Source organism: Pecten maximus, chromosome 4 (assembly GCF_902652985.1).
Source record: "Pecten maximus chromosome 4, xPecMax1.1, whole genome shotgun sequence".
Classification (NCBI taxonomy): Eukaryota; Metazoa; Mollusca; class Bivalvia; order Pectinida; family Pectinidae; genus Pecten; species Pecten maximus.
Genome location: NC_047018.1, coordinates 49,820,896 through 49,965,074, shown reverse-complemented (window position 1 = coordinate 49,965,074; position 144,179 = coordinate 49,820,896). Strand labels below are relative to the sequence as shown.

General features: G+C 36.8%; 1 protein-coding gene across 4 annotated transcripts; it reads left to right on the top strand.

The window, feature by feature from the left end:
- The first annotated feature begins 56,082 nt into the window (after nucleotides 1-56,082).
- Nucleotides 56,083-124,544, top strand: LOC117326354 (grainyhead-like protein 2 homolog). 4 transcript variants are annotated; one of them, XM_033883063.1, is made up of 19 exons: nucleotides 88,548-89,378; nucleotides 90,552-90,602; nucleotides 93,783-94,061; nucleotides 106,551-106,776; nucleotides 109,505-110,641; nucleotides 112,617-112,783; nucleotides 114,600-114,694; nucleotides 114,958-115,022; nucleotides 115,152-115,263; nucleotides 116,536-116,633; nucleotides 116,879-116,935; nucleotides 117,905-118,003; nucleotides 118,442-118,514; nucleotides 118,752-118,879; nucleotides 119,321-119,367; nucleotides 119,639-119,736; nucleotides 120,104-120,189; nucleotides 120,574-120,638; nucleotides 120,933-124,544. In XM_033883063.1, exons 1-19 carry the CDS (start codon nucleotides 89,344-89,346, stop codon nucleotides 121,060-121,062), a joined length of 3,048 nt encoding a protein of 1,015 aa, XP_033738954.1. In that variant the 5' UTR covers nucleotides 88,548-89,343; the 3' UTR covers nucleotides 121,063-124,544. The 4 variants fall into 4 exon arrangements, with proteins under 4 accessions (XP_033738955.1, XP_033738954.1, XP_033738956.1 ...); XM_033883064.1 differs by lacking the exons at nucleotides 88,548-89,378; nucleotides 90,552-90,602 and adding an exon at nucleotides 56,083-56,211; XM_033883065.1 differs by lacking the exon at nucleotides 90,552-90,602 and having other exon boundaries at nucleotides 88,551-89,378.
- The last annotated feature ends 19,635 nt before the right edge of the window (nucleotides 124,545-144,179 follow it).

The following is a 144,179-nucleotide window of genomic DNA, read 5'->3' as shown; positions in this document are numbered from 1 at the left end:
GGGCATATTAGCCGGAAATTATTGCTTTATGATGTTGTCTGCCGTTTTACGAGACCCGGTTTACAAATGTCACAATCAGGTCTATTCTATATGATAACTTTACATATTCAGCATTTGTCTTTACCATTTTGATATATTTAAAGCTCAGTGAATATAGAGAATTCGAGCCCATCTGCTGATATAATGACATACAAGCTCACTATGTCCACATTTATAACACAATTTGACGGGGAGCTTTCATGCTTTAATCAATGATACATAACAATGTAATATGTTTATTCATACTTCATTTCGATGGTTTAATAAAACGAAAGCAGCCCCTGCTGTTTGGTATTCCGTAGGGAGACCCACACCTACGCAAGGTATTATCCAGATATCATACACCTAGATACAGTATATGTATATAACGCTCACAAAAGCTTGTATTTATTCCCTCTAAAATGACACTCATTTGACGAGGAACAGTCAGATACAAACGATATTGTAAAACACCATTATATACCCATGTAACTTAATACGATTGTGAAATACATAGACACTTCGTTAGAATAAACAAGTATCGCCTTGCATTTTTAAAGCAAACCTTTCGCCATTTACACCGATCGAGTTTAACACAGACATCTGCACATACTTGCTTGTCTTTCTGCTTTATTTCACCTAATCAGTCGAGGTTATTGCTATTATTGAAGCTTGCTCTACTGATTTCAAACTCTCATCAATCAATGTTTAGAATTAACAGACAGCGATCATCAATATATTGGACATTCGAGATAATGAGCCTGCATCATCTTAAATTACTTTTTCAGTGGTTTATTAATAGATCTGTCGTTTATTCGTACTTTGCAACCGTTTTGTTGAGATAAATTACGTCTTCGTTAAGATGTTGGTAGGTATCCCCTGAACAGTTTTTTATACCGCCTACTTTACATACTTCATGGATTGGCGATTCGTATCAATGCATCGTGCTCATAGAGTGCAGAGCATACCTTTCTCCCAGTCTATCGCTTTCGATCCACAACTGATAAACATATTTTTAACGACGCGCTTCTATAAAGCTAAATGTATATAAATGTTTGATAATATCAATAGGTGTCACGATTTCTCCTCGTACCTTATATAAACCAGCCTTACTATTTCAAAATATTTCCATATTTACATGATATTGACAACTCGAGTAAATTGTAAACATTGATGACCACAACCCGAGTAAATTGTACACAATGATGACCACAACCCGAGTAAATTGTAAACATTGATGACCACAACCCGAGTAAATTGTAAACAAAGATCGCCAGAGGCGTTGAAATTCGTACGTTAACCATACACACGATGTAACATAAGAATACATGAGAAAATTTGTGTGAAAGTGATTTATAAATTAATAACAAACATTTACGAAAGTGTTATGTCATATTCCTACCTTTTCCACCCGTTCACCCTTACGGCTTCCTGGCTTTATATACAAATTTAAATACCTCACCGCGGTCTCTGGTTTAGGTCCCGTCACTATCAATAGCTAACAGATTCTAATCCATATCGAGTCTAGCTTAACAAATGCGGTCATGAAAGCAATAGGTTTCTACCTATTCCAATTATTCAATAGGACAGTATGCTGTTAGATATATCCATGGGGGAGGGGGACGGGGACGGGGAGGGGGACGGGGAGGGGGAGAGGGACGGGTACGGGGAGGGAGAGTCCACGGATAAGATTGATCACTTCTAATCAATAGCATTCAAATCATATAAACTGCCACTGTTATCAACTCTAATCAAAATTGAAAACAATAGAAATCTTCATCTTATATACATCCACACACAAACACTCACACCTACATACATCGACATACAAAAAATCACATCCACATACATCCACACTGAAACATTCATACCCACATACATCCACACACAACCCTCACACCCACAAACATCCACACACAACCCTCACACCAACATACATCCACACACAACCCTCACACCCACAAACACCACACACAACCCTCACACTCACATACATCGACATACAAAAAACCACACCCACATACATATACACTGAAGCATTCACACCCACAAACATCCACACACAACCCTCACACCCACATACATCCACACACCAACACTCACACCCACATACATCCACACACAAACACTCACACCCACAAACATCCACACACAACCCTCACACCCACATACATCTACACACAAACACTCACACCTACATACATCCACACACAATAATCACATCCACATACATCCACACACAAACACTCACACCCACAAACATCCACACACAACCTTCACACCCACAAACATCCACACTGAAGCATTCACACCCACATAAATCCACACACTAACATTCACACCCACATACATCCACACACAAACATTCACACCCACATACATCCACACACATACACTCACACCCACAAACATCCACACACAACCATCACACCCACAAACATCCACACACAACACTCACACCCACATACATCCACACACAAACACTCACACCCACAAACATTCACACACAACCCTCACACCCACATACATCCACACACAACCCTTACACCCACATACATCAACACAAACACTCACACCTACATACAATGTACATCCACACACAACACTCACACCCACAAACATCCACACACAAATACTCACAGCTACATAAATCCACACACAAACACTCACACCTACATACATCCACACACAACCCTCACGCCTACATACATCGACACACACAACCCTCACACCTACATACATCCACACACAACCCTCACACCCACATACATCCACACACAATCCTTACACCCACATAAATCGACACACAAACATTAACACCTATATACATCAACATACAAACATTCACACACACAACTCACACCTACATACATCCACACCTCAACTAACACACATTCACACCCACATACATCCACACACAATCCTTACACCTACATAAATCCACACACAAACATTAACACCTATATACATCAACATACAAACATTCACACACACATACATCTACACACAAACACTCACACCTACATACATCCACACACAACCTCACACCCACATACATCCACACACAAACCTCACACCTACATACATCCACACACAAATACTCACACCTACATAAATCCACACACTCACACCTACATACATCCACACACAACCCTCACGCCTACATACATCGACACGCACAACCCTCACACCTACATACATCCACACACAACCCTCACACCCACATACATCCACACACAATCCTTACACCTACATAAATCCACACACAAACATTAACACCTATATACATCAACATACAAACATTCACACACACATACATCCACACACAAACCCCACACCCACACACATCCACTCACAACCCTCACACCCACATACATCTACACACAAACACTCACACCTGCATACATCCATACACAAATACTCACACCCACATACATCCACACACAAACACTCACACCTACATACATCCAAACACAAACACTCACACCTACATACATCCACACACAAATATTGACACCCACATACATCCTCACATAGTCACACACCCTATTAAATGTGTACAACACATTTATAACACACAATTACGTTTTCTATCTTACATCAGATTAAAAACATATTCACCTATACGGACCAGTTAAAATCCAAAGCCTTGCTCCATGTGTCTCTCATTACGTCACAGATAAAAAAAATCTACCTCACATACGGGTATCCATCAGTTGAACGGGCCTGTACGTGTTACCTACATGCATCAAAATACAAACACTCACACCCACAAACATCCATACACAACCCTCACACCTACATACATCCACACACAACCCTCACACCTACATACATCCACACACAACCCTCACACCTACATACATCAACACACAGCCCTCACACCCACATACATCCACTCACAAACACTCACACCCACATACATCCACTCACAACCCTCACACCCACATACATCCACACACAAATACTCACACCCACATACATCCAAACACAAACATTGACACCCACAAACATCCACACACAAACATTCACACCCACATACATCCTCACATAGTCACACACCCTATTAAATGTGTACAACACATTTATAACACACAATTACGTTTTCTATCTTACATCAGATTAAAAACATATTCACCTATACGGACCAGTTAAAAACCAAAGCCTTGCTCCATGTGTCTCTCATTACGTCACAGATAAAAAAAAATCCACCTCACATACGGGTATCCATCAGATGAACGGGCCTGTACGTGTTATTTATCTCTCTTCTGATGACAGGGTCAAAACTCGCTTAATTTTCCTCGCCGCTTCTAAGTCAACAGGTAAACACATGCACATTTATATTCAATTTTTTTTCAAAGAAGCATTTACTCAGATGACGTTTGGCTAGTGATGAACCGTTTAAATTCGCTTGCATGAATTAAAATTTACATTTAAATGAATTTTCTAACTTTGTTTTTATTTATTTATTTATTTTTTTGTAATGTTTAATCCGATATATTTGAAATAGTATTCAATATGGGGAGACATGTTCATAATGAAATTGTATGCTTCCTTTAGAAATAGGACAAAATTTATGTCAAAACTGACATTATTTAAGACGGATGCACGAATGCGTAATTCAATCTAAGAACAATTATGATGTCCATTCCTTCTGCTTGTTTAAGTCCACATGATTACAGGAAGCACTTCATTGTAATTGAAATTTCAAAACTGCAAACCTACCCCCATGTATTTAAATATGTCTTAACCAAACATGGAGTTACACAACAGCACCTCCGTCAGAGGAAAATATTTTGGTCGACCGGCTGTGCAAGTCTGCATGAAAGTCGTCTGCATGTGATATAATATTACCTTTTATCAGTAAAGGAGAGGTCTGAGCAGCAGTTTATACTTTAATTGTTCCCGTTACACATTCAAGCCTGATAGACATTTGATACCGTTCTTTATATGTTGGGACACTGTACCAGGACGTATCGCGTTCCTTTCAAGAATACCAAACAGTGATTGATCAGTTATTCTCATACAGCTTGGCAATTTAAAGAGATCCGATTTCCCATTTAAAGTATATTTTCTTCCCTCATATTCGCGTTACGGAAATTAACACAAAGCTTAAATTTCATAATGAATTCACAAATGTTTTGTCAATTTGGCCCCTTCCATCAGCCCCTAGTGATCATCAAGGGCAATCTGTGTAAACTATCAATCTGCCATCTCATGCCGATAATTATAACCAGGTTTTAATTATTTAATGTGAATATGAAATGTTTCATTTTGAATTTCTAACGCCAAATCAATATATGATGCTCAGAACTGTGACTTCCCTATATAATCTTCAGTAAAATTTACCCCCTACCCAGGGGGAAATATTGTACCCCCAGGGTCATGAAATTCACAATTTTGGTAAAGCATTTTTTAAAAGACCCTTATACCTATGAGGAGTACTTGATTCAACTATATCTGGGTAGCGATAATAAGATTTTTGAAATTTTAGTAAATTTTGCCCCTTTTGTCCCGCAATTCAGTCCCATGGCCCATCTTTGAGCCATATAATTCACAATTCTGGTTAAGTATTTGCCATGGAAGGTTCATGGGTTTCAGAGAAGAAGTCGAAAATGTCATTTGTTTATAGATGGACCACAGATCACGGACGGACGGGCGACGCACCATGACACCCAAAAGGCGATTAGAATAAAAGGAATACGTCACGAGGTGTACCTTCGATGTACGTCACATAACGACGTGATTTGCACTGAACGTTTAAGATTTATGTGTCCAAAAAATAAGTATGTTTAGCGATATCCAAGCATAACATTTGGTAAACAAAAATATAGGTATTCATCTCTAATAACGGCGGTAATCGGTGTATGGTGTTCCGGATCAATCTGCGATTCATTTAGTCTATTTGTGTACTGTGTTGTACGTCATCGCTTTAAGTGTGGCCATGATGCGTTCGTATGTTGTTACTCAACGACCGCTTTAGGACTAGAACTGGAAAGAATTATAGTTAGATGTTATGTGTCCATAATATTTTTAGATTTTATAAACATAGTTTTGGGCTGTTGTATGTTTGTAATAAATTTCAATCACAAAATTATTCAATGAAATAGCAATTACCAGGAAGTTATGAAGTGAGGATGTGTCTTTTCGATAACATGAAGCAGTGACGCGAAAAAGTATGAAATCGTTCGGGTCCTGTAGTGACTTTCGATACCCAATGTCAAGAAAATGTGCACTAAAGCACTGTACGTCATTGTTCTTTAAAGGTAATCATCATTGTGTTCTGAGAATCAAATAAGATTGCGGAAGGTGACGGACAAAACAGTGTTACTAGTAGTACGTTTTTGTCAACGAAAAATGTACGTACATTTTGTGTGTCAAAAATATCTACTGCTAGTAGTAGATAAATTTGTACACAAAAAGTGTACGTACAAATCCTGTGTCAAAAACCTGTTACTAGTAACACATTTTTGACACAAAATTTGTACGTACATATTTTGTGTACAAATTTATCTACTACTTCAAAATATCAATTAACATTCCTTTTATCTTGATTGATTACCATGCGGTCGTATGCTGATTTTATCTGATAAGATAATAAAAGTCAGAACCCAATTATCTGCTCGAATTTAAAGCTACATATATGTGTACTCCCAAATAACCTAAAATTCTAGTTGCACACATGTATTAATCAAAGGCAGTCCAAGATGCTCATTCACGCTCTCCTATTAAAATGACCACTGGCCTGGACGCTTGACCGAAGGATCTGTGTATAAAATCAACTCGCCGCATTTCTTTTTATCGCAAGATTTGTCACGGAGCACTGCACATAAACTACTGTACACGCATGACCTTTGTTTACATATCGAGTTTACATGAAGAATATTGCCTGTTAATGCTTTAATTTAAACATATTAACAGAATATTCGCGTAATTACTTAACAAAATAAACAAACTTTGGTGAAATTGACAATATTCCAAAGCCAGAGACGTGTGATATACGTCTCTGCAAAAGTTAACCAGCAATCCAATAGGCGTCCGGCAAAATCGGAATCGAGTCTATTCCCTTTTCTCCCCCCAGTAAGTTCCAACGAATCATTTCCTATTCCTAGGAAATACTCGGGTTTTGCCGATTCCAGTCATTTTTACGTTTCTTTTGGGCAGAATCTGTCTGTGTTTTGGTAGGCTCAAGCATTCGGCGTTCCGCCATTTTATATAGACTGATAACACGCCCGTTGCACTATAGGACTATTTTGCAAGGAAGCTTGGTCTGTCGGACCTAGTTATTATCTTTGGGAATATCCCATTTACTTTCATAAATACACATTTTCCTCCAGTTTTTTTTATTCTTGATAATTTGTTAGATATATATTAAGTCTGAAAACTGTTAAGATCTCGAAATGTAAATATTTACTTTGAAGTATTTGGCTTTAAAGTTTGACGTTAAGTAAAGCCAGAATACTCGAACCGAAATATGTCGGGTTGGCCTCGTGCGAATGTGACAAAAGTTAATTGTTTTCTCGTATTTCTATCGGATGCAGTCAACATACGACCACAAGGCGATCAATACAGATAGGAAAGAATGTTAATTGATATTTTGAAGTAGTAGATAAATTTGTACACAAAATATGTACGCACAAATTTTGTGTCAAAAATGTGTTATTAGTAACAGGTTTTTGACACAGGATTTGTACGTACACTTTTTGTGTACAAATGTATCTACTACTAGCAGTAGATATTTTTGACACACAATATGTACGTACATTGTTCGTTGACAAAAACGTATTACTAGTAACACTGTTTTGCCCGTCCGATATCGGCCATCGTATGAAAGTGATTATTACCGTAGAATAATGTTAACCCGTTCTATAGTATACGCAAATACGCATAAACTTCGTCTAAAATTTCCCTTGTATCAATTTTCCATTTCTAGATAGTTGCATCTCTGCTTCTCTGCTTCACAACCTACCTTGTTCATTTGACATAGTTTATTAGATATTAATGGACTTAACCCTTAAATCACACTTACCACAATAAATGACGAGTGTTAACCAATAAAAAGGAGGACGCTTCCGTTGCTTCCGTTGCTTGATTGGGGGTTCTATATCCCTATCAGACATGAAAAAAGCAGAGAGTGACGCAATATGAAATAATGATTGTAACTCAAAATTGTTAAAGTATAGAATAAAATATTTTAAAAATATATAATTGCCAGGAGATTCTCGACAAATATACCTGAAGGATAGACATGTGTATTCTGAAAGGGCATAGTGTAAGCTTCATCGACGATACCAGTGCAAACCAAGTCATATCAAGGTGATGTCACGCCCTCCAAATAGGAACCGGGGAAGTTACATCCACCAGGCAGAACACGTCTGGCTTGAATAGGGTATCCTGTTAATCCAATGGCATTCAGAAATGGGATCATTTAAAATGGTAATAGGTAATAATTTGTATATAACAACAAGTGTCGAGCACGTCTGACTTCAACAGGATATTCCGATGATATATTTACATACAGGTAATTAAAAATGTAGTTTTAATTTATTGCAATGCATTACATTTTCTTAAAGTAATTGAATATATTGTGAGATTGAAAATAGATTCAATTACATGACATGCTAATTTAAGGCATCACCCTGAAAAATGTCTGCAGTGCCAAAAAAATAAATTTATAATTTCATTTTAATTACATATTGACAGACGTATACCTTACTCTGACTTTGAAGATGATCATAAAGAAGTTTAATCTTGTTGTAAATCTTCTTGCAAATGCATGTAAATGCTGAACATATTTGAAATCTTGAATGATTGACAGCTTATAATTGTCCGTGGTATCATGCTCAAGTATACAAAAAAAACTTCATATATGAAGATCGATATTTTACCTATATTAATTTCTTTTAGTCAAATTTTAAATATGTACGACACAAACACAGTTTTTGTACATAAGAGCTTTTTTTTACCTTTAAATTTGCGAACTAGGGTTAGGCAAGGACACATCCACACAAAAACGTATCTGGTTACCGAGCCAGAAAGCCAGATACTACGTCAATAAACTATTATTTATAGACTAAACAACACTGTCATGGCCAATGATATCATAGAAACTATAATCAAAGGAATGCATATATAATTTAGAATATGATCTCTTCTTCTGGTATCCCAACGAATTGTGAAATACAGAAAGTTACAAATGGCAAATGAAGGTATAATGCATTGAAGTACAATTTTAAACCATGAAATATGATCAGGAAAAGTTGTTTAGTTTAAACCATTTTTATTGCAGATGAAAGTAAATGGATTGGACAAAAGTTATACAACTTACTTACGTCCTTTCCGTAACAAGTTTGTATACAATATTTGACATCATTTTGACATTGACATGCCCTCCAAGACGGAGGTCTTCCTCAAGGCTCTGTCGGCCGCGCTTAAATTCCGCCACCTACCTTTTCATTGTAGCATATGAGGGATGATATTTCCCGAGTGTTGCTACCACATCCTTAGCTGTTAAACCTTTTTTATGTAAATATTGGATAACTGCTCTTTCACCGATTTTGTCCATTTTGCAAAAGCTGCTTGTTTTGTTTACTATAGAGTGCTACCACGTCGATATTAATTAACCAAATGAGACCAGTCTTTGGGTATACGGCCCTATATGGCAGAGAACAGTAGAACTAAAAAAGAACATCCTTGTGACCCCCTCAATACGAGGCTCACAGCATACCAATCATCCCTCGTACAGACATGAAGTAATTAAAAGTGTAGTAATAACATTTTTTCAAGTGATTAAATGTATTGCGAGATTGAAAATAGATTCAATTACATGAATTGGTAAGTTAAAGCATCACCCTGAAAAAAGTGTGTGCAGTGTCAAAAAATTAAAATTATAATTACATTTTAATTACACATTGACAGACATATACCTTACTCTGTCTGACCTTGAAGATGACCATAAAGAGGTTTAAACTTCTTGCAAATGCATGTAAATGCTGAACATATTTGAAATCTTGAATGATTGACAGCTTATAATTGCCCGTTGTATCATGCTCAAGTATACAAAAAAAACCTTCATATATGAAGATCGATATTTTACCTATATTAATTTCTTTTAGTCAAATTTTAAATATGTACGACACAAACACAGTTTTTGTACATAAGAGCTTTTTTTTACCTTTAAATTTGCGAACTAGGGTTAGGCAAGGACACATCCACACAAAAACGTACCTGGTATCTGGTTACCGAGCCAGAAAGCCAGATACTACGTCAATAAACTATTATTTATAGACTAAACAACACTGTCATGGCCAATGATATCATAGAAACTATAATCAAAGGAATGCATATATAATTTAGAATATGATCTCTTCTTCTGGTATCCCAAAGAATTGTGAAATACAGAAAGTTACAAATGGCAAATGAAGGTGTAATGTATTGAAGTACATTTGTAAACCATGAAATATGATCAGGAAAAGTTGTTTAGTTTAAACCATTTTTATTGTAGATAAAAGTAAATGGATTGGACAAACGTTATACAACTTACTTACGTCTTTTCCGTAACAAGGGTTACAAAATTTGTGTCGCAATTGATTTAAACTAATATTGTATTTCAACGAAGACGGGAATACAAGTAAAAAGGAGAAGAATAGATGAAGACCACCAACAAAAACAGAATGTAAAGTTGTGTTGAGTTTTGAAAGATGAAGAACATATATGTGGTTTATCTGGTCCTGTCGACGTAGGTAGACTGCTTTTCAAACACACAAGTCCTTCTGCTTTCTAATGTTCGTCACATCCTGTGCTCAGTATCGTTCTCCATATTCACTCGTAATCCTTATTTGGTCTCACTTCGAATACATACTTTTAGCTTCCGATAAGACAAGAGAAACATTTTACTGGTACTTATGCACAGCTGGTGTTGGAAGGAGGGATTTTGATTGGATAGGAGGAGAGTGGCAGGAAGAGAAAGAAGGACAAGAAAGAGAAACCAGGGTATTTGATAGGACAAGCTCATATTCAATGTTAAATCTTTTTCAAAACATGATTTAAAATAATTGTATGGGCCTGCTTATAAGAATAGTATAGTTAGTATCGAGATTTGCGTCCCAAAAGAGAAGATGTTCCACAGTAATATCGTTATACCAGTTAAGGGATTGGATCAATATGTCACTCGTTCGATCATAGTTTTGTAGAGTTTTCTGAAAGATCGGCTTGATGAAGATCAAATGTTGAAGTTCGACAAAGATTACATAAGGAACAATGTAATATGTTGACTTTTCTTTGCCCGTATTTGCGAAATTGATGATGTTTTTGTTGGAATGGTATCTTGGTGTGCTCGAAAGGTTTATAAATGTCTGATAGTTTGTGATGATTTTGCTTCTGTTGTTACTTCGTACACGAAATGTGATGTACTTGGTATAAAACACGATTTTGTGACTTGTATATAGTGTGGGCTTTGTGAATCATCTCTGATTCTAAGATTATAATTAGTATGGTGGGGGTGGGGGGGGGGGGGGGGGGGTCGTAGGGACTTCAAATATTAGAAAACATTTACAATTTTCTATTTCTTCGATTATCGGCTAATGACTGCCACTTAAGTTCCCTTTAAGTATATTCTTTCTTAGTAAAGATAGGTAAACCGGTAATTTTTCGACATGCTTCATACTGCATATTCTCAAGTGTGTTAGTTAAAGTGGCGTTACAGTTATCCCACACTGCGCAGGCGCACTCGAAAAGTGGTCTTTTAAAAACAAGGTATATTTTTTTAATAATTTTCTATCTAAAATGTATTTTGATTTCCTTAACGTTGGTATATATTTTGTAGTTTTGCTTTAAATGACCTCAATGTAAGAGTTCCGTGTACAATTGTACAAGTGTTATTCATAACTACGCCTAGATGCTTTTGATTGTTAACAACAGGGATTGGTGTTCTATCGAAAAGAAATGGTGTATCAAAAGGAATGTTGTGTTTGAAATCAAGAGTATTTCGATTTAGTAGGCTGAAACTCATTCGCCATTTTTTGACCAAATATTCATTTGTTCCAAAATTTATTACTTTTTAATGTCGAGTAGAATTTTGAAACAGTGTCGTCGGCAAAGAGCTTAGTAATAGATAGAAGTGTATAAGATATATCGTTTATAAAAACAGATCCCTGAGGAACTCCAGCTTTGATGCATACTTGCGAAAAAATGGTATTTTGTAGAATAACTGATTGACGGCTATTAGCTAAATAGTTTCTTATCCGTTCCAAAGTTTTCGATGTTTTTTTTTTTTTTTTTTTTCTTTTTTTTTGGGGGGGGGGGGGGGGGGGGGGGAGGTTAATGGGTTTTTTTATTTTATTAGGAGACCCTTACGCTTTAGAGAAGGCCAATAAAACAGTAGCAGTATATTCATAGTTTTCCAATACAAGACGTATGTGATAGAGTTCGATCAGTTGGTGAGTAGTAAGAAGTACAGCGTTCCCAACGAAAGCTACATAGACTTGAGATATCACTGATTTTGAAATATATCACATGAAATTAGTGAGAGAAATGATAGGTGAGAGAACCAGTTTGAGGGTTAGTAATGAATACCGCATATAACGTAGCGACTATTCTTCCGTAATTATTATGTATTTGGGAATCAGTGTTCAAACGTGCTAAATAATCCAGATCGTTTTGAGATATTGCGGTTTTGTCGCTATTCGTTTTTGTTTTTTTGTTGTTTTTTTTTCAATTAAAAGAGAAGTTTTCTATTAAGTTGATAAATCAGGCTTTGCTAAATTCAGAAAAACGATTATTGTACCTATGCCATATGGGATGGTAACCAATCCGGTACACCTCATTTCTCCGCTGGTGTTTAAGCATTGATTTGTCAGCATGGGCTGGTGTAAATAAGATGTATGTAACTTGGCGTAGGTAGGTTTTTCTGTGTTTACTTCCGTATCCTCGACCCTTTAATGAGGCCTGTCCTGTGAATGAATTGTAACGTATTGATCGGGCAGCATAAATGCAAAACAATACATCAGCAAAAATCACCAAAAGACCAACTCTGGTCATTTTCACATCACTACCATGTCAGCAAATTGCGGCGCCCGGGTGTAAAGCTCAAGAGCGTCTTCGTTGCCACTGGCGTAAAATACGGAAATGTTTAATTTCCCTATTTAACTATTACCAATCAATCCAACACGACTTGGTAATGTCAAAATATATAATTCCGATAAACTGTGAGATTTACAGTCATTTTGATCGCGGATTTTGCTGTTTATCTTGCATAATTAATGGATTGGGGTATAATATAGTCATACCCGCTTACACTTTGGGCGAATTAGCAAAAAATGAGAAGTGTTTTTCCTGACCGTTATCCTTGCAAGTTATAGCCAATTTATCATATTGTTCCTTGGTCGGGTTATTTTCCTTGAAGGACAGCATTATCACATCAAAAAGAAAGAAAACATATCTCAACCGTTCTTCCTATTCCGTCTTCGGCGTACATTTTCTATATAATTTATCGTTGCCCGGGTGTAAAATTCATCGACGCCCTGGTGTAAGCACCGGCGCCAGGTCAGTACGATTGAACCCGGTGATATATTCAGAGATATTTCAACCTTTTACAAAATTGCGACATTTTGTTACAACAGACATTTCTATTCAAAGACAAGATATATCATGTCTACTTTACTACTGAAATCCTAGTTAAATATTGTAACTTATCTTTACATATATAGACATAACAAAATATACAACACGTCAATATATATGTGATACATTATATTTTCCACAATTACATCTTCGAAAGAATTCGACAGACTTCGGGAAAGATACTGAACTGAAGATTGAGAACCCAGACCGCCATAAAAAATGTCCGTATTTCAAGAAAGAGTAAAATGGAGACCTGGAAGGAAATGATTTTTTCACATAATTGGCCTGTAATTCAATAAATTCACTCGTATATATATTTTTTTTTTCTTGTGATTTTTTTTTTTTTTTTTTCATCTGTCACTTTTTTTTCTTTCATGTGTCACCAGTATAATATACCCTGGGTCGGTTTTTATTAGCTGCGCCAGTTAGAACCTGATTGTGACTTCCTTAAACAGACAGTGTACCTCGTCTAAGTCAGTCATGACAGAGTTATCTACCCTTCGTACGCCTTCTGAGTAGAGATAAACAGTCAAAATGCTAGACAACGAGCGAAGATACATTCCTGATGAAAATATCTCTCGGACAATCTCGAGAGATGCTAACAAATTAAAACTCAAATGTAAACGTAAAGCAGGAGAAGACAGGAATGAAAGAGGAAGAAATAAATCCCAGGAGTCATGATGGAATGTTGGATTTTAGTTTCCATGTCTATTCGACAGGAGTCAACAATGAAAACCATTGATTATGTGTTCTTGTTAAGCAAGAATTCCTCTCTTTGGCAAGTTAATGCAATTTCCACATACACGATGTTTTCGCAAACCGTAATGTTTTGTTTTTATTTGCTGTTTCGGGGTTGTAGTTGTTTTTTTTTTTTTTTTTTTTTTGAAGTGTTCTGATTAGAATAATTTACAAACCTTACTCAGTCGATTTATACTTAATATAGTTATAATGCTGATAAGTGAATTCAGTCCTTAAAAATACCTCTAAGCCGCTTAAATGCCAGGTAAACATAAAAATAATATACGAATTATCTCCCTTATATCAGACAGGTCTCGTTCTATATTCCGCTGTTTTTAAACATTGCTCAACTTTTCCAGGTATGGTATTAGTATGTTACTGATTTTTAAAATGGCGATAAAATCGATACATGATTTATTGATTCGTTTTATTAGTTTGAATATACAATATGAGTTCTTCTAAGAAATGCATTTCGCCGTGATGCTGTCAACGTTCCAGAGAAAATATCTTATATATGGATTCTATTTACAAGCAAAAAACTATCGTATATACAACTACATAATTTACTGATCTTAATGTATTATTTAAAGCGACTATAACAGTAGATTTCCTACATGTCAAAGCGACTATAACTGGAAATTTCATATTCATTAAAGCGACTATAACTGTAGATTTCATATTCATTAAAGCGACTATAACTGTAGATTTCATATTCATTAAAGCGACTATCACTGTAGATTTTATGCTTAATTATCGACTATAACTGTAGATTTCATATTTATTAAAGCGACTATAACTGTAGATTTCATATTCATTAAAGCGACTATAACTGTAGATTTCATATTCATTAAAGCGACTATCACTGTAGATTTTATGCTTAATTATCGACTATAACTGTAGATTTCATATTTATTAAAGCGACTATAACTGTAGATTTCATGCTTATTAAAGCGACTATAACTGTAGATTTCATACTTATCAACCTATTATTTCTTCTTATGAATAGTGACTAGGGTTTAAGATATAGCGACGTGCGAGCCTATCATATAAAACTATTTAATTAAGATATGTTTGCGAGTTTTAAAACACTGTTTACCCCCGCCGATGATGCACGGAAAAAGCCGAATGCAGTCACGTGGGTACGAGTGACGAGTCCGGACTACGATTCCGCTCAAGAGCGATAACATATGCCTTCTTGTACGACCTATCGAATTATATTGTAAGTATATGCACCGATTTAGGTATTAACAAAACATGGTTGCGAACATTTTACATTTTCGTGATTTAGGATATGTTTCACGATTTATTTTATTTTCTTAAAAAAAATACTCCTGATAACATTTCACCGACGGGGATTTTTACAGTTATTGTCGCTTTAAATAGCAAACTTATTGTAAATAGTCTTTTTATACTGATGAAAGAAAGAAAAAAGAGGAAGTTGTGATAGTATTGTTTAGCAATACAGTCCTAATTAATCAAAAACTAATTAGATATTAATAAAATACATTATGATCAATAAATCAATTTCTGAACGCATTGCCAACGTTGATACATTTTGCATTGTTACATAAATACCGACATAAATTGAGTCGTCGAAAACAGAATTTAGAGAAAGTAAATTAGAAAACAACTCGGTACATACTGTATGTTTGGATTATTATTTTCGCGAAGTTCTTACTTCTTGTGAGAACAGAATTGATTTACGAGAAATATATAAATATATTTAAAACACAGCCTTATGGAGGAAGTATTTGCGAAAAGTATATACATGTACCGAAATTAAAGTTGGCGATATTTCTTGTATCATCACTCTGGGTTGATGGTATGGCCTTTTAATTTTTTTCTAACAAAACGAGGCAATCGCACGTTCTGAAATGATTATCAGAGACAAACCACTGTTAAGTAGATATTTGCTTTAATATTTACATATCGTATTATAAGATAGAGTTTTTTTTTCTTTGACCCAATGAGATCAGGAAAGCGACAATGACACAATTTAATATGCATCTCTCAGAAACCAGATTCTTATTTTTGTTATTTTTTTTTTTTTTTCAATTTCTTTTTTTTTTTTTTCATTACTTTTTATCATTCTTTTATTTCATTTCCGTTTGAGTCTATTTACGTAAGTAGTCAATATATATCACACGTATTGTGAATTTCGCTGACAAACTGATAAATATCCAACTAACTGCGACCAACATATACCGATTTTGGAGGAAGCAAGTATGATACTATCAGGAAAAAGAAGATTCACAAGACAAATAACCAGAGACGAAACATATCCAAATATGGTTATATTGGATACGTCATATATATCACATCAATTGTTGTTGTTTACAAATGGAAACATTAAGTCCATTGATAAAGTAAACAACATACCTTGTTTTCCTTTACCGGGTATATCATTTTCAAAAGTGAACTCATTGACACGAAATGCCTCCCAGGTTGTTGGAACAAAATGTCAATGTAAGTGTAAGTGCAAAAAGTTTACAGTATGAGTGGACACATTAATTGTGATTTACAAGCTTGTTTTCGTTTTCCATTTTTATGGGTTTTAAAATATATGTTTGAAAATATATCAGGTGGGAAAAAATCAGATTATATGATTCTTGAATAATTTCTCTAAAGCTAAACTTGTTATTGCACGAGTGTAGCATTGTTACAGAGATGATATCGACTTGACACAGCATCCATGCATATCACCGGTATTACAGTGCTAAACCTAGACCCGCGATTTACCCACTCGGCAAATACTCCAGATAGAATGCGTAGTTATATTGATAGTTTTAATGATTAGGGATGATTTGTGACATAATTGGCGTTGACACACGTTGGAGATCAAAAGCTTGTATATTAGTTGTGTTTTTTTTTTACCTTTTCCCATTTAAAGTGACTGGAATAGTGAAGGGGAGATAGCTACAGAGTTGTATATATACATTATGACCTTGGCCAATGTTCTTGCTAGCAACAAAAATTACAGTCGCGAACTAGCATTTTATGGTTAGCGAGAACAACGCTTCATTGTTCAGAAAACTCGATCTGATGAAGTAACTTTACTTGGTGAACTTACTCGGTATGATGAACTTACTCGATCTTGTGAATCAACTCAACTTGATGAACTAACTAGACATGATAAACTTACTTAACCTAATGAACTTACTTGACCTAATGAAATAACTCGATTTGATGAAGTAACTCGACCTGATCAATTTACTTGACTCGATGAATCAACTCGACCTGATGAACTAACTTAACCTAATGAACTTACTTGACCTTATGTACTAACTCGACCTGATGAAGTAACTCCATCTGATAAAATATCTCAACTCGATGAATCAACTCGACCTGATGAACTAACTTAACCTAATGAACTTACTTGACCTAATGAAATAACTCGATTCGATGAAGTAACTCCATCTGATAAACTATCTCAACTCGATGAAATTACTCGACCTAATGGACTGACTCGGCCTGATGTCTGACTCGACCTGATGTCTGACTCGACCAGATGTCTGACTCGACCTGATGTCTGACTCGACCAGATGTCTGACTCGACCAGATGTCTGACTCGACCTGATGTCTGACTCGACCTGAGGAACTTATTTATATAAATGCCTTCACTAAGATAACACAAACAGTCTAAATGAGTTTGTGTTTTAAAAGCTGTCGTGAACTTTGGTTTGGTTTATTTTGTGTAACGTCCTATTAACAGCCAGGGTCATTTAAGGACGTGCCAGGTTTTGGAGGTGGAGGAAAGCCGGAGTAACCGGAGAAAAACCACCGACCTATGGTCAGTACCTGGCAACTGCCTCACCTGGGTTTCGAACTCGCAACCCAGAGGTGGAGGGCTAGTGATAAAGTGTCGGGACACCTTAACCACTCGACCACCGCGGCCCCTTGTCACGAACACAAGATGAAATAAATAACGGATGAAGTGAAGGAATAAGTGATGGACGGAATGAAGGAAGGAATAAAATGGTCTTGACTCTCGTTAGGATAACTTTATCTACAGACAGGGGTATTATAAATTGGGATAACTGGTGAAATGTCTTAACTTACATGGCGTAATATTTTTTGATATTTGTTTTAGTAAACTGATTACGACGATATTCTTGTTTTTATCATTTTGGTATAGGGATATTTATAGATCTAATTATTGGAATTTGTGAAAATAGAATGCCATCTTGAAATAGCTTTTAGTAATCTACAAGTATACAACTGTATCAAGCAAAAATCACACCAGAAATACTTGGATATGTATCATAACACTTCTAAGACCTTACAAAACATAAACCACGAGACAGGACCCTGGGGTACAAGAATGAGGCAAAGAACATCCTCGATAGTCCATTCCATCACGTCTGATAATGTCAAAGCTCAAAGTTCAGAGTATATAAACATAAAGAGGAACTCGTGAAAAGAGGAAGAGAATACGAAAGATGATTCGAGGAGGGTAGGTCATTCCATTGTTGTACATTGTGTGTGTGGGGGGGGGGGGGGGGGGGGGCGTTTTGCTCTGTGTTTCAATATAGAAATGTCGAACACGTGCCGCCTCCAACTTATATTTTTCATTCTCTCAACTAAACATAAAAACAACTTCCGGTGATGGACGGACACAAATTACGGAACAATATATATACTAACATAAAAAGATGGCACTGTATAATTCCGGATAAATACTTGATGGCTGATAATATATATATATATGTGATAAACACCCATGTGTCATATATATAACTGCCGGACTGCATGATAAGCAAATCTGCCTGACGAATATGTCCAGGAACAGCATTGCATTTTGTTCATTATTCGTTTTTCATGTGAAGAAATAAACAACATTCTGGTCTTTTTCATACACTTCCCAAAGCCTGCCTCGGCGTCTGCGACTTTCCTCGGCCTCAACGTTGTCCTGTAGGACGTATGTTCCTCAACTACAACACTCGTGAATGTGGGAGTCTTTTTTATGGGCGCCTACTAAGTTAGTGTGTTAGTTGATTTTCTTAGAAAGACATGATATGGTCGAGTTTTTTCTCAGGGACAGTTTGGTTTGGTTTGGTTTATTTTGTTTAACGTCCTATTAACAGCTAAGGTCATTTAAGGACGGCCTCCCGTGCGTGCGACATGCATGCGTGTGGTGAATGCGTATGTGTGTTTTGGGAGGCTGTGGTATGTTCGTGTTAAGTCTCCTTGTGATAGGCCAGAACTTTTGCCGATTTATAGTGCTACCTCACTGAAGCATACTGCCGAAGACACCCAGCAGCACACCCCACCCGGTCACATTATACTGACAACGGGCGAACCAGTCATTCCACTCCAAATATGCTGAGCGCTAAGCAGGAGTAGCAACTACCATTTTTTAAGTCTCTGGTATGTCTCGACCAGGGGACAGAACCCAAGGCCTTTCTCACAGGGGCGAACGCTCAACTGAAGACCAAAAGCGAGGCATTGTCAATGGAGATATTAGGAAGAAGAAAGTTGTTAAGAAAGAGGAGAAAAGATAAGATCCAAAGTTTAGTCGCCTCTTACGATCATGCAATTGGGGCAGCAGGTACAATTCTTACGCCCTACCTGTAGGGCAGTCTCAGGGACAGAGCTACCACCAGGAGAAGCACTCGCCCAGTGAAACAAGTGGCTCAAAATCGATGAACAGAGAACATACAGCACTGGAAACTTGAAACTAGCGTAATTGCTATCAGAAGACAAACATTAAAGTTGCTACTTTGATAAATAAGAAAATTATAGAGGTTTTCTATGGAGAGCTTTCGAAAAACCCCATTTTCCTTTTTGAATGAGTTCCATAAGTGTGGTCAATGGTAAACCACGCCTGATCGAAGATCTCTCTTCGCGCCATGATGGCATAAATCATCATAATGTCAATGACGTCATCGATAAGGAAGACTGTTCCTGTTATACGTACGTATAGAAGATGGTACAAAACCCATAAACTGATTCAGTAGAGGTACAGACATACTGCATAGTTATAAGTGCTGGCGGGGGGGTTAATTTCTCTACGTTCACGGTCATTAAATATTGCGCGAAAATAATTACCCAACGAATACTAAGAAATTTCAAACAAATGTGCTTACTGCAGAATTTTTACAAGGCGTGGCTGCACGAAATTATGCACCCGCGAACTAGTTCCGACTTGGTCAACCGCGAAAAATAAACCCAGTGAAATTTTAACAACTATGCTGCACATCATAGTTTAGGTTTCTGCTCATGCACACATTCCAATAGCGGCGCTACAATATTGGGAGGAGAAATCAGCTTCATCATCATCATGTAAGTTAGTATTCAAATGTCGGTCAATATTTGCAAGAATCTTCAATAGACTATGGAATCGAGCAATTATTAAATGTCTTGAATAGTTGTGTGCTGTTAGGGGTTGGGTTTTTTTTGTGGGTTTTTTTCGTATTTTTTTTTTTTTGGTGGGGGGGGGGTTGGGTTCTCGCAGAGCCGGCAATGTGAAGATAAAAGCATGGTAGCGTTATATTACATTTTAATCTATTAAACATCCTAATGGCTATCAAAAATACCTGTGGACCAGAAGCAGCTCAGTTGTATGTGTGATCCCTCCTAGACTCGCATGATTATCTGACGATAAGCTTCCATGGGAAATATTTTTCATTGCGCTCTGTGTTGCAACATGACATATGCACTTCTCGCAATCAGAAAACACTATTCGTAGCAAACCGAACATTGTCCGAGTTTGTGAAATGTCTATAGCTGAGACTGCCGAAAATTCCAATATGTTAGATAAGCATTGTTACCTGTCAGATGCATGGTATATACATGTATATTACTTTAATTTCGTCATAGGTTACATATATGTAAATCAAAGCTATGCAATACGTATATAACTCATCTTTGTACAATTCAAATAATATTTCAATTGTTTATATAATGACATCCTAAACTCTGATGAGCTTCCTCCTACATCTATTCATTTTCATTCTTTATTTTAGCTTTATGTTTTAAAGATTATTTTATCCTGTGTAAAGTAATTGATGAAAGTAATTGATGAAAAATAATTTATTGTTTGGGTGAAAATCCATCTTAATACTTGGACATATTATTTCATCTTAAGAAATACACATTGCTTGAAGGCATGTTGATTTAATAGAGGACTCAAACCTCACTTTAACTTTTACGATGTTTTGTAGATGTAACACGAGCGAGACTTATAAATTATCAGATAGAGGGATGCCGGGGAGAAATACGATGTTTATTACGCATATTAGAATGACATTGTCGGATAACTCATTCGTGTTTAGCACGTGATTTGTAAGTGAATGTTTTGTTCAGACATGACAAAAGCTGACAGAATTTCTTATATCAATGTCAGTCGAGAAATTATGTAAATAAACAACACTAAATTTATTGTAAAAGGTCTGCATGTTTAACATTTCAACTTAGCGATCGTAATAATTGCCGCAGAGATAAGACATAGAATATGTAATTCAAATGCATTCTGACACCAAGTGTACATGTTTTATTTGAAGATATGTGTGGAGTGTAGTGTAAGGCATGCTATCACAGGCATTTATGACTGCAATATGTATGATATAATATGTTAATGTGTAAGACCAGTGTGGTCATTAATACTATCTGTTGTCGCATCTTAAATATAAATTTAAAAAAATGGACTCGTGTGTTTCATGGAATGAATAACAAGAGGAACTGTGAAAAGTACAGTCAACCTATTTAATGTATATAAAACTCCAATTGCATCCATTAATTTAAGCGAGTAAAGTTACCTGTAAATCGTAACTATAATAAAGCAATTCCTTACCACCATCATTTAATAAAATATTGTTTATGATGCATGTGATCTTGTTGTATTCAAAATTACTTTTTGGTTTATGTATGGGCTGTTTTTGTTTGTTTACCGGATTACTTATTAATATGAAATGTCTGAAAAACTCAAGGCTGAATAAAACAAAATTTTATGATCTACTACATACTAAACTCATCATTTAATCTTTAAATCCTTTGAATATTTTTTATATTTTTTACTTATTTATTTCTTTTTTATCTATTTATTTACTTTTTTATTTTTATTATCATTATCATTTTGAACGACTCATGTAAACACATTGGTCAGATATATGACCTTGTATAGCAAATAACCTTAAATAAACAACATCTCCTTGATTTTCAAAATATACCTCACATTTAATAACGTAAAATGACACCATGCAATTTTATCTTCAAAAATTTACTATTTATCATCATAACAGTGTAGAGATAAGGATTTTAGTCGACTGTTTCCCTCACATGAGGACTATAGCCATCTCGGGTGAATGTACGTCATAACAAAATGGACGCTGCATCGTTACCATTAATCTAGTCACACCGCCCACTGCCTCCTTTGTTGTGTAACTTAACTTCATAGTTTCGTTTTCAGAGTATTCATACAAATATAAATGTGTTTGATAATCAGCACCTTCATCTTTGTAATAGTAGGTAAATGTATGTGAATTTTATTAATAAATGTTTAAATATTAATTTTGGTTAAATTTCAATCATATTATTCGGATCGTAGGTGGAGCTGAACTAGTTTCTGGACAGGTGTGTAAGTATCAATGAAAATACACACATCGCCAAACCTATCTGTCAAAATAATTTTACAAATACAAATACGTTAGCTTGATATATGTTCACTTTATGCAAATAAGCGAACCTAAAAATCCATTTCTAACAAATGTAATTTTATTAAATTTGAATATCATTATATGGGTTTATATCTTGAATGAACTAGTTTTAAAACATTTGGTACATTTGTTCGTCAGCACCAAAAAGCATTTTTCAAAAGGGCTTATATGATGTAGATTGTGACAACAATAATAAACAAAAATGTTTACAGCGTAAACAAAAGCTTATCGACAACTTACAGCTATACAAAATGGATGCATACAAAAGTCTAATGTATCAAGTGTTATTTAAATTTGGTTTTAACACCTAAATGAATTCAGATTCTTTTGTTTCTCTTTTGATGTGGTCAAAAATGTCCATTTTATATAAAGGAAAAACTCCAAAAGTATATATATGTATATTTTTAAAGAAAAATCGCTTTATTTCCTTATTGCCACTCAGTTTTACTCCGTAAATGATCTTCTTTACTCTTACTATAAACAAAATTGTAAATACGTCACTTCCGGTATAAAACAGTATACCTCAACAACAGAAGTTATGCATTTCGATCAACATTCTTGCTGGTGTACGATTTTGGTATAATATTTGAGTCTGTTTTACACACTATAGCCTCTCTTTGTTACGAGTGAAAAATCGTACGTCAATATTGATTTTATATGAATGAAATACCTGCTGAAAACAGGATTGATAGCAATTATGTAAATACGGGTTGTATTGACGTGTCAAAAGGTCCGTGCTAAATTCATTTAGCGAATGTGATTTTTCGGGTGAACGAATAAATACAATTGTATAATCATTTGAAATCACGAATTTTCGTTCTGAATAGGTGTTTTAAAAACACATTAATAAAAACCCATATGGCCAGGGCGGGTCGCTGTAGATATGTTTTAATAGTGATAAGATTAGATCATATATTCACACACGTCAATACGTTCAGTATATAGAGGTCCTAAAGTGGGACAAACCTTCTATGTCCTTAAGTCTTTGACCTCCAAAATAGAGAAGGGCTTATGCTACCATTTAGGTATATATCATAATATGACGTTACGATTCATTCATTATGTACGTATATAGGACATTTATATCGTATTATGTGAATTTTTAACATCCAAATGGTGCATTGATGATATGTTATATATTATTTGTTTTGGTATTCAAATCATAATTGCTTTCATGCCGAAAATCTCTTGTGTTTCATATATATTTTTACTTATTCTAATCTATTTTGTCCTGACGGGCTTCCGCTGTAGTCTATTTTGCCCCTGCATGCTTCCGCTGTAGTCTATTTTGCCCGGGTATGCTTCCGCTGTAGTCTATTTTGCCCCTGCATGCTTCCGCTGTAGTCTATTTTGCCCGGGTATGCTTCCGCTCTAGTCTAGTTTACCCATGTATGCTTCCGCTGTAGTCTATTTTGCCAGTGTATGTTGCCACTGTAGTCTATTTTGCCCGGGTGTGTTGACGTTCCAGTCTGTTTTGTCATGGCGTGTTGCCGCTGTAGTCTGTTTTGTCATGGCGTGTTGCCGCTGTAGTCTGTTTTGCCCGGGTGTGTTGACGTTCCAGTCTGTTTTGTCATGGCGTGCTGCCGCTGTAGTCTGTTTGCCAGTGTGTGTTGACGCTGTCAGTCTGTTTTGTCATGGCGTGTTGCCGCTGTAGTCTGTTTTGCCCGGGTGTGTTGACGTTCCAGTCTGTTTTGTCATGGCGTGTTGCCGCTGTAGTCTGTTTTGCCCGGGTGTGTTGACGTTCCAGTCTGTTTTGTCATGGCGTGTTGACGTTCCTGTCTGTTTTGTCATGGCGTGTTGACGTTCCTGTCTGTTTTGTCATGGCGTGTTGACGTTCCAGTCTGTTTTGTCATGGCGTGTTGACGTTCCAGTCTGTTTTGTCATGGCGTGTTGACGTTCCAGTCTGTTTTATCATGGCGTGTTGCCGCTGTAGTCTGTTTTGCCCGGGTGTGTTGCCACTGTAGTCTATTTTGCCAGGGTGTGTTGACGTTCCAGTCTGTTTTGTCATGGCGTGTTGCCGCTGTAGTCTGTTTTGCCCGGGTGTGTTGACGTTCCAGTCTGTTTTGTCATGGCGTGTTGCCGCTGTAGTCTGTTTTGCCCGGGTGTATTGACGTTCCAGTCTGTTTTATCATGGCGTGTTGCCGCTGTAGTCTGTTTTGCCCGGGTGTGTTGCCACTGTAGTCTATTTTGCCCGGGTGTGTTGACGTTCCAGTCTGTTTTGTCATGGCGTGTTGCCGCTGTAGTCTATTTTGCCCGGGTGTGTTGACGTTCCAGTCTGTTTTATCATGGCGTGTTGCCGCTGTAGTCTGTTTTGTCATGGCGTGTTGCCGCTGTAGTCTGTTTTGCCCGTGTGTGTTGCCACTGTAGTCTATTTTGCCCGGGTGTGTTGCTACTGTAGTCTATTTTGCCCGGGTGTGTTGACGTTCCAGTCTGTTTTGTCATAGCGTGTTGCCGCTGTAGTCTGTTTTGCCCGGGTGTGTTGACGTTCCAGTCTGTTTTGTCATGGCGTGTTGCCGTTGTAGTCTATTTTGCCCGAGTGTGTTGACGTTCCATACTGTTTTGTCATGGCGTGTTGCCACTGTAGTCTGTTTTGTCATGGCGTGTTGCCGCTGTAGTCTGTTTTATCATTGCGTGTTGCCGCTGTAGTCTGTTTTCTCATGGCGTGTTGCCGCTGTAGTCTATTTTGTCATGGTGTGCTGCCACTGTAGTCTATTTTGCCGGGGTGTGTTGACGTTCCATACTGTTTTGTCATGGCGTGTTGCCGCTGTAGTCTGTTTTGTCATGGCGTGTTGCCGCTGTAGTCTATTTTGCCCGGGTGTGTTGACGTTCCAGTCTGTTTTATCATGGCGTGTTGCCACTGTAGTATATTTTGCCCGGGTGTGTTGACGTTCCAGTCTGTTTTGTCATGGCGTGTTGCCGCTGTAGTCTATTTTGCCCGGGTGTGTTGCTACTGTAGTCTATTTTGCCCGGGTGTGTTGACGTTCCAGTCTGTTTTGTCATGGCGTGTTGCCACTGTAGTCTATTTTGCCCGTGTGTGTTGACGTTCCAGTCTGTTTTGTCATGGCGTGTTGCCACTGTAGTCTGTTTTGCCCGGGTGTGTTGACGTTCCAGTCTGTTTAGTCATGGCGTGTTGCCGCTGTAGTCTATTTTGCCCGTGTGTGTTGCCATTGTAGTCTATTTTGCCCGTGTGTGTTGCCACTGTAGTCTATTTTGCCCGTGTGTGTTGCCACTGTAGTCTATTTTGCCCGGGTGTGTTGACGTTCCAGTCTGTTTTGTCATGGCGTGTTGCCGCTGTAGTCTGTTTTGCCCGTGTGTGTTGACGTTCCAGTCTGTTTTGTCATGGTGTGTTGCCGCTGTAGTCTGTTTTGCCCGTGTGTGTTGACGTTCCAGTCTGTTTTGTCATGGCGTGTTGCCGCTGTAGTCTATTTTGCCCGGGTGTGTTGCTACTGTAGTCTATTTTGCCCGGGTGTGTTGACGTTCCAGTCTGTTTTGTCATGGCGTGTTGCCGCTGTAGTCTATTTTGCCCGGGTGTGTTGCTACTGTAGTCTATTTTGCCCGGGTGTGTTGACGTTCCAGTCTGTTTTGTCATGGCGTGTTGCCGCTGTAGTCTATTTTGCTAGGGTGTGTTGCTACTGTAGTCTATTTTGCCCGGGTGTGTTGACGTTCCAGTCTGTTTTGTCATGGCGTGTTGCCGCTGTAGTCTGTTTTGCCCGGGTGTGTTGACGTTCCAGTCTGTTTTGTCATGGCGTGTTGCCACTGTAGTCTGTTTTGCCCGGGTGTGTTGACGTTCCAGTCTGTTTTGTCATGGCGTGTTGCCGCTGTAGTCTATTTTGCCCGGGTGTGTTGCTACTGTAGTCTATTTTGCCCTGGTGTGTTGACGTTCCAGTCTGTTTTGTCATGGCGTGTTGCCGCTGTAGTCTATTTTGCCCGGGTGTGTTGCCACTGTAGTCTATTTTGCCCGGGTGTGTTGACGTTCCAGTCTGTTTTGTCATGGCGTGTTGCCGCTGTAGTCTGTTTTGCCCGGGTGTGTTGACGTTCCAGTCTGTTTTGTCATGGCGTGTTGCCACTGTAGTCTGTTTTGCCCGGGTGTGTTGACGTTCCATACTGTTTTGTCATGGCGTGTTGCCGCTGTAGTCTGTTTTATCATGGCGTGTTGCCGCTGTAGTCTGTTTTGTCATGGCGTGTTGCCGCTGTAGTCTGTTTTACCCGTGTGTGTTGCCACTGTAGTCTATTTTGCCCGGGTGTGTTGCTACTGTAGTCTATTTTGCCCGGGTGTGTTGACGTTCCAGTCTGTTTTGTCATAGCGTGTTGCCGCTGTAGTCTGTTTTGCCCGGGTGTGTTGACGTTCCAGTCTGTTTGTCATGGCGTGTTGCCGTTGTAGTCTATTTTGCCCGAGTGTGTTGACGTTCCATACTGTTTTGTCATGGCGTGTTGCCACTGTAGTCTGTTTTGTCATGGCGTGTTGCCGCTGTAGTCTGTTTTATCATTGCGTGTTGCCGCTGTAGTCTGTTTTCTCATGGCGTGTTGCCGCTGTAGTCTATTTTGTCATGGTGTGCTGCCACTGTAGTCTATTTTGCCGGGGTGTGTTGACGTTCCATACTGTTTTGTCATGGCGTGTTGCCGCTGTAGTCTGTTTTGTCATGGCGTGTTGCCGCTGTAGTCTATTTTGCCCGGGTGTGTTGACGTTCCAGTCTGTTTTGTCATGGCGTGTTGCCACTGTAGTCTATTTTGCCCGGGTGTGTTGACGTTCCAGTCTGTTTTGTCATGGCGTGTTGCCGCTGTAGTCTATTTTGCCCGGGTGTGTTGCTACTGTAGTCTATTTTGCCCGGGTGTGTTGACGTTCCAGTCTGTTTTGTCATGGCGTGTTGCCACTGTAGTCTATTTTGCCCGTGTGTGTTGACGTTCCAGTCTGTTTTGTCATGGCGTGTTGCCACTGTAGTCTGTTTTGCCCGGGTGTGTTGACGTTCCAGTCTGTTTTGTCATGGCGTGTTGCCGCTGTAGTCTATTTTGCCCGTGTGTGTTGCCATTGTAGTCTATTTTGCCCGTGTGTGTTGCCACTGTAGTCTATTTTGCCCGTGTGTGTTGCCACTGTAGTCTATTTTGCCCGGGTGTGTTGACGTTCCAGTCTGTTTTGTCATGGCGTGTTGCCGCTGTAGTCTGTTTTGCCCGTGTGTGTTGACGTTCCAGTCTGTTTTGTCATGGTGTGTTGCCGCTGTAGTCTGTTTTGCCCGTGTGTGTTGACGTTCCAGTCTGTTTTGTCATGGCGTGTTGCCGCTGTAGTCTATTTTGCCCGGGTGTGTTGCTACTGTAGTCTATTTTGCCCGGGTGTGTTGACGTTCCAGTCTGTTTTGTCATGGCGTGTTGCCGCTGTAGTCTATTTTGCCCGGGTGTGTTGCTACTGTAGTCTATTTTGCCCGGGTGTGTTGACGTTCCAGTCTGTTTTGTCATGGCGTGTTGCCGCTGTAGTCTATTTTGCTAGGGTGTGTTGCTACTGTAGTCTATTTTGCCCGGGTGTGTTGACGTTCCAGTCTGTTTTGTCATGGCGTGTTGCCGCTGTAGTCTGTTTTGCCCGGGTGTGTTGACGTTCCAGTCTGTTTTGTCATGGCGTGTTGCCACTGTAGTCTGTTTTGCCCGGGTGTGTTGACGTTCCAGTCTGTTTTGTCATGGCGTGTTGCCGCTGTAGTCTATTTTGCCCGGGTGTGTTGCTACTGTAGTCTATTTTGCCCGGGTGTGTTGACGTTCCAGTCTGTTTTGTCATGGCGTGTTGCCGCTGTAGTCTATTTTGCCCGGGTGTGTTGCCACTGTAGTCTATTTTGCCCGGGTGTGTTGACGTTCCAGTCTGTTTTGTCATGGCGTGTTGCCGCTGTAGTCTGTTTTGCCCGGGTGTGTTGACGTTCCAGTCTGTTTTGTCATGGCGTGTTGCCACTGTAGTCTGTTTTGCCCGGGTGTGTTGACGTTCCATACTGTTTTGTCATGGCGTGTTGCCGCTGTAGTCTGTTTTGTCATGGCGTGTTGCCGCTGTAGTCTATTTTGCCCGGGTGTGTTGACGTTCCAGTCTGTTTTATCATGGCGTGTTGCCACTGTAGTATATTTTGCCCGGGTGTGTTGACGTTCCAGTCTGTTTTGTCATGGCGTGTTGCCGCTGTAGTCTATTTTGCCCGGGTGTGTTGCTACTGTAGTCTATTTTGCCCGGGTGTGTTGACGTTCCAGTCTGTTTTGTCATGGCGTGTTGCCACTGTAGTCTATTTTGCCCGTGTGTGTTGACGTTCCAGTCTGTTTTGTCATGGCGTGTTGCCACTGTAGTCTGTTTTGCCCGGGTGTGTTGACGTTCCAGTCTGTTTAGTCATGGCGTGTTGCCGCTGTAGTCTATTTTGCCCGTGTGTGTTGCCATTGTAGTCTATTTTGCCCGTGTGTGTTGCCACTGTAGTCTATTTTGCCCGTGTGTGTTGCCACTGTAGTCTATTTTGCCCGGGTGTGTTGACGTTCCAGTCTGTTTTGTCATGGCGTGTTGCCGCTGTAGTCTGTTTTTGCCCGTGTGTGTTGACGTTCCAGTCTGTTTTGTCATGGTGTGTTGCCGCTTGTAGTCTGTTTTGCCCGTGTGTGTTGACGTTCCAGTCTGTTTTGTCATGGCGTGTTGCCGCTGTAGGTCTATTTTGCCCGGGTGTGTTGCTACTGTAGTCTATTTTGCCCGGGTGTGTTGACGTTCCAGTCTGTTTTGTCATGGCGTGTTGCCGCTGTAGTCTATTTTGCCCGGGTGTGTTGCTACTGTAGTCTATTTTGCCCGGGTGTGTTGACGTTCCAGTCTGTTTTGTCATGGCGTGTTGCCGCTGTAGTCTATTTTGCTAGGGTGTGTTGCTACTGTAGTCTATTTTGCCCGGGTGTGTTGACGTTCCAGTCTGTTTTGTCATGGCGTGTTGCCACTGTAGTCTGTTTTGCCCGGGTGTGTTGACGTTTCCAGTCTGTTTTGTCATGGCGTGTTGCCGCTGTAGTCTGTTTTGCCCGGGTGTGTTGACGTTCCAGTCTGTTTTGTCATGGCGTGTTGCCGCTGTAGTCTATTTTGCCCGGGTGTGTTGCTACTGTAGTCTATTTTGCCCGGGTGTGTTGACGTTCCAGTCTGTTTTGTCATGGCGTGTTGCCGCTGTAGTCTATTTTGCCCGGGTGTGTTGCCACTGTAGTCTATTTTGCCCGGGTGTGTTGACGTTCCAGTCTGTTTTGTCATGGCGTGTTGCCGCTGTAGTCTGTTTTGCCCGGGTGTGTTGACGTTCCAGTCTGTTTTGTCATGGCGTGTTGCCGCTGTAGTCTGTTTTGCCCGGGTGTGTTTGACGTTCCATACTGTTTTGTCATGGCGTGTTGCCGCTGTAGTCTGTTTTATCATGGCGTGTTGCCGCTGTAGTCTGTTTTGTCATGGCGTGTTGCCGCTGTAGTCTGTTTTACCCGTGTGTGTTGCCACTGTAGTCTATTTTGCCCGGGTGTGTTGACGTTCCAGTCTGTTTTGTCATGGCGTGTTGCCGCTGTAGTCTATTTTGCGCGGGTGTGTTGCTACTGTAGTCTATTTTGCCCGGGTGTGTTGACGTTCCAGTCTGTTTTGTCATGGCGTGTTGCCACTGTAGTCTATTTTGCCCGGGTGTGTTGACGTTCCAGTCTGTTTTGTCATGGCGTGTTGCCGCTGTAGTCTATTTTGCCCGGGTGTGTTGCTACTGTAGTCTATTTTGCCCGTGTGTGTTGACGTCCAGTCTGTTTTGTCATGGCGTGTTGCCGCTGTAGTCTATTTTGCCCGGGTGTGTTGCTACTGTAGTCTATTTTGCCCGGGTGTGTTGACGTTCCAGTCTGTTTTGTCATGGCGTGTTGCCGCTGTAGTCTATTTTGCCCGGGTGTGTTGCTACTGTAGTCTATTTTGCCCGGGTGTGTTGACGTTCCAGTCTGTTTTGTCATGGCGTGTTGCCGCTGTAGTCTATTTTGCTAGGGTGTGTTGCTACTGTAGTCTATTTTGCCCGGGTTGTGTTGACCGTTTCCAGTCTGTTTTGTCATGGCGTGTTGCCGCTTGTAGTCTGTTTTGCCCGGGGTGTGTTGACGTTCCAGTCTGTTTTGTCATGGCGTGTTGCCACTGTAGTCTGTTTTGCCCGGGTGTGTTGACGTTCCAGTCTGTTTTGTCATGGCGTGTTGCCGCTTGTAGTCTATTTTGCCCGGGTGTGTTGCTACTGTAGTCTATTTTGCCCGGGTGTGTTGACGTTCCAGTCTGTTTTTGTCATGGCGTGTTGCCGCTGTAGTCTATTTTGCCCGGGTGTGTTGCCGCTGTAGTCTATTTTGCCCGGGTTGTGTTGACGTTCCAGTCTGTTTTGTCATGGCGTGTTGCCGCTGTAGTCTGTTTTGCCCGGGTGTGTTGACGTTCCAGTCTGTTTTGTCATGGCGTGTTGCCGCTGTAGTCTATTTTGCCCGGGTGTGTTGACGTTCCATACTGTTTTGTCATGGCGTGTTGCCGCTGTAGTCTGTTTTGTCATGGCGTGTTGCCGCTGTAGTCTATTTTGCCCGGGTGTGTTGACGTTCCAGTCTGTTTATCATGGCGTGTTGCCACTGTAGTCTATTTTGCCCGGGTGTGTTGACGTTCCAGTCTGTTTTGTCATGGCGTGTTGCCGCTGTAGTCTATTTTGCCCGGGTGTGTTGCTACTGTAGTCTATTTTGCCCGGGTGTGTTGACGTTCCAGTCTGTTTTGTCATGGCGTGTTGCCACTGTAGTCTATTTTGCCCGGGTGTGTTGACGTTCCAGTCTGTTTTGTCATGGCGTGTTGCCACTGTAGTCTGTTTTGCCCGGGTGTGTTGACGTTCCAGTCTGTTTTGTCATGGCGTGTTGCCGCTGTAGTCTATTTTGCCCGGTGTGTTGCCATGTAGTCTATTTTGCCCGGTGTGTTGCACTGTAGTTATTTCCCGTGTGTTTGCCACTGTGTTATTTCCCGGTGTGTTGAGTTCAGTGTTTTGTCATGGCGTGTTTGCCGCTTGTAGTCTGTTTTGCCCGTGTGTGTTGACGTTCCAGTCTGTTTTGTCATGGCTGTGTTGCCGCTGTAGTCTGTTTTGCCCGTGGGTGTTGACGTTCCAGTCTGTTTTGTCATGGCGTGTTGCAGCTGTAGTCTATTTTGCCCGGGTGTGTTGCTACTGTAGTCTATTTTGCCCGGGTGTGTTGACGTTCCAGTCTGTTTTTGTCATGGCGTGTTGCCGCTGTAGTCTATTTTGCCCGGGTTGTGTTGCTACTGTAGTATATTGTGCCCGGGTGTGTTGACGTTCCAGTCTGTTTTGTCATGGCGTGTTGCCGCTGTAGTCTATTTTGCCCGGGTGTGTTGCTACTGTAGTCTATTTTGCCCGGGTGTGTTGACGTTCCAGTCTGTTTTGTCATGGCGTGTTGTCCGCTATGTAGTCTGTTTTGCCCGGGTGTGTTGACGTTCCAGTCTATTTTGTCATGGCGTGTTTGCCACTGTAGTATTGTTTTGCCCGGGTGTGTTGACGTTCCAGTCTGTTTCTTGTCATGGGCGTGTTGCCACTGTAGTCTGTTCTTGCCCGGGTGTGCTTGTGTTGACGTTCCAGTCTGCTTTGTCATGGCGTGTTGCAGCTGTAGTCTACTTTTGCCGCGGTGTGTTGACGTTCCATACTGTTTTTGTCATGGGCGTTGCCGCTGTAGTCTGTTTTGTTCATGGGTGTTGCCGCTGTAGTCTATTTTGTCATGGTCGTGCTGCCCACTGTAGTCTATTTGCCCGGGTGTGTTGACGTTCCATACTGTTTTGTCAAGGCGTTTTGCCGCTGTAGTCTGTTTTGTCATGGCGTGTTGCCGCTGTAGTCTATTTTGCCCGGGTGTGTTGACGTTCCAGTCTGTTTTATCATGGCGTGTTGCCGCTGTAGTCTATTTTGTCCGGTTGTGTTGACGTTCCAGTCTGTTTTATCATGGCGTGTTGCCACTGTAGTCTATTTTGCCCGGGTGTGTTGCCACTGTAGTATATTTTGCCCGGGTGTGTTGACGTTCCAGTCTGTTTTGTCATGGCGTGTTGCCGCTGTAGTCTATTTTGCCCGGGTGTGTTGCTACTGTAGTCTATTTTGCCCGGGTGTGTTGACGTTCCAGTCTGTTTTGTCATGGCGTGTTGCCGCTGTAGTCTTTTTTGCCCGGGTGTGTTGCTACTGTAGTATATTTTGCCCGGGTGTGTTGACGTTCCAGTCTGTTTTGTCATGGCGTGTTGCCACTGTAGTCTGTTTTGCCCGGGTGTGTTGACGTTCCAGTCTGTTTTGTCATGGCGTGTTGCCGCTGTAGTCTATTTTGCCCGTGTGTGTTGCCACTGTAGTCTATTTTGCCCGTGTGTGTTGCCACTGTAGTCTATTTTGCCCGGGTGTGTTGACGTTCCAGTCTGTTTTATCATGGCGTGTTGCCACTGTAGTCTATTTTGCCCGGGTGTGTTGCCACTGTAGTATATTTTGCCCGGGTGTGTTGACGTTCCAGTCTGTTTTGTCATGGCGTGTTGCCGCTGTAGTCTATTTTGCCCGGGTGTGTTGCTACTGTAGTCTATTTTGCCCGGGTGTGTTGACGTTCCAGTCTGTTTTGTCATGGCGTGTTGCCGCTGTAGTCTATTTTGCCCGGGTGTGTTGCCACTGTAGTCTGTTTTGCCCGGGTGTGTTGACGTTCCAGTCTGTTTTGTCATGGCGTTTTGCCGCTGTAGTCTATTTTGCCCGTGTGTGTTGCCACTGTAGTCTATTTTGCCCGTGTGTGTTGCCACTGTAGTCTATTTTGCCCGTGTGTGTTGCCACTGTAGTCTATTTTGCCCGGGTGTTTTGACGTTCCAGTCTGTTTTGTCATGGCGTGTTGCCGCTGTAGTCTGTTTTGCCCGTGTGTGTTGCCACTGTAGTCTATTTTGCCCGTGTGTGTTGCCACTGTAGTCTATTTTGCCCGTGTGTGTTGCCGCTGTAGTCTGTTTTGTCATGGCGCGTTGCCACTGTAGTCTATTTTGCCCGGGTGTGTTGACGTTCCAGTCTGTTTTATCATGGCGTGTTGCCGCTGTAGTCTATTTTGCCCGGGTATGTTGACGTTCCAGTCTGTTTTGTCATGGCGTGTTGCCGCTGTAGTCTATTTAGTCATGGTGTGCTGCCACTGTAGTCTATTTTGCCCGGGTGTGTTGACGTTCCATACTGTTTTGTCATGGCGTGTTGCCGCTGTAGTCTATTTTGTCATGGCGTGTTGCCGCTGTAGTCTATTTTGCCCGGGTGTGTTGCCGCTGTAGTCTGTTTTGTCATGACGTGTTGCCGCTGTAGTCTGTTTTGTCATGGCGTGTTGCCACTGTAGTCTGTTTTATCATTGCGTGTTGCCGCTGTAGTCTGTTTTGTCATGGCGTGTTGCCGCTGTAGTCTATTTGCCCGGGTGTGTTGCCACTGTAGTCAATTTTGCCCGGGTGTGTTGACGTTCCAGTCTGTTTTGTCATGGCGTGTTGCCGCTGTAATCTGTTTTGTCATGGCGTGTTGCCGCTGTAGTCTGTTTTCACCCCAGGATGCTGACACTGTGTAGTTCGCTGATGAAAATATCTATTTTAACCGGTTTGTTCTAATTCAGAATAATTTTATTACATATGGAACTGATGCATAACCACTAGTCCATGTTAACCATACCGAATCGTTAATATGACAAATCAGTTCTTCCATGACTTTAAAGGTTTGTAGCTTGATATTGATAAAATGTTATGAAATAGTATTCTAGACTATCTATATAGACTCCCCTTTTATATTGTACGAGTATTTTGTACTTACAATATTATCGTAACACATTCTTTTAGGCAATATGTGGTATTTATTTTAGTTACACAAAGAATGATTGATGTTATCTAACTCATAACATGAAAATATATACAAGGTAATCATCAGAATTTAATCGATACCCTGCAAAAATTCACTTTATTGATTGACCATTTTCTCTTACAAAACATTACGCTGTTCCATCCGCCAATCAAAAGCGACGTTATAACGGTGACGTCATTTTTTACGTCATAGACCAATAACTTAAGTTTTAATGCTAATGAAAATGGTTGTTACAAACAAGATTGAATTATAAAGGGTTGTTTTAAAGTATCTTTGTACATCATTTTATTTTTAATCTTAGCATCTATAATGTTAGACTGCTATGGTGTATGTGTAATAGGATTAATATATAAAATGGAAATAAAGAGAAAATAAAAAATTTAAAATAATATCAATTTGATCTTTAATAAGATCATCATAACAAGGAATACACTTTGGTAAGTATTCATTGAATTGATATTTATTGTCACCGACTCTTATTGAAGTATTGCTTTTATCAACAGATAAAGCACAATAAAACATTTTAATATCACAAAATATAATATAAGAAGTGTCTATAGATAAAGTAATATCAACAGGCATGAAACAACAACACAAAATAATACAATGGAGATCAATTTTAATATGCAAAGCAGAATAGACATACTTACATATAAGAAAATGTTAAATTAATTGAAAGTACAAACACTTATATACTGTAAATCACTTATATTTCGTGCGGGGTCTATTTCCGCGTTAATACGTAACAACACGTAAACACGTAAATTCAAATTCTTCGCGATTTCTTTTTAAATGACACCTTGGGATGTCTGAAGTTATCTGTTACCGATGTAGGAGTCTTATAACTCCATAACACTATTAGCTCATCTTTCGCGAGTTTAAAGTCATTTCTAGATCAACATTCGCGAAATTAAGTATTCGCGAAATCTATATGATTAACAGTAAACAAAATACTACAATGTATAACAACTTACCTTCAAAACTTATACAAAACATAAAAAAAACTACACAAGGATATGAATTTCGACAGTATCACAAAATATATGATAATATCAATAAACTTGTAAACACACAACACAAGTGCAAAATGCATACAATTATCAGGAATTGAAAGATATAATTAACAGGGTATAAAAGACATTACAAGATAGATATTACACCTTTCAAAACAAATTGAAAGTTAAGATACAGTATTACCAAAAAGATTAAAACCGCATCCTACAGCTGTCCCGTCCTTCTAGGACTCGTCAGTGATGTTAGGGACATCCTACAGCAGTGTCGTCCTTGTAGGATTCGCCAGTGATGTAAGGGACATCCTACAGCTGTCTCGTCCTTCTAAGCGTCGTCAGTGATGTTAGGAACACCGTACAGCTGTCTCGTCCTTCTAGGACTCGTCAGTGACGTTAGGGACATCATACAGATGTTTTATATTTCAATGACTCGTCAGTGATGTTAGGGACATCATACAGCTGTCTCGTTCCTCTAGGACTCGTCAGTGATGTTAGGGACATCATACAACTGTTTTATATATCTATGACGTGTCAGTGATGTTATGGACATCCTACATCAGTGTCGTCCTTGTAGGACTTGTTAGGGACATCGTATAGCTGTTTCGTCCTTGTAGGACTCGTCAGTGATGTTAGGAACATCATACAACTGTTTTATATTTCAATGACTCGTCAGTGATGTTAGGGACATCGTACAGCTGTCTTGTCCTGCTAGGTCTCGTCAGTGATGACTCGTCAGTGATGTTAGAGACATTATACAGCTGTCTCGTCCTTCAAGGACTCGTCAGTTACGTTAAGGTCCTAAATGATCATCTGAGGCGACCAATCATCTTGAAATAAGTCAAAAGAAATGATAAAATCTGGATTGGAATTAGCAAAGTTTATTTAAAAAAAAACCATGCAAATGTAACAAGAAAATAGAAATCAAAACAAATTAAAAACCTTACATATGCAAAACGGAAATATGTATTAAACATACAAAGCCACAAATTTACTCGTAAATAATGACTGCATCTGTCCCTTTAAACACAAATTGATACATTTAGAACGAATAAAATAAGTAGCAATTCAGAAACTAGGCTAATTAGTATTAGTATCAAAATATATTATAATACCGTGAGAAACATATTTTGCTTGTTTCTGTAGACCTAAACGTAAAAAAAGACACACAAAACTGTAATCTTGTGACACAACTTCATTCATTAGCTTTTATACTTTTTATATGAGCTAGGATTTTATACATCAATAGCAGTTTTGTTTCCATGTAAAGATATTTGTGGAATATTTTCTCGTCAAATGAATTTGAAATATTTTGAAAACATTTTCCTGTTTAATCAACCAAATCTTGTTTGAGTGATGTTAACTACTAAAGCGACACGGATGAATTAATTCACATTGATACAGAAATACCATTAACACACTCATGCTGTAACAATACATTTACACGCCTAAGGCATAAAATACGTCGGTTTTTTATAATTTATTTTCCTCTGACCTTGTTAAACAAATGAGTGTAAACATTATTAAGATATGGATCAGATTTCTCACACCATTGCCCATCAGGACAATATACTCTTTCCCCCCTTTCCTTTCCCTCTTGAACTCCAAAGGAAACATATTTAGCAATAACTTACACAGTTAATAGGTGTCTGGTTTTAATGTCACTGACCTATCTTTAAACAGACTTTTTTTTTTACCTGTGATAATATGACCTCATATGAACAGCTACTGCTCTGACTATAAGTCCCTCCGTGGCCTGTATCAAACTGTGGCAATCTGTCATTCATTCTCTTTGAAATCTGATTCTTATCGTATAAATCATAATATATTTCACCCATGAAAAGCTACATCAGAACCTTAGAGGGTCGCTAAATTGAATTTAAAACATTAACGTCAGGTTGTAGCAGTGATTGAAATGAAGCAAGTATACAGCGTTGTTGTTGATGAAAGTACGTATAGCCTATGACTTCTCTTTAGAGATGTAGATACGTAAACATGTTTTACTACTAGGTTTAAAAAGAAAGCAAGCAAAACAGATAAATTTAAAGAAAAAATAGTTCACGCTCATAATTCAACATATATTAATATAATTTATCATCATAAGCGTCTACAACTTCGTAGTTTTGTAATATCAGGAATATTTTTGCAATAGTTTTGGTCAAATCAAAGATATAATTTACGGTATTTAAGATATTTTTAACAATATACTAATAATTTATTAAATATTTCATTGCATCATATTTAATTTATGCTAAAATGTCCTGTTGACTGATGTTTTTCTTGTATTTCCATATTCTCCATATTATTTTTTTTATTTTTAGGAGTATATACGAAAGCAATAACTTGTGAAATAATGATTTTGCTTTCTTTGAAGTGATGAAAACTTATTTCTCAAAAGCGAGCGATACAATAAGAAAGGCTGAATGAAAGAAAAAGCGGGTCGAAAATCAAACTCATAATCAGAGAAAATGAAACAGTAAAAAGACCGGAAAGATATCGAAATTAGAATCACGATCAAGTAAACAAAGCTTGGCCAATGATGAAAGTTGGGTAATGGAAACATAAATCATATCTCATATTTCACGTATATGCCATGAAGATCTGACAGTCTACAGTTTGCATTACCATTCTGATAAACCAAAATCAAATATTATAGTTATGTTTTCGCTGCCGGGTTTCAGGCAGTACTTTTCGGATTTTTTTTTTTCAAGGAAGATTATTAGACAATCTTGAGAGTTGTGAACCAGACGTTATATGCGAGGTTTATTTGTCAATACCCCTATCGGTATAGTCAATGTAAACATGTATTCAACACAAAGTTCACGAGGAGTTTAGAAAAAGTATGTTTGATCTGGGGGTTAAGTCTTAAAGAAAACAAATACGGAAATTTAATAAGACTGTTCAGGTTACGACAAAACGTTTGACAAAAAGCAAAAATCTGTCAATATTGATTATACTAAAGGGTCGTAATGGCGATCTCAACAGAGAGATCCATCAGATCCCTTCTGACAAGGTAGAAAATATCATGAGGGGTCTTATTGTATTTAGATTGTAGAATGTAGTTATAAAGATTGAGGAAGAAAGTTATTAAGATTGGGGAAGGTAGATGTTAAGATTTTGAAATGGAAGTTATAAAGATTGGAAAAGGTATTTATAATGGTTGGAAAAGGTGGTTATAGACATTGGAAATGGAACTTATAAAGATTTGAAAAGGTAGTTATAAAGATTGGAGAACGTAGTTGTAAATATTCGGGAAGGTAGTTATAAATATTTGGGAAGGTGGTTATAAAGATTGGGAAGGTAATTATAATTATTGGAGAAGGTAGTTATAATGATTGGGGAAGGTAGTTATAAAGATTTGGGAAGGTAGTTATAAAGATTGGGAAGGTAGTTATAAAGATTGGAAAAGGTAGTTATAATGATTGGGGAAGGTAGTTATAGAGATTGGGGAAGGTAGTTATAGAGATTGGGGAAGGTAGTTATAAAAATTGTGGAAGGTAGTTATAATGATTGGGAAGGTAGTTATAATGATTGGGGAAGGTAGTTATAATGATTGAGGAAGGTAGTTATAATGATTGGGGAGGTAGTTATAAAGATTGGGAAGGTAGTTATAAAGATTGGGGAAGGTAGTTATAAAGATTGGGGAGGGTAGTTATAATGATTGGGGAGGTAGTTATAAAGATTGGAGAAGGTAGTTATAAAGATTGGGGAAGGTAGTTATAATGATTGGGGAAGGTAGTTATAAAGATTGGGGAAGGTAGTTATAAAGATTGGGGAGGTAGTTATAATGATTGGGAAGGTAGTTATAAAGATTGGGGAGAAGAGTTATAATGATTGGGGAGGTAGTTATAATGATTGGGAAGGTAGTTATAATGATTGGGGAAGGTAGTTATAATGATTGGGGAGGGTAGTTATAATGATTGGGGAGGTAGTTATAAAGATTGGGGAAGGTAGTTATAATGATTGGGGAGGTAGTTATAATGATTGAAGAAGGTAGTTATAAAGATTGGGGAAGGTAGTTATAAAGATTTTAGAAGGTAGTTATAAAGATTGGGGAAGGTAGTTATAAAGATTGGGGAAGGTAGTTATAAAGATTGGGGAGGTAGTTATAATGATTGGGGAAGGTAGTTATAATGATTGGGGAGGTAGTTATAATGATTGAAGAAGGTAGTTATAAAGATTGGGGAAGGTAGTTATAAAGATTTTAGAAGGTAGTTATAAAGATTGGGGAAGGTAGTTATAAAGATTGGGGAAGGTAGTTATAAAGATTGGGGAGGTAGTTATAATGATTGGGGAGGTAGTTATAATGATTGGAAAAGGTAGTTATGATGATTGGGGAAGGTAGTTATAGAGATTGGGGAAGGTAGTTATAGAGATTGGGGAAGGTAGTTATAAAAATTGTGGAAGGTAGTTATAATGATTGGGAAGGTAGTTATAATGATTGGGGAAGGTAGTTATAATGATTGAGGAAGGTAGTTATAATGATTGGGGAGGTAGTTATAAAGATTGGGAAGGTAGTTATAATGATTGGGGAAGGTAGTTATAAAGATTGGGGAGGTAGTTATAATGATTGGGGAAGGTAGTTATAATGATTGGGAAGGTAGTTATAAAGATTGGGGAGGTAGTTATAAAGATTGGGGAAGGTAGTTATAATGATTGGGGAGGTAGTTATAAAGATCGGGGGAGGTAGTTATAATGATTGGGAAGGTAGTTATAAAGATTGGGGAAGGTAGTTATAAAGATTGGGGAAGGTAGTTATAATGATTGGGGAGGGTAGTTATAAAGATTGGAGAAGGTAGTTATAAAGATTGGGGAAGGTAGTTATAATGATTGGGGAAGGTAGTTATAAAGATTGGGGAAGGTAGTTATAAAGATTGGGGAAGGTAGTTATAAAGATTGGGGAAGGTAGTTATAATGATTGGGGAGGTAGTTATAATGATTGGGGAGGTAGTTATAATGATTGGGGAGAAGAGTTATAATGATTGGGGAGGTAGTTATAATGATTGGGAAGGTAGTTATAATGATTGGGGAAGGTAGTTATAATGATTGGGGAGGGTAGTTATAATGATTGGGGAGGGTAGTTATAAAGATTGGGAAGGTAGTTATAATGATTGGGGAGGTAGTTATAATGATTGAAGAAGGTAGTTATAAAGATTGGGGAAGGTAGTTATAAAGATTTTAGAGGTAGTTATAAAGATTGGGGAAGGTAGTTATAAAGATTGGGGAAGGTAGTTATAAAGATTGGGGAGGTAGTTATAATGATTGGGGAGGTAGTTATAATGATTGGGGAAGGTAGTTATAAAGATTGGGGAAGGTAGTTATAATGATTGGAGAAGGTAGTTATAATGATTGGGGAGGTAGTTATAATGATTGGAGAAGGTAGTTATAAAGATTGGGGAGGGTAGTTATAATGATTGTAGAAGGTAGTTATAAAGATTGGGGGAAGGTAGTTATAATGATCGGAGAAGGTAGTTATAATGATTGGGGAAGGTAGTTATAAAGATTGGGGAAGGTAGTTATAAAGATTGGGGAAGGTAGTTATAATGATTGGGGAGGTAGTTATAATGATTGGGGAAGGTAGTTATAAAGATTGGGGAAGGTAGTTATAAAGATTGGGGAGGGTAGTTATAATGATTGGGGAAGGTAGTTATAAAGATTGGAGAAGGTAGTTATAATGATTGGGGAAGGTAGTTATAATGATTGGGGAAGGTAGTTATAAAGATTGGAGAAGGTAGTTATAAAGATTGGAGAAGGTAGTTATAAAGATTGGGGAAGGTAGTTATAAAGATTGGGAAGGTCGATATAAAGATTGGGGGAGGGAGTTGGTATTGTCAATTGTGCCTTAAACATTCGGCTATAAAGATGAATTAACTATATGACTGACACCATTTTGTTCATCATCAAAAAATCCAGACACTTACCTACTGTTTGGTTTTATTTTGAAACATTAGTCGCATTACCGTAGCTATTATTAACTTTGGAATTGGCCCCAGTTATAGTCTCTTGTTAAACTGAGTTTCAGCTTGACACCCGAGAAAAATGTATGCTCCACTAATGAGTCAGACGATTATAAACCCATAAACGAATTCAGAAATCGGATATTCGTCTACTACTGTTATCAATCAAAAAAAAGATAATTAAAACTATTTGAATAATTGGTTAGGTAATACTAACGCATAGCATCGACAAGAATGTGCATTTATTAAAATATGAAAAGCATGGATGTTATCTGGCATTTAAACGTTTAACGTGCAACAGTTTTGTACACGGTTTTACGATATTATTTTGTGAAGGGTATAATCCCGCAATGCATTACCTAGTCACAGAGGGCGTGAGCGGTTTATCTATCATACTCCAGACTACCCTGGGGAGGTTGTCTTTGACAGGCTCTTCTCCTCTTACACCTAATTACCTATACACTTGTTACATGGGTCCCTACTCCTATTCTGTGTAGCCTCCAGCATAAACGGAACCGAGTGTAGCATCGACATAATTATAAGGCACATCCATTTTATGGACTTGTGAGGCGGGGTTATGCCCCTCCCAGTCCCAAGAATCCACAAATAACCTTGGGTATAGGTTAGTGCTGTGTTTATCCGCTATTTTCTATATTTCTGTAGTCCTAGCGATGTAAATTTAAACTTAATGTTTACCAAATATAAGAGGTAAGATACATATTTACCCAAGTAATTACATACTGCCTATATGGCAGGGGTAATTTTAGACGAGATTTGGGGCTTTTTACCTTACATATTTGCTGAAAATCTTATTGAAATTTTCAGAATCGACGGTATTATGTTCTCCACTTACTTCAAAACCTCAAAAATTCTCCAATGGCTCTCATGAACGAACATTATCCTTGTATATGGAGTCTAATATTTCAAATTTGAATAAAATAAATGCTATGTAAATTTCTTTTCTTTTCTGAATTTTGGAGAAATCCAACCAGTTAAAATATTAGCTTCCATCTTGTTGACCTTACAATCATGACGTTAATCACTGAATCCGTGTACCAAGGCATGTTCTAATGACCGGTTCCTTCTTGTTGGCTTTTTTCAATCTGCGTTGTGTCATTTCGTTTGTTCCATGGCCAACACTGCCTCAATGTCAAATCTGCAAAAATTAAAAACACTATTAACACTCAATGTGGATTTGTTCTGTTATTGTAGGTTTGAGTTGATGACGTCAGGTAAATACCTGTACATGTAGTCTCTAAACAAGATAAGAATTTTACAAAAGATATTGCGCCCAGGAGCATTCATAGTCATGATTATGCAACAAGCTTGTACTCGGAAATATAAACATTTCTAGTGTCTAGAGATATTGGAGTCATGTGTATTCAATATTCAGTATCCAAAAAGTATTAATTCTGTTACGTTTTGGGGTTGAAACATTTCCAGGTTCTTTTTTATTTATATGACTTTCTTCCTGGTTCCAGCACTTGTTGCTCAATCACTGACGAGTCGAAGAAGGACAAGACAGCGGTATGGTGCCCCTTGCATCACTGACAAGTCCTCGAAGGACAGGACAGCGGTATAGTGTTCCTTGCATCACTGACGAGTCCTAGAAGGACAGAGCAACTGTATGATGTCCCTAGCATCATCTACAGTTCCTAGAAGGACAATACAGTGGTTTGGTGTCCCTAACATTACAGACGAGTCCTAGAAGGACCAAGCAACTGGATAATGTCCCTAGCATCATCGACAGTTCCTAGAAGGACAATACAGCAGTTTGGTGTCCCTAACATTACAGACGAGTCCTAGAAGGATGAAACAGTGGTTTGGTGTCCTTAGCATCTATGACAAGTTCTAGCATTGCAGTTCTGTACTGATTATTTGGCATATAGGATGTCAATTAATAGATTCAAATTGTTCAATGCAATATTCACTGGTGTGTTTGCTGCACCATTATACAGCTGTTTTACCTTATAGTGAAGCTCACTGAACCGACAACCTAAACATCATAAGACACAAATGTTGATGATAGGTAATGTCATTAGACGAAGAAAAGGGAATTTGAGATGAAGTTATGAAGTGACATGATTAATGGGGTGGCTTTACCTATATATATTAGCATAACAACATATTAAATGTCTACTAAAGTAATGAAAACATTTTACTCACAAAGGAGATAATTGACTGAAAATGCTGATTACGTATTCCATTCTCTTTATTAATAACATTAACTTATCTCTGTGATAATTACCTTCTTTTGATGAAAAAGATTTGATCTTGAAATGTTTATATAATCGTTTGAAAATTTAAGTAAAAAAAATTAGAATATATTACTGCATTCTTCTTGAACCAATTATCCACCATTACACCATAATGGTATCTAAATAGCATCTCTTAGCTTCTTAAATACGCCTATTTAGTCGCTTCAATCAGTGTCGTTGGCTCCGTATCCTATTTATAGCACATTTGCTTAAAGCGTAATATTTTGAGCTATTTTATTAACATATTCATAGGTGTTAAAATGGTGTATTTAAAACTGAAACTTTTTTTGGTGATCAAATCTAGGTCAAATATAATTTATCTGTCCTCATTACTGTAAGCGTGATTACTTTCGCGGGAGGTTAATCTCGCGATTTCAATATGTGAACTATACGCGTGGGGGTAGCTTTCGCGATCCATTCACCTTCGTTTGTAGTTAGAGATTACGCAAACTGATATCAAAATAATACGCGTGGGGGAAATTTTCGCGATAAAAAGCACTCCGCGTAAAAAGCGCAAATTCCCCCTCGCGTAAATTTCCACATTTACAGTTTAACATATAATCCCTGTTACTATTCCAATTACATATATTGTGCTATGAAAACAGTAGTAGAATATTGTGAGGATGTTGAATGGTTCGCATTGTTGTAATTGTGACGTCATAATAAGTTGACGTCACATGTAATATGGCATTTTGTTCGAAAGAGGAATGTGATATAAGTCTGATGAAATGCTGTTTTACTAGTTTCCAAAATACCATAGTTATTTACACATCTAACTGCCTTCACGCGCGTTATTCAATTTGTCAACTTATAGTCAACCTGTAACAGTGTTATCGCATCTTGCCATGTCATGAGTATACACGGCCACTTCCAGCAAAAATAAAGTTCTTTGAACAAAACCACAAATTTTATTTTAACATATTTATCAATATGTTCCTTCGTCAGGACGCTCTCCATGCATACAACATAACTACATAATGTATTGCAAGCGACATTGATCAATTGGCTTTTTGAATTTGGCAGCACGAATTTATGAACTTCAAAAATACACTTAATATAGTGACGTCAAAAACATACTTTGTATAGTGACGTCAAAAATACACTTAATATAGTGACGTCAAAAATACACTTAATATAGTGACGTTAAAAATACACTTAATATAGTGACGTCAAAAATACACTTAATATAGTGACGTCATAAATACACCTAAAATAGTGACGACATCATATATTCGTATCTACTGTATATAATTTTTTTAGGCTTATTCTTTTCATTTTTCCTCGCCGAAGGTCGGTAAAATGAACAACTTATTCACATGTTCCATTTGTTTGATATAAAATGGAAACTTACACAAGATCCTCTGTTTATTTTTGTCCTTCAAGAATTATCTAAACAGAATTCAAGCTGTAAGGAAAATCCTGTTAACAATGAAAACCCACTCGATCTTTACACAAAGCACAACAAAACATATGTAATAATTTGTCAAAATACCCATGCGTGTGTTAGCGTGTATGGAAAACTAGAAGAAAAAAACATGTATTTATGTAGACTTAACAAGCAAGTCAGCATTTGTTTCTTACTTTGTATATACAGTGTACTTATTCACGCGACAGGACGATTGCGTGAATGTTATACTTTAACGTGACAATGGTAAGCTTGTTAGAGTTGGTAGAGTAAAGTGATGATGAGGGCTGGTGTTATGTTGGACTGACATACGACCTCCGTGTGTACAGGTAAGTATTTAATACCCAGAGCCTTGACACCCTGTACAGAGGAAGGTATATACACCAGGATCTACCAACATAGCACCTGTGTGACAGTTATTACACAGCTACTTGTTTACAAACGACAGTTTAAATTTGATAAAGATATCCTTCCGTCAGCTGACATGTGGAGATGGAAGATTCTGTTCTACTGAAAAGTATATCACTGATTTTTTTGTATCTTCAAAACGTCGCAAAATTCCCCGCAAGAAATCAAACCATTCTAAACTAACGCCATGTTACCGACTTGGTGGTATCGACAAAGAACATTGTTTTGGTTCTTCTCCCTTGATGAAAATACTTCTTGGCGGAGTTCTGCATGAAATAGAAAACACTTCACAATGTCGGCCAGTCGTTGACACAAATGAATAACGCTGGGTACATAGGAGACGCAAATGACACACAGCATGATACATCAACGCACGAGTTGACGGGGTAAATGGTAAAATATTTCGTCATATATAAACCCATCGGTAACCAGTATACCATGAACCCTAGAATATCTTATACGCTTCATATTTGAAATAGAAAATGGGTGTCCCGTCTTCAATACACTTCAAAAGAACTGTGCAAAGTTGGTGTAAAAGCAAATGACGAACCATAGACACAAAAATGGGGACAACACATGATATACCACAAAATCAGGGGTGAAAAGTGTTCCAAAAGGAAAACTGTTCCTGCAGCTTAAAATATCTCTCACAAACTCAAATCTTAACACACGAGTAGCCGAGGACAATACAGTAAGAATGTCAAAGCGTAGTTCAAATCCATACCCACCATGTAAATCAAGGTCAAGTCTAGACAATGTCAGGCTCTCAAAGAACTGTACAAAATCAAATGAAATTGAGATTTACAAGCAGATACAAAAAAAATAAAAATTTAATAGTATTGTATCATACTGCTGTTTCGTCTTTCTATCACTCATATGAACTGTACAAAGTAGATGCAAAAGCCAATGACGAATCATAGACGCAAAAATGGGGACAACGCATGATTTATCACAAAATAAGGCATGAAAAAAGTGTTCCAAAACGGTTAACTGCTCTTGACAAAACAACAAGAATATCGAACCGAAGCTCAAACTCAGAATTGATGAAAGAAGGGGAAAATAAAGAAATACAAGTTTGACACTTGCAATTCACTCATAGTTAAGAATTGTGTTTCGGAAGGATACTCGTCTTCTGCCTCGTTGAGAACACCCATAACTTCGGTAAAGTCTAGATAACTGCATTCTCTCAAAGGCTTGTACAAAAGACTTGAACAAAATATAAGCAAATTTCAAATTAAAAATTACATGGAGATACACCATGAAACCAAAAATAAATCAAATTGTAGTATACAGCTGTTTCTTCTTTCTAGGACTCGTAAGTGATGCATACGGGTTAGGGTTATAATGCTCATATCTCAGGAAACCCAAAATAGGGTATGATAAATGCTTAAACTGGATCGGCTGGTGTAAAAGTCCCTTATTCAATATCCTTAAAAATTTTCAAGACTGGATTTCTAAAGAACGATTACATATTCTGGACCGTGTCACTCGTTATAGAAATGATATTCGTGTTAACGAGCAAGGAATGGTCGGGAATATTAACGAACCTCCATGTCAAGATGTGTTCTTGTTATGGAAATAAAACTTCATGAGAGGCAACCTAGAGCAAAAACACCCTAATCAGGTACATAATGCCTTGTTCTAGGGTTGATCAATTTCATTAGCTGCGTCTCTCTCAGAAGGAAATTGACAGTTAATGACTTGGTGAATTTTAACGAAATAGTCCTACGGCAGGTTTCGTACTGCTAAGCTGAAATCGCAATATTAAAAAATCAGGGTCAAGTTGCAGGGTGAAAAATGCATTAAATAGGTTCCAGACAGGCAAAATGGGCTCATGTTTCTGTCTGGGATTTAAATTTACAGTCAAAGGCTGTCCAGAGCCAAAACATGCATTTTACCTGCCGAAACGCAGTAGAATTGAGTCAAGGATAATATACATGCATAGAGATGACCAATTGGAAAACATGATAGCATGTCTATTGCATGTGCAACAGCATATGATAATAAAATGTCTACATGTATAGTGTTATATTTCAACAGCACTTAACACTAAATGACAAACCGACACGCCTGATGTATGTGCTACCTGTATCAGATAACAGTGATTTTACTAAAAACATGTTGACGAGTGACAACAAAATTTGATTCTGAAAGTTGTCATATAAAACCACTCTTGCGATAAATTAGTCCACACGATGACTTAATGGTTTGCTCATACTAACAATCAGGTCGGGATTTTGTCATTTTCACTGTCAATACATCCAGGCTTCCTACTCTCCGTGGAGCATATCGGGTGTTTCGGAAAAATGACAAACCATTTCAAAACATATCTTATTTGTACTAAATGTTTCGCACACGCAGTCCATTTGATACCCCTCGTTGACCACCATTTAGACACTAACGAGCGGATATGGTGGGCCACCGTCAGATTCATAGCATATGACTCATGAATTCAGAACCACACCAAGCTCTAGATGGATTGGACGAAAACCACACAAGATGTTAGCAACCTTTAGTTCAAACTCGGAGTTATATACAGTAGCGCCAATAACAAATACACTGCATCATACAACTGTTTCTTCCGTATAGAAAGCGTCATTGAGGCTAAAGGTCTAAAGTGTTAAAAATTAGGAGACGTCCACTGTAGGAAAGTCAAAACGGGTCTTAAGAATTGTCAACATCTAGACATTTCAAAAAATGCATAGACTACTTCCAGTATTGAATTTCAAAAGGTCGCGACTATCAGGAGTATTTTCAGAAACAATTCAAAAAAACCAGAATGTGGTATACAGGTAAGGACATACAACATCTATAACAGTTTAAAATGAATATATACAAGATGAAACCATATAGAACCCAGTTTTACCTAAGACATGTACTGTGATATTCCTTATATAAAGCATAGATAAGAAATAGAGGATATCTATCAGTATCTTCAGTAATACCAAATACATTTCACGAGTGGAACTAATACATTGTATTTATATATTAGATATAAAATGTTAGCCGCCTGAGTGAAATTTATTTGGTATAACTGAAAATACGTTCTCCCAGTGTCGTTTGTAAGCAAAGCTTTGATTGGTCGAATCAGAAAAAGTGATATTCAAAAATGTATTTCACTAGTGAAAAATATCACTTTTTTAGAATGAATAATTTTCGATATTTCACTGGTAAATGTAACAAATAGCAATATTAATGAATTCAAGACAAACTATATTCCAATAAAAACATTTCTAGCATATTCGTGGTTAACTGAAGAGATGCCCCAGTAAAAGCTTACTAGTTCGTAACAGACATGCGTGGTCAATCAAGCAAAGGTCCAACTGTTGTAGCTTACTGATAAGTGTTGATGCTGGGTGGTAGTCCCATTTCGGTCTGATTTAAATACATCTCTTCAGTACGCCTATGCATTGAAGGGATGTATTTTAATCAGATTGACTCACATGTGTTCCAGAAGTAGAACATTCCAGATCTTTACAGTGATAAGGGGAACAAATGGGTTAGCTGGGGTGAGTTGGGTACTGTTCAGGGGGTACCAAACGGTGTTCAGCTCTAATTTACCTTGCATCACATTATATTCATTAATCTAACGATTGCATATCAAAACACTGAGAATTCTTTGGTATCAACATAGGTCTTGGGTAATAATACTTTACTCAGCTGTATGGACAAAAGGTTGTGTTTCCAAGTATATCGTTAACATTGGTGTCTAACCACAATGGCAGTTTGGTAAACCTCCCTTTTACATGAGAAATTACACAAATTTATTATTTTATATCAACAGCCCGATAGACGGATTCTAATTTCACTGATGGTTCCAATTTCCATTCTGGTATTTTAAGTATGTAATGAATAATGGCGTTTTGTATTGTTTTTGTCTGATGGTTATGCCAGTACGTATTCTGTTGAGATACCTAAGACTGGTAATAATCGTCTCATTGAGTCCTCAAAGGGTTACAAGATGTTTATCTGTTGAGTGTCAAACCTCCAGTCGATCTATTCATTATGTAATGTTTCGTGTCAAGCTTCGTTGTCACTGGTACTCGGTACTGTTCTAGTGTTAAACGATATCATTTACATTTCTGCCACCATTTATTTTTTTGTTTTTTTTGTGGGGTTGTTTGGTTCGAAGTAAACTTTAAATGTATCGGAAACAAAACAGAATATCCACGACAAAGAATGATTATCATCGAATAAATGAAAACATAATAGACATGGAATAAATGATTTCAAAAACGTTCAGAAGTAAAAAGCACATTGAAAACTTAATTTAGTTCCAGAAACAGGACATCTCGAATAAAGAATACATAATTATACATAGCAGAATCTGTTTTATTGTCTTCTTCTTCTTCTTCTTCTTCTTCTTCTTCTTCTTCTTCATCCCGTCCTGCTCTGCTGCTCCTCCTCCTCCTCCTCCTCCTCCTCCTCCTCCTCCTCCTCCTCTGCTGCTGCTGCTGCTGCTGTTGCTGCTGATGTTGCTGCTGCTGTTGCTGCTGCTGCTGCTGCTTGCTCCTCTTCCTCCTCCTCCTCCTCCTCGTCCTCCTGCTGCTGCTTCTTCTCCTCCTCCTTCTCCTCCCACTCCTCCTCCTCTGTTGATGCTGTTGATGCTGCTGTTGCTGCTGCTTCTCCTCCTCCTTCTCCTCCTCCTCCCACTCCTCCTCCTCTGCTGATGCTGCTTCTTCTCCTCGTGTATTTGCATCTATTGACTAAGTAGTACTGTGTATACTTTATTGATTTTGGTAAAGTGATATTGTTTGTTTACTGTTTATAATGTCAGCAAACTGGTGGAAAATGTTAGCCTTGCGATTTGACAGCCATTACTGTTTGAAAGGGGTAGCGTGTCAGCTAATAGAAAGACGCGTACTAGAGAATGTAATTGTTTACCTTGTCAAACAAAGACCGTGTCGATAGTGCTTGGTGATTAGTATGACATGGATCACGTGACTCTCGGCCAAACTCGCACTAGACAATAGTCTGTGACATCACTTGTTGGCGTTTATGTCTAATTCCTGAGTTCATCAGATAACTGCTAAGAACATAAAGAAACAATCTAGAGCGGGAAATATTGCTAAATAGCCGTGAGACGTGAGCTGTTGTGTGTATGTAGGACACAGGAAAGAGATCTTTTATAATGGCGAGGCCATTCATAATAGTAGCCATCTGTCCTTTAGTCTGGCGTTTGTATTCCATTTTACAATGTGTTGACACCTCCACTTATCTTTAGTATGCACCGTTCCAAGTTATAGTCAAATCTTACCATATCCATTCGGAACATGTCTTGTGTTTTATCATCCACATACAAAGTTACACTGTCAATAGTTATCAATATCCATTCGGAATATACCGTACCTTTCCATAGCTCACATGCAGCTGCAGCGTGGATAGCTAACCCGGGATGTGTATTTGACCTAAATGTTATATTTAGAACAATTGATCATATTACTGGGAACATTTTTTTGTAAATCTGTTGTGTCAACAGTAACTATTCATCATGCCCTTACTACTGGAGCATTGTAACTTACTCAATTAAATCGACAAAAAGTATACTCCCTAATAAATACTTTGAGCAACAGCGCCATGATGAAACCCCTTGTACATATTGAAAGACTTTCCCTTCTTGTTTTCATTATTGAAACATCCAAACGAAACCGTATTTCTTAATAGAGATTGATAAAAGGAAAGCAAAATATGGAGGAAAAATTAAAGTTTTGTATTGAGACCTTTGAACAAGTACAATGATGATCGGACCATGAGCTCAAGAATGATAACCTCTTCGGCTACATCAAAAACAAAATGAGAACCTGCGTGCGCAACACTTGCCTTGCACCGAACGTCAGCACGTGTCAATATTTTTCTGTATAAGGGTTCCCCTACTATTGTTTTATCTGTTAACATGGTGCGTGGCTTACATTTTCGGCTTCGGGTTCTGCAGGTATTATCATGTTAGTAAATTCTTACTGAAATGTTTTATTCAGTAGTAAAAACATGTATTAAAAAGATACCCGTGGGATATGGATCTTTCTTTTATTTTCACTTGATGTTTCGTTTTCGCTGCCGTGGCTCTCACTTATAAAACGTGACATTACTTAGATTTGACCTGTACGTTTACGACGGATAAAGCAGTAGACTTTTAGAACACATATAACTATCTAATTGAACCATGTACATCTGTCCGTATTTTTACATGTTCGCTTACATTTGAAAGAATTATGACATTTGTAGCAATTTTGTATAAGTTTGACGCAGAAAATAAGATATGAAATGATTATACTTTTGCGTATATCTAAGTAAGTTCATGTTGCAGGAAAATGTCAGGTTTGTTAGTCTATTTACGTTTTTACTCAGCATTACATTCAAAATACGAAAGACAGATGACTGCATGAAAACTAAGGCCTTGCAATTGTAATTAGCATAAAACATTATACAGTCTTCAAATATTTTCTGCTTACTTGCCTTATGATCACGTGCTTAATAATAGATTCTCCATGCCCTAGTTGTTACGTCACAACTGCAGTGGTACAGCAGACCTCCAATCACCCTAATGTCACAATAAAGCTCTAGAACTAACAACTTACATCAAATAGCTCTATATGTATACTAGTATTATATGGTGTTTTACTTGCTCCTGGTTCCAGTGAATCTTCCTTATACCGGTATACATTTTGTATTTCTATTTGGCTTTGGCCTGTGTATTTGATTTCTAAGAACCTCTATATAGCAACAAGAGGACCACGTGGCTTACTGGAACAGGACACGTGTTAGGTGCATTTATTATATATGTACGTTTAGATGTACTAATGATTTTTTGTTCATTTATTAGAATAAACTTCGCTAACAACAGTCTGAACTTACTGCAACAAAGCAAGAAGACTTGTCATAAACAACACACCTTCATAAAAAAAAGGATATCATAAACAACACATCTTCACTCAAAACTAAGGATATTTTAAACAACACAACTTCACAAAAATCAAAGGATATCATGAACAACACAACATCACTCCAAACTAAGAACTGTATCATATAAATAACACATCTTATTTAAAAACAACGGGTAATATAAACAACATACCTTCACTAAAAACTAAAGATATCATAAACAACACATCTTCACTTCAAACAAAGGATATTAAAAACAAAATATCTTCACTCCAAACTAAGGATATCATAAACACTGCACCTTCATTTAAAACTAAGGATACTATAAACAACATATCTTATTTAAAAACAATGGGTAATATAAACCGTACGGTAGAGATGCATTTCATATATTGTAGAACCATTTCCATTGACCATATTGTGGAGAGGTGTGTATTTTATATATTGTGGAGAGGTGTGTATTTTATATATTTTGGAGAGATGTGTATCTTATATATTGTGGGGAGGTGTGTATTTTATATATTGTGGAGAGGTGTGTATTTTATATATTGTGGAGATGTGTGTATTTTATATATTGTGGAGAGGTGTGTATTTTATATATTATGGAGAGGTGTGTATTTTATATATTGTGGAGAGGTGTGTATTTTATATATTGTGGAGATGTGTGTATTTTATATATTGTGGAGAGGTGTGTATTTTATATATTGTGGGGAGGTGTGTATTTTATATATTGTGGAGAGGTGTGTATTTTATATATTGTGGAGAGGTGTGTATTTTATATATTGTGGGGAGGTGTGTATTTTATATATTGTGGAGAGGTGTGTATTTTATATATTGTGGAGATGTGTGTATTTTATATATTGTGCAGATGTGTGTATTTTATATATTGTGGAGAGGTGTGTATTTTATTTATACTGGAGAGGTGTGTGTATAGTATATATTGTGGAGATGTGTGTATAGTATATATTGTAGAGAGCTGTGTATTTTATATATTGTAGAGAGGTGTGTATGGTATATATTGTGGAGAGGTGTGTATTTTGTATATTGTGGAAAGGTGTGTATCTTATATATTGTGGAGAGTTGTGTATCTTATATATTGTAGAAAGGTGTGTATTTTATATATTGTGGATAGGTGTGTATTTTATATATTGTGAAGCCCTACCCATTGACCATATTATGGAGAGGTGTTTATCTTATATATTGTGGAGTAGTACCCATTGAGCATATTTTGGATAGTAAAGTATTTTATATATCGTGAAGCCCTTCCAATTGACCATATTGTGGACAGTAATGTTGTTTATATTGTGAAGCCCTACCCATTGACCACATTGGTGATGGAGTGTATATTGACCAAAATGTGTATTGATTACCATTATTGACGATGTGTTTGTGACTCGTGGAATCTTTGACTAGCAAAGCAATGTCATATTCCAATAGCTATCAGTTGACCTTTGGTAAAAAAAAACTTCCGACTAGCGATATGGACACCATGTGAAATCAGCGATATTCCATATCCGCAGTATTTTGGCGTACATATCAATTTAACATAAAATCTGAAAATCATTTTTCCACGTGATTGATAGAAAGTTATTGAACCCCAACTTTTGGTTCACGTTTGTTATTCTTCAAATAAGTTTTAATTATAGAGCATGTGTTTCCTTCTTTTCATAAGTTGTTATCAAATTAGATATTTGTTTTGTCCATGTTTAAGACTCAAACAACTCAATAATTTACTATATGTTATTATTAGTAACTCCATCCCTTCATTCGCTCGTTTCAAGTTCACATGATGTGAAATTTATATCAAATTAAAGTTTGAAGTATTTTCTATCGGATAAATGTTGTTATTGTATAGCTTTATTAATGGCATATAAGAGCATACGGGTACTCGAAAGACAGTCACCCTGACACTTACAGTACCCCCCCCCCCCCCCCCCCCCCCCCCCCCCGAGAATTCCCGCCTTTTCACACCTTGAATCCTACGTCATTCTATTTTCAGTAGGAGTGTATATTTTTGATTTTCCAAATCTCAAGATTCTACTCTTTACTCTCGTATATAGAAAGTACCCATTTCATTATGTTACTGAGGAAAACACCTACAAACCTAAGAAACACACTTTCCTCAGGGACTTGGTTCAGAGGGAAACACCAGCTGATTGGCTAATTTAGTTGTGCGAGTCCTTTAATTAATTTAAATAGTGACGCAGACACATTACCTTCCGTTCTTTTGAAATTCAATATTAAATTTACATAATTTATTGAAATATGGTGCTATTTTACCTCCCTACCTAGAATTTGACATTTCTTTTAATCTTTCTTATTTTTCTCGCTTGACTCCTGGATGCCAACATTTCGCGCCTTTAACATCACTGACGAATAACGCAGGATGAGGAAACACCATTATAATGCAGTAAAATTCATTTCTCTGAGCCTTGTTTCACATCTAATATACTTGACTACGATGCTTCGCTCGTTAACCCTCAAGGTCGCCCTCAACATGATATAATTGTTTTACGCGAATGACATGTGACAGGCCTGTGTTTACTTCCATTGCATAATTTATATTTCGATCTCCACGTTGAATATTAACGCCCCATGGCGTCTGAATATCAAACACAGTTAACGACAATTATTTTTTTTAATATGATCAATATTTTCGCTCCTGTGATGCTATTTTTACCGAAGTAATTTATCAGCTATCGTTGTGAAATTTGAATCTCCATTTATATTCGGTTTACTTATTGCCGTAAATAAAATATTTAAAATTCACTTACATCCATTATTTCATAAATCATATTCCCCATTCGTGCCCCTGTCCGCGCCTCTCGGTTCTTCTAAAGCATGTTCACTCATGCGTGAAGCTCCATTGGAGGCTCCAATGCACCTAGATCTATACCTTACACTACAGGTGAGCGCATACACCGCCTTTCATAGCCTTGTTGACAACAGGTATACATTATAATCCAAGCTAGAATGAATATTAAAAATGGCTGTAGTTTTAGAAAGGTAGTGTGACCCGTCTGAGAGTATATCTTCTAAGACTGACCGGGTATACGGACTGACCAACTCATTTGTCCAGTGAAAGATCGTCCCTGTATACCGTGCCCAGTCGCCCTAGCAAGTTCAAGCCCATTACGCCTTACAAAAGACTATTTTTACCTGTGGGACGATTCGTACTCAAAGGGTTGTGTGCCACTGGTATTTACCTGCATGCTACTGTGGGTCGACAGTCGGGTTATCGTTGTTTTCCCTGACAGTCTCGGAACACATGGTGCTGACACGATGGATTTTACCATGGTAATGTCTGTATTGGAGTAGCGGATGGACTCCTAAACAGGTTTTGTGATTAGCTGATTTACAAGAGAACTTGAAATACTAGTTTTCCAGGGTTTGACACAATGAACGGGAAATCAAGCGCAGCCAGAGAGACCACGAAACGTAGGACAACCAGGTAAGTCGGTACAGCAATGATCATTATTAACAATTAATATATGTTCAATAGTTCGAGACTCGGACCGAAAGGAAGAATTCCACCACCATATGACGTCATGGATATATATTTCAGTGATTTTGTATGTGATTGTGGCGTGTACAGATCCATAATACTTGTAACACGAAATATGTTGTGTATCGATTACACGTAGTGATTGGAAATCGAAGGAGAGAATTCGTCGTCTATTCTACACGTGCTAACCGCCGGTGACATTGTCATCTTTCTGACAATATACGATTTCCCACCGGAACTTATTTAAAACGGTGTAACATTATATTCGACCTACCGCCAGGACGTTTTTGTATTACATTGGTATTGGTTAAAGAACTTGATTGGTATGTAAATGATCTTATAGAAATATTGATCACACCTTACATTTAAATAGCATGCAAACAATTCGATCATCCAATACATGATCGAACATGAGGAGTATATTTAGACATAAGTATATGAGTTTATAATTTTATATATATATATAAACATGACATGCACGTGCATTGTGTTAGAAAAAATAGGCACCAATGTCTAACATGTGACGTATATAACCAAATATTAAACCCACGCATGGTGTGAACTATTTCTAAAAAAAAATAATCACAAAGTGTCGTGGTTATGTTCAAGGTCCATACATACATACATATATGTATATACCACGTGTATTTGTTAGTAATTTGGTAACTTAACTCGTTGCTATTTAAACCGCCATTGTCACTTAGGCGTTCAAAACCGTCACGGGTCACTTCCAGAGGATGAAATAACCGTAACCATAGCTACAAGTACAACTAATCCGATTAACCCCTGAATTACCATTGCGCAAACACGATATGATGTATATTTTTTGTCCGGATGGGGAGGTTGAGAAGAAAATGAGATGATTACTCAAAGGTTAAGATGTAATAATTACATTTTTTTTAATTGACGATTTTTTGAAGTTTTCGAATGCTTGCGATCTAGTTATATTTTACAATCCTGGGCTGATGTTACATTGGTGAAGTGATTGCTACCATGAATAAGAGGGTAGGACATTAAATTGGAACCCCTTAAAAGTATTTTTGTTGTCGAAAATGCCTCGTGAAAAAGACAGGCTTGCCGAATAATGTCAAAATAATGTTGTAGGGGTTATTTCAGATGTTGAAATCTTGTCCATGACATCAGGAGTTAGAACCATGCCTGCCTTTACATAGGGTTTCACATGTATACCCTCTAAACACGACGTGGGGGGGGGGGGGGGGGGTACAAGGGGGAGGGGTACAAAACTCCAAACTGTTTTCCAATACACCGGGGTTCAAACGTGTCCCCTAACTGGAACTCTTTACTTCAAATACGACTTTTAAGTATTGAGTAATACTAGAAATACTAGCCGGTGGGGAGAAATAAGAAATAAGAATTTGAAGTATTGAGTAATACTAGAAATACTAGCCGATTGAGCCTATAGGTAACATTGTACGGAATCAGCATCTGAATCCGCGATTTGGCGGAAACTAAGTGGGCTTGTCACAACAGGTAGATGCTATTGTTTTATCGTGACAAACAGAGTGGATCATCTCTCCACCCAGATCGATACCGAAGCTTGATTAAATATTAATTGCAATATTGATCTAAAATAATGGCCAATTATATTCCATAAATACTCAACTGCTAATGGACTTACGCGAAGCACGTGCAGGCCAAAGATGACCTACTTCTGAGAACCTTTTTTTTCCCATATATTTAGTTTTTATTTCATCCAAATGCAAAACAAGCATATAGGGAACAGGACAATATTACCATCAATACTAATGAGATGTACAAGACATGTTGTAACTGCATTGTGTTATCAATATACACTGTAAACTCACCAGTTTCAACTTATTGAATTATAAGACAAAACCGTGACGTCATACATAGTAACGATACGTCATAACGGATGACTACGCATGTATGTAATATCACTTTTTGTCTTGGTGAAAACAGACTATGATTTGTGGAGTTATATAAATCTGGGGTTGAAATTTGCTTCTTTTATATAGGCGTTCAGTGTTCAAGAATTTACATTTTCTGCAACCATTGTACACTTATGCAAATGTCAGATTATAATTTAATGACAGGTTTGAATAATTCAGCACAGTCAAGTTATGAATTATGTGTAAGGAAGTTGAGTCAGAATCATATAGAAAATACAACAGCCATTTTTGTTTCTAAAAATGTCTGTATTGAACAATTTATGCTAAAATACGTTTCTCAAATCAACATGTTTAGACAATTGTGAGAGGGAAATACGGGTTATGTTATAAACTGTAGAATCATCAGAGGTTAAAAAAATACATTACTATGTGTCTAAATTCATGTCAATATAACAAAATGCAGATTTTGTATGTCAAGAATGTAGTGTTCTCAGCATACAGCTTGCATGCCTGGTAAACTCTATAAGTAAGTCTATGTCATTAATAGGATTTTTATTGAAAAATAATGAATAAAAATGTTAAATAAATTAAATCAAATTTAGTTTTTCAGTGAATAGATTTCTTTGGTATAGAACATGCTTTATGGAAATAAAAAATGATACAAGCTGGTGTCTTGTGTCGTCTGCCTTTGTCCAGGTAACATGTCCTTAATCATACAGGTGAGACGTTTTTCAACACTTGTTGATTACAGGTGACGTGTGTATTGGGGCTATGTAAATTGGAGTATGACGACTGATGTTTTATGCATTAAGTGATTGAAGATGGATTGAGGCTTTTTTGTTTCGCGAGACACTCATACCTGATGTAATCTCGTAAAAACTGTCTAAATAATCCATTCTCCAACCACGAGGACGAGGGGGGGGGGGGGGGGGGGTGATCGACTGTTAGTACAAAGGGTCATTATAAATGGATAAACGAAAAATGCTTTTGTTCAAAGTTGAATAATTCTTAATTATTAAATAACTGTTGCATGTTGTCTAGTCATACAGACTCTAGAGTATATATATATATACATGTCAATCTCGGTTTACCTGTGCGTCACCATTTGTAACAAAGTAGTGTCATATACATCTCAATACATTAATGGGTCAACCATGATTGCCAATTTTTTAAACACACATATACATATAATTATGTCAGCGGTGGATAAATCAGGACCTTTATCCTATCATTTATAACCAAGTGAATACATATTTGCCGTGTTATAATTAGAAATGCCGACGGTCCGTCATTTTGCAAAATCATGTTATCTTAAACCTTGACCTTCAACGATGTACCATGCGTGTCAGGTAGAACTCTTAGCCTAACATAAGATCCGTGTTCTCAACTTTCAACATCCTAAGGGTGCATTAACATAATGATAAAGCCAGAGAACGTAACATAAAGAAATTTAATATCTGTTGATAATGTATGTACATAGTATATATAAAAAAAAAAATTAAAAAACAACAACAACAAATTATTGTGATGAATGCTACTACATTTTGTTCCTATCATGACCAAGTTCTTATTTCATTTCAGCAAATTTTAATATTGTTTATAAAACAATCGGATTGGACAACCTTGTCTTTGGTTAAAACACAATAAGCCCTGTATACGATCTTCCCCGCTTAGGATATTCTCATTTCATTCTTGTCAAATAAATTTTAAAATCTATCACGGCAACTTCAAAATATATCGTATCGTAAATGATCTTATATGAAGCATATTTTTTTATGTGAGTTTCTTGAAAGGTTATTGTCTAGAACTGATAAAGGAAACTTTAGACATTTAATCATTAAGTTGATAATTCACCTTTGAATGTTCAGCCGCGGTAGCTTGGTTCTGTGCTAATTTAAGCGTTTAATTGTGTGTTTTCTTTCAGTTGACAAGTATCTGTGAAAAATTGTGAAACATTTATCTTTTAAAATCTATATTCCATCTGTATTAGGCACTAAACTGAATTTAATTGTTTTCCCAGGTAATTATAAATCAGGCTTTATAAAATATTGACAATGACAATTTGTTTCCGATAAAAATAAACAATTGTTCAGCCTGTCTAACTTTCATCTGTGATCTGCAGTTTTCTGTGTTTAGCAAAAAGGGTATCCTGTCGTTTTCAAAATTAATTTCATAAAGCTGTCATTAAACTTTTATAAGCTGGGAAAACCAGCCTTAAAAATCTGTGACATCATTTATGTAATTCTAATAGGCATCAAAGCAGAAACTTTGTAATTTTCAAATATTATTACGTACCAAAATATACAACAATGGGTGTTTGTAACAATGATATACAATGAAATATCACAATGGTATTTTTAATGTCATACATTGTAATACCACAATGGATATTCTAAAAATGTAATATATTGTAATACCACAATGGGTATTTGTAACAATGTCATACATTGTAATACCACAATGGGTATTTGTAACAATGTCATACATTGTAATACCACAATGGATATTCTAAAAATGTAATATATTGTAATACCACAATGGGTATTTGTAACAATGTCATACATTGTAATACCACAATGGGTATTTGTAACAATGTCATACATTGTAATACCACAATAAGATATTCTAAAAATGTAATATATTGTAATACCACAATGGGTATTTGTAACAATGTCATACATTGTAATACCACAATAGGATATTCTAAAAATGCAATATATTGTAATACCACAATGGGTATTTGTAATAATGTCATACATTGAAATACCGCAATGTGTATTTTTAACAATGACGTACATTGTAATACATTTGCATAGTGAAAGATATAAACATCTATTTTATAGCAAATGCTGAAGGTAAAAGCGCGATCTAAGAATCGAACCCGGGTCTTATAGGCGGCAACCAAAACGTCTTCCGAACACCCCCATACAACAACAAAAATGCTATATATTAAACGTTTTCTGCACATTTTCTAATTTCAAAATATTGATTTGAATCCTAACGCATGTGCTGTAAATATATATATAATAGATACATTTCTTACACATGTTTTGTATACTGTTGTTTGTGACGAGCTGGTTAATGTTGTCCTATGCTGTCACTCGACTCTAATTGACATATGTACCTACATCAAATATACATGTATACCTTATTGAATTTGACAAGATAAGTGGCAACAGGTTTTCTCTGACCAGCCATCGTCGCCCTATGTCGGCACAATCACCCAATCTCCTATCGACTTATCTCCCCTGGGGGTTACATGATATTTTGTACCTGGAGGTGGCGCTGCTGACAGTTCCTTTTAAGATACTGTTAGCAGCCGACGGGCATATTTCTAATCAATGTTTGTCAATACAAATAGAGCGATTTTATGTAACAGTTTCCTGTCTAAGATGCTATTTCGGCAACTTTAGATATACTTATATGAATCTATAAATAACTCATTCTCGGCGGGTAGTATATTATCGTCTTAGGAGGATTATAATATAATGTACAATGTATCGACAAATTGGTTTCTGATTCAATGTTTCATGAATCATAAACATATTAAAATTGAATGTATATGTTAAGATTAACTTTCAAACCACAGACTTAGATTGTGATCCAATGCCGCGGATTAAGATTGAAGCATTATAATCAACGCACATTCCTTCAAAATTCCGCTGTTATGGTTGAAGTTTTAGTCAAAATTTATATATACATTTTATATTTTTTTAATTATATTGTAATTAATAAAGTACAAATGATGTAATTTTGTATTTATCCGCCTTTATAATCTGAAGTATGAATGCTAGTTTTTTTTTATTGTTTGCCTTTAAGTTACATTTTAATCTAGAATTATAAATGACATTCAAAATTTAATTAATTTGAAGTGAAATGTAATTGTTATCATTTGAAGGCGTATGGCTGTTTTTATCTGATTACGGTTCTATATATATTGTATTAAGGATATATATAGTCATCCCGATATACTTCGGTGATTTTAGAAAATATTTCAATAAACAGTTAGAAATATTTGTAATCGCCCAATGAATGGCCGAACTTCGCTCATCCGTGTCATGCTCCGTCGTATTTAAAGCTGACCGTGTCAGGGTGGACAAATCAGGCCGTCATTGTGTCCGTGCTGGTCATCTGACCTGGCTCCTGTACCCTAGACAGGAGAAAGTGGCCATTACAACACGTCTATAAACATCCCGTAAAGATATACATAGGATCTTATAATCGGGTATCCCTCGTGAATGGAGACAGAGATGTCCCGCAGGGCATGGATTCCACGGTAATTGTATAGGTTGAAACGATGTCGACTGGGGGTCTCCGAAAGGAGCGTATCACAAAGATTGGATTTTTGAATTAATCTCAACGAATTGGAATACTTAAATTATTTTTGACATACTTGTGAAACACCTTTTATGTATTTAATGGCTCTTCAAGGCTTTCTTTCTCTAATACCAAACGTTACTAATCTGCTGACCAATGAATGAGCGGGGTCTTCGCTTCAAGGTCAAGGCGACATGTTTGTACTGATTGACTGCCCGAGTTGTTTATCTTTAATTTTCTCGGACAACGGTCTCCATGTTACGAATACTTAACTAAGACCGGTGTTGTAGAGTTATACTAATTCAACATGTGTCAGGGTTGGATAATTATTGTGGAATTCAAAAAGGCCAATGCAAGTCTTACACGGCGATATTTTGATAGCATTGTACAACTCTTACAAATGCTTCCGAAAGTACATTATTCGTTGGCGGACATGTTTACAGAAATTTCAGAAAAATGCCCTTTTCAGAAGTTTCATTTCGAATGAAAATTATTTAACAGTCTACCAACACAATGGCATACACCAATCTCAAAGATCAAACACAATAGCGTAAATGGCCACACATGTATAGTTGTCCTAAATCATTACAATGTCATACAGGACAACCCGGCCATCTTAAATGTTCATCAACACGATATGGTGGTAAAGGACTACAGAGTAGTCACAACTGTCAATCATCATTACAATGTCATACAGGACCACACGGTAGTCTTAACGGTCCGTCATCAGAGTATTGTCATACAGGGCCACACGGTAGTCTTAAATGTCCATCAAAGTAATGTGATACAGGACCACACGGTAGTCTTAAATGTCCATCAAAGTAATGTCATACAGGACCACACGGTAGTCTTATACGGTCCGTCATCAGAGTATTGTCATACAGCACCACACGGTAGTCTTAACGGTCCATCAAAATAATGTCATACAGGGCCACACGGTAGTCTTAAATGTCCATCAAAGTAATGTCATACATGACCACACGGTAGTCTTATACGGTCCATCAACACAATAATGTCATACAGGGCCACACGGTAGTCTTATACGGTCCATCAACACAATATGGTCATACAGGACCACACAGTAGTCTTAAATGACCATCAACACAATATGGTCATACTTGACCACACGGTAGTCTGAAATGTCAATCAACACGATATTGTCGTACATGACCAGGCGACAGTCTTAACGGTCCATCAACACAATATGGTCATACAGGGCCACACGGTAGTCTTAATGGTCCATCAACACCATATGGTCATACAGGGCCACACGACAGTCTTAAAGGTCCATCATTACAAAAAGGTCATACGTCACAACACAGCAATCTTAAAGATTGAAATAAATGTCATAAGGAACATACGGCGGTCTTAATAACCATCCAACACCATGTCACACGCAATTCAACATAATAAAAATCTTAACAGCGGAACAGTCAGGAAAAGTATAAAGAACCAAGATAAGAATTTTGAAATGTCTGGGCGATGTAAATAAATGTTATAATTCCCCAATACATGAAAATGCATTTTATTGTTTACAGTCGGAAGAATATATTATTTGTGCTACATGAACAAAACTATACAAGTTTGGTAATTGTGAGTTTCTAATAAGCTGATCTACTTCCAGTTTTCATCGTGGGTTTCCACACAGACACCAACCTTAATATTCCCTCGAATTAAAATTACAGAAAAGAATTTAAATAGAAAAATAACTTTATGTAAAGTGGCTGTGTTAAGTTTGTAATACAGTTTTATTTTTGTATTTAGTCTGCCGACTGTCTGGACGTGTATTTATTATAATTTATTAAGAGGCCTTGTCACTTTAAATCGTATTATATGATGTGAAGTGCTGCATATTAATATTACGTTGTATATTGTGTTAAAAACATATCTGATGTACATGTATATATATATTTACACAGGGACCTGACACACATTTCAATCCCCAATTTCCGTGAAAATTCTTTTTTTCTAATTCACACATCAAAGATTTGAATTTTTTTGAAGATTTTTTTTATTCAACTCTGGCGCACTCAGGCGCACTCTTGTGCGCAATAAGAGGTCCTACATTTGCAAGGTACTTTAAACATGACGCAATAGAGTTTGTGCCTTATAAATGTTGTCATGCCCCTGTGTCACTGAGTGTAATCTGTAATGTATGGACACTAGAGACTATCACTGTGTGTAATCTGTAATGTATGGACACTAGAGACTGTCACTGTGTGTAATGTATGGACACTAGAGACGGTCACTGTGTGTAATGTATGGACACTAGAGACTGTCACTGTGTGTAATGTATGGACACTAGAGACTGTCACTGTGTGTAATCTGTAATGTATGGACACTAGAGACTGTCACTGTGTGTTATGTGTAATGTATGGACACTAGAGACTGTCACTGTGTGTAATGTATGGACACTAGAGACTGTCACTGTGTGTAATCTGTAATGTATGGACACTAGAGACTGTCACTGTGTGTTATGTGTAATGTATGGACACTAGAGACTGTCACTGTGTGTTATGTATGGACACTAGAGACTGTCACTGTGTGTAATGTATGGACACTAGAGACTGTCACTGTGTGTAATGTGTAATGTATGGACACTAGAGACTGTCACTGTGTGTAATGTATGGACACTAGAGACTGTCACTGTGTGTAATGTATGGACACTAGAGACTGTCACTGTGTGTAATGTGTAATGTATGGACACTAGAGACTGTCACTGTGTGTAATCTGTAAGGGACACTAGAGACTGTCACTGTGTGTAATGTATGGACACTAGAGACTGTTCACTGTGTGTAACTGTATTGGACACTAGAGACTGTCACTGTGTGTAATGTATGGACACTAGAGACTGTCACTGTGTGTAATGTATGGACACTAGAGACTGTCACTGTGTGTAATGTATGGACACTAGAGACTGTCACTGTGTGTAATGTATGGACACTAGAGACTGTCACTGTGTGTAATGTATGGACACTAGAGACTGTCACTGTGTGTAATGTATGGACCCTAGAGATCTGTCACTGTGTGTAATGTGTCATGTATGGACACTAGAGACTGCACTGTGTTAATGTATGGACACTAGAGACTGTTCACTGTGTTGTAATGTATGGACACTAGAGACTGTCACTGTGTGTAATGTATGGACACTAGAGACTGTCACTGTGTGTAATGTATGGACACTAGAGACTGTCACTGTGTGTAATGTGTAATGTATGGACACTAGAGACTGTCACTGTGTGTAATGTATGGACACTAGAGACTGTCACTGTGTGTAATGTATGGACACTAGAGACTGTCACTGTGTGTAATGTATGGACACTAGAGACTGTCACTGTGTGTAATGTATGGACACTAGAGACTGTCACTGTGTGTAATGTGTATGGACACTAGAGACTAGTCACTGTGTGTAATGTATGGACACTAGAGACTGTCACTGTGTGTAATGTATGGACACTAGAGACTGTCACTGTGTGTAATGTATGGACACTAGAGACTGTCACTGTGTGTAATGTATGGACACTAGAGACTGTCACTGTGTGTAATGTATGGACACTAGAGACTATGTCACTGTGTGTAATGTATGGACACTAGAGACTGTCACTGTGTGTAATGTATGGACACTAGAGACTGTCACTGTGTGTAATGTATAATGTATGGACACTAGAGACTGTCACTGTGTGTAATGTATGGACACTAGAGACTGTCACTGTGTGTAATGTATGGACACTAGAGACTGTCACTGTGTGTAATGTATGGACACTAGAGACTATCACTGTGTGTAATGTATGGACACTAGAGACTGTCACTGTGTGTAATCTGTAATGTATGGACACTAGAGACTGTCACTGTGTGTAATGTATGGACACTAGAGACTGTCACTGTGTAATCTGTAATGTATGGACACTAGAGACTCACTGTGTGTAATGTATGGACACTAGAGACTGTCACTGTGTGTAATGTATGGACACTAGAGACTGTCACTGTGTGTAATGTATGGACACTAGAGACTGTCACTGTGTGTAATCTGTAATGTATGGACACTAGAGACTCACTGTGTGTAATGTATGGACACTAGAGACTGTCACTGTGTGTAATGTATGGACACTAGAGACTGTCACTGTGTGTAATGTGTAATGTATGGACACTAGAGACTCACTGTGTGTAATGTATGGACACTAGAGACTGTCACTGTGTGTAATCTGTAATGTATGGACACTAGAGACTGTCACTGTGTGTAATGTATGGACACTAGAGACTGTCACTGTGTGTAATGTGTAATGTATGGACACTAGAGACTGTCACTGTGTGTAATGTGTAATGTATGGACACTAGAGACTGTCACTGTGTGTAATGTGTAATGTATGGACACTAGAGACTATCACTGTGTGTAATGTATGGACACTAGAGACTGTCACTGTGTGTAATGTGTAATGTATGGACACTAGAGACTATCACTGTGTGTAATGTATGGACACTAGAGACTGTCACTGTGTGTTATGTATGGACACTAGAGACTGTCACTGTGTGTAATGTATGGACACTAGAGACTGTCACTGTGTGTAATCTGTAATGTATGGACACTAGAGACTGTCACTGTGTGTAATGTATGGACACTAGAGACTGTCACTGTGTGTTAACTATATATGTATGTTGGCCGTGTGTAGTCAACATACAATTGTAGCTTCGAATAGGCATTCTTTAACATTTGATTTTTCATTTTATTGTATGCAAATCTCGGTTCATTGTCCCATAAAATTCAAAGATATTTATTTGATACGACTGTATTGTTATGTACCATTAAATACAGCCTTGCATGATTACTGAAGTCTGCGACGTGCAACACAAAGAAATCATTGCATTTTTACACGATTTGACCAGACATCACAATTCTACATACACAGACCGATAATATTAACCCACGTAACAAATCCGCTTCTCCTAGATCAAAATAAGGTTTTGTTGAACACAAAGTGTTATTTATAGAGGTACGATGTAAATTACCATAGCCTTGAGACGTCGGTAGATTTAGCAGATGATTTTTTTTTTTATTTCATTTCACTATAAAACAAATTTTAAATTTTATCGGGTTTTTTTCAATATGTAAAGATGTGTTAACGAGAGAAGTGAAATCCACTTGTAATGCAACCAAAAAGCGATATCGTTTTAAGGATGATAAACATATTTTTATATATTTTACCGTCCTACATAAGATTCAAATCTAGAGTCTGGAAATTGCAGCAGAATAAAAGAAATGTTCACGCACATTAGTGGTATCGCTTAAACATCTATATACGGTGTTAACATCCGTGATTTACATTTCCAGCGTCCAATCCGTTCACGGTGAATGCACATAATGTACACAATTGTTAATGCACCCGAGTTATATAAAAGTGGCTGGTTCCTCATAAAATGAATTATAAACATGCTCGGAACAGAACGTCAGGCGCTACTGTGAAGTATGAAGTTTTTCTGTCTGACCTCCGGTGATTTTGTTGGTTTCTGGACCAGTTCTTTTTGTTTTTATATGTGTATTTGGTAGATAAATAGCAGCACTATAAAAAAAATTGTTGAAGTCTTGTAAAAGATCTTCGAAGTGCTACTGGCATTTTTTTTGGAACTAGAGACTATTTTTGATTTGCCCTCGCGTTCTGCTATGCCAGAAGCTGAGTTACAACAGAAATATATTGAAATCAGGAAACTAGAATATTTGATTTAACTCCTCTGCATTGATGATTGACGATAGGTATTATTTAAGTTTTCTTTAAGAAGATATAAGCATCTTGTCACTATTAATAAGGAAATGGCAAAATGTAAAAAACAACAACATTTTAGTAAATTTGTGGTGAACGGGAGGCAAAATGGTTGAACAGACGGCGATTGGTAAACCTCTTAATGCTTCGTAGCGCGGGGTCATAAAAACGTAATAGAATAAAAACAGCTGGTTGCTTACTTAATCATTATTTTGCACACAAGGAAATATACGCGACAAATACTTTCTACTTAATCACTTCCTGCAGGGCTGAATTTAGGTAATGCCATGCCATAGGCCATAAATGATGAAGCCCCCCCCCCCCCCCCCCCCCCCCCTTGAATCTGACTCTGACATCTGACGTATTGTCCTACATGTAGCTCCCTCGTTACAGTCTCGAGCTTCTTGAAATTTAATGTCTTTGTAAAATAATCTAGATGTGATCCTTTTTTCTATTTTGCATCTATATGATATATAGAACTGGTTATCACATCATTTTGAGACCAGGCTAGAGTGTCAATTTGGCTCCCTCGGCCCAGTTTGAAGCCATATCACGTGGTGGGTGTCCATTGTGAAGCTCAGTGTCCACCACTCCCTGAACTGACCGTGAACCTGCCAGTCACCCTATATAAGCCATAAACCGACCAAATGTGTGAAAAGCAACTTTGACGGAAACAATGAGCCATGCCGATATTAGCTGGCTACCCAGAGGCAAACTTTGTCCCCATGATAAGTTAAGACTCGGAGTTTTCGGTAAACGGTGTACTTTAGGCCATATCCACCCCGGGTGGTTGCCGACATCTCACCGGTACCCACGGCCGCTAATGAGCAATTCAAGCCGCTATTCGATTAAATTTGCTCTGGAGATTACTGTTGACAGAAAAGCTTGGGAACGGACTGACCTCAGTCTGCTTTGCTCTCCAAATTATTGACACTTATTTCAAGATTCTATGTCTCTATTGACACGCCGAATAAACGCTTTATAATTATACACCATTTGAATATGACGCGGACACCCAATGGCCGTTAAGTTTGCTCAGCGCAGATCTGTAGTAAATTTACTTACCACAGCCGTAAGCCTAAGTCGTATACCCATGGGAAAACGTAGGCGAAAGAGTTTTTACAGGATGTTCATAATTGGTAGAGACTGGAGTAAAAGTAATTTGAACGCCATATAATAGAGGTTTAATATGAAACTAAGTTTAGACCAGTAGCTACCGTGTGTGCCCAGGACTAGGTCAGCTGTGGTCGGGGTAGTAGTTGTAGTAATGGTAGTAGTTAATGGCGTACCCCGTGATAATGAAAATGGTTGCGCAACAACGCTTGTATTTGAATCATAATCATATTAAATGCTGAGGTGATTGCATTTCGTATCCCGATAACAATGTCGCCATTGCACGTTTACGCTTGTTTTGCGAATACCGGCATTCCATACTGAATTAGTCTTTTGTAATGCACGCATTGTTCTGCTATGCGTTTATAGGGCGAGTAACGAAAATGAAATTCACGTTTATATACAATGCCATATGTGTGTATGTGTATCTGGGATAAGTGATCGTGGCAAGAATCACAAGTACCAGAACTTTCCTTCAAAATTTTCCTTGACCAATTAAGTCAGAAGATATAAAAACTAACATTTTGTGAGAAGTCCATTACAAAGCTGTCTACGAATGTAAATGAGTCCTAAAACTTTTAATCGTGTCTCAAAATATGGCGAGGGACTGATGAGGATAATTGTATAATGAACATATATTTAATTTGTTTTATTTGAAAAAAAAAACACTTCTAAGACTCCTTTTAGAAAATCTCATATGAAACATTCCCGTTCCTAATTTTGAGGTCAATATTGGGGAATTGCATATTGCCGATATAAATCCATTAAACTTGATCAACTAGGACATTGTGACATTTGACTGTTGTTGTAAATAAAAGTTTCATAGTGTCTTGTTTGTTGTAAATTCTAGTTTAAAATGAACATTTTAACATCTTTAAAGTTCTAACTCATAAGTTAACTGGATGATCTAAATAACATGGGACGTGAATGAATATAAATAAGTTTAATTTAAAGGAGAATTGGACGGTTTTTATATTTTAGTTTGTAAATAGGAACTCGACACTTCAGGTCATTCCAGTCAATTGAGTTTTGTACACCGTTTCAAAATTCACCCGTTGAAACCCAAATTTTCTCTCGGTATGATATTTCACGATATAGTCTCGTGCTGTCACGATAGTTACAGAACAAGGCGTTATCTATGCAAGTCTGTAGGTCTAAGATTAACAAATAGATACGACTTGTTAATCTTAACCTCGTAAATTTTGTCGTGGCATTACAAAACACGGGATATATATCATTAAGATGTTTTAAATGTGTTGCTCTACTATAGCAATTGTTGAGCATTTTTTGCACACTGAGCGTAGATGTTAAATCTTTTTCCTGGATAATATGTGAGATGGCCGAGTGGTTAATGTGTCCTGACACTTTATCATTAGCCGTCCACCTCTGGGTTGCGAGTTCGAAACCCACGTCAGGCAGTTGCCAGGTACTGACCGTAGGCCGGTGGTTTTTCTCCGGGTACTCCGGCTTTCCTCCACCTCCAAAACCTGGCACGTCCTTAAATGACCCTGGCTGTTAACAGGACGTTAAACAAAACTAACCAGACCAAAATTGTGAGATATATTTCAACAGTTAACTATGAAAGGGCTGGAAGATATTCCTCCTGGTAAACATGTCCTGTTTATTATCATTGATCTTAATTCAAATTGCACGCATAAATAAATTGTAATAAGATCAAGTCTGCAGTCAAAATCTATTCGTTCTCTTGACAAAGTTCCAAATATTCTTTCCTCTTTTTTTTTTTTTTTTTCCTCTTTTTTTTTTTTTTTTTGTTGTGTCCACTCTCCTCCCAACATTTTTTGTTGGTTTGACACTGGTACCTCTGCTGTTCAGAAAGCTAACTCTCTACCTCATTTCATCATAAAGTCATTTCTCTCTTGTTCCACTAGGAGATATGTTGTCGTGTACACGTTTTTGTGTGAGACAGTTTCGCGTGACCTGCTCACTTGTCACAAGTGAGTAAACATGCCGACAGACATCAATGAAGCTTTAGTCTCATCTATAATGCAGACTCCATTAAAGGTACCGATTGTTCTCGCTATAAATCTGTTATGGCCCGCACTTCCTGGAGGCCGTCGTTGTGATTGGTTGGTAATCAATATTTTCCTTCCGGAAGTGGCGTAGTAAGCTATTATATTGTTCTATGGATTTGATAGTGTGGACGATTTTTACGATCAATATGCACCTTTGTCGCCATTTCCCTAATAATGCTTTCGGATTTTATAATGTTTAATATTATTGACCGTAGATATTGCAGTTCAAGAATCCGTGTCTGATACCCCGTCCCGCGGCATTCAACAGCAATTTCATGGTAGCGAAAACGCTCTCTATGTTTAATAATCAAAATGCATATAAATGTACATTAATTATCGAAATCTGTGTGTCGACTCCATCCGCTGTGGTACGATACAGACCAATGATACAAGCAAGCCGATGGAATGTAACCACAATTCTCAGCATTTAGTCAACAAAACCAGAAAATCATATCTTTGCTATACCACAGTAAATATGATCGATAATACTTTTAAAGCACTTAGCATACCTGACTATGATAATATTTGTATTGGTGTAGCTTCTTTGTAAATATATTGGAATCCTTTATTGATTTTTATGACAATTGTTTATTTTTATTTTTTTTTTGGTAAATAACAAAGCATCTGTATAAGACCTATATCGACCATTGGACATGGCTGGCGAGATAAAACCATGATGTGAAAAAAACGAACGGTCTACTCTGAGTAAGAAGTTTTCGTTGTCTTCATTCAGATTTTCTGGGAGTAAATATTTGGTATGAATTTGCTAAAATGCCTACGTAAACATTTCGATTTGCTGGACATTCTCGACAATGCTGTACTTATCCACAAAGTACTTTCTCAAACAAGTTCTATGGTAAATTTATCTTTAAGCTACACAAGTGTTCTTTCTGAAGGAGGGTTTTTTCTCATTCATTCAAACACATAAATACTCCAGACATATTGCGCTATATTCACATCTCACACACCACAAACAATGTACCGAGACTCCTTCTGTAGCTTGGACTGCTATATCAACTCTCTAGAAATCTCAGATTTTCATATGGTTTGGGATAGGATGATGTTGATTTTATCTTCGCCTGATTGAAACTATTTCTTTAGTTAAGAAATAGTATACAATTATTGACTGGGACTGAGGACAACAGCGATTTTGTTAGCACCTAAGATCATGTCTATTGCCTAACGCGAAGTTTGTGTAGGGAATTTTAGACACTAATATAAAAATTCAAATATATTTCATGTCTTGACGTTTCGGTAATGCTTTCAATTGCTAATATTGCTTATACTACTATTCATTGCTTGATAGCATGGACATGCGCAAAAAATGAAAATGTATCACGTGTCATATTTATGTTCATTTGTCGTGAAAGATACTTTTATTTTTTGGCAAATATGACATGTTTTTGGTGGTTCTAAGTACATTGTATTGAATTGTCATCTTAATGTTTAAACAAGTATTTCTGGCAACTAATTATGTACAAATGCACACCCAAAGGAACATTCATCATATACAAAAAAATGTTGTGTATAAGAACACCGATACATCTTATTGGAGAATATAAAAGTACAAGGCATAGAAAGATTCGTTTTGAGAGGTAGCTTTGCGTGATTCAGGTGAAGGATTTTTACCTGACAAGGTGATGATCTTGGAATAAAATCGGTAGTGTGCGTCAGTGGGGTATCCTAGATATCTGATAAGATTAACTGACAAGTGCTTTTGTTTTGGTGTCTGTGTTTACAAAAATATTGTCACATATATACTTTTTCGGATGCATCTGGGGGCGTTTTAAGTATACTGGTTAAAAATCATCACCGGGATTGCTTTGTACTGTATTATATTACATATAGGAGGACAATTGACGTTTCTAATTAGTAAGCTTTGTGAACAGGTTGATATGAGTTTTAAACATAATGGCATTTTTTTAAAGATGTTTCGTCATCGAAGTTTTTGCTTGCATCAACAAGATTTTGTGATTACGCGGGCACACATTAACAGCCAGTTACAACACATGACATCCATTACTCCGGTCAAAGAAGGTTAGGTAGGTCGTCAGCCGGCGTGTACCAACAGACACCGGGAAAGTAAACTCGACAATCAGTTTAAAATTGATGAGGGTGGCTTGTCACCTAAGTAATGCAATACTTTTTTTCTTTTGAGAGTAAATTGATTTACATAACTCGAGAGGTGCCCTTTAAAGACTATTTTATTCTTTATTTAAATGTGGATCAAGGTTACATGGCTTCCTGCCACGATGTGAATTCTTGAAGGGTGTTTTTGTGAGATTGGTATCGCTCGCGCCGGCACTGAGTACGTCTCAAACAATTTCAAAGACAATTAGAACAGGGCGTGCTCGATTTAAACGCCCACCCGTTTATATATAATACAGCAGAAGGCTTATATTTTGAAGTTCATTTTTGAAAGACACCTTTGAACATGAGATTGTTTGAGTAAGGAAGGACCTTTGTCTTGTTCAAATAAACTCTGTCAAAATTCATCGAGATTCTACCTTTCGCTTACCTAGAACTGGCATGACTTTAAATATATCATTTTTTATTCACCAGCGAAATCAATTTTATGCATAACCTCTTTTTCAATAGTATCTTAACTGTGTGACCAAGCTTTGGAACGATCGTGATGATGATGATATTTTGTTAAGAATATAGAACATGTTATGAACGAAGATCTAGATTTACGTTTTTTTCTTTTTCTACATGGATTGGCAGATGTAGCCTTAATATTTGTAGAAAGTGTGTAACTTCTATTGATGTTCACAGGTGTTTAAAGCAGCGTTTAAATGCGTATAAAACTGGAAAAACTCGATCGAGCGCAAGTGTATAATGACTGACACTCTGTCGAATAGTGAGGTAGTGTTAGAAGAGAGTTGTCGATGTAGTGGCGAGATTCTGGACATGGGTGATTTCTATATGTTGGCTAGTGAATTACATATACCGAAATATGATCTCGAGATGGAGCTTCAGACCGTCATGAGCAGCCTGTGGGGCCTCACGTAGGTATTCCATGGTGTAACCCATTACATTTATCCTATTTTGTGTGATGTACAAGGACATATCAAACATGTGATATTTTTGTCAATTGTACACGGACATATCAAACACGTGATATTTTGTCAGTTGTACAAGGACAAATCAAGCATGTGGTATTTTGTCAGTTGTACATTGACACATCAAACATGATATTTTGTCAGTTGCACAAGGACATATCAAACGTGATATTTTGTCTGATGAACAAAAAGATATCAAGCATGTGGTATTTTGTCAGTTGTACATTGACATATCAAACGTGATATTTTGTCTGATGAACAAAAAGATATCAAGCATGTGGTATTTTGTCAGTTGTACATTGACACATCAAACATGATATTTTGTCAGTTGCACAAGGACATATCAAACGTGATATTTTGTCTGATGAACAAAAACATATCAAGCATGTGGTATTTTGTCAGTTGTACATTGACACATCAAACATGATATTTTGTCAGTTGCACAAGGACATATCAAACGTGATATTTTGTCTGATGAACAAAACATCAAACATGTGGTATTTCGTCAGTTGTGCAAGGACATATCGAACTTGTGGTATTTTGTCGGTTGTACAAATATATTTTGTCAGTTGTACAAGGACATATCGCACATGATGAACTAAGGTTATAATAGTACATTGTACAATCTATCCACTGTCCGAATGGGTAAGGCATATCTATATTAGATATATCAAGTGGTTTTAAAAACTTTCCTCTTCAATACATTGAATGTACTTTTGCAATCTTGACCTACTTAAAGTTACGAACTCTCACCCTAAATTTCATTTCGTGAGAGCACCTGGGTCGCCTTTGTACCGTTCCGTTTGTTTGGGTATTGTCTGGTCTCGTGTTGTGTTTTGGGGCGTTCACACAGTTCGTTTAGTCTCTTGGGGCGTTATTGGTCTGTTCGACAGATCTCCAAGTATGTATTTTAGATGTTTATTTATATTTCTTGTTGTGATTTTGTGAACCATTCCAACTAATAAGTGATCATTAATACCGCCCTCGATATTTCATGTCTTTATTCATTAGATATCGTTCAAGAGTTTCTGCTTTTGCCTATACTTTGATTTTCTGAAAATATATTATGTATAAATATTTCTTTAAGTATTTTTTCATTATTTCGGATATTTTAAACCACTCATAGAAACACAATTCACTTACCAACACAGACACAATATACACACTCGATTGACACGTTGTAGCCATCAAGTACTGTTCAACTCTCTTTCATGTATGATTGCATTTCCAAATACTTCCTCTGAAACCAACATTGAATTTGAAAATCTTTTGATCAAAGAAATTCTGAAATACACTCAGCATTTTTCACATGTAATAGGGATACGTTGCAGTGCCGTTTTAAGCTACCAACGGTGTGTTTGCGAATAAATCTGTCATATAAAGCCAAAAAAAACCTGATGGAATATATTAAACATCTTGTCGATAAAACTATTGTATCTACGTGCCTTGTCGTTATGGTTTCTATGTGTAACTTTATTCATTGCGGTCTCATATGTACTCAGACTAGGTATAACCAAACATTAAACGACAGGTTGGAATTCAAATTTGGTTTATTATCTATAGTCTTTTTATTGCCTTAATGATTTTTCCAGACTCCTCTTGTATATTGAATTCCTCTATGCCAATACCTTCAATGCAGGTGTGCCATGTCCGCCCACCTTCACTCAATTAATGCCCGAGACCAATCATCATAAGTATCGTCATTTTAAATTGATATACACGGTGTATTATACAACATGCTTTCTCATGTACCTTGTTATTCAACAACATATGTCCTCGCCTACTAATAGAAGCTTCCATTTGGTATCGACAATACACAGGGAGTGACGTTCACGTTGACAGAGAAATCTTTATGCGACAAGTTCAATATTGGCGAATCTATATCAACTGTTCTAAAAATATTAGATATGCTACGTCAAAATAAAACAAAGAATACCGACATGATACTGAAACTATAACTACAACTTAAAATCGATAAGATGTTGGCAAAATATAAGCAGAAATATAGGCATGCACAGAGCACATTGAATAACTACTAAAGAATACAACCGGGTGGTCATCATTGATGACATCCACCATATAAGTAGGTCAAATCCGTGTTAAGTTATATTCTCAAAATAATAAACTAGGGGGTGGGGGGTGACTACGGAATTACTCAGCATATCAATAAGCAACCGAATCGATAAATGAAAATTTGGTAGATACAAATATGGTGAATTCCACCATTTTGTTTTATCAATAGAATGAAACATTAAGTTGAAATATGATACAATGCTTCCATACAACTCCCCAAGGTTGTATTTTTATTGATATCCACATGCATACGATTTCACATAAAACTTAAGCGTTTTTTATATTGTACAATTTATGTTGTTTAAGTCTTGTGTATCCAGTGACAAGTCACAATAAAATGTGGATTTTAGTCTGTAATTACTTTCGGCATGCCTACACATCCCAGTGTCTAGACTTTAACGGGTGCACAGTAAGTAGTACACGTCTCGAACGGTGAGCTGTACATTGTTAAGAACCACCCCAAAATAATTACATAAAATGACTACTGTATTCATAGCCTCGTGCTCTTGGATAAAATATAAAAAGATCTTCAAGACCGCACCCCGACACATTTACGGTTTAGATTAAATATTGCATTTTACACAAAAGGTCAAATACATGATACAATTTATAGCAGTTTTCGCAGATAAATTATCAATAACTCGGTGCCCCCCATCTTGCCTGTAACACCCACTGTATTTTCTTTTCCCGGCAGCCTCGTTTTCGCAATAATCTTCTATTTCATGTGAGGTTTTAGTAATTCATTACTTAATTCTTTTTGGGGGGTTTACAGATTTTACACAGATTCTTCTTCTTGGAAGTTTAGATTTTGTTTAGAATATGTATACATGTAACGTATGACACGTGACACTATGCTGGCCTCCATTTTCTGACTGAACAAAACGGCTGCTATTTGCTGGCGTCTGATTGGTAGAAGTTTAAATGTTGACCAATTTTAATCAAGTTTGGTGTTTAGATGTATTATGACTTTTGGGGAAATATTTCAGCTTCTATTTGCTCTTGACCACTTTGGTAGTTTGGGTGACTTGTGTAACTGATCCCGTTAAGACTACAGCGTGTCAAATTCGTTAGATATTTAGAGGCACTCATTAATTTCGTTTAATATCAAGTGCATTAGAAGCAGTGGTGGAATTTGCTCACATGTGCTTGAAATGTGCTGGAATTCTCATAAAAAATTCTTTTTATATTCCTTAAAAATGAAATATTCATGACAAGAAAATTATGAAATAAAGTTACATGTCTTTAATTTGATGAAAGCAAAACAAATCTATTTCTTCTTTCAGATTCTGGGATTTAAGTCAAATCAAAGATATAAGTAAAAAACAATTAATGGTAATGTTTTTTGTTATTTTAATCACATTGAAGATGAAAGTGATCCAAATTCCAAAAAAGACAGTAAAATGCAACTGTAGAATTGAGAAAAGGTGCTCGTAAGGTGCTTTGAATTTGGCACGATAAATCTGTACTGTACAAACCATGTTTTAACATGTTAAGAATTGCTGAGATAGATTAGGGCCTTACATTAAATTTTCATATGTACAAAAAATATATGACTTGGCTTTGAAATAAATCTCCCTGTTTTGACATGATAACAAAATAAATTTTAAGTCATGCAATAGTTCATTCACCTACTATGAGTTCAGAGTTTACTTGTGGGTCTCTGTGATTATTACGGGATAATGGAATACTACATGGAATGTCAACCCTAAATAGGCTACCCATTCAAATAACGAAAACCGATTGTCCAACTTTCGTATCATTACAATATGGACGCCTGATTATGCAGTTCCATTATTGCAACACGTCATAATCTCAGTGGGTCAATATGGCTCAAAGACATATTGTAAGGAACAGGTGAAAACGTCTCACAGGGAGCCTTGATTAGCAAACCAGGTGATCGCATTCACTGTGTGACACATGGTTTAAACGAACGACAAAAAGATGAAGAAGTACAATCTGACATGACTTTCTCTCGAAAGATGTTTTACCATAATCGGTCATGTCCCACCCGATTTAGTTGAGTTTTGTACACGGCTAACCTCAGTAGATTACATAAGCTTATGGCGTCGAGGTGATACAAAATTGCTTGTTGATGTGTCACATGAAAATCTTATCCCGTGGATGAATGACTATCTAAAGCCCAATCGGCTTTATGGGTTGTTTTCATTTAAACTCCACAGGTTATATCTGTGTGTAACACATTACGTGCGGGACTCCTCTACTTAAAGTTTTGTGACGCTTCTGTCACTTGTTTTAAGATTTATTCTGAAGATCTGGAATGGTTTTGGTACAGCTTTGCTGTGTTTCTGTTCTACATGGCATCTTAAGGACATATCTCCCCAGTATCTTAAACGGATGCCAAAAACAAAAGTCTTCATTACAAAATAATATTCATTATATATAGTATTTAGATAAATGCTTGTTTCTAAGTGAATTTGCATTAAAATGCTAAGTTTTCATCCGTTTAGGCTGTCAAAGACAAAATGAATCTGTTATATAAAAACAAGTTTTCATTAAATCGTTTTCATCAATTCATTGTTTTCATTAAATCATTGTTTTTTTTGTTTTTGTTTTAAAAATCATATTTTCCTTTATACCCTAACTGTAGTTTAAACATTTGGCCTGTTGTCCGGCTTGGTCGATCTCCATTTCCAGTTGCTACAATGCAATCGTCATATAAGTATTGATTATTTTATACATTTTTATGCAATACAGATGATTTTGTTGAAATGCAATACCCATTTTACAATTGTGGTAATTTGAAATGGCAGAAAAACTCGTTAGGTGCTAAAACCATCAGTTGATGGACGCTTTAAACAGTATGATCTCATCAGGGACTTCATTTCTGTCTGTAGACAACGTCTTCAGTTATAGAGCGGACTATACATACCGCAAATCCTATCTAATACAGTATGATAAACACGACAAACTTTTTGATGATTTCGGGCTCAAATGTGTAAACTTCCAGTTTATGATTTATTTTTAAAAGTAAAGGTTAATATTTTATCTTTCAATGTTGCTGTTCCTTTTCTGGTTATGATAGTATATGAGGCTATCGATATCAAATGAATACTCACAAGTAAAATAGGAATTTAATAGTAGACACAGCTGCATCTTATGGCGTCCATCTCATAAAAATGAGCCTGAAAATGTCGAATGACCACATACAAGATGTAATTGGTTTGGGTGTACTTCAAAAGAAAATTGTCGCCTCACTTTTATTTTCTTCATTGGACATCCAGCCGTCGCTCAGACGTCCTCATAAGCAGGTATCCACATTAAACGATGGGATGGAAGGCAGTTTAGTTCTAAAGATTGTATGATTACATTTAATAGCACAAATTGTCCTTCGAGCGTGGCCTTGTAACACCAACATTTTAATGCGTGCCTTTTATCTAGTTTAGGTACAGGGAAGGTCAGGCCATTCAAAATTTCTAAAGACATGGTCACATAAAGTGACAGGCTTGATGTTTTTTTTTAAGATTTTACGATTTTTTATTTTGGTCCAATACACACTGGTTACAAAGGTCACGCATATTCTGAACAAATGAGTGACTACAATATTCCTTTTACTGGAGAACTACTACATACTATGTCGGCACATACTTTTAAAAATATTTCTGCTGTTTATATTGATTGATAATTTTTTTTTTTATTTACCAAGAATTATACAAAAGAAAGACAAATGAAAAGCAGATTTGAAGGGGCATTCTTTCGTTTAAATAAAGTTAAGGTGGTCAAAATTTAACTTACTAGAAAATATGTTTGTTTCCAAGTAGTAAAGGTTGCAATCTTTACATTAATACGACAGTTTACTCTTTAGATATAGTATTAAATCCTGAAAATTCTTCAGTATTGAAATTGAAAATTAGGTATCACTAATTACCGCAAAGACAGACAGTATTTGTATACAATACACCTTTTTCTTGTACATTTCAGCGTTACTTTCATTACATGTAGGTGCATACACTCATATTATCATCGTTCGAACGTAGATTTCCTGGACAAATAAAAAAAAAAGACAAATACAAGAAATGTATAAGAGAAGCCATACTAGCAAGTTTATCTCTGTTGAAAATAAATATCAAATTCGTCATTTGCGCGGAATATTTCTAAACCTACCCAGAGTATTCTCAGTTAACATAACCTCCGGTAGGTGTCGTCGGTGAAGCAGAAGACGTTTACACTTCCGGTACACCTGGTTCTATTATTGTGCTTTTTAAGTGTCTCCAATCAAATCTTAAGATATTGTTCATATTTTGCCTTCGTTTTGTCGATTCTTTATTTGTTTATATTGTCTTCCGTAAACCTAAATTGGTAAGATATGCATTTCTACCATGGAAACTTCTATTTATCTTAATCATACAGAATAGCAGTTCTTGGGCATATATGAGTTGATGTGAATCAGATTTATAAATCTTTGTAATACTAAAACATTTTATTGCGTGTTTTATTCGAAAATATTGTTTCCTCTGCTTGATTTCTACCATGACAACTTCTATTTATCTAAATCATACATTAACATTTCTTGGGCATATATGAATTGATGTGAATCAGGTTTATAAATTTTTCTTAAGATAAGACATTATATTGCGCGTTTTATTCGAAAAGATTTTTTCCTCTGATTATTTACCAACCCAAAAACCAATGTACATGTAATGCCAAAGAAAATATTAATTAAACCTTTATCAGCCTTCAAGTAACTTCATTATGTCATCACGACTTAGCCCTGTTAACTCGTCAACTTCTTATCAACATAAACTTTATCAGAGTTCATCTGTCCGTGAAATGAGTTTTAAACTGGATTATGTAAGACCAAGGTGGATTGCAGGAAACTAATGACTATGTACTATGGTTCCTGTATACATATTCCGGATATTGATATATAATTTCGATATTTTAGATAGGCGGTGTCGTTATGTGAAAAAGTGTACTTCATGTGAATGTTGCAAGATAGTTGTTTTCAAAAGAGTTTATAAGGATTGCAATCTAGATCTACATCAGACATTTCACGTGAATGATTAAAGCCCTATATTATATCCATTTCCTTATACAACCTTGCTTTAAAGATTTTTATCCAGTAGTTTATTCCCAACTGTAGTCAAAGTGTTTTAAAAATCTACCAATAGAATATACCACTCATTCTTTTTTTCTTTCTTTTACAAAATGCCGCCCAAATTTACCATTGAATACATGTTTGAACACAGCCAGCATATAGGTCAGGGCGCGGTACAGTGTTGACATTAAACAAAGTTGAACACATACTAGTAATATATACGCAATTGAATTTGGTATATATTAGGGGAAGTTAAATATTTGTATGCAAATCTTAACTTTGTCTTATTATCATTGTTATGTATGAATAGACTTAGCTTGTATACAACTGTGTGAAATATGTCAACCGAAACATTACCAATAGTAACCGTAATAATAAAGGCGTGATCATTACATGGCCTCTGACTAATATGAATTACGCACTTGCAAACGTGTTCAATTATATTAAGTAATCACCGAATTATATGGTTTAAGGTGAACGCCTTCTATTCCGACTACGGATTTTTATCCACGCCCGAATGTTGGTTCTGCGTATTAGTGTTTTCGTATACTTTAAACGATATACACCCACTCGTATTTTATATTCTACTATGTACTGTTTGTGTGTACATATATAGATATGTGTAAGAAAGTTTATTTTCCAAAGGATTATGTGTATATTGTATACTTTAATACATTGCACAAGCGAGATTTGACATACTGTAAACGTACATATTTTAGCGGTAATTTTATTTTAGCGCTTTTCGCGCTGGAAGCCTTGCGCTAAATTATTATTGCGCTTATTACTTTTTGTACGTTCTATTACTATAGAAAGTTCTGTGGATGCGCTAATTCATCAATGCGCTAACTCGCTAAAATCTGCAAATGCGCTAAAATTTGATTGCGCTAAAATAAGTACGTTTACAGTACTTGACAAAAGTAACATGATCACCGGTCATGGTCATAGTTAATCATTCCTTGTTAGATCATTGTATATTTGTGTCTTTTAAACTCAATGTTATCGAGGTATGTCTCTGACGCCAACACTCTTTAACAAAATGAAACACGATATATTTCAGACTTCCCATAGTGACGAATACAATGCATGATGGCAGTAGTACTTTTAGCTGATCACCTGAATACCTCGCTTTGTAATCCGATAGTGTAGCTGGTCATGAAGTACGAGGAACTGATAGTCAATTTTTTTACAGAAACTTACTTGGCAGTCTTATGAAGACTTCGTTTAAAAACTTCTACCAAAACGATTTTTTCTGTCAAACTACGTATTAGGTAATGATTTTAAACCCATTACCGCTCAGCCCATAAGGAACACGATCAAATACGTATTACCAAATCATATGTGTGCTTTCCAAAGACGAGAGTTTCTAAGCTTTCAATTGCACGTCTTCTGTTTGTTTACATGTTTCAACCAACATCTATGATAATGAGTCAATAATAAAATTCTTAATAGCTACTTTCTTGTATTATTTGCATAATTGACATTCTTGTTTGTATATTCAGTTCCATACCTCAACATTGCAGTAAACATCGGTAACAGATTTGATATGAAAATTTGTCATCATCGCATCGGGTCAATAGTAGTATGGAATATATGTACATGTATATCTATATTGTACAACATACGATAAATTTCTAAATTCTCAAAATTTTTAATATTAATTTCAGTCTGATTTGTTCTTTGTTAATATGAATATATTGTACAGTGAGATTATCTTTATACCGCTTGTCCATGGTTTCACATTGCTTATGATCTCTTATTTTCAGTGTACTTTAAAATGAACTATTTTATCGCTTCCTGAGTAATTTGACAAACGTCACAGTTACATCGACTATAATCTTTTTCCTGAACGTCACTTAAACGTTTGGCAAGTAACTTGACTGACAGCTTCTTATATTTTGTCATGACATTATTGTCCTGAAACGTGTATGGTAAACATAAATATTGTGTTTTTCTTGGTTGAAATTGTGAGTAATTTTAATTTATGATTGATCCCGGCACGAGTCAATAATCTGAAGTAAGTGGTACTGAAGATTGAAATCTAAATGAGAGTTTTTTTATTGATAAGCACTAATTGCCTACCAGTGATCGATTTGTTATGGCGGTATAACAATTCTGAGCTAACACCAAAACCAGGTAGGAACGATGATCAGATACGCTTGTTTTTCACCTGTACCGTAAGATGTATTGGGGTTTTACGTTGTGCCCCTAACAATAACATTCCACGTCGCCATTACACTAATCTCGCGTCAAGCTTCACGTGCCACGGCCATGATGGATGACGATCGTCCCAGGCCAATGTAATCGATAACACTGCTGAGGTCGATGGTCTTGGAATCATTGATTTCACCTGGAGTGTACTTCCGTCCTTCATCATTACAAAGTTATATCCTATACAGCAATTGATTAAGTTGTGAAGGTGATTATAACACCAGGTTTACACTGGGCTATTTCATCCCGTCTCATATTTGCATTTTATAGATAAAAGCCTTATCTGTTAAAGGTAATGGGCTGCAGGGCAATAACAACAAATATGCTAATTGAAATAACTTCTATATATTGGCTGTTGTATATGTATTACTTGTCGTGTGGTTATGCAGACTTTATTCAAATAATTCGGCAGCCTCATGCGACCAAAATACGTATTTCTAAAACCTGATCAAATTATCAATCTTTCCTTGCCAGATTGATCGATTAGGTAAGTGTAATTACCATACGCCTGTTCCGTTAAAATTTTCCTAATCATAATACTTCTTTGGTATTACGTCAGAGGTGGTTTCTTAAAGGCGTTGTCATGGTGCGATCAACCCACGATTGACGATATACCCTCCCACGTGAACCGGAAGGATGGACACCTACATAATCTTGTGAATTTAATTTGGTTCATTAAAACCCTAAATTCAAAAGAAAAACTACCTATAACAGATGGAAGATAGAGTTTTATTCCCCGCCAGTATATTCACAGCGATGGAGATATCTTTAGATGTCACATATACGTTTATCCTTACCAGTTATTACATGAATTACGCAGTTTTTATACTTTAAAATGAACTTAATTGATCATAAGGTTATATACAATAAACTAAATTAATATCGTTGTTTATATCGGATTAACAATTAAGTGAATCCTGTAGATTATATCTGGATGGAATGAGTTATATTAATATTGTTTATACCGGAGACTCAATTTGCTCCATTAGGAACACTGATGTATTGCAGTTAGCCGTCTCTTCAGTGACCAGCAGTGGGATTTTTTCCAATGAATTTAAAATGTTGACGATGTTTTATAACCATAATCGTTATTCACACTGTTTCTCCATAAACAAAGGCACTGTATCATTGTCTGTTGTCAGTGTATTGTATGATTGACTGAATTCTAAGTGGTCTTTGTTTGTTTGCTTGATTGTAAGTTTTCTATGTTTTACTTGATAAAATTTCCGAGTAATCAACGGAAGATAGATTCATTACAATGACATACCTCGAATGTCTGTATAGTGCCATTTTAAAACTCAATATAACTTTTATCGTCACAACAAGATTAATTTTAAGTGATAAATGTTAATATGATATAAATATCAGATAATTTATTTGCTCTATGAAGAAACGCCTGTGTATAATACAAAGCATTGATATTTCTATTCTTTAAATATTTTTATACTTTTATATCCTTTTGTGGAAGTCTGAAAATTTTAAGCCAAGAAATTTACATGCTTATTGGCAATTCTCTATTAAAGCATTACTAAATCACATGCTGACATGCACTATGCCATTTGCAATTGTTTGTAAACGGCGTAAAGTGTTAATTTCTTGTCTAATATTTGTTATTGGCTGTTTGCTACTACCACAAAGTGTTAACTTGCCTGTCTAATATTCGTTACTGGCTGTTTGCTACTACCGAAAAGTGTTAACTTGCTGTCTAATATTTGTTACTGGCTGTTTGCTACTACCGAAAAGTGTTATCCTCTACTGTTGTTATCCTAAATTGATCAACGTATTTGAAGTTTTTTATCGAGGTCTTGTTTCATCAACTTTTGAGGTAGATAGGCAGAACCCGAACATTATAATTTTCATCTTTGTGAAATGGTGGGTAGCTGGGCGTGTAAAATAATGTGCCATGCTATTGGTTCGGGGTCTTTGAAGATTGGTAATTTGACAAATGTTTACTTACCAGCGAATTCATTAACGATATCACCAGGATCTGACCAAGTATCATACTCGAGAAAGTTCTAAAGTGCAAAAGGGAGAGCCACCTCCGTTCTGGAGTGTGTGCTAGACAGTGTGTATAGGCAGCTTACATGAATATCGAAATTATATCTGAAACACACTAAGCCAAATATTGATGACCACCGATCAGAGCTGCCTTGCAGTATGTACGCTGATCTATTTTTTATGACAATTCGTCTTATTGACCGGGATGGAAGTGACTTTATATGGTGTAGCGTCTCCGTCTGTCCGTCTGTCCGTACTCACTCAACATCCTTGTGGGGTGCATTCACCGATTCATTACGTCAAAATAGCTTCGTCACCTAGGTCCTATAGGAGACGAATTTCAAAGTATTTTTGTTTTTTACCCATAAATCAACATTAAATCTCACTGTTTTCTTTAGCGACGTAAGGAACGGAAATAAAAACAGATTTTGAAATTCTGATCGACTTGTGCCGTGCACTCCACAGGTTGACAGACAAAACACTGCACCCCACTAGTCGACCTTGCCCGTTCGTCCGTCTGTCTGTCTGTCCGGTTAAAGCTTTGGTGCAAGTTTCGTCAGTGGTCGACATTTCAGATAAATCATATGTTATTGGCCTAAATTTTGGCATGGCTATTGTTCATGTGGATTCTAACAAAGATGATTGATACATTCTGAAATTTTGCACGTCTTTGGGGTTTTGGTTTATTTCGTTTAATGTCCTATTAACAGCTAGTGTCATTTAAGGACGTGTCAGGTTTGGAAGTGGAGGAAAGCCCAGAGAAAAACTACCGGCCTACGGTCAGTACCAGGCAACTGCCCCACCTGGGTTTCGAATTCGCGACCCAGAGATGGAGGGCTAGTGTTTGGGCAATATGGGTTTAATTTCTTGTAATGAGTCTATTTATCAAACAAACAGATATCCATAGGGTATAGTCAGACGGGCGTGTTACGTATCCGTTTGGGATGCTCGTTTAATGAGTAACAGTAGATAGGTTAAAGAAATTTGATTTTTTTTGTATCGTTTTTTTCAGAAATTGGATGCATAATGGATCAATGTTCGTGGAAATTTAGCAACGGACCATAATTTTCTCTTTCGTGGGAATTATTAAACAGTCCGTACTTTGATTAATTTAGTTTCAAAAGATGTTGTAATGGTTCTAATATGTCAAAATAAAGTACAAATCATATTATTTGACAATGGAAGACTTGATAATAGTCATTATTAACTGTATAACTAACATAAACACAAACCCAGTTCTCTAATATACCAGATTCTTTATTTTGCGGCAGAAAACATGATAATACATCTAAGCTACATTTGACGTAATTTAAAAAAGGTAAACAGGTATGTCTCTGGTCAAATACCATACTATTAAACGCTATCACATTAAGTGAAAGATATAAAATGAAATGCACACCTTCCACGGCAATAAATTAATATCTTTATATCAAACCATGTAGAATATGTTGCCGGGAATCTGATACATTTTTGAAAAAAAAGTCTGCAAAAAAAAATGTAAAGACTGCTTTAGGGAGTCTTACAGGTTTGGTACGTAACGATGATATCAAAAACAACATATAATTCTTGTTTAATGACACATTGGGTGGATAAAGAGAAACTTGAAAAGGGGGCAAAAGCATTTGAAAGGTAATGAATATGTGACATCGTTTCCAAAATGCATTAAGTGGTGTTATTAGTGAAAAAAGAACAGTCGTGCTATGCATTGCGTTGTATTTGATGTTGTTTCAGCCTGTTAGCTAGTATGTGATGGTAGATGCCTGCCTATTTATGATGGTCGCGGTACCTGACTATGTGCGATGGTGCGGAAACTGGCTGTATCAATGAGATTGTGACTTTTAAACTGTACGTGTAAAATTTGTACTATAAAGACTCTGTGATTTTCTCGTTCAGTGTCACTGGTCTTTATAGCACTGGTGTAATTATACCCATAACACCAAGATTTTCTCAATTAAAAAAGCCTTTGACCATTGACGAGTAACAATTTAACAAGAGTTACGAACTCAGTTTTATGTATGAAACGTACCTGTACGTTATTTTAATATTGACAAGCGTTTCTATGGCGCTCTATTGATGTAAGCTACAGTCAGACATTGGATAGAAGATACCGTTTATTTGTTCACAGAGACATGATTTAAAGAGTATTTAGTCTCCATTCATATATATTTCATAAAAGAAAATAATCGAATATTAGAAAGATTTATTGCGAGAGATGAAAATCTTAATATTACTTGCAAAATAAGAATATTTTTTCTACGCCAGTAATGTCAATGTATATGTGTATCTAGTTTTATTCATGTGTTTAGTACAGTATTTTTAGCATTGGAGAATTCACGAACGACTGCCTGGCTATTTCAATACAAATATGGTGTTGTAATATAGATAAGTGTCTATATACAGCTTCAACACATAATATGAAAGGCTTGGAAACAATTGCTTTTGTTATTCTCTTCACCAATGCTCTTTTGTTTTATTTCACCGTTGAAAGAATAAAACTATTCAATATACATATGGCTAGTGTCAACACTGCAAGGTGCCGGGCATATTAAGAAACAGGCATAATCCTACACCACGCCTAGCCCAAGTCTTATTCCTAAGCTCACGTTGATTGGAGCTCTTGTTGGAAGTTTCGCTGAAGGATTATACACACGACAATGCATGGTAGGGTCACACAATACACCGATACTAAGGACGATTAAGATAAGCAGACAAACGCAAGAAAGCGATTTAGCCATGAAAGGGAGTTTTGTTTTGTTTTCCGTGCTATGGATTGTTTACGTTTAGATTCCTGCTGGCTAAATGGACTATTTCCGGCCAATGGCAAGATACATATCTAGATGGCCCAATACATACCCCATTGTGTAGGTTTCTGTATGAAAAAGGTCAGTGTGTCCGCCTTCACCTCTCGTTCCACAGCTTAGCGGCCAATTTAGAGATTCGGTTTTTTTAGACTTTAAGTGCTTTCGTTTTCTTTCTTTTCTTCGATACAGTTTTTTCTTTTTATATAAACACGCAGGATGTACATGTGATGGTTTTTGGGACATTTGATCTTCTTCACGTTTTCTCCACACGCTTGGATGCAGACGCTGCAGACCTATGCAATAGTTGTGAATTTACCGGATGTACCTTGTGCAATGTCCAATGTCTGAGCTGATGTGAAGACCACGTGGCTTGTTAACCACTTGTAATCTTGATCACTGTGCTTTAACGCTACTAAGGTGCATAATGTAAAATCGTGGAATGTGGGGCTGTTTGTTCATACTAATATGGTAATGGACTGGTTTGTGTGGGAGTTAAAGAACAAACAAGACAATGTACTATTGTGTGATATTCGCTGATGTTAAGCTGTCTTAGACAAAGTGTCATTATACAGGCGCTTGTGTTTACTCATCATTGAATCACATGACCTTGGCATGTTTGTGTTTTTCGCGACGTCTAGTTCAAACCGAACTTAAGTGAAATTTGTAAATATGTTATCGGCTATTATTACATATTTCATCTAGCGTTAATGCTTTACATATGGTTTTTGTTGACCAAGGCTACGCTGCATTTCTCATTTGGATCTGTATTTGAAATTTCCTTAGTGTCACAGCAATGAAGGTCCCCAGGGCACAAATGCTTCCCAACAGGTACTGTGTCTTCCTAGAGAAGCAATGTTTAGAATGTCCTTGATACACTTTTACATTTTTTCTTTTCATTCAATGCTATTTTCTCTGTATTACATCACTGCTTCGTAAGTAGCCTGTGTTGCATTTTCGAAATTCTTATTAGATTCAATGTGTTTTGTTACATTTTACACATGTTTATGATCAGATTCACTTGCTATCATTGACTAGCTTGTTAATGTTAATGTGTGTGTTGACATAATCTTATGACTTACTGCAAAACCATTTAATGCATCACCGCGTTTGAACAACCAGGTTGCTATGCCATATGATTAAGTATTACAACACTTTTTATGAAAATCCCTTATCTATACTGTTTTCTTAACATTTGTATTGGATATTGTCATCGCCTGGGCGAACATGCTCCACAAGTATGACATGATCTTTATTCATAGTATTTACATCGCAAGCCACACAGCCTCACGTGGGTCTATTTTAAGGTTCACGAACGCTTCACTTGTCATTATGTAAGCAATGAATTTATTTCATCATTATCCATCTCCGATATTTTACTTTGAGAAAAAATAACCTGCATTAATGAATTAATTTGACAGTGATGTCGTCAGTAGGGAGTAACCGACGAATGCCGCCGATTCCTTTCTGATTGCTAATGTGTATTAGGTGTTATTTAGGATAGCATTATAACGTATTGTAATGTCGAAGACAGGTATTTTTTTCTAATTGAGAAAGATTTATCATAAGATAACAATTTATGGATCGCTGAAATGCAGTCTTATGCATATGAGTCTAGGAGTCGAATATCTGCAATATATAAACAGATTCTTTTATACACATCCCATCATTTAATGTGTTAACAAAATCTCTATTGAAGATTAATGGTTAGACCCCTTTCTTATGAAATCACATTTAGTTTGAAAGTGAAAGATCTTTATCGGGGTGTCTACAGGAGGTTGAAAAAATATGAATAAGTCTAGATCATGCCAAGTGGTCCGTGACTGTTGGACTGTCATAACGTGGTGTGAATGTAAAGGTTTATTTTGATGTCATGGTCTTGTTGACTGGGTGTTGATATATTTGTGTGGGTGCTGTCTTCGTTTGTGGACATTCGTGAACAGTAGACCGGGTGGAGTTCCCAATACACCCAGTCATGAGGATGGTTCTCGATTTTACTTTCAGTGATGATTCTTTAGATATGGAGGATTTAATAATATTCCCTGAACTTCACTGGTAAGTTGTTAGCTTAATTAAGAATTTTAAAATTACCAACACGCGTAGTGTAATTAAATATAAATAGTTCGAGTAATATATATGGTTACACTTTGTTTTCTTTTGTTGGTTTTTTTTTTTTTTATCGAAATTTATTTTTTTCATTTTTATCTTTATTCTCAGTTGTGATGACTGTCTTGATGTGAATTTTGTACGTGAATATTTCACAACTGAATGTATACATGAATAGTACTTTGATTATTAATACCTTCCATTGCATACAAGTATACTTTTGTTATGAATCATATCGGTATGCTGTCGCTTCTAGTTTCATTGAATGTCTTAATGTTTTATTTCAAGTATATCGAATTCCTTCTCCTCAACTGAAAATATCTTTTTTTTTAATGAATAAATAACTTTACATTGAGGTGGAATATGATGATACGACTAATCATTTATTGACAATAGTGAAACAGCATTCAACTATTTAAAGTGTTTCGGCCTTGTAAGGGAGACGGCTTACGGGTTAAAACCAGTCCTGACCTTGATTGCGTCAATAACACATATTGAATGTTCCCCTTCATAGATTGTATATTTAATTGCAAAGTTGACCCAAATACCCGACACCAGAGACTTTCGAGTTAGTTCATTACGATTTGAATTTCTATAGGCACAAGAACTGCAGATGGTAAATGAGAAAAGCACTTTTTTCAGTGGGATTTATGTCCTTCATGGAAAATGTCAAGCTAGGCATTTTGAACCCATTAACGCCATCTTTTTGTAAGCTACTCAAAGTTATTTAAAAAACATAAATTCGGCTAGAATTTCATTGACTTTTTTTGGATTTTTACACATGCGCAATTAAGAGTAGACATATCGGTCTATGACGGAACCGGGTCAATGTCACTTTAAAAGGAAGCTGAAATCCTATACAAATTGGTTAAAATGACATGTTATTTTGTAATTAATTTCATGTAGTTGCGACTCCTTTGATAATTGATTTTTTGGAATACATTAAGCAATACCCTGTGTATATCTGAATATGCTTACATGTGTTGGTATATATTATTCCATGTAAGTATTAAGCAAAATTCGCGCATACATACGTGAATTGAATATTTAAATGTGAAGTTAGTAACAGGTATACAGTATTTGCTGATTATTTAACAACATCTTAACGGTTTGAATACATGAATATAATTTGCTTTGGTTCTACTGTATCAAACTCCCTGTTTTTAATGAAAGATTTAATAGTTTTTATGTCTTTTGTACAATCCTTTTTAACCAGTTGAAATTTGCTCTTTGACAGATGTATCCTTGTGTCTTCAGCCTTATAGCAGTGTCTCTTTAATAAGTTCAAGACATACTGTATGCAACACCATTTTCGTGAATTTGGCGGTACGACGATGTTCGTTCACGTTTTCGAACATTTAGAACTTTTCATTTTGAAGAATTACTATGCATCTTATCAATACACAAAATCTAAAGCACATTCCGTACGAAAATTTGTTTTAAAATGACTGTTCTTACGACACACAGATTGATAACAGTGTTTGATAAATTGATACAGCATATGCAAATATTGAACTGAATCATACTGTTCTTCTAGTACTCGTCAGTGATGCTAGGGATATCATAAAGCTGTGGTGTCCTTCTAGTACTCGTCAGTGATGCTAGGGATATCATAAAGCTGTGCTGTCCTTCTAGTACTCGTCAGTGATGCTAGGGATATCATAAAGCTGTGGTGTCCTTCTTGGACTCGTCAGTGATGGTAGGGAGATCACACTGCCGTTTTGTCCGTTTAGAACTCGTCAGTGATGATAGAGACATATCATAGAGCTGTGCTGTCCTTCTTGGACTCGTCAGTGATGCTAGGGACATCATACAGCTGTTTCGTCCTGTTAGGACTCGTCAATGATGCCTAGGGATACCATACAGTTTTTTAGTCCTTCCAGACCTCATCAATGATGCTAGAATGATCATACAGTTGTTTTGTCCTTCTAGGACTCGTCAGTGTCGCTGGGGTGGATATCAAGAAGGGACGTTCGGAAAATAAACGTGGGCCTACACAAATATACTATTCGTAATCATTTCGGATTAGCCTCTACGGTTACATTATCCTCTGTGACGCAAGCTAGGACTGTCACAAAGATGTACCTAAATTGATCCTGTAAATGAACGTTTTTTCAGGTTAAGGAAAAATCAGATTTCTTCTTAGGTACATTTCATGGGGAATGTTTTTGATATGCAAATGGTGTTTTCGTTCACTTTTGTTCATTTGAAATACTACAATATACTTCAGACACCTGTTATGCTTAATGTTCCACAGTCAATTTGGTATCTGTTCCGGACTTCGACTGAGTCATAAACCTATTCACGGTTGAGTTGCATCCTCCCACCACCACATTAAATCCTATCTTGGTACAAATATGTCACTGGTCGGATCCACAATTGCGTGGTTTCGAGCTTCGCTTGTCATTTATGTTGTAATGATATGCTTAAATAAAATAAAAATTTGCCGTTAAATCGTGTGTGTAGGAATATATGTATATAAGGAGAAAGAGGGAGAGGAAAGACAGAGTTTATATCAGCTCAGTGAAATATCGTGATTGTGAGGTGTAAACTTATACAAAATACACGGGATGTCAACTCGACTCGATAGCAAGCATTACGACTTACATTGTTAGATTGACAGCTTCTTTATCATTGAGTAAAATTTCTTACGCTTCATACAACTTCTGGAATAATTGCGTGTTTCAATACCTGAAAGTAACACCTGCCTGGCATAGACACCAGTGACCACCAACGGTTTGATGGTATCGCTTAGTAAATGTGTCCTTGTTTTGAATGCTTTGTAGTAATTCTCAATCAAACCTACACTGTGACACACTAAGATCAGCCGTCATGAATGATACAGGTGGCATGCTGTTTCTTTCCGATATCGAATTTGAAAAAACAATATTGGATATTCTCTACTCACCGATATTCTTAGAATTGAGGTAAAACTGTGCACTGGTATCTGCATGTCTGCATTCATATGTTATTATGCAACAATTTCAGACATTGTAACATAATTTATATAACACCATACCTCATAATCAATGATATATTTTGTATACGCGATCAATTGATAATGTACTTTCAAGTTTTGTAAAACAAAATATATTTATATATATATATATATATATTTGTGTATTCCAGGACATCTGAAAAAAGCAAGCATGCAAAGAAAGATAGTTCAAAGGATTCCAAACGCAGATCTGAACAAGATGGACCCCCGGATGATATTCAAGCTTTTTTCGGACACCCTCTTACTGCAGCTACGACAGCTATTAATGGCGAGGACAGTACAAACGCTTCTGCTGCGGCGCTGTTTCATGAATACATTAACCTACCCGCCATAGAAAAAAGTGAATTAAAAATAGGAGACAAAATCGATATCGAGAAAATGGCACACATCTACGAGGAGGAGACGGAAAGGTAAGCTAGTTTATAATAAATATCATTTTCATAGTGCTAGTGCATGTTATGTAAAATACAAAGCTGATGTATTGTTGTTGGTAGTTTCGTATTTGCATTTAAGTAAGCATGATGCATGGTGTCTTTATTTATAATGATAGCATTATTCATGTCAATTTTGCATTAATCTGGACTAGTCGTCCTTGAAAACAAGGTCAAATCACTTTTGGTCCATTTTATCATGGGATGAGATTTGTTTCTGCGATCATAGTGGAGTTTGGATATAGTTTGAGCTTGATATTTACGTTATACATACAGGCGATATGAAGGTACATACGGGTACCTTAACAGGTGAAATATACATTTATGTATGGTCATATATAGTATACAAATGCATTTATGTGGATAATATGTACAACTTAGGATAACATTTTGGATTTATAAGAAAGTGAAGACATGATAAACATGTGTGAGGGCATATCACGCAATTTATAATTACATACTTAAAATTATATACAAATATCAAAATACAAAAATGTGTATTAAGACATTCTGAAAATTGTTCATGCTGGTCGCATGACTATTCTTCTACGTTCTTAACACTGTATATCTGAATGAGAAGACATGTTGTTGTTGTTGTTGTTGTTGTTGTTGTTGCTCGCGCTTTGTTACAATAGCATTCAGATGCATACCAGTTATCTCCATAAAGCATTTGATATGCACTGTTGTTCTGTTTTTTAAACCACATTCAGACGTGAACAGATTTCATCCAGTTTCCCTAGATTAAATTTCACGTCAGTCATTTTCTTAAATAACCAAGTCTATAGGAACATGATGGCTGACGAATTAAATACGTTTGAAGATAATTTTGAAAGAAATTACTTGGCGGAAATATGAGCGTTAATAGATTATGATATTAATTTATGCAAAATGAAAAGATGAATAAGAAAATAACATTTTCAAATATGTATTTCCGCAATATCTCGAATGAAATAACAAAAACAAAAATGATTCCCTGTTTATAATTCAGCAATTATATTTTTCATAAAAGAGAAAATAAAAGGCACAAGCGATCCGTCCTTCAGTGTGGGGTCTTTCAAACTTACAGAATATACACAGTAGTACGCTCAACCTCAATGTTTTATATAAACCCTCGGGCTATACGCTGATAACAGCTAGTGCCCGTTGACAGCCCTGCTAATTGTTTAGCACCAGTCTGTCTGTGAAATGGTTATAGTTTTACTCAATATTGACCATAAAACATGTCGACCAATTTCACTGCAACAGTCAGCTTTCAAATATGTGATAGACTTTATGACTGGTCATAAAAACTTCTGAAAGTTAATATCGCGCTTGCGTTTTAGAGCTAACATCGTAAACTCTTGTAATTTGTTATGTAGGTGTTAGGTATGAGACTTTTAATTATAAAATTGTATTAATTAAGATAATTATAATGAAGATTTTTTCCTCTGTTTTCGCTTAACCATGTATGACTCCTCCCTCCCACGAACATTCTCTAATCGTTGACTTCTGCTACAGTGAATCTTGATACTAAATTTCATGAAAGCATTTTAATTCGACTGTGTTCTGTTGAATGGAAGTTGCTAAACATTACGATAAGTTAAAGTCATGTTGAATCGCTATCATGCGTCTTGTGAAGTCTGTCGTGTTTGTGTTAAAATATGTGGCATAAGTCGCGTCTTCCATTTGTAAATATCGAGTATGTTGATATATAGAGATATGTTTATTTGTCGTTTTAGACCGATTTGCATTTTATTTAGTTATGTTTGCCTGGCTTACCACGTCATCAATTACCTCCTAAGTGCTATTGCCGAGTCATTATAAAAAATCTTGAATATAAATATGTATGATTTCTGTATTAACATTTACATATATCATATATGAAAACCACCTGCAAATTCTTTAACCCTACAATTGATGTATTCATGATTTTATATGTTTATGGGGATGCACATGAGGTGTATATCCTCTACGACGTCATTTTAAACACGTGTCTTTACAACTTCTTCAGTTTTGACATCACCTTCAACCATTCTATTGCGAACATCAGTTTTTACGTTTTGGGAGAGGTTGGTGACATTTGATAGATTAAAAACACGTGAAAGTACAAATCGTCAACACCTTATAGATACCTACAGTATTAACTTTCACTAATCTTTTAAGAATGAAGTGGATCGGCCGAGAACTTAATCATAGGCCCCCAAAGGTGTGTACTGATATAGGCTACGGTTGGATAGACATTTAGGTACTTATATTATATATCGAGTTTCTCACACCTAACTTCAAACAGGTATACAGGTTTTTCCAAAGAAAAAAAGTAATTCCGTAAAAGGTGTTTTACGTTACAAAGTAATTCTACGAATTTCAGTATTTGGTTTGTTTTTGTTTAATGTCCTATTAACAGCCAGGGTGATTTAAGGACGTGCCAGATTTTGGAGGTGGGGGAAAGCCGGAGTACCCGGAGAAAAACCACCGGCCTACGGTCAGTACCTGGCAACTGCCCCACGTAGGTTTCGAACTCGCAACCCAGAGGTGGAGGGCTAGTGTTAAAGTGTCGGGGCACCTTAACCACTTGGCCACCGCGGCCCCACGAATTTCAGTAACTAAGAACGACTGAAAATAACTCTTAAGAGTAGCTACACGTCAAGTAAAAGTAAACCGTAAATCCAACTAAAACTTGCCACAATGAGGGCAAAATATCAACGTGTGTGTGCGTGTGCATGCATGACAGTCCTTGACAAAAGCACAAAGATAATAGAACACAAGAATTCCGGAAGAGGGGGCGTCTTTTGCCTCATCGAAGACACTCGCCAGAATACAGAAAACATCTTCTGTTTCACAGCCATTTAATTGAAGTATAATGGTAGTATATGGAATGTAATCAAAGTAACAGTTTCCTCTTTCATGCATAAAGATTCATGAAGAAGTATGGAGAAATGTAAGCGAAATCGTTTGCAGTATAACAGCTTGGTTGCTAACTATAAGTCCTTTGGTTTTTTTTTAGCAAGACTAAACGTTCCGCGGTGGCCGAGTGGTTAAGGTGCCCCGACACTTGAATGCTAGCCCTCCACCTCTGGGTTGCGAGTTCGAAACCTATGTGGGGCAGTTGCCAGGTACTGACTGGAGGTCGGTGGTTTTTCCCCGGGTGCTCCGGCTTTCCTCCACCTCCAAAACCTGGCACGTCCTTAAATGACCCTAGCTGTTAATAGGACGTTCAACACAAACAAACAAACTAAACGTTCTTTTCGTGCTTCGAGAGGATGTGCTCTATCGCAGAGACCTATATATAGTATAGTTGTTATTCAGTTCTCTATCGAGCGCATAGAATGTACCTATATTACTTATTATTATATAAAGGAGAAGTGGCAGCAGAAGAAGGGTCGATAAAGCCATGTATCGGCATAATTATGACACATATAATTAATACGTTCACTTATGTCCATAGCAGCGCTTACCTCGCTTTGGACAATCAATAAATGACATCAATTGGAATGCATTGAATAGACGTACAGTTCTGATTGGCCCATGTAAAATACGCTGACGTCAGTTTAAAAGCAGTGAATAGCTAATAGCATTCCGATTGGTCCAACCTATGTTGTTTTTGTTTAACCGAGTAAAGTAAAATGTTATAAAAGAATATTCAACATCAGTTTCGTTTTGACTTAAGTTTAGGATGAATTTGACATTTTCCGTGCTTTTTGGAAGGCAAATGAAACATTCGTGATAATTTTCACCAATCTCATGTTTGATAGAAACTATTGTATGGCTGCTTATCACGTGACTAAGGGACTCGCGTAGGTAAACATCATTATTTTATGAAATCCAAAATGGCGACACTTTCATTTCCTACCTCGGCCTATGTTGTAGACTCTATCCACAACGTCATAATGATTTTAAATATTTCTGATATCAGAGACTAGTTTATGGGGTTTTTTTTATATGATAGCTAGCAAACGTCGAATTTTGGGAAAGAATTAAATGTATTTGAAAATATTCTGCCTGTTTTGTTTTTTTTCTGTCGTATTTTGTACCGCTGAGCCAGATATAGTACTAGATCTTCACGAATTTCAATGGAGTGACTGATCGCCCCAGTAATTACTTTTTTATGCAAATTACTTTCCTTCAGATCTACGAAGGTATTATATATACCAATTCTACCAAGAAAGGGGGAATTATATATTCTACTTTGAATCGAGTACCACACTGGTAGTGTTTACATTCATCAGGCGTGCAATCTTAGCACGAGCTTCATCGTCATGACAAGCACGTGCATGAATTCCGACATGGTTGTGTGGAGGCATTGACGGTTGTGTCATGTTGATGTGAGCACATAATGCAGACAACTTATCAGCACTGTTGATCAGAATACGTTGAATTACGCAATGATATATTTTTTGCACGTAATTTCGCGGATATAAATATGCTACCTCTTTTAGTTTGGAATGTTTTAACTATTTTACTTTGAAATATGTTCATACAATAACCGAGTGTTGTGGAACTGATCATTTCGTTTCGCTTTTTTAACAGTTCGTTTCACTTCTTTTTTGTCTAACCTTTTCTAATTTTACATTTACAACCGGAAAATTACGTAACAGTGTGGTCCTTTCTCAAATCTATCTTACATCTTTATGTCGTTACTGTTCATCAACATCATTTAATGGTGAGACATTTTATGTAAATTATAAACTAAAAATTCCATAATCTAGCTTAAATTACGTTGAGTCAAATCCCTGCCACTTGTTTTACTTTTAATCAAATGAAGACGAATACATAGTTACTTGCTGTCACTAATATGATGAATAAAGGCTTTCTCTCGTCTGTAAATAAAAATGATGTTTTCTCCGAAAACGTCAAGTTTTTCGTTGGCTTGATATATATATATAGTTTTTAACAAGTGAAGAGAGCGTTATCGGATGTCATGTCATTTTTAAGTGTGGGTATCTTAAAGATACACCTGGTCTGAGAATTTGAAGGCTATATGCCTCACGTTGGATGGTCCATCCGATATCGGGTGATATATTGTAAAACGAGCATCCTCCCTTCAACACTGAGGTGTGTGTTATTTTTTAATATAATTAATTATGTTTATCTGATGCTCGTGTTTGGTCTCCTATTGTTACGGATTCTGAGGCAGTAAATTTTACAAGTAATTAAAATGGCGAAACCTAGCATCCCAGGTCCTCTCTTCAACCGGAGTTCCTCCGTCGGTGTCGGTATCTGAGGAGACCCAAATACTTTCTCAGATGGACACGGACCTCTTCATTAATGCTTTGTGTGTATAATAATGATGTAATACGTCTGTAAGAAGTTACTTCTTCATTTCAGTCCCTCTTCCTTCTGCTCATCCCTCCTGCTCATCCCTCCTCCTGCTCCTCCTGCTCCTCCCTCCTCCTGCTCCTCCTTCCTTCTGCCCCTCCCTCCTCCCTCCTCCTGCTCCTCCCTCCTCCTGCTGCTCCCTCCTCCTGCTCCTCCCTCCTCCTGCTCCTCCTGCTCCTCCTTCCTTCTGCCCATCACTCCTCCCTCTCTCTGCTCTTCCTCCTTCCCTCTCCTGTTTCTCTTTCCATCTGCTCCTCCCTCGCTCAGTCCCTCCCTCCTTCTGCTCCTCTCTCCTTTTGTCTCTCACTACTGTCCCTCCCCCTTCTTCCCTCTCCTGTTTCTATATCTTTCTGTCACTCCCTCCTTCTACTCCTCATTCCTTCAGTCCCTCCCTCCTTCTGCTCCTCCTCCCTTCTGTCCTTCCCTCTTTCTGCTCCTCTTTCCTTTTGTCTCTCACTCCTCCCCCTCCCCTTCCCTCTCTGTTTCTCTCTCTTTCTGTCACTTCCTCCTTCTGCCCCTCCCTCCTGCTCCTCCCTCCTCCTGCCCCTCCTTCCTTCTATCCCTCCCTCCGTCTGTCCCTCCCTCCGTCTGTCCCTCCTTCCGTCTGCTCCTTATTATTTCTGCCCCTCCCACCCCCTGCCCCTCACTCCTCCCTCCTTCTGTTCTTCCTCCCTCTGCCCCTCCCTCCTTCTGCCCTTCCTCCCTCTGTTCTTCCTCCCTCTGCCCCTCCCCTCCCTCTGCCCCTCCTTCCTTCTGCCTTTCGTTGTTTTTTGTCAGGTTATGATATCAATGTTATTTATTATCAACTCATTGTTTTAATCAGTAATACTAAGATTCCATTGGTCCATGTGTGTGTTATATCAACTCATAAAACGCATCAATCCCAGGTAGGTAAGCCCATGGCAGAATTATATACAGTTCATTTATACAGTGTGCATTGAGTCCACGACTCGGTGAATGAGTTCAAAAAGTGTAAAAAAAAAAAGAAAAAATTTAAAAATTGCGTTTAGGTCTATATCATAACTACAGTAGTAATGGACATTACATGTTAAAATTACACCATTGCCATCACCTTCTTTTAAAAGGAGTGGGTGTGTAATATCGAAAGGTAGGCATGAAAAATGATCAAAAATTACAATCCCTTTCGCCAGTCCCTTTTCTAGAACATCATATTTACTGATCCGTTTGGATACAGTCGAGGGGTCCATTTGCCTCCTATCGCCCAAATCACGTCACGCCATACATCAAAGTCGTTCAATGTTTGTTCAAAATTGAATTTATTTTTCTCACAATTTTTCAACAAAAAAAAGAATCATTTCCTTTAGTTACTCATATCTTGCTTTTCTCTTGAACTCTCTTGACTCATTTCGAGGATGATATATTGCATGTTTCCGTGGCTTGTACACGCAGACAGTTTTGTTGGTGAAATAAAGCTTTGAACAAAGGCCGTTTTCATACTCAACCGATTTTGAACATAAGATACCCATTCTCTGACGATACAGGATAAGATAATTACGATCAGATGAAAATGTTGGGTGTATTCTTAAATACTTTTGAAAGCATTCTTCAAGGTCATGTTCAAGCGCTGAGCGACCTATCTGATGACTTCGTGAAGTAAAGTTGTGTTGTATTAATTACATATTCTCATTGGAACTGAATGCGTTCTTCGGGATCGTGTAGATTTTTCTCTATAAATAGCCTAAGTGATTGTGAAACGACAAAATTTGGTCAAAACCGAGTGCAACGCACACTTAACGAGGCCACCAATCCTTGACCTTTTGAAAGGTCGCAAGAGTCTTTATTTCTTTTGAAATGGATAAATATGTGTTTATTTCACGTTGTGGAGCATGACGAGACACCTATTTACTGTACAAGTGACGTTTTGAGCGTCCATTTACAGATTTGTGTATGACTTATCACAGTTAAACTTGTGAGCGGGTACAGCCTCTGTGCCCGACACAGATGTTGATTTCCAGAGGACAAACTGTGTCCCCCCCATTCACAGGCGGTATGTATCAGCGTCTCGCTAGTGTATTGCGGGGGTTTTAAATCAACAGCGGTATCTAGATTTCGAGAGGCAGTGAAGCGGAACGGACTTTTCCACGTCCATTTGGAAATGCTTGTTGACAACATGGGCTACTTGTGCAGGGTGAAATATAAACATATGCGCAACAAAATTGTACAACGAGGAAATCTGTGGACGTCTCGTTGAACTTTTTACCTGTGTGTACGCTACGCACACTCCATTGTGGACCTGGACATGAAATTTATGCGACTAAATGGAACGTGAAGTGCCCTCGCTAATTCGCTTGGGTCTTTAAAAATCTGTTTGAATGTTCAACAACAGATCCGATACACTTCTGCATTATAGAGGTAAGGGGCCGACACAGAACTGGAGTTTAGTAATATAAATACTATACATGTAAATCATTATGGAAGTACTAAATATACCTGACAAGGAATTGTCAGTGGGGCGAATGTTTTAACGATTAATGTCACAAAATGCATGTGATAAGTTAATATTCTTCTGCACTTGTTACTAGCTCTTTAAAATATGATATGAATTTTTGCATTGGTAATTTCATGTTGAAATACTGTAGGTCACTATCTGTGTCTTTCTGGAGCATTTTAGAAAGACGTACACTCATGATATATATATATGTGTGTGTGTATATATATGTATGTGTTATGAAAAATGGAATATTTTATGTTGAGCGGATGCATACATTACCAGCTCCGTCAAGTCTGTTTACATAACAGGCCTATCATACTTTGTTCCGTGCAAACATACATCATCACAAACACTTCATATCGAACTTTGTTCCTTTTAAAATGGTTAATTGGCAATGTAAGTTCTCTGTCAATACGCTTAATAGCAAGTTTTCTTTCTTTAATTACGCTTTGTAACAAGTTCTTTTGTTTTCCTTTGGAATACGTTTGATACAGATATTGTGTCTTTTAGATACGCTTTATAACGCCTGTTCCATGTAAATTCGCTTTATAACACCTTTCCCTTGTAAGTTGGCTTTATAACACCTTTCCCATGTAAGTTCGCTTTATAACACATTCCCCATGTAAATTCGCTTTATAACACTTTTCCCATGTAAATTCGCTTTATAACACATTTCCCATGCAAATTCGCTTTATAACACATTTCCCATGTAAATTCGCTTCATAACACTTTTCCCTTGTAAATTCGCTTCATAACACCTTTCCCTTGTAAGTTCGCTTTAAAACACCTTTCTCTTGTAATTTCGCTTTATAACACTTTCCTATGTAAGTTAGCTTTATTACATATCCCATATAAATTCGCTTCATAAAACTTTTCCCATATAAATTCACTTTATAACACCTTTCCCATATAAATTCGCTTTATAAAACATTTCCCATGTAAATTCGCTTTATAACACCTTTCCCATGTAAGTTTTAACACGATTGAACCTCTAATGTTTCTTACTAAAGCACAAATCTTTAACTACATTTATGTTTTACATATGAAAAACTACAGGTTTTGATTTAACAAGAAAATACTAACTTCATGCAGAGCTGTGGAGATAACGGTGTTGTTTAACATGACAATCCTTTCAGGAGTTCCGGACATTAAGTAGAACTAAAGATAGATTGTGTCGTTGTTTCTATCCATTAATAAGTTCTGAACATAATATTTGTCCATTAATGGGCTCTGATGCCCTTGTGCGTCCATTAATAAGTTCTGAACATAATATGTGTCCGTTGATGAACTCTGATGACCTTGTGCGTCCATTGTTGTATTCGGATGACCTTGCCGTCCGTTTATCGATTGACTCTGATGACCTTGTCCACCAATTGATAAGGTCTGTTGACCTTGTGCTTCAATTTAATGGATTCTGATGACCTTTACCGTCCAGTAATTGGCTCAAATGACCTTGTTCTTCTAACGATGGACTCAAATGACCTTGCCCTTCTATTGCTGCTGTCTGATGACCTTGTCTGTCCGTTGATAAGTTCCGATTTTCTTTTTTTGTAATCTCTTGTTATTTTGTACCCTATAAACCGGTTGTGGCTTATCTCAGGTTTTCTTATATGTCAGTTTTGGGTTTTTGCCGTGCTGTCATTCATATGATAAACTCATTTTAATTTCACTCGCTGTTAATACACATTTGTATTGTGTATTTCTGATTTTTCATTTTACTTGAAATGTCAGAGAAGCCAAATGGTTCATTCATATACCTAAAACATGAAGGAAATTTAAAGACGATCCGAAGGGTTATCACAAATCATTATCCAATCAGAATAAACGAAGCAAAAAAAAACCCGCAAAAATATGAATGCGCTCATTCCGGGTAAATAGCACATTTGACTATTTAACTGTTGATAGCATTTTTGGAGGATGTGGTTCAAATAGCATTTCTATTGTCTACTTTTTATAGAGTGTAAAATAAGGACAGGTATTATAATAAAAACTGATACAGACTTAAACTAGCGCTTTCGATCTATCAGCTCTTCAGACTGTTTATTGTAAACATTTATATGACGTCATAGTTAACGTGTCGTCATAACAACAATTAGGTCATAAAACAAAAAATAACAACTTCGGAGAACACAAATGGATGCAAATAATGTGTTAAGTGCTAGTCATATTTGGTTTTAACAATTCAATGAACTGGGATTCTTGAGTTTTTCTTTGGGTGTGATCAGAAGTGCCAATGAATTTATATGACGTCATAGTTAACGTGTCATCATAGCAACATGCAAGTATGTCATAAAACAAAAAATAATAACTTCAAAGAACGCAAATGGATGCAAATACTGATGATGTGTGAAGTGGTAGTCAGATTTGGTGTCAACAACTTAATGAACTCAGATTCTTTAGTTTTGCTTTTGGTGTGATCAGAAGTACCTATGAACATATAACTGTCCTTGCTACCATCTTTATATACGTCATGATCCACCTCGTAATCCCAATAGACAGTATACCCCCGTCCTCCATTCACGTTGACAGCTAGCTAGGGTGGCGTCTAATAGGCAAGTGACCACCAATATCTGATTATCTGTCTTCTCAGGTGTAAGATGATCCCCTTTTCTCTACCCGGGCACAGGGTACATGTCAAATCGAGGCAGTCACTGCGGGTACGAGGTGATGAACCTAATACGTCACAACCCGTCCGCACAGTGACGCATTGTAAAATATATAACATAAATTGTCGTTCGTGAGTTTAAAGTCATGTGATACATTGGAGTTGCGACAGTAAATATATACTGGGGGTGTACTTGATTGATGTCCACAAAATTACTTTGTCTAATTTTAGATATATATTGAGGTCAAGAAACTGCGGCGCCTAACAATTACCTGACGCAACATGTGTGGGGTTTACACCGCGGATTACCACGGGGATCGATGAGTTATGATCCATGCATAGCATACCTGGAATTTTTGTTCTAAATTAGAATAAATCACTTTTTTAAATACGCCATTGTGACAAGTGTCATTATCGCCATTTGTTGAGACTTTGAAATACCATTTTAATTTTGACATTATTTTTTTCGTCACGTTCTGGCATAAAGCAGTGTATGTGTTTATAGGTGGAGTTTTTGTGCGTTAAGTTGTGCATATGATTACTAATAACATCTTTGATTTATTTCCTCTGAGTTGATAAAGCACAAATGTGCTCGTATCAATCATGTGAAACTAGAGTTTATTAAACACTTCGCAACAACAAAATATTATGCTCAGAATATAAATTGTTTATTAAAAAAAATTCAGGTGAAGAAATGGTCGCGTTACAAACAAGCGTCTCAGGCACGCGGGCTGCTGATCTGTTATTAGAAACAAGCGTCTTAGTCATGTTGATCAGTCTCTGCCAGAAAACAGATTAGATACTTCCGTTTGTCATTTACAGTGTCGTGTGCATAAGAGAATATCCGATGACCTATAATTCACTTTTTGAATTAGAGTTTACTAATTTCGTTGTTGCTAATATTTTATGTTTTTATGAATATTAAAATTATTATGCCTGTTCCAACTGCAGTGGTGAAATTTCAGTATTTGATAAAAAGAATGAAAGAAAACTGTTTGGGAATATGTACATGGTCTCGCAATATAGTATACAGTCAAACCTGTCTATAAAGGACACCAAGGGGACTGATAAAACGTGTCCTTTATAGACAGGTGTCCTATATATACAGACGTGTCCTTTATACAGAGGTTAATTATAAAGTAAATTGGAAGGAGTGGGTTTGACGAGTCGGTCCTTTATAGATAAGTGTCCTTTATATAGAGGTTAATTATATAGTAAATTGGAAGGAATGTGTTTGATGAGTCTGTCCTTTATAGATAAGTGTCCTTTATATAGAGGTTAATTATAAAGTAAATTGGAAGGAGTGTGTTTGATGAGTCTGTCCTTTATATATAAGTGTCCTTTATATAGAGGTTAATTATATAGTAAATTGGAAGGAGTGTGTTTGATGAGTCTGTCCTTCATAGACAGGTGTCCTTTATATAGAGGTTAATCACATAGTAAATTGGAAGGAGTGGGTCTGAGGAGTCTGTCCTTTATATAAAGGTGTCATTTATATAAAGTTGTCCTTTATAACAGGTTTAACTGTATATGTATTCCCTCCCCTATAGTTTATAAGACTCTGAATACTAAAGAAAGCTATTTCGTAATAGAAAAGCGAAACGCATCTTATTTCATGTAAACCCAATAATTTTGTCTGTCATAAAACATATAATGTAATTTATTGAAGCTTAAATAATTTCGGGGAAAATATGTTTTTGCAGGTAAAATGATACAGGATATTTTGGCTATATTGTACGCCTATGATTTAAACTGTTTCTGCTTTGGTTCTTGCTTATCGGTGTTTTTCTTTCTTTCCTTTTCGGCTACGCGATACTTTAATTACGCTGCACAATTTCTACACGAGTGGCGAGCGAACGTTCGGTGTAGTTAAATTATAAGCATATCGAGATAGACATAAAAGGCAGAATTACGTTAGCATAAACGTGGAAAATTTAAAAGGTATGTTGACAGATTCTGTTGTATTTAATCATAGGGGTGGAAGATATGGCACCTTTAAATGTAAATCTGGCCATTCACGAATTACGTAATACATGTACTTCTTAAAAATACAGAACTCTGAGTAAACAGTTTGAATTTTACAGGAATTTTAAAATTATATCGTTTTTATTTCCAGTTCACTTATCAAACGGGAGGATCCGGCTGTGGTGGTTTTACCGGCGAACGGAACAGAAACGGATTATATGGCCCTTCTTCATACGGACGTCGACAAATTCCTTAATGGCGAAAGTACTCAGCATAGTCATCGTGACGATGAGTTAAAGGAAACCGACATCGACGACAGCGATGAATGTCTAACCAAACAAACAGAATCAAAAATTGACATTCCTCCCGATTGTCAAGTAAGATAATATTTTATTCAATCAAAAATGAAGATATGAATCTAATTTCCTATTTTTAAACAGACATACTCCCAATTGCCAAGTAAGATAATATTCTATTCAATTAAAAATGAAGATACGAATCTAATATCCTATTTTTAAACAGACATATAATTAGCGAAAAGATTTCCTATATATTTTAACCGTAGGGTTTTGTCCACAGTGAGGGTGGACAGTGTCTGATAACTTAATTACGTTTCCTGATCAGACAATAGTAATCTGCTTGTCTATAATCTAGGCATCTAATAGGACGGTAATGATCGTTAACAGTACAGATAAGCTTTAATCTTATTAAGATCTCGGGGCCCCGGGGCCAAGGTCACGCCCCTGTGCTATATGGCGGTTTGGCGGTATGAAACGTTTTAGAGAGTATAACTCCGTGCTTCCGATCTGAGGCCCCGGGCGTAAATGCATGTATTTAGTAGTGTTGACATGTTCAATTCTTTAAACAAATTAGCGAACGTATCTGTCAAGGAAAACAGTGTTTTGATTGACAGCTGTAACATGAAATAGACATTCTGTGCTTTGTCAACAATGTTCCACTGATATTGCATGATAAAAACTTTCCTTCTTGATATTTACGAAACTAAAAGGCATGCATGTTTTACAACTTCTGTCTGCTTACTTTGTAATGCTGATAATTTATATGATGGAATTCATAAGTCCGTAAATGAAATTGACATTTTTTTCTTTTTTGTTAACCCCATGGTTTAACTGAGTTTCCTGTTTATGAAGTCATAATATATTTCCTAACAGATATACACGCATCGAGCACATGTAATTGCAGCATTTGAAAGGTCCCCTCCACAGTCCATTTACATAAATTAAGACATGGCATATTATTGCACAATGAATGCCACGATAATGTCCTGATTGATATCATCAAATCGCGTCGAATAGAAAACGTCACAAACCAGACAAAATATCCGCAAATTGAGCATTTATATGCAGGAATCTAATACTATTTTATTAAAATCTCAGCTTTTGAAAAAACAATTTCACGCATGAACGATTGTAATGTAAAACATCTATATCAAAATGACAGCGATTGTCGTCGTGAATGTCATCTGTGCTAGGACTGCCATTGGAAACTTGTAGGATACATCATAACAACAACAAAAAAACACTCTTCGCCGATAACAAAGACAAGCTGCTCAAAAAAAATTGACACACTTTTTTAAAAACTTGGTATATATGTAGTAAGCTCATATGAAAATCGAAATAAAGTTATGGTGTCTCGAACTTAATAGATTTGTTCGTGATAATTACATGTGTATAAAAATATACTCGCCCCTTTGAAATTTCTGAGAACACATAAAATATCGAAAAATGTCTCATATTGGTGATTATAGACGATTAAAAAGACTAGTTATCAGATACAAACTGAAATCATTTCAACTTTCAAATATGTTTTATTGATTTTTTGAATATTTCATCTTAAAGATATCTGAAGCCTTTTGGACAGTGCAACACATAGAAGCAAACGTGGCTTTCATACAACAAAAATATCATTATGCGCTAGAACAAACTTTAAAAGTGGTATTGTTTTAAAATGATGTGTATGTATATGTAAACCCCAAGATTGATAGATATTTGAATTTGCTAAACATTATAAGAAATTAGTCAAATGCTCAGGGATGTGGCACATACAACAAATTTACTCTATAATTATAATTAACTTATATACAGAGAAGTTGAGATTTTATGTCATGCCCCTGTGTTAAATGTAATTCTATCTGTTCACTGTATCAAATTATCGAAATAACTTTGGCGTTTATTATTAAGGATTAATATATTTATCTTAAACTTTCATTAAAACAATAAAAACACGGAAACAATATATAAATGTCTTTATTTGCAGGAACACGTTATTACTGATGTTATTTAATATGAAACGGATAAGAACATTCGACTAAAACAAGAAAGAGAATGCCAAAGATTTAAAGATAATTGATAATAAAACAAATTTATTTATGACCAAATTATCGGGCAATTCATTTGTCCGTTACGAAAAACAGCAAATTTGCACATAATTAATTATAAAAAAAAGATTGTTTATGACCAAATTATCGGACAATGCATATGTCCACTACGAAAAACACAAGGCTTTCCATCAAAACAAGAAAAATGAACAAAAAAATCCGTTTGATTCATAGATAATTAATACTATACATATTATTTTATGACCAAATGGCCGGACTATCTGTATGTCATACGAAAAAATAGACGTTAAGTGTGCCTACCTGACAGGTTAACACGCGTTCCTGAGTAAAACTAACATGTTGATGTGTTTACAAACAGCGAGAGTGATACATCACTCTTCGCCTCAACTAAAAAGCTCCAAACATTTCCCAGAGAACAGGCCCCACAACTTCAAACAATCTTTGAGATGCATTGTTGCATTAGAGGTTTGCATACGATCACTAGCAAAGTTGAATAATTATTCTGATTTATAGCTGAAATGTACTTATATGATATATATAATGATACAATATTTATTTCATATTGAGGGTAATTATCATGTTTTTGTAGTAATAAAGGATAGAAAATAAATGTTTATGGAGCGCTATAAATTATAGTTCAGGGCGTATATATTTCTAAACAATTAATTTCCAACATATCTTACAAAAGCCAACTGTTTTTATTTTGTCAAATTATCGTAATTATTTGTTAATTATTTTTTTCACAGACCGAAGAAAGCCAAACTATGTCTTTAGAAGGTGATTCTTTGGAAGACACCCCTTTGCTTGAAGGTACAACAGAAGATGCCTTGAGCGAGGCGCGGATGGAGACAACCGATTCACCTTCGTCATGCTCGGTTCCTTCCGCAAGTCCACCAGCGTATCCGGCAGAAAGTGCGTCTGTAAGTCCGGAACAGCTTGTACAATTAGTGCCCTCAGGCGAGGAGGTCTCACTTTATAAGGACTGCACACCCGTAACTCACGCAATTACTTCAATTAGCAGTGTAGAGGTAAAAACAGTTGATACCTTGTCCACAGAAACTGCCCAATACAGTGACACTTCGGACAGTGGTTCTTCTGACCAGCCAAAGACAAACGGTGTGACCAAAAGGATTTCTAAGGCATTGAACGAGAAAATTTTAAAGAAACTTAATCAACAAACTATGGTGAACAACGTAAACAACTGTGCTATGGCGGTGTCGTCTGCTTCGTGTATGAACGGTTATGTACAGGATCCTCAGTCCAATATACATGTAGGTAATAACTTACCTTTATATCCGGTGAAGTCGGAAATCTTACAGGATTATTCGCACATGAACGGAAACGTTTCTCCAGTGGACGACACATCCATGTCAATTTTACCGTTAGAAACGGCCATTGCAACTTCCGTAATGACCGATCATATGGCGCAGAGCGCCCCGTCATCCGTGCTGTGTGATACGATATCGGGGCTACAGATGCCGGTGAACACTTCGGCTCTTCAGCATCAGCAGCAGCCTGGACAGTATACGTATTCGCCGGGTGTTCAGCCTGTTCAAATCATCCATAATGTTCACACGACCTACCAGTCGAATATTAACACTAACTCGGCTCATAACGTTACGCCAGTTCGTCAGAACTCTTATCCTCCATCCTACCCTAGTACTAACGGATACATGTACCCGGCTCTCAGCAGCCCCCCGTCCGAGGGTCAGACCCCGGAAAGAGACTCCATGCTGGAACGGTATATACAACAACAGCAATATTTCCACGAGAATCAGCAGCTGTATCCGTATGCGGTCAAGGACAACCAGAATTACGCCATGAAATCTCCGGACAGCGGCTACCAGGAACCATGTCTCTCGCCCAACAACGTTAAGGCCATGGTAAGTTAACTTCCGTTTTTCTTAGAGTTTATTACCAAAAATATCACTCCATATATGTAGATATCCTCAAATCAGACATCCGGTTTCATCAATATAAGAGGGAAAATCTTAGTTAGAAAAGTTTATTAGAATTTAGTTAAAGACTTTCCTGGACTAAGATTTCGAATCTAATAATACTGTTCTATGATAAATTGAAACTTTAAGGGACGTCGATGAAACCGTGCCTTGTAATCTGGTGAATGTGTTAACTAATGTTTTGTGATATATGTACCATTAATGCCGTTTCATTCAAGACTGTACCGATTTCATTATTCAAGAGAAAAAAAAATCTCATTCGTAATCTGTAATGTACGTAGATGTAATAAATAGGTTTTTCAGATACTATATATCACTAATGGAGAGGGGGGGGGGGGGGGGGGGGGGGGGGGGCTTTGTTTATGACAATCACACACACTTTATAGAAAGTAGGACTTTTCAATAGCCGTATGAGATTAATGGATGCAGGTGTTTGGTAAAACGTGCGCAGTGCTGCAAAAATGGTTTTTTTTATTTTGGAGATAAAAAAAATATTATTTATGTTTCCATTTCATTTCATTAAAGTCATAAACTCGACTTATATGATCATTGCATATTCCTGACAACTTAAGGACAAATGCTGAATCATTTTAGTTTATTTCATACTATTGTGCATCAGAGCATTTAGCGACCTTTTTAGAATTGTATACCGTCTACTGACGAATAAATCTCTTAATCTCAAGTTTATGTGCATTCATTCATTCAAGGCTTAGTCACGTGACCTGTGTCTCGTAATTGTCACACCTGTGACAGGTATATATCTTCATAATTTGCATTAAACATAGACTTTAACTTTCTTTTGAAAGATTTGTTATATAAAAGATGTTTTAAGACAGGAATAAAATATTCGTAGAAATTATATTCTTATTAAATGTTATCGATTAAAACATTGAGATTATTAGATAAAGAATCAGTTATGACATTGAAACCATTTTAATGAAGTCTAAGTGTTGCATTAAAAAACAGCAACTTGATAATGTCTTCATCTTTGATAAACTTCATTCTTAACTTTAATTATGCTAATATTTATTAAATGTTTCGTTGACTTATGTTTCGCTTCAATAGTTCACTGGAAGATGCATTTGTTTTGTTTACAATGTTTTGATATATGTAGACATCAAGGACTCCTAATTATTTCTGATCGTGTTAATCCGCCAAATCTAAAAGATAATGATCGGTGCGATAAAAGAAATAGCGTTGTAGGCCCTCGGGGCGTCAACTAGGGGAGATAATCACAACAATGGTCACCGGAATTGTCCTATTGTGTGGCAATGATTGTTCATTAGTCGGCTAGTCTCGGAACTACCAGCCCGCGGGCATCACACTCTATTGTCTACCACTTAGCATACCGGTGTTTGATTCTATTGTTTATGAGAAAGTGACTTGATAATTGACGTAATTGCGGTATTTTCATTGTCTATGTTATCAAAAGACAAAACGGTTAGAGAAAACAATGCTCGCGTCACAGGACTGACTCCGTGGGAAATTAATTTCGATATCGAGTAATATTGTCTTTGAATAAATGAGTTATTTTAAAAGAATTTGATGAAAGAAATATTTCCTCACTTAAATACAAATATTTCGATTACGTTAATCTAAAATAGGAAATATGTCTGCTTCTAAACGTAATTATGTTTAACAGATAATTTTATAATAAAATAATCAAGTGGATCAATTTAGTGCAATAATCCTTTAGGTTGTAAAGCTTACGGAAATAGGTTGAATTAAATTGTGTATATTTAAATAACATATTTATACACAAATGACGAAGGAAGACTTTTTTACTCGTGCCCTGACCGGGACTCGAACTCACAATCACGAAATCTAATCGCCTAGTCAGAACTACCTGCAGCTTATACCACTGAACCACATCCAAGTTCTTATTATATTGATATCGCAGGCATACAAGGATGGGAATTCCAACTATCATGAAGGTGCTGCCAATGGAAACACTACCGGACAAAAGCGGAGACGGAAGTCGGCCACCACCACCAGCTATCCAGCAAAAGGATGTACCTTCTGGCCTGGAAATGAAAAGGTCAACTACAGTACTACGATCCCAAAGTTGTAAGTTTGAATTTCTTAATTGCATCTTGTAATCTGCTTTCAAAATACAGTATTTCTCGCCCACACACGTATATACACGCATATATGGTAATAGCAGAAAAACCAGATTTTGATTATAGTTGAAAATACGCTCGCATTACATTTTTATTTTTCTATTTCATAAATTTTTACATTTGTGTACATAATTATGTGTGTATTTCCATTTCCTATGCTATATAAATTACGTGACGGCATTAATTAAGTTGAGATCATTTCTGCCTAATCTTTTACACCACTCACGGACAAAATTGTTTTAATTATGTCCATTGATATCTTAGAAACGCAAAAGCGGGATGTTTCACACTGAAATGACGGTTGTCACTTAACGTGTTAAATTACGGCGATGAAATTTCCACACACCTGCACATTAATTGTATAATCTAATTAAAACCCAAAACTCAGACCACATAGAACATTGGAATATGCATCCCGACAATTTTATGACAATCATTAAATGCTTATCTTAAGACAGAGGCTGCGGGGGCGGACAATAGGTCTTTATTTATGTAATTTTAATTATAAAAAAATATCACCAATCCGTCAAATATGAAATCTCTTCTGAATGCTGATCTGCGTTTCCGTGTGTGGGCTAGTCCCAAATACAAGCAGGAAACGTTAAACAGATTCTCATAATTTGTCATCAGGCTTAAGACAGACACTTGCATCATACGAAAAAAATAACGACATCAAAATGGTTATTAATCATATACATGAAAGCAAGTCCGGGTTTTATACGTAACTAACGCTGTAGAACTGACTAGATACTGACAACGGCGTCACCTTTCAGTTGTTGTCACATGCGATTTGGCTGATTTTAAACAACTTGACTGTTAAAAATTCTTTTTGTGAACGTATTATTGCTGCCGTGTTATTTCAAAGATTTAACGGTTTCGAATTTAAGCAAAAACTATTTCATTCAAATTTCTTTTTTATAAATCTTGTTAATAAAAAAAGAAAAGAGGTTTAAAGACCACTCGGCTGATTAGATTGGGAAATTGTACACCTTCATATTTTATCCTGTATAAGAACTGAAGGACATATCAAGATATGTAAATGGAACTCTTGCCCACACCGAGACTCGGCACGGGGTTATGTTAGAACAAACAGCAACACTTTAACCTCTCTTAAGAACAGCTATTTTTTTAAATGCCGTTCTTGGCTGTAATTATGTTGTTTTTGATAAATCATTTACAATCCGACCGGTATGTTTTTAATTTTAAATCGCACCTGTACCCTGTTACAATTACTGTGACGTCATTCTGTGTGGTATTGTGTCACTTTGTGTGTGGTCGGTTAGATTACGGATCATTGTATAAAAACATGTATAAAAATTATCAACACCACATCAAATTTCGACGGAGATTTTTAACAATATGTAAAATACTTAAGAAAACAAGCCACACTTACGCAACCCCGCATAATTCCTTTATTTTCATGAAATACAACCTTGCATCTAGGCTTACAATGAGAAATTAATTTTGATAATTAAAAAAAGGGGTTTTTTATTCATTATTTTCTGGAGCTTTTATACGCATAACTTAATTATGGGCGGTATCTTGTGCGATCATATTCTAGTGAATAAATAAGATGTAAAGCTAAGCCGATAAAGGAATTGAAATTGATATCCCAGATGGGTGTTTGAAATCATAGGGGCTTGGAACACAATTCCAACCCGCAGTCTACCATGGGTTGGAAAGTTGTATCAAATCCCTGTGTCGGTGTATAAGTACTCTAAGATACAGCGTTTGATAACTGACGAATTTATTTATCACCACAGGGACTTGAACACGAGTGGATACAAGTACATCATGGAAACTCCCATTTCCACGTCTGTCCGTATGGAGGAGGACCGCATCACGTATCTCAACAAAGGTAACAATGTATTCCTACGCGAAGTCGTGGCCTCGCTCCGGACCAAATGGGAGTTCGAGGGAGGGGGTGGGGTCGGTAATGGAGAAACAATGTAGATCTTTCTTTCATAACTTTGTGAAACGCGGGACTATTTCTTGTGCTCATTTTAGTCTCTGATACATCTTATACACAAGTAAAATGGTATATATTTTTTAAATGTTACCCAATATGTGTTTTGAATATGTCTATAATTGTATTCACGAACATATACCTGTTCATTATAGGACAGTATTATGGCCTTACACTGGAGTTCAACGCTGACAGGATTCCTCAATGCCAGTTTGCAAAGGTAGGACATTGCTTGATAAACTGACACTTACTGATCTTTGTATTTCATCCAATCAAACATTTCGCGACATATTGGTACACACAATGAATTTGGGGTTGATAGTAATATTTATTAACCTTGTCTTTCCAGTCGGTTATTATGGTTGTATTCCGCGACGACAAGTCTTTAGAAGATGAGCGAAAAGCATGGGAATTCTGGCATTCCAGGCAGCATAGTTACAAACAAAGAGTCCTTGATATAGGTAGGTATTATAGCAGTATACAGCTGTACATAGTATATAAGATATAACAGCATGATATTGCAGAACAAATTGTTTACATATGTGACCTCATGAATATTAATGAGATACTTTGTTGACAATGACAATTCTATAGTTAACAAAGGAAAAGTTCACATAAAAGATGTTTCAAAGCAATTTTAGATAATTACATAATTTTGTCACCAATTTATTTTTTGATAAAACCAATGCTTTAAGACTTCTGACATGGAGTCAGTATCTGAAGGCATGTATCCGTATATGGAAGACAAGCTTGAAATTGTAAACAAATTGTTGTCTTTTTTTTTCAAACAACCCCCACCTGCAACACGTGTTTGATTACCGGTAGTAAAGTATAAAATAATTCCACGTTAAATGTAGTTATTGTTTACCGGACCGTCAATGTCTATGTTGTTTGTTTACATGGTGTAAAGGTACATGTGATGTATGAAATGACGCCTTTTGATGTTTATTGGCAATGCATGTCACATAAATAAGCTAATTACTGTTACAAACATTTTCATTTTCGTTCATCTGAATTTGATTAAGATTTATTACCGACATGAAACATGTAAATCAGTTTTAGATTGAGAAGTCAGATTGTTTTCAAAGATGTAAAATAGACACGGTACATAATAAATCATGTCGTTAACATTTTCAATATAACTGCTCACACTTTTGATCCGTATAAAATAACTGAAACTCTCATATTTGTCCCTGTGATAACTTCCGTATCTTATAGAATATCACCAGAAACTAATAAATCCCGTTGCTCCCGCCTTTTGTTGTGGTTTTATGACGAGATGAATATGTTTTTTATACTCTATTATACTGTCATAAACTTGTAGCCGACGATATTACACCAAACGCCGGGTGTCTCAAACGATTTCTTATTCAAATGCTCAACGTTGAGAGTTTTTACCGTCCGTAACCTGACTTCGAGTTAATTAATTCGCGTTCTGTGGGCGTTTCACAAAATATTCTTTTGATATGTATTGAAATATTCATAACTGCATAAACTTTTTTTAAAAGGTGTTTTGAACGTGTAATGAGGTGAAGGTTTTTGATATCGCGCCGAGATTTCGGTCATAGGTAACTAAAAAATTTCCGACCACCAAGATTCAGAATTTGATTTGCTGTAGCTCTGTGAAATAAAAGATGCTGAAACACATAGTATTATCATAATTGGTAAAAATGTCTAAAATTAAGAATGTCATAGTGCACAAGTTAAAATCGGTTTTGTGTTGTTTTTTCTAGACACAAAAGATAGTCAAGGCGTCCTTCCAAGCAGCATAACGGAAGTTGCTTTCAACGCAGTCGCAGTCAAATGGAACCCACGTGACTCACCAGTCAAGGTTTGTACGCCTGCCCTTGGTTGGCTGCAACGAAAATGTCAGAAATGAAAAATTAGTAATTAATATTATGAATATTTATTCATAGTCCGTAATATGTTGTGCATAAGGGAATTAATTAATTTCTTAAATATATTTATGATCAAAATTATTTAAATGATTATGTCTTTTCCTTCATAATTATTAAATGAATTGTGGTATCGTTTTGATCAAGAACTATTTACCAAGATTGTAAATTAAATTTTCAGGTGAATATTGCCGTCCACTGTCTTAGTACAGATTTCAGTAACCAGAAGGGAGTAAAGGTAAGTCTAAAATTTTAATATTTTAAGTATAGGGAAGTTTTGTTTTGTAATGTTTGATGTCCTACCAACAGCTACGTTCATTTATACATGCGGAGTAAAGGCGGACAAATACTCTGTACTGTACTTCAGATTTTAATTGAAAATCACAGACAAATATTCTTTGACTATTTCCTCTAATGCACCACAACATTACAAACATTTCCCCGTGTAGTCCTATAGTTTTAACGACTAAACGGTTTTATTAAAATACCATAAATGTACCGTACTGACAGTTAATTATGATAAATTGGCATATGCCGATAGCCGGTAAAGTTTGGGTTACCGCATTTTTGTGTAACTTCCTTGATGACAAATTAAAGGTTTGAATTGTGTATTTTCCTGTTTCTTGTCAAGGATTTGACAATCGTTGATCGTTTGAAATCAGACATGCACTGTAAATAAATCATACAGACTACAAACAGTTTGAAGACTTGTACCGACACCATCCCAATTTAATGTCAATAATCGTTTTCTATTTATTTAAATCATTTATCCGGTATTTACTTAAGCGACCTTTACACGTTCTAATGAGTGTACATCAAATATACTTTAGAAAGAATTAAATATTCAAAAATAACTCAACATTCACGTCACCCAAAAATACAAACTTAAATTAACTTTTTTAAGGAAGTTGATCTTTGTTAAAGAAATGCTTCGCTGTATGCAATAGGCTGGAGTCAAACACTTCAGTGATTTAACTCCATGTCCTGTTATAGTCCGTTTCATTGTTTGATATTCAGATAAATGGTTTTAATGACACAGGCATAATCAATTACACGTATTGTTCTGATATTTAGATAAATGGTTTTAATGACACAGGCATAATTAATTACGTGTCATCAAAGGAAGAGCCTGATTACATATTTATATGAAACCTTTTACCTTTGTCAGGTAGTTAGATAATTAACATGTTGATGTTTATATTTACAGGGGTTCCCGCTCCACGTACAGATAGACACATTTGAAAACCACAAAGATCCCTATCCCGTCCATCGTGGCTACTGTCAAATCAAAGTTTTCTGTGACAAGGTAAGCATGACCCCAGGTCATCTCACATTGACCTCTGACCCGATATAAGTTATAAGTTTGTCTAGCGTTTAATGAGTGATTTTTTTATTTACATAATGCTATTGTAATTTATGAATCAAGTCTACATTTTAACAACACTGGTCTTATTCTTTAAACATCCACATGTATTTCATCTGGCTGTTGAAGCTTACTTTAATCAAATGTTCACCGCCAAATTAATGTTTCATAGTTATAACTTTGTAATATTAGCATTTCATTGTATTTAGATAATGTGTTTGTCACGGATCAGTGATTTGTGTTTACTTGACTGTCCGTAAATGCATTCAACTGTGTTTTCACCAGCTAACGATATGTATATCGCACTATGTACATACATTTTGGTGTTGGCTGTTCGTTTATGTTCCTTAGTACACAAACCTGACTATTTTATGTCTTTAGGGAGCAGAAAGGAAGACAAGAGATGAAGACAGAAGACGAACAAACCGAGCCAAGTCGGATGTGTCTCACTCCTGTAAGTTTATTATGAGTCATATGTAATGACACATAAGAGTAAAGAGTTTTAGTGATGTTCAAAAACTGTGTTAATATAACGCTTGATTTACACTAAATCGTTTCACATCAATCTTTCTATATCTCATTAATTATCCGGTGAACGTCAGCTACCACTACAGAGAAAAGAAAGCCAATCATGCAAAATAAAGAAATGTCAATTGTTTTTCTTATATTGTTGAATTGGATATTTTTACAGCACGCAAGCGAAATGAACAGGAAGTATACTGGCCCCCATGTGAAAGGTCCGAGTTTTACTCCATGGCCGAAACACAGACGTTCCCTGTCCTCTTCACGCCGGCCACCGACCAGGAGGAATCCACCAAGGTAGATATTCTATTGGTCACAGAGAACCTCGCTTTTGCGAGGACGTTAAACCCCTTAAATAAATATAAACAAATATTTGGTCATAAAGTACAGGTCGGCTCTGACAAAAGGTCATACATAGGTGGCGCTAGTGTAACTTCCGATTTATTTTTATCATTTGCAATATTGTACATAAATAAACATTCAGGACCGTAATTAGTAATATTTGCACTATTTCATATGATAATATAGATAGATAAAATGCCACATCAGAATACTGTAAATCCTGGGTGAATTTTGTTGATTTGTACTAAGGATTGTAATCGCCAATAGAAAATTTTCCCATCATTATCTCTGAAAGCTGTTGAGAATTCCCATCCCTCTCTTTGTGGTAATTGCCTTGTTTATAGAAAATTGGTGTCACTTAAACTTTAATTTCAATTTAATGACTTTGTTTTCCAGTCTAGTCCCGTAAATGGCATTCTGCAAGATGACGACGGAAACTCCAGGTAATTATCATCAAATTTGTCCTGAAATTATACTAAGATTATACTACACAAAATACAGTAATACAGAATTAGTTCTCAAGATAAAATTGAAGTTTACGGAGACTAAATGTGCCGGGTTGTTAAAACACAAAACTATTCTAAAACATTTTTATTGTAATACCTGGAAAACTGTCACCAAACTTTATTTGTTATCGTGTATAGTAAACGCATTCAATTAAAACGAAAGTAGAATCATACACGGCTCGTTACACTTCTGCCTCTTCCATTTTAGTCTGAACAGCAATGGCGATTGTCTGGATGAATCCATGTACCCAATGGCTAAACGACAAAGACGGGACTCTTTTGGACAATATGCAGACTACCCAAAAAGTAAGTTACACGCATGTGCTCTTTCATCATTTCCAGTCTTGTTTTTACGAAGCCCGAAGTTTAACCAACGGGAATTATTGTAATTTCTATCTGGATTATGTAAAGAATAATTATTATTTTCTTTAAATGAAAGTATCGGTTCGTGTAAATGAAATATCAGTAAATGTGTTTTAAACCAGTTGATTCACATAGACTGGTAACAAGGCATTACTGCATGGATGCAGAAGTTACTGTAACGAGAAATTACTGTATTGATTAGAAGTTGCTGTAACTAGAAATTTCTGCATTGATTCGAAGTTGCTGTAACGCCATATTTCCTGTTCGTCTCAGCATCCGTTTGTCTAACCATCCATTTGTTTACTTGTAGTCCTTCTGTACGTCCGTGAGCAGCATGAAACAGTTTTTACGGCCCTGATGTTACGGACACCGACACTGCAGGGTTTACTACAATCGGTAAGTCCAAACTCTCATTCATTGTCAACATGGTTGAAATACTACAAAAGTCAATAGATGATCAGATTAATCTTCATCTAGAATAATCAATGATAAACGTGTACTAACTTAGTCATCTCTTACATAAATTCCTTCTGAATGTTTGCAAACATTTTAACTTTGGTCTGAAATTAATATCGTCATCAAATCGATAGCGATAATCTATTTGAGCGCTTTATTTTATTGTTAACGACACTGATTATAATATATATAATTATTGTATTTGTTCCTTTTATAAATACCATTTACTTCAATATTCAATTATTATGATTTAGGGATATTACTCTGGTCAATCTTTTTCTGAAATACCTTTAAATAATCACCATCTATTCTGTATTTCTACAGGTGCAAGAAAAGTACAGCGTGGCTGCCTCAAAAGTCAAAAGCACGTACAAGCGATCAAAGAAAGGGTAAGTTACATTTCTACATGTTCATAAAAGGCCCTTCTGGTCATTCAGAAATTCAACTTGCATTTAATTTTAATTTTTAAGGATTTGGGATATTTTACTTATATTGGAGTTATGTATCTCCTAATTTTACAGGTGCTATGTTTTGATTTTGGTATGAATTATACTTTTCAGATAACGAATTCAGATATAACTTCCAATCTTTTTGTTATTGTTTTTCAAATATTTTGGTTTAACTCTAGTCCTTTGTTATATATATATATATGGTTTAACTCTAGTCCTTTGTTTACTTTGCAGAATTCTGGTGAGAATGGACGACAACATTGTCCGGCATTACTCCCACGAATCCACATTTATGATCGAAATTAACGAAGTCAACGAGGACAAAGACTATGAGGTGATATTAACAGAAATTGACCCAAATTAAAATGACCAGTACAGCCCCTGGTAACATACCAACAGTCCCTCACTGTTCCCGCCATTCCGTTCCCGCCGACGACGATGAGGAGGAGGAGCCAAGGCTCACGTGAGCGCTTTGATCTCAGGAAATCAGCCAATGGACACAAAGAAATTCATTTGAATGAATTTAAAGACAATTTTGTACGAATTGGACTGAATATTAATTCGTGTTGCGTTTCGTATGAACAGCAGCAAGAATAAGGTGGACGCAGCAATACTCCCAGGCAGTGTCGAGCAATACCAATAAGTGGATCAGCTAGCTGAATTTTGATACTAGTCAAACGCACGTGCAAACTGCTGATGGACAAATAATCAAAGGATGCATGGGTGCATATATATAAATATATGTTAACCAAATAAGGATCGAAATCAAGATACCATCTTCATTGTCATGGAAACAAACCATTATAATATGCATACATATCCATTGTTTTTCTCATGTCTCACATTGTTATCTATTGTTTTCAAATGAATGTTTACTGTTACATAAGTGTCCTCTATATTTGCGAGAGAGATTTTATAGCAATGTGTACCATAAGATTGCTAATTATCTCACAAATTGTTTGTTGCATATAAAACTACAAAAAATTTAAAATTATACATTATATATATATATTATATACATATGTTTGATTTGTATCAAAATATGTTGTTGAAATGTTATTTGTACAGAAATATTTGAATACTCATAAAACACACGTCACAAAAATGATAACCCATGTATGTCTCTTCTCTTTTCTATATACTACTCATAGGTACTTATACGATTTATAGTAAAGTATTGATATCAACAAAAGGTCCAGTTACTTACCAAGTCATTTGAAAATTTATAGTATTCTTACGAATTATGAAAATATGGTTATTATGCTGTAACAAATACGTAATCCACACAAGTAATCTGCTATGTTTTTTTGGCTGTAGAACTACAAACACGTTGGTTGTCGAAAATTCAGCAATTATTAAAATTTCAATTATTTGTTCACAAATCAAAAAAGATGGGGATTGCTGACTAATACAACGGCCAACTTTAGAATTTAAAATTACGGATACGAAATGAAAAAAAAAAATGGCTTTTTGTTACAGTGTAATTTCATTTCCTTTATTACTTATAAGAGAACATTGAGATTTTAAACAATCGTCACCAATCAAAGATTTAAAGGTAAATTAAGCTAGAAGTTAGACTGATACACATGTAATGACATCATTACATCAAGCGTGCGTTACGGACACAGTGCAATATCACCAAGCCGCACTACGATTGGCTGTTTCAGTTGTAACGTCATAATTTTATGACGTCATATGCATTTGACGTCATCAAAACAAGAGTCATGATACGAAAATACCGTTAATTTAGAGTTCATATCAGTCTGCTAAAAAAAAAGAATCATGAATATTTGCAAAATATGTAAATAGAATCTTATATTCGTGTCCCTGTAATGAAGTTTTTTTTTTCATTTAGTCTTGTAAAAGTCTCGTAAAAGGAAAACAAAATGTGTTAGTTCATAAATACAGGAGGCATTGTAGCTTCACGTGAGATCCTCTGTCTATGCAAATTTGTATCCAAACGTAATTTTTTTAACCTGGTTAAGCGGCGTGGTAGGTGATAGTTACCTATAACTACCACTTAGTTTCAAAACTGACCCATACTTTGAAAAAAAGCCAAGCTAGAATCAAATGAAATACAAAAACGAAGGGTTCTAATAAGTATGATTTGTTTGTATGTTGTTTATAAGAAATCCATTGCAATTTATAGAAATATGTAATAAGTTAATATCATAGAAAAGTCCAGCTGATGAGAGGAACTCCGCTAATGTTCGTTTTTTTTTTCAAGTGCTAACTAAAAGTCGGTGAAATAATACCCGGTACATATGTTTATATTCGTTAAAACTCCATGTAAACAAACAATGTTAAAGTTTTGATTTTGAGTGTTGACACAAAAAAATATTTTTCAATATTACATAAAAAGAAAAATACTTAAATGTTACAGTAGATTAGATTTGTCTGTAGTTTTGATAAATTATTATAAAAACAAATATCTGTGGGTCACAAAGCAATACAAGAAATGTATTTTCCCATTTTGTTTAAAATTATTATCATGTACCTTTACGAGACAGTAAAATGACAATATAGCTTGTTTTATATAAGGAAATCGAGTAGTAATTATGTTGAAATTCATACACTGTTTTTTGCTTTCTGTTGAACAAAAGTTCTTTGTCCGAATTCTCCATTGAAATTCTATTGTATGTTAGATTGTACTTAGAACTATCAATGACGTCATTGACTCCGATAACCTCTAACCTATGACGTCATTAACTCCGCCGACAACCTCTATGCACTGTACTAGATAGTCTTAATCATCGATCATAACGAAATCTTAAAAGGATCCGTCGATTAAAATAACGTCCATATATTTTTAAATGTTTTTTCACCCGCTATAATGTCCACATTAAATTTAAATGTTTCAGATAAATACCGATACTTTCTTCTATGTACATGGCCATTATACAACATATTGACATTAAACATCGACCTTTCTGCATAATCAACATATCCAATGTGCAATGCCTTTATATACGGGAAATGAAGCGTAGCCATTTTACTTAGGGAGGACTCGCGTTCATTAGTGTATGAATTCGTCATGAACTCATGCTGTCAGATGATAATCTGTTTCATTCATTATGTTTAAATGTATGACGTCATGTGAAATGTAACATTACAAATTCGTATTGATTGCTAAGCCTTCATCGTTTGACAAGAAAATGTGACCGTTAATTTATACTTAGCAAGTTTCCTTCTTTTACTGGCCATAGCTGCAGACCGTATATCGATCAACTCTTTTACCAAAATTATCTATATTTAGATAACAAATGTTAATCGATATATGGTTTTGAAATTGTCCACTTACAAGTAAAACTGTTGAATTGTGTAAACTCCTTATATAGCTTTTGAAGGCTCAACAACGATATCCGGAGATTTATTCATACAACTGATCGATAAATATCTATCTTCATCATAACGTTTATACTTTCATTAGATAATAATTTGGATGTTCTATAATAGGCCAGTATAATCATTTCTTATGCCGTTTGGTTTTTCTAGCAATAGTATGAATGGTTTTACGCTAAATGTTCGTCCATTGTACTTGCTAACTTTGGTCTTTATCTCTGAATCAGGTATGCGTTTTATTTCTCGATTGTGTCACCTGAGATCGAATCAGGATGCCTCTTTCCATTGTTACGCGATAATTCCCTTTAAATTCATCAGATCGGCGTATCTAGAATTTCGACAATACATAGCTCTCGGAATGTCTACCCACATTGTCCCCAGTATGTTTACATATGGCCCTGGCTTAATCACCAGGGAAGATGTGCAGTAATATATAATGTTAACGGTGATGTGTTTTGATGTAAACGTTGACGTTGATGTAAATGTTGACATTGATGTAAATGTTGACGTTGATGTAAATGTTGACGTTGATGTAAATGTTGACGTTGATGTAAATGTTGACGTTGATGTAAATGTTGACGTTGATGTAAACGTTGACGTTGATGTAAACGTTGACGTTGATGTAAATGTTGACGTTGATGTAGACGTTGATGTAAATGTTGACATTGATGTAAATGTTGACGTCGATGTAAACGTTGACGTTGATGTAAATGTTGACGTTGATGTAAACGTTGATGTAAATGTTGACGTTGATGTAAACGTTGACGTTGATGTCAATGTTGACGTTGATGTCAATGTTGTCGTTGATGTAAACGTTAACGTTGACGTTGATGTAAATGTTGACATTGATGTAAATGTTGACGTTGATGTCAATGTTGTCGTTGATGTAAACGTTAACGTTGACGTTGATGTATGTGTTTACGTTGATGTAAACGTTGATGTAAACGTTGATGCTGACGTTGATGTAAATGTTGATGTAAATGTTGACTTTGATGTAAATGTTGACTTTGAATGTCGACAATGATGCAAATGTGCTATATTTTGATTCTCATGTTCAAAAATCATTGACAAGGTACATGTAGCCCGATGCAAAGTATGTTTATGATTTTTGTCAATTGCATAATAAAATAACTCCCCATACTCCATGACTGAACGCGTCTCAAATATTTTATTTTAGATATTTTACTTTGTTGATACGTGAAATGTATACAAAAATAATAAAACGTTATTTACAATCTACTTTCTGTATTGTGTTGTTAGTCGTGCAGATCATTTATATATAAGTCAACTTTTAAATCTCAGAAAACGTTTAAACGGCAATGTCTACATACCACGACGATGTTCACATGGCATGAAGATGTTCACCTACCACGACGATGTTCAGATACCACGGAGATGATCACATGACATGAGGATGTTCACCTACTACGACGATGTTCAATTACCACGGTGATGTTCACATACCATGACGATGTTCACATGACATGACGATGTTTACATGACATGATGATGTTCACATACCATGACGATGCTAACTTACCACGACGATGTTCACATACCATGACGATGTTCACATACCATGCCGATGTTCACATGACATGGCGATGTTCACATACCATGACGATGTTCACAAGACATGGCGATGTTCACAGGACATGGCGATGTTCACATGGCACGACGATGTTTACATACGACGACGATGTTCACATACCATGACGATGTTCACACACCATGACGATGTTCACATACCATGACGATGTTCACATACCATGACGATGTTCACATTCCACGGTGATGTTCACATACCATGACGATGTTCACATGACATGACGATGTTCACATACCATGACAATGTTCACATACCACGACGATGTTCACATACCATGACGATGTTCACATGACAGAGCATGTGCGATTTCAACATCATTATATATTACTACGACAATGGGAATAAGAAAAAAGCTTAAATACGTCATAGGAGAAGAATTTAGGTCGAAGGATATTCAGGTACTGACTTAGGGCAACTGTCATAGGACACTAGTTAGGGTAATAGGTCAGTAGCTAAGGTCAGCAGCAAATATTATAGGGCAGGTACTGATGTCTTTCGTCAAAAACATGTATACACATCATTCAGACAGCATTTATGTACTCACTTAGATATCCTGACAAGAAAAATAGTTTGTATTAATTTCAGTTTAAATTAAAAACTATTTAACAACACCTGTCCTACGTAGTGACATACGTCTATGTCTACATTTACCTACAGTCACAATTATACATGAATGGAAATATGGTACACACGTTAGCTACACGGCTGTCTTTATACAGCGACGCGGGAAGGTCACATGACAACTTCTAAAGTAACATGACAAATGCTAAAGTAACAGGACAACTTCTAAAGTAACATGACAACTGCTAAAGTTACAGGACAACATTTAAGGTCACAGGACACCATATTAGGCAACAGGACAACTGCTAAAGTAACAGGACAACTGCTAAAGTAACATGACAACTGCTAAGGTAACAGGACAACTGCTAAAGTCACAGGACAACAGATTAGGCAACAGGACAACTGCTAAAGTCATAGGACAACAGATTAGGCAACATGACAACTGCTAAAGTTACAGGACAACTGTTAAGGTCACAGGACAACTGCTGAAGTAACATGACAACTGCTAAAGTTACAGGACAACAGATTAGGCAACATGACAACTGCTAAAGTTACAGGACAACTGTTAAGGTCACAGGACAACTGCTAAGGTCACAGGACAACGGTTAAAGTCACAGGACAACAGTTAAAGTCAAAGGACAACAATTAAGGTCATAGGACAACAGTTAAGGTCATTGAACAACAGCAAAGGTCACAGAACAACATATGAGGTCACAGGACAACAGTTAAGGTCACATTATAGCTAAGGTCGTCACATGGCAGAAAATGAGGTCACAGGACAACAGATAAGTTCATTGGACAACAGTTAAGGTCACAGAACAACATCTGATGTCACAGGACAACAGCTGGGGTCACATGACAGCTAAGTTCACCGGGCAACAAATAAGGTCACATGACAACAACTCAGGTAATAGGACAACGCCTAAGGTCATCGAACAACATCAAAGCTCATACGACAACAGCTGAGGTTATTCGACAACATCAAAGCTCATACGACAACAGCTGAGGTTATTCGACAACATTAAAGGTCACAGGACAACAGCTTAGGTTATTCGACCACATTAAAGGTCACAGGACAAAAACTGAGGTCACAGTAATAAATAGAAATAGTTCCGAGACGTCAATCAAGATCATAAGACACCGGCCAGATCTTAGAACTAACCCTAAGTTCAAAGAAAAAATAGCGAGGGTCTTTTATGATGAAATCTGAGCATTTGAGTTCATTTGTCGCAACTTAAATATCATAATCATACTGATCGTAGGAAGATAAATAAAACATTTGCGAAAAATGAAGAATCGTCATTCAACATTCAACATCTGATTCAAAGACATTCACACGTTAAACCTTTTGCTATACTTTCAAAAACTGAAAATATTAGTCGTTGTATTCGAGAATAATCAATACAATTTCACACCAAAAATACCATCAGTTTCCAAGCCGCGTTTTAAAATAATGTTAATCAAATTACCCAAATATTGATGTTAAAAGTGTCACCTGTGAAATAATCAAAAAAAGGGTACGTGTATTTTGTCATCGAAACGATGATACGGATGTACAGGGAATTAATCGATATGATGCTTTCGATTAGCCACATAGATGTTCATCTACTTTCTATGAGGATTAAGCGGAAGTAGTAATGGTACCATAGTGTTTATTTACAGATTTAAAATGGTATTAAATAAACTGTAACACCGATATACATGTTTTATTCTGAGTTTAGGACTTGGCAGCTCTTTAGTTTAAACTGTGTTTTATATGTCTATTTGCATTTAACAATATTTCTACCACAATACCCCGTGTTATTCAACTCTCAGACCATCAGTTAATCATTACAGCTGTTGATTAACAATCTGTTTATACCACACGTGGTATAAACTCTGTACGCATTTCAATTGGCTAACACGGTGAACTTTGACCCAAGCTGCAATTGTTATTGACGTCATCAATAATCTAATGACGTCACATCACCGGGTCCCGGACGTCACCGGTACACTTTATTTGCATACGCGAAATTATACTTGGCCACGTTTCCCTTTGATTCAAGCCGATATTATTGTGGTAGAAACAGGTCACACGACTCGTGATTGTTGGATATGGAATTTATTTCACACTCGTAAGTTATTTTTTAAAAGTTGCAAAAAACACTCGCTAAAGCTCGTGTCTTTTGTAACTTTTAAAAAATAACTTACTCGTGTGAAATAAATTTCATATCCAACAACCACTCGTTGTGTAACCTCTATTTCTACCACAATACCCTGTGTTATTCAACTCTCAGACCATCAGTTAATCATTACAGCTGTTGATTAACAATCTGTTTATACCACACGTGGTATAAACTCTGTACGCATTTTGATTGGCTAACACGGTGAACTTTGACCCAAGCTGCAATTGTTATTGACGTCATCAATAATCTAATGACGTCACATCACCGGGTCCCGGACGTCACCGGTACACTTTATTTGCCTACGCGAAATTATACTTGGCCACGTTTCCCTTTGATTCAAGCCGATATTATTGTGGAAGAAACAGGTCACACGACTCGTGATTGTTGGATATGGAATTTATTTCACACTCGTAAGTTATTTTTTAAAAGTTGCAAAAAACACTCGCTAAAGCTCGCTAAAGAACATATCAATTACACAAAAAGGAATCAGAAACAAATATCAATATATATAAATCTGACACCTATATATATATATAGGTTGACGTTACACAACAGCATAGACATGATAAAACACAACATCGTATCATGATGACAATAGAGTCTATTGTGATAATATCAGTTGGAATTTAATCAAACAATTGAATACATTGTAGTATACTAAAAAGGGAGAAAACGTGAAATGGGGTTTGCTGCTTGCAGCTAGTAGGTATGTATTTAATCAAAAGGGAGAAAACGTGAAATGGGGTTTGCTGCTTGCATCTAGTAGATGTGTATTTAATGTGGTATTAATCTAAAATAATAAACGTACAAAATATGGACATGCTACTTCAGCATGGAAAAATCTGTTTGAATTTACAAGGAAATTTTACACAGCAAGGAATATCCTCGTGTTATCGTCAATGGAAAGAGAAGCATCTCGAGACAGTAATAAACTGACAGTTATGTTATATGGTAAGGTGATAATATACTTATGTCGTAGATAGGAAATATAATTACATGTTAAGAGAAAATGAGAAGTATCCTCAATTAGACCATTTTGCTGTAAGTTCCTAACATAAGAAGAGTTTTACAAAAAATAAAAAAATCATATTAAGCTAATTTGATTCTATAACCGAACAAAATCGACTACATTAAAAAAAGGTTTTATATACAACAATATCTATTTATTTGCTACCTCCGAAGTCCGAAGACAAGTTTTGTATATCTCACAAATGAGCTTAAAGGGACATTCCTTCGTTTGAATAAAGCTTTGTCGCCAAAATGAAAATTAATGCGAAAAGTGTATTTTCTCCAAGTTGTAAAAGTTATAATATTTAAATTAATACGGCAGTTTTACTCTGAAGGGAAATAAAAGTGCTTCAAATAATAAATCATAAAGAATTCTTAATTCGACCCGAAGTATCACTTATTGCTGCAAAGGCAGACTGTATTTGTGCACGAAACGTCATTTTTCTGTACATTTCGGCGTTACTTTCACTACTGGTAGGCACAAAACTCATATAAATCTCATTCGCGCATATATTCTATCAATAGAAATTGCCTATGTTTCTGATTTCCGAACGAAGGAATGTCCCTTTAGTGTAGCTATAGTTTGATAAATCTATTTTGGAATTTCATTTTTTGTTTAACTTTATCTATTTTACAACAATGACAAAACAAGTTATCTCAACTTATGTTAATGACACTCTTGATGGCCCGGCGCGCGAGGAGTCTTAATGTGGGCGGAAACAGGAGTGCACGGAGTAAACCCACGTGGTCGGGCAGGTGACCCCAAACCTTTTTTGACGTCACATCTAGGAATCGAATACCGGCCTCCTAAGTGAAAGGCAAGTATGCTACTAATGTGACAACCTTGACAACCCCAAATTGGAATATAAAACTCACATCAAAACTCAATCTCTTTTTGAAGGATCATGCCCGGTTCTGATTCCAGCAAAACGCTGACAACCTCACTGCTATCGACGTCAAATTCTTTCACTTGGCACGCGAGGCATTTTTTGTTTATCCTCATCAACAGAATGGAGTTTGTCAACAAATATTTTATCATGTTTCGAGACAACAAATTTGAGATACAATCAAGGAAAAGTATTTATTTATATCTTTTACAAGTTCTCAAAAAAAAAGACTGTCAAACAGTAAAAGTGTAACATTACATTCGTACACAAGAAGATTCTTTAGAGAAACATGCATATTTGTTTAACCGAGACGAAGCCCAAGGTGAATAGGACATGTCGAGGGTAAACAAATATTCATGCATCCCAGAGCCAGGGAAATAGATTGTGTATTGTACCGAAGAAATAACACATTTTTAAAATTAAAATTCCCGCGGGGGACAGTCAAATTCCTTTGGTTTAAATTGGATATTTTCTCGACCACCACTTTCTTTCGAGAACTCTTTAAAATATTTCACAGCTTACGTGTTGAAAGCATCCTTTTATGAAAAAAGTGTTGTTTTTTTTTTGTTTTTTTTTCTTTACTTCCTTTTCTTGAACGAGAACTGTGCAGGTCGCCATTATTTTGTCGTCTGGTTCCTCTCGGAACTCGCGGTAAGAGAGAGGAGTTCCGAACAAAGGCGACACGAGTAAGAGAGAGGAGTTCCGAACAAAGGCGACACGATTGGGGGGGGGGGGGGGGGGGGGGGGGGGGGAGTGCGGCGAGGGAGGTTTGGGGCGGGGGGAGGGGGGGACTACATTCGCGAGCGGGCTAATAATAATATATAAATAAAGACTATTTTTTTTAATCATTGTTTTAATCCCATATAGAAATATCAAAGTCAGAAATAAAAGTAGGCAAAACGAAAACTATATTTTCATCACTACAATTTCAATCCATTTTTGGGTAAAGCCTAAAACATTTCATGTGCTAATTTACATATCAATATTATACTTCATTTCTAACGAAATCGGGAAAGTCCCGAGAAATCTTCCAAGACTTATCATAATGACTTTCGTATTTATATAAAAGCTGTGTTTTAACTTTGGTAGAACATTAAATAATCTAGAAAACTATTCCAATTTCACAATTATGGTAAAATATGCACATATAAATATATTTTCACAGGTGCAGTGATAACAGACGCATTAATCACTAAGATGCACGTTTTCATTATGAAACATGCATCTATTGTAAGTTTAGAGTGCTCTTATGTACATAACACACCAGGCACGTCCAGTAGACAAATACTTTGACTTTAAGTTTCAATGAACTTGTGACCTTTATGAATTCCTAACAACCTTCAAACATTAACCTACGTAAAAGGCACTGTGTAGAATATGTAACTTATAATTATGTGCGTATTTGATGGATTATGAAACGAAATTAACATTGACATTAAATTTGGTTTTGAATTATTTAAGATAAATACAAAACACCTATAAATTATCTAACATATAAATATGTTTTGTGTAAAAACATGGGACCATAGGGCATTTAATCAGAGTGTATGGCGATATTTTATGGGGTGGCTTTTCGCATATATTTATGATATATATATTAGTTTATGAAATATAGATATTAAACTTTCATCACACACCCAGGACCCATTGTGTAAATTGTAAACAACAGCTGAACTATCTAATACGATTCGTATTTTTGAACATTTTTTTTAACAATAAAATTTTATATATTAAAAATAAACAATAGACATCGAGAGCACAGGTGTCTCAAGATATTGGAGCTTATAGAAAATGCCTTAATGCTCTTTTCGGCTTTTGTTATCTTTGCAGCGAGTTTTTTTTTCAAGAAAATAAATATTTGCATTCCTCTTTAAAATTTTGTTCGTCAGTTATACCCTAACTTTTATTGCACACAACGAACACATCAAAATTGGCAAAAAACCCCAACTTTGTGCATATATCTTAATCACAAGCTGTTACATTTACTTGTGAGATTGTGAGTAATTGTGAGATTACTTGTAACATGTTAGAGGTGATGGTAGGATGAGAAAAAGGCGTTGAAAACTGAGATTTATAAAACAAATTTAAATTAAAGTGCTCATGTGTCCACCGGACTGCGGCTCCCGGATCTAGCCAAAGTGTGTCGCTTTTCACACTGATGTGACATATTTAGAGCTGAAACTAAAAACTTAATAAACCCTTAAAGCTGGGATGATGTAGAGTAAGTAACACTACAATGGTTTCATTTATCAAGTTGCATTGGTTAACATTATTATATACTATACAATCATGCAACATCGCCAGTTTATGCAAGTGATGGTCAATTATACATAAATATGTCATAACTCTTCAATACTATATATGTACACCTATCAACTTCTTAATACTGTAAGCTATATATGATTCAACAATGGTACATCTTTATCTTAATTGTTTCAATACTTATATTTATTGGCCATTAAACATTGTTCAATATATGTTGTATGCCTTATTACTGACACCCTTGCTGCTCTTCACAAAAAAATCGATATTGTGTTGCTGTAAAACTGTATCTAAAATTGATGTTTTTTCTGTGTATTTTATGTACTCATAATATGCAAAAGGATGAATAAAAAAATTTCAAAAATGAAAAAAAGTTGCATAGGTTAAAATAAAGCGTCGATTTATATCTAGATTTAGATTTCTCGTAATTCTATTAAAACAAGGTTGAAAATATAGTTTAAATAAGAAAACATGATTAATTCCTCTCTTTCTTGTGAAATAAACAAGTATTTCTGCATTTGAAATTTATTTGCCATATTCACAAGTATAGCTACAGACGTACAATATTATAATTCAGTTATATAAGATTATATACTTTCTTACTTTCGGTGATCTGAAGTTTTCAAAAAAAAAAATGAAAAAAATTGGCAAAGGTTTCCCTTTTTCATTAAATGTAAACTTTTTTCAAATTCCTAATTTAACATTAAGTTCATAATAACACATTGTATAGTGGGAAAGAATAGGATACCAAAACAAGTTGTAGTTTATATATATTATCCAGACATTATCTAATTTTATTTAGACATGATGGCTTAATTACTGAAATCCACATTCACATTTGCTACAGTAATTTACTTGTAAACAGAATTCGAGTGGTTTAATGGAAATGTCACTTTAAAAGAGTGGTGCGGGGTTGGGTTTGGTTGGGGGGGGGGGGGGGGGGAGAGAGAGAGAGAGAAGTTGCCCGTGCAAATAAGAATAGTAGAAAAAGATGGAAAGTACTTATTTAAATCTGTTGGAGAGCATAATGGAATTCTGTACAATTTAAAAAAACTAAAGCATTTTCCAAGAGTAAATATATTGAAAGCGGGTACTTGATTTTGTTTAAAATATGCAAGTACATAGTTGAGAAAATAGACAACAATGAAATCGATAATGTTCGTTTGTTTCATTTGCTTGCATCCATGAAAATAAAGGACTATCAATCAGGTTTCACTTTCACTTCTTTATGAAGAGAATCATATTTTTTTCGTCTGTAACTACTTTCTGTTTTTGATGGATATTTGTGTATGGAAAAATGACAAAATGTTTCCATATACATTTGTATTTGAACAAACGCTCGTTTTGCACTCGTTTTTACTTGTGGAAATTTACCTACAAAAAAAAACTGTTTGCGAAAAAAGTCCCTTTAAACAAACAGTTCAAACAGTTTAAAATGTTTTTAACTACATGTATAATGTTAGTTTCGCCATTTGGTTTGTTAAAATACCTCCCCCGTAAATGGCATTGGCAACGCAATTCAGTGTTTGGGGTCACAGAAATGGATGAATGCCAATCATGCTGTCAAACATGACCCCACGTCTACCGAATTTCGCAACCCACCCCATACCCAGCATTTTTACAAGCCACCCACACTTGTAAGGAGAATCTTACTTATTTTTGACTGAGTCGTCTGGTAACTGCCGATGAGGTCACTCACCTCGATGTCGACTTGTGCCTGGCAATTGTGTCCTATACACCTACTCCCTCCGTCTAAGGTTATCAAACATAGACATCTTGTGTTGTAGGAGTGAAATTTAACTACAGTAGCACTGCATATTGTTTTCGTACGCCTACATTGCGGTTTGAACCAAACTACGTCAATGTTATAAAACTTGGGTTGTTTTCGAGATCATTGAAATTTGAGCTTTGCTTCGTGAACCCCATTTCATAGATAAAGTGTACATAATGTGCTTAACTCTACTGAGGTAGAGTCTTTGTGATACATCTTTATGTGAAAGTTCAACCATATAATCTTTGGAATCTTTCATTACATTACATTGCATAATTACACTGTAGCTCACACGTCAAAAAGCAAATTGTCGACGCCCGCTGTCCTATTCCATCGTCAGGTTTAAGCTTTAAAGAGAGAAAGAGAGAGAGAGTAAGAATTTTCCCCATAAACAGACAAGTTTTGCGATTATTTTGCGATAAATTTTATTTGGATATTACATTTGTACCTTAGGAGTGATATTATCGTTTTAAATGTATTTGCTTTTTATCTTACAATAGTAACATCATAGTCGTTAAAAAACATCGCTTATAAATGTTTTAAGATTTTCACTTGAAATTCTTTAACGTGCCAATTTGCATGTCCGACACCGCACCTTGTTACGTCACGAAGTTTAAAATCAAACTGAATCAATGAGGTTTGTAAATAATACCCGACGCCGATTGAAAGGATAGATCAACAGAAAGCAAACATTTGTTATATCACGAATGACATTTTGATCATTTAATATACAAGACTCTGAAAAAGATCACATCTATCTATTTCTAATATCAGATTGAATAAAAACGATGTTTGGCTTGTCAATATTATCTAGACCTCCAACGTTTAAAATTGATTGATTTTTTGTTTTCAACGCTGGTTTCAGAAAAACACACACGCATTTCACAATATCACTGCTGTTGATAGGGTTGGAGACATATAAACACCCTGCCCTATCCCCTCTGACATCAAGCAATTATATCTCATGCTTTTCACTTTGTTGTATGTATGTCGCAATACAATCACAGTCAGACCTGTCTATAATGACCACCCAAGGGAAAAGACAAACATTACCTTTATATAGAGGTTCCTACATACGCAGTTTGACGGCAAACATGTCTTTGTAGATATTTTTAGTTTTACATGGATTGCCTTTAGGACAGGCTAAACTTTACAATATGTGAGTGTAAACTTACAAAAACAATACATTATTGTGCAATGTATTTATTGATATTATACATTATACGTGTAATGTCTAATATACATGTATTGTATATAAAATATTGATTTGTGTTTAAAGGGTGTACCTAATGTATATGTGTGTTATGAATTATTATTTCTTTCAATGTAGCCTTTATACTGTTGAGAGAAACGTCCTTATGCAACACCTGAACAATACGAATTTAGAAATGCCTTGTGATTTAGATTTACTTTTTTTGGTAACGAATATTTATCGTTTGAATGTAATTCAGAAATATTCTTGCATGTCCATACTTTCATCAAAACTAGCAATAGATTCAAATAATATAAAGACTGATTTATTCTCTTCTTTTCTTCCCTTTCTCCTCACCCTTCTGTTTCTCCTCATCCCTTTCTCTCTCCCTCTCCAACCCTATCTCTCCCATTTTCTCTTTTTCTCCTTCCAAAAAATGGTTTAATAATGTAAATTTATGTATAATATACCAATTGCATATTCTTCTTTATTTTGTACATTATTAAGGAAAGGGTGGCCACATAAGTTGTAATAACTTGTACCCAACCGTTTGTAAACTTTTTGCAATAAAATATGTTTAAACTAACTAAACTATGCATCATATGAAATGAAACTTCAATATCGTATTAACAACACCAACCCCGAACCCAACCTACACTGTTTGATTAAAAATAAAAAAATAAAATGCACCTCGAGTACTAGTATTAGATTTTGAATTAGGAGTGTTTTTCTTTACCGAGAATTACGTAATCACCGAAACTCTTTAACAAAAATCCATTGATAGTTTACATATGTACTTGGTGAACATTTTAAACATCCAGTCACCGTTCAATACATTTAACCAACCCCATCTTTATCTGTCCCTATTCTGTAACTCATGAATGAACTTCCCACGATATTGCCAAACAAAAACATTTTTTTATTATCTACCATAGAAACAGGTAAATTATCCTCCTCCCACGCGGTAATGTAGTGGCACGGATAATTTGTCGAAATCTCGCTGACGGGTAGTTTTACAAGAATTGAATACAAAACAACCTCAATGAACCCTTTATTTACTTGTGAGAACATTCCACTGTCGTAGTAAAGGCTTAGTACAAAAGGGCCTTTGTAAATAATGTGGTATTTGGCAATCAACATGATTCATTTTTATATTTTTATTCATTATAATCACCAAAACGCGAAACATTTATTTTATTTAAACATTAAATAGATATGTCTATGGTCTAGCCGGTCTGATGATCCAAACATTATCAAAATTAACAATAAAAAGCTATATGTACATGTGTCAACACTCCTGAACTTTCCATTTCTAGATAGTAACATCCTTGTTCCCTCAATTTACGATGTTTCACGAATGATGTGATATTCAAGATCTTATTCCAGATATAATATTATTTATAATGAATCTACTATAATATCAATGTCGTATGACATCTACAATGTGAAGGTCACATGCGTGATAACAACTAGCAGAGTTGTGATTGGCTATTCATTCCCGTTATCAATTCGTGACGTCACAGCTTTGTGGCGTCACTTCTATTGTGACATCATCAGAGAAGGGGTAAAGGAGTGGAAATATATTAATTTTAGAATCAGATCTTTATGATAGAATGTTGTTTTCAGGAATAAGCGTGTCTTTTTTAAGTGATAAAGAGAGACTTCCATTCGTTACCATTACATATGAGGTCTATCTCGGTAAAGTGAAAAATTCTTAAGACTCGTTTCAAACATCAAATATGAAAGAATCCCCAGTTGAATTCCTCTATTTCGGTAATAGATGTCCACTACTGAAAGGAGCAAGAATTGTAGCACAGGATTCCGAGAGATGCATATTGAAGATTATATGACCAACACCATGATCTCGTTGAAAAATCCTGTTTAATATTTTCCTTTAGTGCTTTGGACGTAAATTTACGTCCAAAGCATAGAAGCAAAATTAGTTTAGCTTAAATTTGTAAGAGTAGGGTTTTCATTTTCTGCGATTACCAGTTCCGACCAACGTCATTAAGAACCACTTGGCAGCTATCGACGCATTTTTATTGTGACGTCACACACCATGATAGGTTCCTGAATATTTCAATATAAAAATATTTCTTAACTTTCATGTTCCGTTTTCTTTGTTTTACTGGATTTTATTAACTTTTGGATGACAATACTATATACATGTATGTGATATATATGCACGAGACTTTAGCACGGTAGTCATGGAGACAGCCACACTTCACTGCCAAAATCATTGTTCCCTATAAAGCATCGCGCTGTCGGTTATAAACAGCTTAGTTCAAAAAGTTTAGCTTAAAGACAGCAAATGTGTATTATATGTAAATGTAAGCAATGAACTGTCTTATTTTAAAGTTGTAGACGAGACAGATTTGCAGGCAAACAAAACATGGGAAAACATTTAAAGCATACACTTAACACACCGAATTTTAATAACACTCAGCTTATTATTCCGTAGATTGGATACTTCCTTTGTTGGAAATTGGCACAGATCGGTATCAACTGTAAATTACTTGAATATAGAATAAAAGAGCAGAAACACCATCAGCTCAGAAGATTATCTTTAACAGCCCCATCTTTTCAATTAGACCTATCCTTAACTACTTATTTCGGGCAGTGTACATTGTCAGAGCAGGAGAAAATACATTTCTGGAGGAATCACCGCATCACAAAGAACAATAGACAGCACATGTCATTTCGCAATTCACAGCGTTTTTGGCGACATTTGTGTGGGTTGTTCCAGTGGCGTGCATCGAAGACCTGGCATAATCGCCATCCTACGCAACAGGATTTTAATGTGATCTCAAGGGGTTTTTTCCCACTGAAAAGGGAGTACGTAACCCTGATAAAAAGCGTGACATACTAGAACAGAATCAGGGGTCAAAGTTCAAGCACTCGCGGAGGAATTAAAAAAGATAACGACAAATGATCGAATAGAGACCCTAAAAAACAAGTCAGAAATATTGACAAAACTCCGGAGTTTGGACTTTCAAAATGCAATTTTCCAAAATCTACTCATTTTTTTAGATTAAAAAAGAGGAGGAAATACCCGGAAAAAACGTAAATATCGCAAAAGTTCCTGCAGTTTTCATGACCTGGAAGACTAATTCCATTTTCTAATGAAGCGGGTTTTAAATTTTCAACCCAATAGACACATCTATTCATATCCGTGTTCCTGTGGCATTTTTCATTCACATAAGAACTGAGTTGTAATCGTAAAAATACGTCCTGTCGTCACTGTTCTGTCATCATACAGACACGTCCTGTCGTCACTGTTCTGTCATTATACACACAAGTCCTGTCGTCACTGTTCTGTCATCATACAGACACGTCCTGTCGTCACTGTTCTGTCATCATACAGACACGTCCTGTCGTCACTGTTCTGTCATCATACAGACACGTCCTGTCGTCACTGTTCTGTCATCATACACACACGTCCTGTCGTCACTGTTCTGTCTGACGTTGTCATCATACACACACGTCCTGTCGTCACTGTTCTGTCTGACGTTGTCATCATACAAACACGTCCTGTCGTCACTGTTCTGTCATCATACAGACACGTCCTGTCGTCACTGTTCTGTCATCATACAGACACGTCCTGTCGTCACTGTTCTGTCATCATACAAACACGTCCTGTCGTCACTGTTCTGTCATCATACAGACACGTCCTGTCGTCACTGTTCTGTGATCATACACACACGTCCTGTCGTCACTGTTCTGTCATCACACAGACACGTCCTGTCGTCACTGTTCTGTCATCATACAGACACGTACTCTCGTCACTGTTCTGTGATCATACAGACACGTCCTGTCGTCACTGTTCTGTCATTATACACACACGTCCTGTCGTCACTGTTCTGTCATCATACAGACACGTCCTGTCGTCACTGTTCTGTCATCATACAGACACGTCCTGTCGTCACTGTTCTGTCATCATACAGACACGTCCTGTCGTCACTGTTCTGTCATCATACAGACACGTCCTGTCGTCACTGTTCTGTCATCATACAGACACGTCCTGTCGTCACTGTTTTGTCATCATACAGACACGTCCTGTCGTCACTGTTCTGTCATCATACAGATACGCCCTGTCGTCACTGTTCTGTCATCATACAGACACGTCCTGTCGTCACTGTTCTGTCATCATACAGACACGTCCTGTCGTCACTGTTCTGTCATCATACAGACACGTCCTGTCGTCACTGTTCTGTCATCATACAGACACGTCCTGTCGTCACTGTTCTGTCATCATACAGACACGTCCTGTCGTCACTGTTCTGTCATCATACAGACACGTCCTGTCGTCACTGTTCTGTCATCATACACACACGTCCATTACATATGAGGTCTATCTCGGTAAAGTGAAAAATTCTTAAGACTCGTTTCAAACATCAAATATAAGAATCCCCAGTTGAATTCCTCTATTTCGGTAATAGATGTCCACTACTGAAAGGAGCAAGAATTGTAGCACAGGATTCCGAGAGATGCATATTGAAGATTATATGACCAACATCATGATCTCGTTGAAAAATCCTGTTTAATATTTTTCTTTAGTGCTTTGGACGTAAATTTACGTCCAAAGCATAGAAGCAAAAGTAGTTTAGCTTAAATTTGTAAGAGTAGGGTTTTCATTTTCTGCGATTACCAGTTCCGACCAACGTCATTAAGAACCGCTTGGCAGCTATCGACGCATTTTTATTGTGACGTCACACACCATGATAGGTTCCTGAATATTTCAATATAAAAATATTTCTTAACTTTCATGTTCCGTTTTCTTTGTTTTACTGGATTTTATTAACTTTTGGATGACAATACTATATACATGTATGTGATATATATGCACGAGACTTCAGTACGGTAGTCATGAAGACAGCCACACTTCACTGCCAAAATCATTGTCCCTTATAAAGCATCGCGCTGTCGGTTATAAACAGCTTAGTTCAAAAAGTTTAGCTTAAAGACAGCAAATGTGTATTATATGTAAATGTAAGCAATGAACTGTCTTATTTTAAAGTTGTAGACGAGACAGCTTTGCAGGCCAACAAAACATGGGAAAACATTTAAAGCATACACTTAACACGCCGAATTTTAATAACACTCAGCTTATTATTCCGTAGATTGGATACTTCCTTTGTTGGAGATTGGCACAGATCGGTATCAACTGTAAATTACTTGAATGTAGAATAAAAGAGCAGAAACACCATCAGCTCAGAAGATTATCTTTAACAGCCCCATCTTTTCAATTAGACCTATCCTTAACTACTTATTTCGGGCAGTGTACATTGTCAGAGCAGGAGAAATTACATTTCAGGAGGAATCAACGCATCACAAAGAACAATAGACAGCACGTGTCATTTCGCAATTCACAGCGTTTTTGGCGACATTTGTGTGGGTTGTTCCAGTGGCGTGCATCGAAGACCTGGCATAATCGCCATCCTACGCAACAGAATTTTAAAGGATTTTAATGTGATCTCGAGGGTATTTTTCCCACTGAAAAGGGAGTACGTAACCCTGATAAAAAGCGTGACATACTAGAACAGAATCAGGGGTCAAAGTTCAAGCACTCGCGGAGGAATTTAAAAAGATAACGACAAATGATCGAATAGAGACCCTAAAAAACAAGTCAGAAATATTGACAAAACTCCGGAGTTTGGACTTTCAAAATGCAATTTTCCAAAATCTACTCATTTTTTTAGATTAAAAATGAGGAAATACCCGAAAAAATGAAAATATCGCAAAATTTTATGCAGTTTTCATGAACTGGAAGATAAATTCCATTTTCTTATGAAGCGGGTTTTAAATTTTCAACCCAATCTTATCAAAAAATTTTTTAGTGGGAAAACACACACATCTATTCATAACCGTATTCCTGTGGCATTTTTCATTCACATAAGAACTGAGTTGTAATCGTAAAAATACGTCTTGTCGTCACTGTTCTGTCATCATACAGACACGTCCTGTCGTCACTGTTCTGTCATCATACAGACACGTCCTGTCGTCACTGTTCTGTGATCATACACACACGTCATGTCGTCACTGTTCTGTCATCATACAGACACGTCCTGTCGTCACTGTTCTGTCATCATACAGACACGTCCTGTCGTCACTGTTCTGTCATCATACAGACACGTCCTGTCGTCACTGTTCTGTCTGACGTTGTCATCATACAGACACGTCCTGTCGTCACTGTTCTGTCTGACGTTGTCATCATACCGACACGTCCTGTCGTCACTCTTCTGTCATCATACACACACGTCCTGTCGTCACTGTTCTGTCATCATACAGACACGTCCTGTCGTCACTGTTCTGTCATCATACAGACACGTCCTGTCGTCACTGTTCTGTCTGACGTTGTCATCATACAGACACGTCCTGTCGTCACTGTTCTATCATCATACAGACACGTCCTGTCGTCACTGTTCTGTCTGTAGTTGTCACCATACAGACCCGTCCTGTCGTCACTGTTCTGTCATCATACAGACACGTCCTGTCGTCACAGCTTTGTGGCGTCAGTTCTATTGTGCCATCATCAGAGAAGGGGTAAAGGAGTGGAAATATATTAATTTTTGAATCAGATCTTTATGATAGAATGTTGTTTTCAGGAATAAGTGTGTCTTTTTAAAGTGATAAATAGAGGCTTCCATTCGTTACCATTGCATATGAGGTCTATCTCGGTAAAGTGAAAAATTCTTAAGACTCGTTTCAAACATCAAATATAAGAATCCCCAGTTGAATTCCTCTATTTCGGTAATAGACGTCCACTACTGAAAGGAGCAAGAATTGTAGCACAGGATTCCGAGAGATGCATATTGAACATTATATGACCAACATCATGATCTCGTTGAAAAATCCTGTTTAATATTTTTCTTTAGTGCTTTGGACGTAAATTTAAGACCAAAGCATAGAAGCAAAATTAGTTTAGTTTTAATTTGTAAGAGTAGGTCTGACGTTGTCATCATACAGACACGTCCTGTCGTCACTGTTCTATCATCATACAGACACGTCCTGTCGTCACTGTTCTGTCTGTAGTTGTCACCATACAGACCCGTCCTGTCGTCACTGTTCTGTCAACATACAGACACGTCCTGTCGTCACTGTTCTATCATCATACAGACACGTCCTGTCGTCACTGTTCTGTCTGTAGTTGTCACCATACAGACCCGTCCTGTCGTCACTGTTCTGTCACCATACAGACCCGTCCTGTCGTCACTGTTCTGTCATCATACAGACACGTCCTGTTGTCACTGTTCTGTCATCATACAGACACGTCCTGTCGTCACTGTTCTGTCTGACGTTGTCATCATACAGACACGTCCTGTCGTCACTGTTCTGTCATCATACAGACACGTCCTGCCGCCACTGTTCTGTCATCATACAGACACGTCCTATCGTCACTGTTCTGTCATCATACAGACACGTCCTATCGTCACTGTTCTGTCATCATACAGATACGTCCTGTCGTCACTGTTCTGTCATCATACAGACACGTCCTGTCGTCACTGTCCTGTCATCATACAGACACGTCCTGTCGTCACTGTTCTGTCGTCATACAGACACGTCCTGTCGTCACTGTCCTGTCATCATACAGACACGTCCTGTCGTCACTGTTCTGTCGTCATACAGACACGTCCTGTCGTCACTGTTCTGTCAGACGTTGTCATCATACAGACCCGTCCTGTCGTCACTGTTCTGTCATCATACAGACACGTCCTGTCGTCACTGTTCTGTGTGACGTTGTCATCATACAGACACGTCCTGTCGTCGCTGTTCTGTCATCATACAGACACGTCCTGTCGTCACTGTTTTGTCTGACGTTGTCATCATACAGACATGTCCTATCGTCACTGTTCTGTCATCATACAGACACGTCCTGTCGTCACTGTTTTGTCTGACGTTGTCATCATACAGGCACGTCCTATCGTCACTGTTTTGTCATCATACAGACACGTCGAGTCGTCAATGTTCTGTCATCATACAGACACGTCCTGTCGTCACTGTTCTGTCATCATACAGACACGTCCTGTCGTCACTGTCCTGTCATCATACAGACACGTCCTGTCGTCACTGTTCTGTCGTCATACAGACACGTCCTGTCGTCACTGTTCTGTCTGACGTTGTCATCATACAGACACGTCCTGTCGTCACTGTTCTGTGTGACGTTGTCATCATACTGACACGTCCTGTCGTCACTGTTCTTTCTGACGTTGTCATCATACAGACACGTCCTGTCGTCGCTGTTCTGTCATCATACAGACACGTCCTGTCGTCACTGTTTTGTCTGACGTTGTCATCATACATACATGTCCTATCGTCACTGTTCTGTCATCATACAGACACGTCCTGTCGTCACTGTTCTGTCTGACGTTGTCATCATACAGGCACGTCCTATCGTCACTGTTCTGTCATCATACAGACACGTCGAGTCGTCAATGTTCTGTCATCATACAGACACGTCCTGTCGTCACTGTTCTGTCGTCATACAGACACGTCCTGTCGTCACTGTCCTGTCATCATACAGACACGTCCTGTCGTCACTGTTCTGTCGTCATACAGACACGTCCTGTCGTCACTGTTCTGTCTGACGTTGTCATCATACAGACACGTCCTGTCGTCACTGTTCTGTGTGACGTTGTCATCATACTGACACGTCCTGTCGTCACTGTTCTGTCAGACGTTGTCAT

What these genes read in the sequence shown, in the direction of transcription:
- LOC117326354 (XM_033883063.1), top strand. Translation starts at nt 89,344, where the DNA reads ATGAAGGTCCCCAGGGCACAAATGCTTCCCAACAG. An exon ending in CCAACAACGTTAAGGCCATG is followed by an intron (nt 110,642 to 112,616) that starts GTAAGTTAACTT and finishes TTGATATCGCAG; the next exon opens with GCATACAAGGATGGGAATTC. An exon ending in TACAAGCGATCAAAGAAAGG is followed by an intron (nt 120,639 to 120,932) that starts GTAAGTTACATT and finishes TTTACTTTGCAG; the next exon opens with AATTCTGGTGAGAATGGACG.